The following is a 128,756-nucleotide window of genomic DNA, read 5'->3' as shown; positions in this document are numbered from 1 at the left end:
TGGAGTCTGACCCACTCTCGGGTGCAACTTGGAGCTCATGTGCGAGTTTCTGTGCGTGCTCTTTGTGGTGAGTGAGTGACCCGAGTACTCGATTCACTTCAATGAGGGCCTCAGAAGAACTCAAGTCAGCAAAAGGAATTGAGTTTAATTGACAGTTAACCCTCAATAGTCGCAGTCTTGGCTACATAGCGGAAGGGGAGGGACTGTGGCGTTAAAATAAATGGCACATACTTATTTTATATGTATAAATATTGTGAAATATATGCATTTGTGTCCAGACACCCTGTAGAGACAATGTACAATGTGCGTCATAACAATCTTTGACGCGCCTCTTGTGCTGGATCGCATTAGGTTCGTTTAACGTATCTGGTTAAATCACGTGACAACTGGTCCTCGCTTGTGTTTTATTAGGAGCAAACAGCAATTGTGTGCGTGAAGAGGACCACAGGGCCAAAACGTGTCGATGACAACGTGCAGTCCATGAACAGCACAACGATACAATCAATGCAATGACCAGTGTTTGCAGGTGCCGAGTCATGTGACTGCATACAAACGCAATAGAAAGATAATGACAGCCTGACACGCCCCGCCCACTTCACACCCGGAAGGCATTTCTGGCAGGGAGGGCAGCGGCGCGGCGAGGTATCTGCCCCTCATGCGTCTGCGCGTGCGGATGTCTACCACCAAGCTGATTGGTTGAAAATGACATCACCACTCGAGGTTTATTGTTGGTAAGGATGAGCTCATCGTTTAGAATCAGTTTCTGTGGGAGAAGAGGGAGAACGCAGGACGTGGACTCACAGAATCTGCAGCTCTGCAACACAGACCTGCTTTCAGGTTCCTGGCGAGGATTTTACAGACAAAAACACAGTAAGTAATGCACGTTTGATTGAAAATAACTAAATTGCACGTTTTTTATTACATTATATTTTAACTGTAAATCCGTTAGTAAAGTGTAAAAAAAAAACAGGGATGCTTCCTTTTGAGTGCTGTTGTGTGCGTATGTGCAGAACTCCAACAACAGTATGTGAAAAATATAATGTGACGAAATGAATATGTGTGAAGTTTTGTTTTAGCTTGTCTGATGCGCAAATGAATTAACTTGAAAAAATATGTAACGTCTCAAGGCAAAACCAAATAAAAGTGCAACAATGTAAATATATTTAAAGAAAAATAGGCACCGTGACAAAAATATTAACGAAGCTAACTGGTATGGGCGGGCGATGCTGTGAATTTAGGCATCGGTCCGATATCATGTAAATACAGTCAGTGTCGCTGATAGTGATACTGGTCGCCTTTAGATTGTTTATCATCAGTCAGAGTGAAACACGGGAAAGCTATTTTAGGCACACTAAAAACGAACTAATTTGTGAATATAATGTAGGAGACATAATGCTACAACATAATACAATTGTTTGAGTACAAATAAAGTCAGTACCGTACTGCAAAATCAGTAAACACAGGCTAAAACTACCATTGGCTCTCATTCAATTCGTATCTATATGACACAATAAAAGAAATGAAGAATACAGATCTCATGGCGCTAGTATCGTTCCAATACAGATACTCCCCTTGGTATATCGACATGATCGATATTTTGACGCACTATCCACCCACCTTTACTAGCTAGCAAACGTTGCTATAATGAACGAGCAAGGCAGGAAGACGTCAAGGGACTCCATGGAAGCAGAACGCAAACACGACTAAATAACCACAGTTATTTAGAAAGTATTTACAAAATATTAACAACAAGAGTGAGTATAAATAAGCCGACGCCTTCCCGCAATTTACCAAACATGCCAATTGCCGAGAAACAAGGGACCCTAAACGGAAACACAAAAAATAACAGTCAGTAGGTAAATACTAAAAAATAAAAGACCAAAGGCAGGGCGCGACGGTGAGTAACTCTATGAAACACACGGTTATTAATGCTTAGAAATGGGGGTTATGGAAAACATCTTTTGTAAATTTTGAATATCTGCAAGGATAAAATAGCAGCATGGTCAGTAAGCACTATGTTTATTTTGAAAACAAATGAATGCAGTGTTTTTTGTGCTGCAGATATGGTTTGGTCCAGGGATGGAGAGACTGAGAATCCTCCTCTGTCCATCATTCTACCAAGACTCTACCTTGGAGCGGAGAGCGACGTGACTCAGGTAAAAGGCAACTCATTCCAAATAATAGCGATAGTATGGCTACCCAGAGTAGTAGCAGTATCAGATTGGTACTTGAGATATTTTTCAGTTCAGTAAGGGATAAATTGTATTATTTGTTTGATATTGTTGTATTTATACACAGTTAAATTGTTCACATATACCTTTGTTGATATGTATTATAGTAATATATATACATTATTATAAATAATTCTTTTAATTATTACGTAAATTATTTGTTTATATAAATACAGTCAAACCTGTCTATAGCGGCCGCTGAAGGGAAACGGCAAAAGTGGCAGCTATAGACAGGTGGCCACAATAGACAGGTTGGCGTCCATTTTGAATTTGTGTGCGCACATATTAACATGTTCACAAAAATTAAAAATGTAGTGTTTAAAAATAATTTTAAAAATTAAATAAATCAGAGAAGGTAATAAAATTATTTTAAAAAATATAAGTAGCGGAGAAATATTTTTAAAAATTAATTTTTAAAATCTTTGATTTTTTTTTTAACACAATTTTAAAAGCAAGAAATAAAAATTTTAGTGAACGAGCCTGAGGAATGGGATCTAACAAGATACGCGTGAAGCAGTCATGAATGGGTGTGTACGTGAACAACAGAGTGCGGAGGAGGTGCGAAGATTGTAGTAAACTAACAAAACCATCTGTTAGGGAACCGCGAGTGCCGTGGATTGGATCTCAAGATGCGGTAGTCGACATGTGGTTGGAAGATGTTTATTCCAAACCAGAAAAAGATGAAGAGTACAACACAGGTGCAAAAGTACCACAGAGGGTAATTACAACAAAAGGTGACCCGGATGACAACCTGGAAAAGGGGCAAAGATCAAAAAGAGCTACCAAAAGAGTAGAATAAGACTAACACAAAAACACTGCTAAAAACCAAGCAGGAACAATAGCAAAGGTTGCTTACACTGCCGGAGTAAGCCAGGCAGGGAAAAAAAGAATAGCAAGAATGGTTCTCTACGAATAACAGACAGTGGGTAACTGCTGGACTAGGAGAGCCTCAGTCGAGGAGCGAATAGCAACGATCTGGCAGCAGGTGAAGGTGAAGGAGCGCTTGCGTTTTAAGTATCTGCTGCTGATCGTCTCCAGGTGTTGTCAATTTCCTCTCATGGTGGTGTGTAGGGTGTACTGCAACGAAGAGCACAGGAGAGGGCAGTATTGCAGCGCACAGCACACCACACCAGCCTCCTTTCTTATTGAATGGGCTTCTAATCTCTAATTAGTCGGCAATTAAGTGAAATTTTAGTTGTTTTATTCAGGTGTTTTGGCCATTTTAGAATCTATTCACGGCGGCATTGCAAAGTGGGAAGATTACCGTTTTGGCCGTCATTGAATCTTTTCAGGGCGGCATTGCAAAGTAAGAAGACGGCTTTTTTTATGTCGAGCAACTGACAGTTTGTGTGGATCTTGTGAATGATTGTGACTGAGCTACGACTCAGTAATTAAAGTCTACACACGATGGCTTCACTGCTTAAAAAAACAAAACTTACCAAAAACGGTATTTTGGCCGCTATATGCAGTCAGATATTGACCATATTGAGATACAAAATGGGTGGCCGCTGGCCACATTAGACAGGTGACCGCTATACACAGAGTCTACAACAGGCAAATTTTCTGCGGGGGATTTTTCAGTGGCCGCTATAGGCAGGTGGCCGTTATAGACAGGTGGCCGCTATGACAGGTTTGACTGTAGTTTCTGTTTGCTTAAAATCTTTGTCCTGTGTTTTATTCGGATTATACAAGCAAAATTTAAAGGCAAAAATCATAAAAAACACAAAATCATGAAGTGATCTTGAAAAGTGTCAGTACAGCATTGGCAATAGTGGCCCCTTATTTACTTGGCATCAGATCGATACCAGCGTTTGTAGTATCATCCACACCTAACTACCGCAAATTCCAGTGTGGAATTTTTTTTTAAACTTTGAACCCTGCGGCTTGTAAGTCAGTGAGGAAACGATAGGTCGTTCTTTGGCAGGAGCCAATCATGAGCTATCAGTGCACTCACAACAAGCTTGTCAACCCATTGGAAATCACAGGAGGTCATTTATGTAACAGTGTAACAACATAGTAACAGTCTGCCTACTAACAACACAAAGTTCATCACACAGCAATTTAACACACAAAAGGCGTACCTAACAAATATACAAACATGTCCCGATATGAGTTACAAATATATATGAGATAAAATGAAAATGCCCAACATTTTAAAGTTTTCCCATAAGGCATTGCATCTGAGCAACGAATTCAATGGGGCGCTGCAATGATGTCAGCCTCCCTCTGGGCTTTGGGCTCCGGGTCCTTTGGCTCCCTCTGGTGGAGAGAGGCAGCATTGCAGCGCCATCCACCATTTTATATGCTTTTTATGCTCCTCCAATGAAATGGATTTTTCAAACGAAATGCATTATGAGAAAACTTTAAAATGTTGGGTTTGCTTCATTTGAAGCTCATATTGGTAGATATTTGTGGTATAATGTTTGAGTGTTAAGTTGCTGTGTGATGAGTTTAATGTTGTTTGTACGATGAAACCGTGAGTCAGACTGTTATATTGAGTCATGACTTCCTGCAATTTCCAATGGGTTGACTAAAGAGCTGACTGGTTCTCACTGACTTTGTGCGCCACAATATGCCATTTTATGACGTGGACACATGCGGCGTATACATGCATAAATCTGTTTTTTCCTCTAAATTTAATAGCTGCGGCTTAGACGCTGGAATTTACGGCAATGTCACAGGAGCCATGATAAAATAATAAAATCCTAATTGAATTTGAGCTTCCTTTATTCAAGAGATTTAATATTTTGCCTTTATAAAATTTCAAAATTAAATAGTTATAGTTTATGTTTGTGTGTGCAGGACCGACTGGCCTCTTTGGGTATTTCCTATGTTCTGAGCGTGAGCCGCTGCAGCCCCCGGCCCTCCTTCCTTCCCTGCTCCAGACACCTCCGCATTCCCATCGATGACTCCCTGCGGGACGACCTGCTGCCCTGGATCCCTCAGGCTCTACGCTTCATCGGTCAGGACTCGCACCGCCGTCACCTTGACACCGTTTGAAGTTTATGCCGACAGATGTAACAATTATACTTCATTGTTTATGCAGATGCAGCGATGTCTTCTGGCGCCTCCGTGCTGGTTCACTGTGCAGCTGGAATCTCTCGGTCTCCGGCTCTGGCTGTCGCCTACATCATGTATAGCTTGGGAATGGATCTGGACCAGGCTTACAGGTACCTGAACACATCGCACACATATCTGTAAATGTATGATAATAAAAGCCATCTTAATGTATTTGCATGGAAATAAATCGGATGTGAGCTGTTTTTAAGGTGTCCCTCAAGTCAAAAGTTTAATTCAATTCATAGTTAGTAAATAACAACTACATAAGCCATTAATTTAAAAAAAAAACCTTGAATGATAAATAAGAAACATATATATATCAATGAAACAATATCAAAATTGATCCATTTAAAAAAATGAAATCAAAATATAAATTAAAATATAAATTAAGTAAACAATTCAATAGGAGTTTTTAGATAAGATGTTTAATACTGTCAAACGTTTAATGAATGTAAAAGAAAATGACATTAAAAAATTAATGTTCTAAAATAAATTTTAGTTTAAGTAAATATATGATAAATATATGAATATATATAATAAATATAAATATATGATAAATATATGATAAAAATACACATCTACATAATTATATATATATATATATATATATATATATAATTAATACAACTAATTAATTAATAATTTAATTAATACATTTAAAATATGTATTTATATTATATATATTCAATTTGGCCTGTCATGATAATCCATTTTGCTGGACGATTTAAGTTTAAGTAAATATATGAGTTTTTCCAAATTGGATAATACTGGATTATATTTAATAATTAATTATAAAAATACACATCTACATAATTATATGTATATATATACATAAATGCAACTATATTTAATTAATACATTTAAAATATGTACTTATATTATATATATTCAATTTGGCCTGTCACGATAATCCATTTTGCTGGACGATAATTGTCCCACACATTACTGCAGATAAACAATATTATTGTCAACATTATTTTGAGACTATTTTTTCTTTATTTATTGATAATAATAATACTGGCAAAATAATGTGAGTACAACGTATCAAAAGCAATAAACTTTAATTTCTCAAGAGTATTTTAACATTGTAATTGGAGTGTCAAGAGCTTTTAAATTAAACAAACAACATAATAAATGTCAGTTTCTTGTAGCAAAAATTGCACTTAAATAAAAATCGCCATGAGTCACAATATTTCTGATTTTGAATCAGTGTCATTTTTGTTATTGTCTGAATATTGAAAAAAAAAAACAGAGAAATAACCCGGAATTACTCTGAAGTTTCACATTGTGTGCCAATGCAGATGTCAGCTCATTTGCATAAACACACAGCAATGTTGGGTGTGGAATACGCTGTTTACATTTATTGGGGTGTAACACTTTGTCGGCGTTTGGTCAAAGTGCATGTTTTGGATACAGCGAAATGCGTACACAATGAGGTGCTATACTTCGGAAATCACTGAAACGTAAGTTTCACCGTTTTGTCTTTTTTATTGAATTGTCTTTGTTACAAACGTTTTCACGTCACAAAATGACAATGTGCAAACGGGCTGAAGTTGACATCAGATCACTTTGCACGCACAACAGTCATGGACAAAGTATTCAGTCATGTGGCACACAACACACACAGCTAGTGAGTAGTGCACTCTCGAGCGCCTAGCGCCCCGCCTCTCCCCGCTGGGACAAGGAAACTGAATGACTGGCAGGAGGGTTCACTCACACCTTTCATTCCGCTATAGAACCAACATGACCTGGTGTTGAGACAGATGCCCAGAATCGAGAGTAGTGATTATTGGCGGGCCTTTTTTAAATTAAAATTATATATATGCAGTATATACAGATTATTTATGGAATTTCCTGTGTGTTAGTTCTTGCCATATGTAGGTCATCTGAATGCTGCATACAGGTCGTTGGTGTTTTTTGTTTGTCATCATGTTGGCAAACACTTTCTTAACCCAAACTCTCTTCTCTCTTGACAGGTTTGTGAAAGAACGCCGACCCTCCATTTCCCCAAACTTCAATTTCCTGGGTCAGCTGCAACACTTCCAGGGCACCTTGCGTCAAAAGGCCGCTGGTGGTGACTTCCTGGACAATGACCTTCCATCCATCAACCACAATAACAACCACGCTCCCACAATGATCCGTCAGTCCGGTGTCATCAGTAGCTCAGAGAATTCCTGCCAACAGAGACGTTCAAATCCAGACGCAAACGGCAACCAGCTGCTGTCCTTGTCAGGGACACTTTGGACTTTCAACCAGCAGGAAGTCCAGACTCCCTTCCGGGTGGCCAGTCCAAGACCTTGTGTGGCAACGAAACCAACACAACTACAACTCCCAGCGGTCTCTGCTTCCCTTTCGGAAAGACGCAAAACCCTCAGCCTCTCTTTGACCCCCTTGGGAGTCTGTCCCGCCACGACGGCACACCACAGCAACCAAGCTGAGAACACCAATGTGTCCAAAAGCGTCCACAAGAGGGAGCCTGGGGCAAAGACGCAGAGGAACAGCGGGTCCTTGAAGCAAGCAGAGGAGTCAAGACGAAGCAAGAGTCCACACACGTCAGAGGCGAAGGATCAAGGCCTGTTGTCGCCTCTCGGTTGCACCCTCAACAAGCTGCTGGACTGGGGGGAGAGGATGCTTCTGGGGGGGGTGTTTGCCCACCCAGTCAAGATGGGACAGCCTGCTTTGCCATATAGGTGCTGAGTGGAATCATGATTGTGTTTGTGCATGTCATGTCCATACAAGTCATCATTATTTATCGCTGACTGGGATGATTTTCACCCTGTTTATATTGTCATTGGAAAGAAGGCGTTAATTTAAAATGATTTTGTCACTTTGACTTGAATTGTACAGTGTTTGCTGACTATTAAACCTTTCATTTCAACCTCATCTGCCATGGCCCTCATTGTACAGTGTGTGCATGTCAGTGCAATAAACTGCACAAAATAATACTGCAAATTTGGGTATTGATCCGAGACCAAGGTGATATTGTGTTAAAGTGGCTCAACCAACCCAGGCTTTGTGCTCAAGATGCAACTCAACAAAAACTAAATTCTCCAAACAAAATCGAACGGTGCTTTGGTGGTGGTTATCAACTTACTTTGTCAAGTCCGGTTTTCGGCATTGTGCTAAGTGCGCGTTGGCGTGAAAGGGAGCGTTTGACGTCATATTTTTATACTTCCGCTCAAAAATGTAGTCATCCCGGCTGGTGTAGTTTACAAAAAATTAGTAAGTAATTATTATGGAGCGTTATGAGGAGCTCTCAAAAGATTATGACTGCTAAAAACAACACTGTCGCCGCCAATAGGGCGAGGGAGGACCGCTGGCATGCCAGCATGCAGCGTGTTAACGCGCAAGTTAACACTGATTATTATACTAGCTATACGTTTAGCTAGTACCCTACTAGTCTAGTTAGTACCCTACTAGTCTTTTCATTTGTCAACGCTCAACATTGCACAACGTTGACATATTAACACGTATCCATTTAAAAAAATAACTAAATTGTAGCAACAACTTTAGTTTTTCATGTAATATTTGAACCTGCTGTATCTGGTTGTGACCACTTGATGGCAGTGTTTGGTGTGTGACGTGTTTTGTGGCGACCTTTCTATTTTTTTCATTTTCATAATAAAACAAGTGTTTTAATGCAGTTGATTGATGATTCAGAGTGTTTATTCCTCCAGCAAATATTGTAATATCAGAAGACTACGGGGCTGAGTACTCACGCAAGGACTCCTGTGACATTTACATCAAACATTGGCCTAGTTAGTCATATTTCATATTGCATTTTATTCCTGATGCTCGCGTGAGCATACTAGTGATTCCCTCGGCTGAAAATCTGTCTCGTTTTAGATGGATAATATCAGAGAATGCGAACCCTGATATTCGAATGAGCTTAACAGTGAAACAGTGGCACTTTCATAGCTTTTTCAAACTGAAAGCCTGGACATAACCAGGTCGCGACCAGGTTATGAGTCTAGCCAGTTACCACGGTGATACAGTTGCTTTAAAAGAGAGCTGCCTTCGCTGAACAGGTCCGGCTTTCCCCTCAACACAGCTCGCTAACCCGCTAACCTCGCTTCGCAGAATACCCCCTCCCAAGTAAATACAGGCCCAAGTAAGTACTGATACCTTTTTACTTCAAATTTTCAACAATGTAACAATAAATAGAAAATTTAAACATTATTCAAAAATAATATAATTGTCCCTTTTATTAAACACAACTGTTTGAGCAAAATACAGTTGATAACTAAACTTAAAAATTACTACTTTTGCCTCTTATTCAAATCCTTTGACTTTTATTGTGTCAAATAACTTATTCCCTGAGGTTGTCAACAATATATAAATATGACTATCTCAAATTTAAAAAAGATGAGCAACACAAGAGAGATATTTTAAACATACAGTATGTTTGTGAAAATAAACGAAAACTGATATCATCATGCTAGTATCGATCCTTTATTGATGCTATCGTTGGTATCGATACTGTTGATATTTGGCCGCCACCCCGGCCCTCAAATGGGCATTGCCTGGCGATGGTAGTGATGGGAAACTCAATTCCTTTTACTGATTCGAGTTTTTCTGAGCCACTCACTAAAGTGAATTGGGTACTTGATTCACTCGCGTCACCTGTCACCAGTGATGCCCGTAACGTGTTACTCTAAAACAGTGCTTCTCAAATAATGAGGCTGGCCCCCCTGGGGGGTCATGAGAGGCAGTGAGTACTTTCAGTGTTACTGCACACCTGCCAACATGTACAAATGTGTCGCACTCAAAATGCAGTTTGACTCTTGAATAAGCTTGTATGCTTCACAGCCGTCCATTTTGTTGCATTTCCTGGTTTCAGTTTCAAGTTCAGCCTATACAGTACAGATACATAAATAGATATGATCTGTTTCTCAGTAGTATTTCAAATCAGGTGGGGGTGAAAACATTTCTGTAATAACTGAGAACCACTGCTCTAAAATGAGCACTCGTTTCAGTTACGAGTATTCTGATGTGTTACTTTTCCAAACCAATAAACAGATTAAAATTGCTTATCCAAGTCACTCTGTGTTACTATTTTTGTCATTTTCCTTAGTGAAACGATATACTGTACTGCGGGGGTGTCCTAACTTTTTCCATCCAGGGCCACATACTGAAAAACGAAAGGATTCAAGGGCCACTTTGATACGTTTTTCAACCAACTCATAGAGATATGCTAAGAAGCTATATGTAGCTCAAGAAAAAACTGCTAAAAATGATGTTTTCTCATCATAATATGAGTTTATTCTTGTAAAGTTGCGACTTTTGTTCTTCATTCAATCATGACTGTTTTTCTTAATATTTTTACTTTATTCATGTAAAATTATTTTTCCAACTATTTCCTCTTGTAAATTTTCTTCTTGTAATTCTAACTTTATATCTTTTAAAAACAATAATGTATTTTTCCTTTTCATTTTTTTTTGTATAACTTTCCAAATATGTCCCCCAACCTAGGTTTCCAAAAATTACAACTTCATTCATTGTTTTTGACTTGAAAAAAAAAATATTTCAACTTCATGCAACTAAAATTCTATTTTTCCTCATACTATTACTTTATTCTTGTGAAATTATGGCTTTTTTTTCCTTGCTAGGTTACAACTAGTCTTAATATTTTGACTTTTTTTGCTGCTGCTGTTTTTTTTGTTTTTTTTAAAGTTTCCTTGTTAAATTACATTTTTAAGCTGCCGATAAAATCACAGCTACAGGCCGCAAATGGCCCCGGGCCGCACTTTGGACACCCCTGCTGTACTGTATCAAACTTCCAATGGCTCCAGATCTGAAGTCAGTCCCCAAAGCCCTGCTGGAGGCCCCAGCACACGCCAGGCATGCATCACCCTGCAAGCAACAGGTGTTGCATGACGTGCACCTCAAAAAAATATCGTCGAGCTGCGGCGACGCGAATGGTTAAGGCTGACTGTTGGAAAGCATCAATCAGCTCCAGCTGCAACAACACTCCCCCACTCCGCTCGACCACCTTCACTCATAAGCCATCAGCCATATAGCGTTGTGGTTTGTCCCTATTAAGGACTCATAAAAGTAGGGGTTACCCAAAGTACGGCCCAGGGGCCATCCGTGGCTCATTGGTTATTGGATTGAGGCATGCTGCAGAAACAAAACAACCAAAAAATACACAAAAACTATAAAAATAGAGCAAAAGGCACAATGAAATGTTAGGAAATAGTTTTGAAATTAAACTTGCAATGTCAGGAAACACATTGTTGTCATTATTGCTAAAAAAGCAGTGCCAATAAAATGAGTAACTGGCAAAACCGGTTGTCATTTTTATGTTGAGGCAGTGTGGGGGGTGTTGTCGGCAGCTGCTGAATGTAACTAATAGAGTAACTTGTAATCTAAAAGTTACTTTAAAAATAATCAGTAAAAGTAACTCTTTAATAGGTCCTAATAGAACCGAAATATACCAGTAAAAATACCCTTTTCTTTGTCCATTTCTGCTCAATATTCGCTCCCGCTTGGAACGCCAAAGTCACCACTGCTTTTCTTCAAACTACAGTGTGGGTCGAGGGTCAAACAGGACGTGCGCACCTTAATCACGGGCCGAAAAAAATTGTGCTGTTAAAGGAAATTTTCTTAACTTTGACAGTCCTCGGAATCGCAGTACTTTTCCAAAGTACCTGTGACAACACTGCCCGTCACAGAGTGCATGCGCAGAACCGCACAATAAGTTGCACCTGTGAGTCAGTGAAACTCGAGTGTCCGTTGAGCATTTTTCTCAAGAAACTCACGTATTTTTGCCGTTTTTCCCGTTGACCTCCCATTTACGTAGCTTCCCGTTAATTTCCCGTATTTTAAATTTCATTTTTAAGAAAAACTTCAACACTACTGCAGGTACGTCAACATTTGCATTATGTAAGACGGTGTTTCCTCATTTGTCGCGGGGGGGAATAGGTTCCCAAAATAGCCCGCAATAAGTGAAATCCGCAAAGTGGCCAACTTTTTTTTACAATGATTATATATGTTTTAAGACTGTAAACCCCCTCACGATAAACTTTATACACCTTTCTCAGACAGGCAATAACATTTTCTCACAATTCTCTCTTGTTTAAACACTCTCAAAAAAGTTCAAACATTCGTTGAATTTTAATGATCAACCTACAGGTTGGACTCAAGGAATTATTAAGTCACTCATGCATATTTCACTCCTGTGACCGTGCCTTTTTGTCCTGGCGCCGTTCCGCTGTTAAATCAAATTGCTGCAGTACTTAATTTACAAGCTAGCAAGAAAGCAAGATAGCATGACACAGGGCATGAAGGAAATTAATTGACAATGGTCTGCAGCCAATCAGGACACAGAAAACAATGGGCGGTGCAGACAGACGAACGAGGGAAGAGAGAAACACTCAACGTCCCACCATGCAATTCTTCTTAAAGGGCCAGGCTCGGCCTGTAACAGCGTTCATACAAATTTAAAAAAAGAAGCACAAAAAAAAATTCTGCGAATCTGCAAAAGGTGAACCGCGACAGAGCGAGGGAACACGACAGGAAATGTTCAAAAAGGGAAAATGAGGGAAAACAAGAACATGTATTTGCAATTGGGGGTGCCTCTGATGTGCCCGAGTGTTGCTGAGCGGATCGGAAACTGTGCTGCTTGGGCCATCTGAGAAGATTTTTTTTCATGAGCGTTAAATACAGACACTATTAATACAGGACAACACCGAGAAAGAAGGGCAAAATACGTTAGTTTCCTGGAGAAAACGGGAGGGTTGACAGGTATGAATGCGTCAAGTCCATGCCCTCTGCCGTGAAAGTCATGTACTATTACACCACCAGGGATTTGTATGTGATATAAGAAAATTGATTATTATGTAGATAGTTACATTGCCCTATTGGTGAATTTATATACAGTCTTGTAAAACTGTTGATTAAAATATTTGCTGTCTTTTATTTTGATCATAATCATGATCACCAAATTAAAAGCAAAACCACAAAAATCATTCAAGGATCTTGAAAAAAATTCAAGTAAGATGTATCGGTGTCCATGGTGGTATCGGAAATTGTAGCTCTGTTTTGACAAGGTATCAGACCGATACCAAAATTTGCAGTATCGCCCAGCTGTGGTCTGAAGTCCGAGTGGCGAGCACGCGCAGCATTCACCTCCTGCGCGCCGCACATTATGAGGTGACGTCACAGGTACTCCCAATGACCAAATAAGGAACGTGACACATTAAAGTGGAATTTTTTCCGGCGCAAATTTGAATACACGAAGGGAGACTGTGTCCTCGGTGTGTGTCCGTTAGCGAAGAAGACACGACACGACACGACACAACACAAAACAACACCACAACGAAAAAGTAACACAATTTGAGTGGACATTGACGGACTGGGTCGTTAGTTGACTTTTTTTCTGGAGGAGGAAAAGAGGAAGCAGTTCCGCCCTCACGAGCCGACGTGAGGCCGAAAAGGAGACCAAAGCAGAAAAGAAGTCGACAAAGTTTGGCGTCAAAGGTCAAAACCTAAGACACACTGTTTTAGTCTCTTTAGCGGACATTCTTGTCAATTTCTTGTCTTTTCGGCGGTGGTGCGCTTAACTCCTAAAAATGACTTTTATCTTGCCGAGTAGTAAGTTGTTCTGATACTACAGTCCTCCTCGATATCACCTACTAGCCTTTACTAGCATTTTATTAGCATTTAGCTTAACTGCTTATTGTTTGACTGATTTTTTGTAACATCCGGGAAAGTTCTCCGTTAAAAAAAAACTGCGATGAGCGGAGAAGAGGAAAGATTCAAGCTGGTGGTGGTGGGAGGTGGAGGAGTGGGAAAGAGCGCCCTGACCATCCAGTTCATTCAGGTAGGACAACATCACCTGGAGCATGCATGCTTCTATCTGTAGAGTGTATACACTGTAGTACATACATAATATGCTACGTCTAATAGGGGTGGGGAAACTGCAAATTTGGTGTCCGTGTATCAAGAAAACAGCAGTGGTATGCAAACTTAAATTTTTAAACTTTTAAAACCAATCCACTATGCTAAGACGATAAACAAACATCTTGCATGTAAGCGTTGCATTATTAGAATCACAATTTTAACTTTTACAGTAGATCCCCGTAGATCCCCGCTTTGCGTGAGTGTTATGTTCCGTCCTGCTAGCTTGACGTTGACGGTCTCCTCCGATTTCAGATCAACATTTGCAGTAAAAGTGACTTTTCGATTCAGCTTCAGAGCCCCGCCCCTTTTCTGTTCAATATGCCTCACACACTTTTTAAATGCATTGCAGTATAAAATATGTAGGTACTGAATGAATGATAATGAAAGATGATTGATGAACAGATGCAATCAAGAGTCACAATTTAAAAGTTATAGCTAAGTTTCACTTCTCACAGTAACTGTGGTGCGTTCAGGGACCCCCGAACAAAGTGCAAAATCTCAGTGTTTGACGAAAAAACATTATCAGTGATGGGCTAGTGGTCAGCACGTTGGCCACACATCAGGAGATCTATAAGATCTGGGTTTGAATCTCCGTTGGGCATCTCTGTGTGTACTTTGCATGTTCTCCCCGTGCGTGCATGGGTTTTCTCCCGGTGATTTTCTCCCACATTCCAAAAACATGCATGTTAGGTTAACCGGCGACTATAAATTGTCCATCGGTATGAATGTGAGTGTGAATGGTTGTTTGCCTATATGTGCCCTGTGATTGGCTGGCGACCAGTCCAGGGTGCACCTCGCTTCTTGCCCGAAGTCAGCTGGGGTAGGCTCCAGCATACCCCCGTGACCCTAGTGAGGATAAGCGTCATAGAAGGTGCATGGCATTAAGACACCAACATGTAAAAATTGTGGGCTTTCTCACAGTGGTAGATGACCTGTGTTGTCATGTATTTATAAATTATTACCTACTTAGGATGAATGAGATGTGTTTTCTGTGGGGAAAAAATTGCTTTTTTTGGAGAGAAAATAAATACCGTATATATTTTTGACCAAAACTACACAAATTTGCAGGGCTGTGAATGCTGAATTGTGAATATGTGGGGATCCACTGTACAGGACAAATGCACACTGTACATTTGGACTAATAATACTTAGACAAAGGTATCTGTATACATACTCTATATAACTTCCTAACTATAAAGTAAACAAAACAAACAGCAGTTCTAACTTGCATGTTAAGTCCAAACTTTAAGCAGGATATGACTCCTTGTAGACAACTTCCCTGCCTCAAAATAAAGAAAAACCTGTTTGTAAGTATGTAAATACATGCTGTAGATGAATTATTACAGAAAAAAAATGCAGAACCAAGCACTGTTAAGTTAAATAACGCCTGTTGTTGCAGATAGTTGACTTAAAATATTACAGAAGTGTGTCACAGAGACCCACATGCCTTCATGTTGTTTTACAATTCTATAATCTAATTTGTGTCATTATGAAATAATACTTTTATTTGTGGCAAGACAAATATGTCATTTTTAATTAATAATAATTGGGGAGATGCTAAAATTTCTTCTTGGTGTGAATGTGGATGGCTGTTGTTTTGTGTATACTAAGTGTACCTGCATCAGTAGCTCAGTGTGATTCAACAATGCATATGCATGATTGTCTCTTTCCAGTCGTACTTTGTGTCAGACTACGACCCCACCATTGAAGACTCCTACACTAAGATCTGCAATGTGGATGGAAAGGACACGCGTCTGGACAGTAAGATTTACACAGTACATGATTTATAACATCACTGTTTGTCACAGTGCCAGCAAGATGTGCGAAAAGCTTTGTTTAGAAGCAGAGGGTGTGTTGCAATATGATCGGATTTTCCCTTGTTAGGACTTGTACCAGGCACGAGAGTTACTGCACTTGTGCTGGAAGCTAAGGCACAGGGAAATTACTATATGGATGTTGTAACACCTGGATAAAGTTTTCCAGCGGTCCTGGTGTCAAGGATGGGACCAACATATGATGCACATACAGTGATTCATCAGCTCCACTTCCCTAACTCCCTCCAGTTTGTTGCTCGTATGTCACGTTTGAGGGAGCGTGCAATAGTCGTGCTGGTTGCAGCTAAAGCAGCTGAAGTTCAAAAATCAAACAGAAACACGAGGATCAGGGGAACGTCCGTTTTTCTCTTCCTGTGACGGAGAATCAGTTTCATGCCAACGAAAGAGTAAAACTACTGTTGGTTGTGTGTTTGTATTACATTTTGCTATTTTGTGTTTTTGTCAGTCTTAGATACGGCAGGTCAGGAGGAATTTGGCGCGATGAGGGAGCAGTACATGCGCTCAGGAGAGGGCTTCTTGCTGGTGTTTGCACTCAACGACCGAGGGAGGTAAGTTTCTCTTCCACCTCAACAAATGTTGTGTGTTATTTTTTTTTTTAATGTGCAGATGAAAAAGTGTATGACTGTATGACCTGACCACTTTGATCAGTTGTCAAGATGGGCTGACTTGTAGGACTGCAATGATCCATCAGCAACATAGGTTTCACTGGAGCTGGCACCTTGTCGTGCTTGTCCAGCTTTCTGAACGACAGTAGGAGCAGCAACATGGATGGAGGCAGTAAATAATAGATTAAAACATGATAATATTTCTTGTTTAGAGAAAAGCTATCTCGTGGGAAGAGGGCAGCCAGAAGTCATATCAGACTGCAAGTTATGGCATCGCAACTGTAAATGATAACACACATAATATGGAAGTGACAGTGCGCCAGGCAGAATTGGAAGGGCACATTAAGTGCTTTACGCATACACACTATAATCCTTGCAATCCTACCTGCACTCAGCATTTACTCACTCGTGATGTTTGACATGATTTTTGGCGTAGTTCAACAGCTGTTATTTGTCCAGGTAGAAGCTGTAGTAATTCTCCACTTGATCAAAGTTACTTAAGATTTGTCAGATCAAAACACAATTGGTGCATATGATTCTATCAAAACATGTAATAGTAGAGCCTAATAGTAGAGCCACAATTAAAATAAACATGAAATAGATTAATTTACTTCCAATATCTTATAAAAATTGGAAGGTTACATCTACCAACATTCCCATTGCACAGAACCAGCAGGAAAAGTAAAGTGCACCAGTAGCAGCATGTATAAAATTAACAAACGTCAGCATATTCTGAGTAACAAACATAAAAAATCTGCCATTATTCACAAATAAATAATAGACTTCTGAATTCAAACAAAAATCCTGAGCATACAATCTGTGACAAAATAATATTTTTGCTGTATAGCACAGTCAAAAACAGCTTTCATACAAAATATAGATTTCTGTACCAGCGGCTCTCATACAAGAATAATGCTTGCAGATGTCAGTATATTATGAATAACCAAAAAACTAGGCCACCCTTATTCACAATTGCAGTATTGGTGAAATAACGTTGCGATAGGATCCAAAGTGTGCAACAAAGCACAAAAAACCTGCTTCTGAACAACTGAATACAGCCACAAATCCTTTGCAATAAAAGTGTTTCAACCAGAAACACTTTTCCGAGTTGGGTGGAAAATTAGTTATCACCAGCTCGATGTTTCTCTGGTTGGCAGCAACTTCAACTGGCTGTTTTTCCTTCTGGTTCAGGTGGAAACATGCTATGTGGTTTCTCATATTTGTCGTGTTACCAAAATATTTTAAGCTTGTACGACAAAGCTTGTATATTGTCTGGCTCTTGTCCAGCTCATTTTTACCTTAATCTACGTGAAAGCCAGACGCTCGCTTTAAATCCAGCGGGTGCAGCTCGGAGTTTATGCTCAGCCATTCTGGTAGCGTCTTACACTTGGGTGCACCACCATAAACTGTCAGGGCGGCACTTCCGCTTTCCATCTTTTTGTTCAGTTTTTTTTTTGTTCCGTCACGATCGATTTTTGACATTTATGAATCGATTACTCGGAGGGCGCAGACCTCCACCTGGCGCCATAGTTCTACCCATATTGTGATTTACACCATAAATATTAGCCCTATTTATTTTCTCTACATATTTAGATTCCTTGACCATGAAAGCATACCATTAGCAATTGGATTAATAGTGAGATTAGTTCAGTAGTTATTCACAAAAATTGCATTTTCCGTAATGGCGGTTTTCTTCTGGATCTAGAGACACCAAATCCATTGGCACACTCCAGATTCCAGTGTTTTGGCTACACAGAATGGTGTTTGTTGCATGTTTATTGCTTCATCTGTTGTCTTCCTATGATGAAAATTCCAACAGTCCCCTATTTTTTCATAATCTGGATCATAGTAATTATTCCATTATCCGGATTAGTCTTTGATGTTTTGTAGAACCTGTTGGAAACTTGTCCTGTATTTTTTTCCAAGTGCTCTGACCACTTTTTCTGCAGTTCTATGCACATGTGTTGAAAATGGTCCTATCTCGCAATGTTAAAGAATCCTTAAAAAAATTCCTGGATCCAGACGGTGATCCGGATCACCCATAAAATGTAATCAGTTCTTCCATATCCCATTTCCGACAATTCTTGAAAAATTCATCCAAATCCATCCAGAAATTTTCAAGTTAATTTGAACACAAACAAACAAACAGATAAACGCCGGCAAAAACATAACCTCCTTGCTGCGGTTGCGCTTTGCGCTGTACTTGGTGGAGGTACTGTAATAAAGGGGCAGCAGTGAAGGAACTGTGAATAGCCTTCAAAGCTTCGGCATTGGACCAAAAGTCTGTTATTCTTTCGCTGTAGACTTTGCACAAATACATGCACAATAGGAGGAAAATGTCAACAAACTGTTGTAGGTTCAAAAGTCACAAATAAATGTTCCGCAGGTCCTTCATACCGACCGCTATCAGGCTCTACAACACCTGAACCATTTTGTATTTCACTATGTCTATGCATTGCATGCATTGTCTATGACTATGCATTCTTGACTTGTGTACATACTTGTGTATCTTGCTTGCTGCTGTAACAGATGAATTTCCCTGCTGTGGGATTAATAAAGTACTACTACTACTACTACTACTATGTTGACAACCGCTTATGTCGACATGAGTCAGACAGTACGAGAGATGTCGATTTAAACGGGTTCCTTTGTTTTACTTTTTACAAGGGCTCCTGTTAGTCATGGGCCCTGACAATCTTTGCATGGGCCCTGGCTCAGTGTGCTCTGCCTGCCTGGTTGGTCATATACGTAAACGTGGCCTGGACGCGATGCAAACAGACCACTAGCTGTAACGACTTGTCCAAATGTATAATTTACAGTATCTGGAGTCTGGGAAGGGGGATAGAGTTTTTTTCATGAGAGAGAATACATTAAAAGACCAGTAGATACAAGGTTAAAAGCAAATACATCTTACTTAAGGAGAATATATGCAGACACTAACGACAAATATGTGTACTGCAAGAGAGCGCATTAATGGGAAGCTGGTCTAATTGGTGGTAATATTTGTCCACCATTTGTTAAATGCACAAATCTGTGCTCGGTGTAATTGCACTATATAATATATTTTATCTTTTGCACTATATAATGGCCTTTTGTCTTAACAGCTACCATGAGGTCCAGAAGTTTCACACTCAGATCCTTAGAGTGAAGGATCGAGATGACTTCCCCATGCTGCTGGTTGGAAACAAGGCAGACCTGGAGCAGCAAAGAGTGGTAACTAAACACAATCTGGTGGACCTTTTTAGTGCCTGTTAAACCTCCCAGGACTTGGTGATGCGGGCACACACATCCACAGATTGACTGTTATTAGGCAATTAAAACAACAATACAGTATGCTTGTTGCTAATCTGTAAAAGTACAGCACATGTAATTATTTTTTACTACTGCCAGTGACTTTGTTTGAATTGTTTTTAGTCACCAGAATTATGAAAGAATTTAAATAGTTTTTCACAGCCCTTTGAGGGGTGGGGCTGAGGCAAATGTGTTATTGCAAATCTGGATAAAGGTGTGGCTAGCAAGCAGCCTTTTCAGTCCAATAAATTTGTCGTACAGTACATTTTTGTACTAATTTGGAAATAATAGACATGTAATGCAGTACTTCAATTATTGAGTGCACACAACCTGTTTCTTCAACTCCACAAACCTGTAACAGCAATGGAAGCAAACCTTTTACTTGTTATTTTTTGAGAAGGCCAGAGTTAAGTCTTAGTTTCTATGACTGTTTTGTTCATTTAAATTGTGCTGGTATGATACCACATACCACAACCAATGATGGTTACTTCATCCAAATGCATATGTTCTTGTGGACTGGTGTGTGCTGAGGTCCCACATGACGGCATGCCTTATGGCGGTATAACCTCTTTTTTTGTGTGTGTATATGACTTTAGAGGTGTATTTTCCCAGAAAGAACATTTAGGTAGATTTGTGATCTACACTTCATACTTAAGGGTCATTTGAGTAATTGTTGTTTTGTTTAGATTTCCAGGGAGGATGCTCAGGCATTTGCCAGAGAGAATAAGATCCACTATATGGAGGCCTCAGCTAAGAACCGCTACAATGTGGATGAAACCTTTCTGGAGCTGGTGCGAATTATCAGGTATTTATTATTATTACTTTTATTGTACGAATAGATACAGCGATACTTGACCAACTACAGTGGAACCTACTTAAGTTGATTCCGCTTATGTCAACAACCCATCTTGTCGACCATCCTGCCCTGGTCCACCGTGTTCTAATTACCAAAAAGTGCCAACTTAAAGGAAAACTCCACATTTTTGGAATTTTGTCCATCGTCCATACTCCTTATGTGAGACAAGAACACATGTCTTTCCCTTGTCCATGTATTCCAGATAGTGAAAAACTGATAGCATGAGGCAGCTAATAATGCACGTAATGGGATTCACCTATTTCATCTATAAATCCTTCTACAAATACTTCCAAAAACTGTGCCCTGCGATTGGCTGGCGACCAGTCCAGGGTGTACCCCGCCTCCCGCCCGAAGTCAGCTGGGATAGGCTCCAGCATACCTGTGACCCTAGTGAGGATAAGAGGCATAGAAGATGGATGGATGGGTGTGTAAACCTAAGACAGTAACAACATCAAATTAAAAATGAATGAATATGTGAGTATACATGAGTATGAGCCTAGTTTGTTTTTCAGAGAGTAGAGTATTATGTTGCTGTTTGATTTATGTGGTAAAAGGCAGTGTGCTAGCATGAATTAACTTGAAGTTATGCACCAACAAATATTCACATTAGCACTCAATAACATCATCAAAACCTACCTTTATGCGTTCACACATAGTCATAGTATCGGCCTTTGGGACCAAATATGAGGTCAAAGAAAAACAGGAAAAATACAGCATAGTATGTACAACGTGGGAGAACGTTAGCACATGGAAAATGGTGTTCTGTTGGTTTTTAAATAAAATAATGGCCCATATGTATTTACACAAAATTTGATGTAGTTATTTACAGATGTGTTTTTTTTTTTTTATAATCATTGCACCTGAAAGTTTCCCGTAGCCTGATTCGGCCCCGCCCACGCACCGGTGGTTTGCTCTACAACGCACAGAAAAGGGAAAGACGTATGTTCTTGTCTCATGTAAGGATTGTGGATGATGAGACAAAATTCCCCACCAAAAAGGTTTTCCTTAAAGTTGACTTGGACATACATGATCGACCACTTTTGTTGACATAGAGTTTGAGAAACAAAATGATCATTGGACCATATGAAAAATGTTTCCATTTATATCGACATCGTGTTTTAATATTGTTAACTTCATCATTATCACCAAGCAATGCGAAACAACAACAGCAGCATAACTACTGTCTAGTTACACAACATTAACATGTCAACACTGACTTCGTGTTCAGTACAAAATAAGCTTCAAAATAAAAGGACAAGAGTGTTAACCTGGATTCTACCACTGCAACCAACAAAATACACCTTTTTATGTGTTTATTTATTTAACAGATTTTTAGTCACCCGAAGAAATATTTGCACACATATGAAAGCTTTCATGTCATTGTAGTCAAGACATACAACAAAGTGACCACAGCAACTCTGTTAGATAAGGGTCTAAAATATCATATGAAAACAGAAGAATCAAAATAGGAATATACACAAATCGAGGAAAACTTCTGCTGGTTTAAAAATTGCCCATCTCCTTTTGTGTCTAGCTAAAGTCAGAAGTAACTGTGCAAGCTATGGCTAATTTCAGTTTTGATGTAGATTATGTCAACAACTGCTTATATTGCCATAAGCCAGTCTGAGGTGCGTCAACTGCAGTGGGTTCCAGTGCATCTGAATGTGTACTCTATGTGTTTTCGAACTAAAATGAATTGAGTTCGGTGAATTAAATGAAATGTACTGTGTTTCAAAGGGCACAGCACATTCTTATTTCAGTAGGACAACTCTGGAATGATGAAATCATTTGCTTTGCTTCTTCCCTTCTCCTTCCACAGAAAGTTTCAGGAAATGGAGTGTCCTCCCCCTCCAGCGCATCATGCTGGGAAAAAGCAGCGTAGTGACTGCCCTTGTGTCCTCCTCTAAGCACCGTTACTATGGACACCAAAGCCTCTCCAGCTTGTCCAAAAAATAATTGTGAGAATTTGTGTGAGACAGTGGGATAGGGTGAGGGAGAGATAGAACTAAGGTGCACCATTTTCTCCACAAATGGTTTCAATTTGCACTTTTCTCAAAAGCAAATCAATATAGTTTAATTTAGTCTAAAGGAAGAGCTTTGAACAGCAGCAGAAATAGTTCATCAAGTTATAGATCGCGACATCATCATACGTTATTGGGTGTGAGGACGTGCAGGCACTGATGTCAGCACAGACATCATCACATGTATGTAACATGTATATAGGTACGCTGACAAACTGCCATAGCATGGTAGTAATGCAGAGTGTGACATACCCAGTCTCGACATATCAGTTTGCTGTCATGTTCCAAGCTGGCCTGTAGGAGGCAACACCAGCATTACAACAACACAGCAAACCTCACAGCAGCAGCAGCCCGTTTGGTAGTGGTGGGAGATACTGCGAAGTATTGCAGATACCGATACTTTTAACTTGACATTTTTCAGGATCATTTCATTACTTTGTGATTTTTTTTTTTTAATTTGTTGTAATCATGATTATAATCAGAATACAACACAGGAGAAAGATTTTACCAAAGCCAATAAATATTTTTATCAACAAACTTAAAACAACAGAAGACAATGTGACATTATCAACAAAATACAATTATCCCTTTTACTACATACAATTACATACAAAAGCTCTCCTGTGTTGAAGTATGTAATCCCTGAGTTTGTAAACAGTATAACAATATGTCAATAGAACAATTTCAATAATGTAACATAGGAACACCAAAAAATACACACATTTGTGAATATAAACAGAGGCAAGAACTGAAAAATACAGATCTCATCACGCTGGTATCAATCCGAAACTAATACAGTGGCATCTCAATGTGTTCCAGACACCTAACAGTATGAACAAAAATACATTTTAGAGAGAATTATAGTTTTAATTATAAATGACAAATGACATGGACAAATGAACATTTAATATCATTTAACAGTATAGATTCTCCGGAACAATACGGTACAAGGCAAACGGGCTAGTTTGTTATGCGCAACATTGTGCGATAACTGAGACCATGTACGAAATTTGTTATGTGCAATGCTGTACAATAACTGAGACTGTGTATGAAAATGCAGGCTCAATTTTTGGCCGAAAACTGAATAATGCAAAAACTGTGGTGTTTGGCCGTAGTACCCTTGCTACCGATACTTTGGTATTTTAATCAATCGGCCCACCTCTAACATTCAGGCTCTCTTTTCATGCCAAATATTAGACCAAATGTGACAGCCTCTAACACTGTAAATTCCAACCATGACATGAGACTTTTTGAATCATTTCACATTGGAATTACCATATAACTTAATTTTTTCCCTTGTGAATGATCGCAAATTCGCCTAGAAACAGCTTTTCGTTTGACTGCAGATGAGGTATGCGTCCAACTGATGCATATTCCACACATATCAAACACACTGCCTAGTGTCACTACTTTGCATTGTAGCTAAATTTATATTTTTTGTATGCACTATATTCATATTTCCACTTTCCACTCCACATCTGCTTGACAGCAAAAACACAAATAATTTATTTTTTTATGTAATTGTAAATACAGTAAGGGGTTCATGCATTTCAACAGGGTAAGATTATCTCCATTAATGTCTGTTCTTGTACGTGCAGGTTTTTTAACTCATGCACTTTTTACATCATTCAATCCTTCATTCAATTCCATCATTATTTCTAAATTGGTTTACATGAGTTGACGTGCCATAGTTTATTCATGATCACACCGCAGGTCAGGGGTGTCCACACTTTTTCCATGGGGGTGCCACTTTGATACATTCTGTCATTAAACATGCTAAAACCAATGCAATGTAGGTCAATACACGCAACGCAGAAACATCTCTTTGTGCTGTTGGTGACAAAGCAAATTAGTGTAATATCTAATAATCATTAATAATAAATGTATATTATTTAATTTTTTATCCAAAAAATGAGCTGCAGGCTGAAAATGACCCCCGGGCCGCACTATGGACACCACTGACTTGGGTTGAGTTGATGTTTAAAATGCAGAATTCCTATACAGAACTGTTCACTGAAGTCCAGAAAAAGATAGTAAGGACAACGTTCCAAAAGGTTGTTCAATATCTAGTCTGTAATATTTTATTAATGCTGCCATACATTTCATGTTAGACAGGAACCAAGATGTTTTTCTACAATATTTGGACTCGGACTCCACTGTGCTACCACACAGACTAGATTAGAGCTTGTATAGCAATTTTACACTATTTTAAGAATACAATCAAATGCAAATCAGTTAAAAATGTTATTCACAAAGATGATTATTCATATGGGCAACCAGAGAGCAGTTGAGAAAAATATATTGGGAGGTTTTTTTTTCTTTCTCTAATAAACTATTTTATTCATTTATAATGCTTTGGGCAACATGAATTTACATGTTTATATTATAAACTGCAATTAAAATGTTTTACATTGACTTCAATGACCGATTGATTTTTGTATTTTGTTGCAGATGCTGCTGATTGTATAGTTCACATCATATGTGTCAGATACTGGTCAGGTAAAATAAGGGCTTTACAGTAAATGCACTAGTAGGAAAAGACCGCCATGGTATCATTTCAAGCAGTTAAGAGAGTTGGGCTGTGTGTCAAATTAAATCCAGTGGATCCCTGCAAATTAGCAGATTTTTGGTCAAAATATTTTAATTTGTATTATTTTCTCCAAAAATAGACATCTCATTCACCATAAGTCAGTAATAATTGTATATACAGTATGTGGTAATGCAGGTCAAATGTACAGCATACATGTACCACTGTTACAAAAGGCCACAATCTTGACATGTTTATGTAATAAACCCACCATTTTTATGGACCCATAAAAAAAATAACTAAAAATGCCTATTTTTGACCCTTTGAGCCATATGTTATGCCTCTCAGTTACAAAACATTTTTCATTCAGTTTTACACATTAAGAAACAATACAGGGACTACACAACATCACGTCTTGTCAAAGCGTCTTCATGCTGGAAAATGTTGAGTGAATTGACTTGTGAGACAGCACCTCTGCAGGAATCACTCTTGTTTTTTTTTCTTTCATGCCTGCTGATAGCGCCATCAAACCACTTTCTATTTAATTTACCTGAAAAAAGTCTTCATTATTTACAATTTAAAGCAGAGAAAAGAAATGTGCAAATATGCTGGGGAGCAAATGATGAGCTGCGAATAGGAGGGGTTTACTGTACTGCGATTTTGCGCTTACTGGAAATGACGATCGCAAGTATTAACGCTTCTTCTTTTTCTTCTGTTCACTACTTTCCACCGCTAGAGGTTGCGTCTCACATGCAATTATTTCTAGTTAGGGTGCCAAGTGGTCATCACTGTGCACTTGTGATGGGAAACTCGATTCCTTTTACTGACCCGAGTTCTTATGAGTCACTCACTGAACTGAATCGGGTACTTGATTTACGTGAGTGCTCGACGAAGACTCTTTCACCGACTCGCAATCGTAACTTGTTGCGCGTGTGTGAGTTTTACCACATGCCTATGGCGTCAAATTAATGCCAAAATTTGCATGCGTAAAAACTATAATCAGCGCTCATTGCTGCTCCCTTGGTCTAAATAATTTATTGATGTCTTTAAAGGCTTATTTTCTCTGATTATATCTACTATATTGGGTAATATGAGCGTTAACGTGACTATAAGGGTTTTATTTCATGTCTAGTTGACTCGACCTCGTCTGCCTCAGATTGGCTCTAACCTGAAGACTAGTCGTTAAAGTAACCAATCAGAAAGGAGGGGTATTGTGGGGGCCGTCCATTCAATGCCCGCCCTTAGAGTGCCAAATCTCAGCAACTCCGAGCGTGTAGAAAGCACAGGGAGTGAGCTCGCACGTGTGGGGAGTGACTTGCAGTGAGCAGTTATTTAGTCATCGAGAGCGCCAGGAGAGTGGTCGTTCTGCGTCCTCGTTATGGTTATTAGGCGTGAAAATTGTGGCATTCATTTAAAGCCACAGGCATGCAATAAAACTGGCACATGCGCAATAAGTTACACCCGTCTGTCGGTGTAAACTCTAGTCTGGCACCCGTGAGTCAGTGAAACCTGAGTCTTCGCCAACCCGTGAGCCAGTCATACTGCAGTCTTCGTCGAGCACCTGTGAGTTAATGACTCGCACATCTCTTCTGCACACTGACTATTTTGGCCTTTCTGAGTGCAACATCCGGGTACTGGCAGTGCACCGCATGTTGTACTTCTCAGTGTGAATACACTTAAGCACTCGCAAGACTTGAGTACGGAAGCATGCAAAGTGAGACATCCACTTTATGCACCATCTACTCGGGTATTAAGGAGAGATTACGTCATGTGCATTTATAAGCATAAAATAATAAAATACAAAAAAACACTTGTTTTCTATAAGTCTCTGTGTAAGCAGGTGAGACAGTGCGGCAGGATTGAGGAGGTGCCTCCCTCCGTCTGGTATGTTGTCCAACAGGTTTGCTGTGACGCTTCTCCAGTAAAACAACACTTTGTGTGCCACCTTGTGTCTTGAGGTTTCAACCTAAAACGCTGTAAAACGTCATGTATTTCTAAAGATTAAAGGAATACTTCTTTCCGGGGACAGCTTTGGAAGAAACCCGCAGCCAGGTAAGGGAGGTGAGATGGTGGAAGTGTCTCATGTTAGACCGAACTTTCATGGAGTCATTTCCTCATCAGGTTCCATGTCGTTTGTGCCCCAATGGCTGCCTCAGTCATTTGGATTCCTGTGCTGAGCTTTCTGCAGATCGTGCACTGTTCTGTTACCTTCAGACACACTTCAGGTAAACCACACCTCTCCTCACGTATTCACTCGACACACACACACCACCTAAAATAGAAACAGGATTTCTAATTTTCATGCACAGTACACAAAAAAACCTGTGTTTCAAAGGTGAACTAGACTAGTATCTCAATTAACATCTAAAGTTCATTGATGTAAGTTATTGCTAGTGTTACTTTCCTATACTCTGTTTACTATATACACTCACCGGTATACCTGTATAACCAAGAGCCAATAAACTCACCGTGTCCAAACTTTTTCCACCGAGGCCGCAAAACCCCCCCAACTCAGACCAAATTATGGCATAAAAACAAGAAGACCTAGAAATCTGTCAAAAACACGTTATGGTAGTTGTGGTTATTTATCTGGCAAGTGAATGGTAACGATGATTTTCCCACCATTTTAACAGCTTCAGAAGCTTTTTCTGTTCACAAATTCAAGTAAATGAGCATAATTTCACATCCTATTGAATAAATAATGTGATTTACCAGCCACACAGTCAGGAGGCCTGGAGGATATGGGTTTGAATCTCCGTTGGGCATATCTCTGTGGAGTTGCGTGTGTGGGTTTTCTCCGGCTTCCTCCCACATTCCAAAAACATGTACGCTAGGTTAATTAGCGACTCTAAATTGTCCATAGGTATGAATGTGGGTGTGAATGGTTGTTTATATGTGCCCTGTGATTGACTGGCGACCAGTCCAGGCTGTACCCCGCCCCTCGCCCGAAGTCAGCCGGGATAGGCTGCAGCATAGCCTCATGACCCTAGTAGGATAAGCGGCATAGAAATTGATGGAAATTTTTTATTTTTCACAATAACAAAAAATGTATCATTTTAACAGCTTGAGGTGCTTTTTCTGTTTAGGATTTTATGTAATAATAATAACTAGTAAATATATTTTGGCATCTTACTGAACAAATAATGTCTGGAGTTTTTGTTTTTTCCCATAAAACAGTCATTTAAAACAAAGAAATAATCATTTTTCGCAAATAATAAAAAAAAATGTACAAAGTATCATTTTAACAGCTTGAGATGCTTTTTCTGTACAGGAATTCAAATAAATAATAATTTGACATCTTAAAGAAGAAATCATGTGATGTACCATTTTTTGTTTGTTTTCCATAAAACTGTAAATTTCAAACAACACAATATTCATTTTTCCATAATAATAACAATAATTGATATTGTAAATAAATGGGTTATTGTACTACCGTTAAAGGGATAGTTTGGATTTTTTGACATTTTTGACATGTAGTTGTATGACATCCCCGTCAGCAGTGTAGTCCGTCAACGATGACTTACCCCCCACTTGGTCCCGTGAGCCCAGTTCAGGTCAGATTGCGATGATGAGAAACGTAGTTCCGTTAGTTGTTGGTGTTACTTAAGTAAAGAGTTTGGCTTCTCAAAACAATAGTGTTCGAAAGAGTACACAAAAGTACATTTGCACGACTAAAATGCTTACTCGAAAAAATCAGACCTCACAAATAGTTCGGCTTTATTGTTTTCTGACATCGTACTAAGGCACGCTATCCGCTGTCCGTTGCCGTGCATGCGATGTCATCCGCTGTGGAACACACACGTAAACAAGGTGCATCGTCATCACATTCACAGCAATGAACAGCCAATAGTGCGCATTAATATGACGTCAGAGAAAGTAAAGCCGAGCGATTAGTGAGGTCTGTTTTTTTTTTTCGAGGAGGCATTTTTACAATGCAAATGTATTACTCTTTTGTACGCATATTGTTTGGAGATGCCAAACTCTTTACTTAAGCAACCCCGGCAATGAACCGAAACTATGTTTCTCGTCACCGAAATCCGACCACAACTGGACTCACGGGACCAAGTGTGCTGACGGGGACGTCATACAACTTTATGTAAACAAAATCTAACTATCCCTTTAACATACATCAGCAATTTATCATTTGAAACATCCATCCATCTTCTATGCCGCTTCTCCTCATCATGGTCGCGGGGTTATGCTGGAGCCGATCCCAGCTGACTTCGGGCGACAGGCGGGGTACACCCTGGACTGGTCGCCAGCCAATGGCAGGGCACATATAGACAAACAACCATTCACACTCACATTCATACCTATGGACAATTTAGAGTCACCAATTAACCTAACATGCATGTTTTTGGAATGTGGGGGGAAACCGGAGTACCCGGAGAAAACACACAGGTAATTTAAAATAGCATAAGTAGCACTGATGTTCAAAAATGGAGACAAGCACCAGTGTAAAAACTATAAATCAGTTTCCTTACTTCCACAAATTTCCATAATAGGTTAGACAAATTTAGGACAGCCGATATGGACACAGAGCTAACATTTCAACTTTGATGACACTAATTGAAATAACTGAGGAAATGACCAAAGCAGTAGAGCGCAAACAGCGCGCAGTATGAATGGATTTAACGACAGCATTGTTGTGTCGCGTGCATTGCATCTCATTGAGAAGTTTCCAAATAAGTCAAAAATGTAGCATGGATGTGGATGGCACAGCTCCGGCTCCATTTCCTATTTCTTCACGTTCTCGCCTTCCATTCATGAAGAAAGTGAGACAGAATAGTGTAGTACTGGTGGTGGGTCAGTACCAGCACCGAAACGCAAACAAAGGCGTTCATTATCCGCCGTGTCGGTGGTGTTGTTGTTGTTGTTTTTGGAAACAGGAAGAAGAAGCGGAAATGATGCACATTGCATCATGACGTTTTTCGTGCATCGAGACGTTGTCCGTGTGTTTTTTTTTTTCCACGTTGCACATGTCAACGGGTTATTCCGAATGTTACAGAAACCAGAATATTGTCCTTAAACTGAATATTGACTGCATGTAAACGTATTCTTTAACCCCTTAAAGATTACCACTCATAAGAACAGGGGGATCAGGTCAATCAGGTGTTCAAAACACCTGTAGATGTGGACAGAACCACAACTAGCAACAAGCCAGCAGATTTAAATCGACTGCGATTCTCAACTCCGAGACAGTCAACGGCGTCTTTCCAACACGGTGAAGTCCAGGGAATGGTCAAAGAAGTCAAGAGAGGAGGTCATTTCCCTTCATAAGCAAGGATGTGGATACAAAAACACAGCAAAGACATTCAACATTTTCAAACGACACAACTGGAAGCATAATTCGCAAACTTAAAGCTAAAGGCACAGTGGAAGCACTACCCTGGGCGCGGCGAAAAGAGGATGCTCTCGGTGACTGCTGCCCGGTACCTGAAGCGAAAGGTGGAGGAAAAATCCCCGGGTGACAGCGGAGGAACTGCGGCAGACTATAAGACGCACACTACGAGATGAAGGCGCCCCCTGCTGATGCCACTCCAGTATGTCAAAAAACACGTGGACAAACCACAAAGGTTTTGGGAATACTGTTCTCTGGAGCAACGAGACAAAATTGGTGGCTGTTTCGCTTCTTCAGGTGCAGGGAATCTCCAGCGTGTGCAAGGTACCGTCAATTCAATCAACTACCAGGAGATCTTGGGTGTAAATGTCATGCAGTCAGTGACAAAACTGAAAGTTGGGAGACGTTGGACCTTCCAACGGGACAACGTTCCCAAGCATACCTCCAAATCTACCAAGGCTTGATTGCACACAAAGGGCTGGAAGATTGTGGAGTAGCCATCATAATCGTCTGACTTAAATCCAATAGAAGATCTCTGGTGGGACTTGAAGAAGGTTAGTTCCAGCATGCAAGCCCAAGAATGTCAAAGGCCCATGAGATGAGGAACGGGCGAAGATTCCTGGAGATTGCTGCAAGAAACGTGTGTTATTATTGCCGAAGGGTGTTGTACTAAATCAGGGGTGTCCAAACTATTTCCACTGAGGGCCGCATACTGAAAAATCAGAAGATGCGGGGGCCGCTTTTAAATAAAAAAAATAATTTTAAAAAACAACCCAAACAAAATATTTAATATAATGTATACATGTATATTTACACATAAAAATAGATTTATTCTTTTTATCAGTGTTAATAACATTATTATTATTTTTAACTGTTTCTCCTTACATTACTTTTTGACTGTTTTTTTTAATTTGACAAAGATCAACATTCTACGTTTTTTTCCTCATCCTAATATAACTTATTCTCTTCATATTTTGACTTTATTATCATAACATTATAGCATTTACCCAACCTCATTTTCCGAAAAATTTCAACTTAATTCTCTGTTTGGTTTGTTTCTTATATTACAACTTTTTTCCTGCAATAGTTCAACTTTATGCTGTTTTTTTATGTTAATAAAATGACTTTACTCCCTTAATGTTTTGTCCTGCAAAATTACTGCAATTTTTTTTTTCCATTTTTGCTGCTGTTGTCGTTTTTTTTTTTTTAATTTTATTGTTTAATCGTATTTTTAGAATGTGCCGAGGGCCAGTTAAAAAGCAGTCGCGGGCCGTAAATGGCCCCCGGGCCGCACTTTGGACACGGCTGTACTAAATACGAAGGACGTCCGTGACTACGGGGTTGAATAATTTTGTCAAAGCGGTAATCACAGAAAGGACATTTGTTAGTTTACTCCAGAAAACGTTGTTGTTGTTAGTTCACAAGACCTTCTTTGATCTGATTTATAAACAAGATGTCCACCCCGACTTCCTGTGTCTTTCAGGGGACCCACCGTTATTGGATGAGCAGTCAGCCAATGCCTTCCTGTCCCGCTCACTGCTTTATAACCGCTGGGACTTTGAACTGGTGGTGCCTGACAATCTGGAAAGGGAGTGTAGAGAGGAGATTTGCACTTACGAAGAAGCCAGGGAAGTTTTTGAGGATAACGTTCAAACGGTAATACAGTGCTCCTCTCCGCAGTACATTCCTGGACACTTGTTTCTGTGGTAACATTTGCACAATGTAACCTCGTGAATCACTTTTCTTGTCTTTCCATGTTTAGGACCTATTTTGGGACGCATATGTTGAAAGCCAGGGTAGTACTCTTTCTTTTGACTTGTATTACCTCTTGTTTAATTGTGAAAGTATGACATAAAATATTTATAATGCAGGGCGTCCTTAAAGTCTGGACACGTTAGCGCAAACGCATATATTCCACAATTCTAAAAATAACATTTTTTTTCTTAAAATCAATATCTAGAATATAAATACTGTATCTCTGGTGGTGTTTTGGTGTATGCTTCTGCCTTGCATGACAGAGGGCATGGCTTGCATCAGGAAGGGCATCCGGTGTAAAAAGTAAGCCAAAAACTAGTGAAAAATAAATACGTTTCCTTTAATTGTATCATTTAAATATTTTAATCTAGATTTGTATTTATTCATTTAATGTTGTCATTTTTAATGATTAAAAAATACTAAATTCATTGCTTAATTATTAATTCAATGAAGTATATCATATAAATGCAGATTTCCTTTTTAAATTATTCATTGGATTATACTGTATTATAATATATAGTATATACTTTTTATAATTATGTTTTGTTTACTTTTAAAATGCTTTAATTTTAATTATTTTAAAAATAATTCAATTATAATAATAATAATAAAAATAATTTCAATTATTATATATTTTTTTAATGAATTACTACTAAAAAAAACATTTGACATGTGTCCATTAGACTTTAGAGTCACCCTGTATTATAAGTGCATATATTTACATAATAATGTCCTCATATATTTCATATTTCCTACCAGTCACATACATTTATTAAGTGCATGCTGAAGACTTGAACTAACCAAAATGACAAGCGTTCCTGAACATGAATTGTCACGGTCCCATCACGTGTTTGAAGGATACGCACCCAGAGTGGACGTGTCGGGGCTGGTGGCGGGCATCCTTGCCCTCCTAGTGTGTGCTGTCATCGCCACAGTGCTGGGCATCTATTTCTACAAGGCCAAGAACAAGGGTGGAAGTAGACCAGTGCAGTAAGTTGACGCCGCGCATTCATTTGTAGCCTGTTACACGGCGCAGCGGCATGCACCGACAACTTGTTGCTGGGCGGAATTGACCCAGGCCCAGTTCAGAATTGCATTATATCAAGTCATATCTACTTTGCTGTTTCCGTGGCAACGGCAGCCGGCATAAACACAAACACAACAGCAGAGGACACTCTTGAGAAAAGACTGAATGCTTTACATTACTTTACATTACGTGTGATGTCGGGCATGGAAAATATAAAGCTTTTTATTTAATCCTGTCACATATTTCTACAGTACTGACTATTAAATCATGTATTTTTTATTTGTTTTCATCCGATGACAAATTTCTACATGTCTATTAAATTATGGAATATTATTTTTGCTTTTATATTTTTATTTTATGAAAAATTTCGACCCTAATGAGGATAAGTGGCATAGAAAATGGATGGATGAAAAAATGGGCACTTGGGCTACAACGATAAGAAATCAATGGATTCATCACACAATAAATGAAAATGATAATGATTGATCATTTTGCCCGCCTCAATATATTGCCAGCGCGTGCGTGTCTGTTTTCGTCTCTCACCTCCAAACAGGCAGAAGGAGAGTTCACTCTGTGCATTGGTTTCAGCACCTAGGCACGTTAGTTTCCATAGAACAGCGGCATGAATGCAGTGAGCCCTTTTGTCAGTCATAGTCTTTTTTTTTCTCAGTGGGTGCAGGCGGGGCCGCTAGCATACACACAAAGTGCAGAAGAGTGTGATGTAGTAGAAATTAAATGAGTGGCTTGCAATACATTGTCATATTTTTTCTATTTTTTTGATTGTACTTTTCTAAGCAAGGTTAAAATCTCGTCTCATCTCGTTCAGATCCAGACCCAATCTTGTGTATCATCTCGTCTCATGAACTGAGTGTTAAATAATGTATTTTTTTTTTGTTTTTAGTCTATGACAAATTTCTACAGTACTGAAAATTAAATAATACAATATAAATTTTGGGTTTTTTTTTTATTCTGTGACAAATTTCTACCTCTAATTTTCTGTCTTCTTGTCTTCTGTGAGAATGCCACAAGATGGACGTCCCGCCCCAGAGATGGTGCCCCTGGCAACCCTTCCCACCCCAGCTTTGCCTAGTTACAACGAAGCTCTTAGCCGCAGCGGGATGCACGATGCCCCGCCGCCACCTTATTCAGGGTAAGCGAATGTTCACGTTCCTCCAAGACATCGAGTCTGACCTAACTAATAGAAAATAGTAGGGATGGTATGATCCCATGCAGGTACTCCTAGACTGTGATGTGAGACGAGTTTTGGTGTAAGTTGGAACTTATTACCTAAATTAAGTCACTCAACCTGTACACAGAACATGAGGGTTACAAAAATATGAAATACGCACATTTCATGAATTTTTATTGGGTAACGGAAAAATAACATGTAACTCCGTTCAAAAAGCCCCAACTATCACATAAATGGTCAATTTGACGTTGTGCCACATGCCGTAAACAGACGCTGTGGCTGCGACACGCTGCAGCACAGCAGCTATCAAGCACCGTTGTCGTGTTGGCTGTGGAGTTACTCGACGTGCAAAGAAGAGAAAAGTAGCTGAGTGCCCGAATTTGCACACATTTGCAAAAGCATCACTTTGAGAAGTCTTAAGGACCTCCGACGAATGGCGAAAAACTGCCCCAGGTCTATTTTTGACATACGGCTTGACGTCGTCCTCTGATTTCAGATCAACATTTGCAATAAGAGTGACTCTAATTATTAGATTAGATTCAGCTACCAAAAACCTCTGCTTCTCTCTTCAATTGCCGTTGTTCACTTTTGACATAATTCAGGTTTAAGTCCTAAATATGCCTCACACCCTTATTTCCATCCCATCCATCCTGTTGAGAGACATAGTTTCTCCAATGTGTCCTGGGTCTTCCCCGAGGCCTCTTTGTGGTCGGACGTGCCCTGAACACCTCCCCAGGGAGGCGTCCGGGGGGCATCCGGACCAGATGCCCAAACCACCTCATCTGGCTCCTCTCAATGCGGAGCAGCAGCTGTTCTACTCGGAATTTCTCCCGCATGACAGTGCTTCTCACCTTATCTCTAAGGCAGCCACCCAAACTCATTTCAAGGATCTCATCCCCGACCCGGAGATGGCACTCCACCCTTTTCTGGGTGAGAACCGTGGACTGGGACTTGGAGGTGCTGATTCTCTTCCCGACCAGTGAAAATCAGACATTGCTTTTGAACTGTTGCTTCAACAGAATGATTTAAAAATACAGAAAAATAGGACACTACAGTACAGTACAGTACAATAGTACACTACAGTACAGTACAATAGTACACTACAGTACAGTACAATAGTACACTACAGTACAGTACAGTACAATAGTACACTACAGTACAGTACAGTACAATAGTACACTACAGAACAGTACACTTACAGTATGAGAAAAACGATGGTACCACTAACTTAATTTTGTTGCACAGCCTTTTGAGGCAATCAAACGATATCTGTCCCTGCCAGTGAGACTTCTGCACCTCTCAGCAGGTATTTTTGCCCGCTCCTCACGAGCGAACTGCTGCAGTTGTCCCATGTTTGAAGGGTGCCTTCTCCAGATGGCATGTTTCAGCTCCTTCCACAGATGTTCCATAGGATTTAGGTCAGGTCTCATACAAGTAGAAGGCCACTTCAGTCCAATGTTTTGCTCTTTGCCATTCTTGGGTGTTTTTAGCTGTGTTTTGGGTCATTATCCTGTTGCAAGACCCATGATCAAGCTTTCTGACACTTGGCAGGACACTTCTCTCTAGAATATCTTCATAGTCCTTAGATTTCATTGTACCCTGCGCAGATTCAACACACCCTGTGCCAGATGATGCAGCAAAGCAGAACCAGAACACAATGAATATAACATAATATGATATAATATAATAACCAGAACGTAAGAGCCTCCTTCATGTTTCACAGTGTGCTTTTCTAGGTATGCTTCATTTTTTATTTTTTCATCTGTGAACATACCTGTAGAGATGATGTGCCTCGCCAAAAAGTTCCACTTTTGTCTCATCTGTCCGTGTGACATTCTCTCAGCAGTTTGGCAAATTCCAGTCTCGCTTTTTTATGATTTGTTTTCATGGTCACATTATTTTCAATCTGTCCTAGGGGTACCATCACAGGCCTGTAACCTGATTTTTATTTTTTTTTTTTTTGGGGGGGGGGGGGGGGGGGGGGGGGGTGCAAAAATCTGAATGAACAGACCTTTTGCGAGGGAGCGAAGCGAATTTGAAAAAATTCACAAAAATTTCACATTTTTTCCCTCATATTCTCACTTTGTTTTAGTGCACGTGCCACTATTCACCAGCAACAGGCGCTGTTGCAACACTTCTGCCATCATTTATCATTTATCACAGCACATTTACACTCCGTTTCAATTGCACACCTTGATAGCAGCTTTTTTTTTTTTTAACCAAGGGGGGGGGGTCGTTCGAACCCCCCCGGTTACGGGCCTGCATCATTTTAGTCCAGGCCTGTTTCACGAGTTCCATACTGTTGAACCACAGTAACAAAGCAATATCTGACTTTCATTGGTTAATTTGCTTAGAATTTGTATTTATTTTTACTTTTGCCAGATTCAAGTTATTTCTGTGGCCTTTGTGGGTTTTTCTTTCATGAACCAAGCGCCATTTTAATATGAATTTTGTCCACATTTGTAGGTACTCATTAATGAATGATGTTAGATGGTCAAGAACAGATGGAATCGGACTCATGGTGTAGCCATTCACACGAGATAAACATGTAAATATGGTGGGCTTCCTAAGAGTAGTACATGTATATGGTACATAATTACAGACTTATGGTAAAGGAGGTGAAATATATGGAGGTAAAAATACATACTAGGTTTAGACGAGTAGCACAGATTACAGATGTATGAGCATGAAACGAGTACAGCTGATCGTGATGAAGGAAAATCCTCATCGGGTAATGACTTATGTATTCACTCTTCACGTTCTGTGATTGGCCAATCACACAGAGCGAACGCCCCTCCCGAGACCGACTCGCGACAGAGTCATACTGTAAGTGTTCAATGGTTTGACAGCCAGGGAGCAGAAAATGTTCGTGTTCTGCTTGCCAATAAAAACAAATCACACTAATCATAAACATGACCAAAGCAAATGAATCATAATCCCAAATATGCGTTTTTGTGTGTGTAAATTTTGACTTGCACTCACGTATCCTTTTTTTCGATGGTTGGTGATGAGCTTTATGTGCTCCTCTTCCACCACAGGGGGGCGCCATCAGAGCCCGCAGACCCAGCAGACAACGAGTGAGACGATTCCAGCCAGCTCGAGCTGCTTCTATGTGGTTGATGCACGATCACTTCTGGTCTGAGTGAAGTTGAAATATTACATGTTGTGTATTTATGGGCGGAGTTAAGCGATAAATGGACACCGTAGACAGGATGACGTACATATTCCAGATGTACTTTGAATTGGGTGCAGGTGAGGGTGTTTGATTTTCACCATGTACGAGTTAGGTTGCCAGGTACCACAGTCACAATAAATGTATGAGGATACTACATTCACTGGGGGTGTTTTGCATCATAAATGAACACGAGTTGTTCATTGTAGGGGTGGCACGATACTATACATGTTGGTATCAATTCCACACCAAGTATTGCCGATACTGATGATACTTTTTACCTGACATTTTTCAAGCTTATTGAAGGATTTTGTGATCTTTGCCTTTAATTAGTTGATCGTGATTATGAATAATAGAACAAAACACAGGACAAAGATTATATGCAAACGGTAAAAAAAAATATGTTGATCAACTTATAAACACTTTTGGGCAAATGACCCCCAAAACGTAATTACATTCAAATGGAATTATTCCTTCGTAAATGTAATCTGGAAAAGTCATTATTGTTTGTTTGTTTGTTTGTTTTAAACCTTCAAATACATAAAATAACTTGTGCCATCTCACTAGTGTCAATCTTATACTGATACTACCTTTGGTATCGAGACTATCGATATTTGAACCAATCCGCTCACCCCTCATTGTCCCTAACTTGTCCGGCTATTACAGTCTTGTAAGGGTGGGTGATACTGCAGTTTTTTTAATCGATCTGATATCAAATAAATGCAGGGCCAGTATTGCAAATACCAGTATCGATACCGATGCTTTTTTTAAATTTGAAAATGCTCAGTATCACCGAATGACTGTAATATTCTGATCATGAATATAATTCGAATTAAACACAATTTAACAATATTTAATTCAGTAATATAGGACAGTGTGGTAATATCAATAAATAAGTTTGCCCTTTTATTACATACAATTATTGGAGCAAAATATATCCAATAGTCCCCGCCTCCCGCCTGAGGTCTACTGGGATAGGCTCCAGCATACCCCCACGACCCTTACGAGGATAAGCGGCATAGAAAATGAATGGATGGATGGAAATCTAATCGTGAAAAATAAACAAAAGCAAAAAATGCTATTGGCTCTCATTCAGACGCTGCTTTTTGCCCTCAAAGCCCTCCTAGGGTCTTAAAGAATATACCAATACGACAATATCAACAATGTGAACACAACACAAAACACATTTGTGAAAATAAACGGACAGGCACTGAGAAATATCAATCTGATACTGCCCTCGGTATCCACACAACCGATATTGGTATCTACCCGCCCACCCCTCATTTCATTGTACTTAACTTGTCGGGCTGGTACAGACACACGCACCTGACGGCAGACAGACGTCAGTGCGCCATTCGTCTGCACGTTCTGCACGTGTTTGTCGTTACAACGGCAGACCATTGGTCATAAAAAAAATCACTCCAGCCACAATTTGTCCTCATGACAAATGATGTGTCTGAGCGAGAATGGGTGGGTTGAGAGAGAAGATGGCGTCTTGAGAAGAGCTAAAATTTGAGTGTGTCTTTTTTTTAGTGAGGAGTGAGCGCTCCTGCTTATTGGTGCTGCTGAGGAACGTGGGAGACAATAGACAGTGAAACACAGGAGGAGGAGGGAAGAGGTGTTCCTGACTGCTGTGACCTCCTCCTCCTCCTCCATCCATTCCTCTATTCCTCCCAGTCTAGCGGAGAAATAAACAGAAGCGAGCGCGCTGAAGGAAGGCATTCCTCCTCTCTCCCATCCTCCGCCTCCTCCCCCTTGCACTATCTGCCCATCTTCATCCAGCCTGCCCTTTTCTTTCATGGAGAGGAATTATCCTGCAGCTGCTGGCTTCGGAGATCTCGGCTCCGGGACCGGATGGAGTTACGACAGATCGGCCAAAGCAAGGTAAAACCCCCTCCTCCTCTCTTGCACGCCTCTGCATCGAGCCTGCACCGTGCTTGCATGGCCGGTAAGTCTCACGTACAGTCAGTCGTACTGTCATCGGGGGGGCTGCCAGGAGGAGGCGTCTCTAAAATGCAAGGTTAATAGTGACACAAGAGAGGGATTTAAATGATAATAATACTATGGAGGTGTGTGTTATTTAAAAAAGAACATCTGGGCACCCATCAGGGCTGCATTGTTATCCATCACCGCTGCAGCTTTGTCCACAAATGCATGACAGGCACTGCTAACTGACGGCAAATTGTAACCAATGCGCATTAATGCATTTCATAACAATAAAAAATTTTGTTGATTCGTTGTTTTTTTTTTCTTTCCACTGACAGACCTATTAATTGTTCTTATTAGTAAACGGCGCTAATGCAATCATGTCACGTGACTGACCAACGCACCGTCGCCGGATTAAACGTCAGCGAGACGCTAGCTAATTAATTAGCAGGGAAGCTAACGTAGACTTTAATGCCGATGTAAACCTTTACGACGACGGTCTGCTACCCGCCAGTAAATGATTAATAGTCGAGCGGGTTTTTTCCCCCCTCTTCACGCCAATGCAGGTAGCTGTGTGTCGGAATGAAGTACGGCCCCGGAAGCCATGCTAAAGCCTGCTAACGGTCGTTAGCTTCATTTTCACGTGAGCGGTCGCCATGACAACCACGTCACTCCTTCATGGTCGGTGTGCTTGAACACTGCCGCTCCATGATCTTTTTAGTGACACAGGAACCATAACCGAATGATAATTACATTGATACTGTATGTGATATAGTACTTTAGGGCATTAAGTTGCAACATTATTAAGGATTATTATTATTATTGGTGTATTATTATGAAGAGGATTATTTTTGGTGGCAGAGCTAAGTCTCGAAAGTCTCCCAAGGTTATTAAATCCTCATTGCTAATTGTACTTATTTGCAAAGTTTATAAAATTGTAAAAAGAAAATATTAAATAGCCCAACTCATACAGTAGTGTGAAAAAGTTTTTGCCCCCTACCTGATTTTTTTTTTCTGCATGTTTGTCACACTTAAATGTTTCAGATCATTAAACAAATGTAAATATTAGTCAATGACAACACAACTAAACACAAAATGCAGTTTTTAAATGAAACTTTTTATTATTAAGGGAGAAAAAAAATCCAAACCTACATGGTCCTGTGTGAAAAAGTGATTGCCCCCTAAACCTAATAAATGGTTGGGCCACCCTTAGCAGCAACAACTGCAGTCAAGCGTTTGGGATAACTTGCAATGAGTCTGTGGAGGAATTTTGGCCCACTCATCTTTGCAGAATTGTTGTAATTCAGCCACATTGGAGGATTTTCAAGCATGAACGGCCTTTTTAAGGTCATGCCACAGCATCTCAATAGGATTCAGGTCAGGACTTTGACTAGGCCACTCCAAAGTATTCATTTTGTTTTTCTTCAGCCATTCAGAGGTGGACTTGCTGGTGTGTTTTGGATCATTGTCCTGCTGCAGAACCCAAGTTGGTTTCAGCTTGAGGTCATCAACAGATGGCCGGACATTCTCCTTCAGGATTTTTTGGTAGACAAAAGAATTCATGGTTCCATTTATCACAGCAAGTCTTCCAGGTCCTGAAGCAGCAAAACAGCCCCAGACCATCACACTACCACCACCATATTTTACTGTTGGTATGATGTTCTTTTTCTGAAATGCAGCATGACTTTTACACCAGATGTAATGGGACACACACCTTCCAAAAAGTTCAACGTTTGTCTCGTCAGACCACAGAGTATTTTCCCAAAGGTCTTGGGGATCAGATGTTTACTGACAAAAGACAAGCCTTAAAGGGATAGTTTGCATTTTTTGACATGAAGTTGTATGGCATCCCCGTCAGCATTGTACTATATCAACAGTGACTTACCCTCCCCCCAATTGGTCCCGCGAGTCCAGTTCTTGTCGTAAGAAAAATAAATAAATAAATAAATAGATTTTTTAAAAAGTAAATAATTACATCATATTTTATGTTAAAATATATACATTTTGAAAATATGGGCCATTATTTTATTCAAAAAATAATATACAATTAGAAATCCCCCAGTTTTTCCATGTTTAAGTTGTCCCGCTTTGTTGCACGGTCCTTGAACGCACCATCTAACTTTCTCCCATGCTGTGCAGATAGACTAATACTGTGTTTTCCCCGTTTTTCACCGCATATTTGGTCCCAAATGTTGATACTATGTGGAAAATGCATAAAGGTAAGATTTGATTACCTTATTGAGCGCTAATGTGCATATTTGTGTGGTGCACCTCCCTGAAAAACAAACTCCAGGCTTGTACTGGTGGATGGTGGGTCGTTATTCATTTAGTGCTTTTAATTTAATGTTGTTCCTGTCATAGTTTTACACAATACATAATAAATGAGATCGCTATAATGTACGTATGTTTTACTGATGTGTTGATGACAAGCTAGTGCGCTACTAATGCTAGCGCTGCTAGCTCTGCTGCCACGGTCACGCTAAGCTACAGAGAATGCACGACAATCGTCTTGCCGGCAGCGCAGGCTCTCGCGTTGCTTAAGAGACGGGCTGTCAACCGGTTGCTATTCTTGTGATACCTGAAACTCTAACGAACTCACTACCAACCAAAAGCAACGCCACCCTAAAGCAACCACTAAGTTGAACTCATTCATTGTCTTTCATCATCCAAATGATAAGCTAATGAGATACAACCTCTATCATGACTGTCGATGCCATTTTGCATGGCCGGTTGCTTGGTGGTGGATATTTTTATCCTCCGTCATGAGCAGTGTCATCTGCTGTGTTGACTGTGGCGCCTTGTAAATACAGATGGTCTCTCATTGGCTGTCAACACTACATACAACAGTGGCGACCGGTACATTTTTTCCTCAGTTTTCCCTTGTTTTTAAAAAAAGTTTTGTCATCTAAAATGATAATACCAGAGGTATTGCCAACTACTCTCGTACTTAATCACTAATTTTTAGATATTCCATTCCTAACTTAGTGTATATTAACATACTTGTAAGCGTTATAGTAGATGTACTAACATAAAAGTACTAATATGAGCCAACAGTACAAACATATGATGTTTTACAAAGTATAGGAAGAAGAATACTGAACCACAGTGTCTGATTAAAGTATCCCGTACCTTATTGCTGAATAAGGTACGTATTTATCGTAATAATACGTATTTATCTGATATTATACAAGTTCATGCCAAGTGTGCTTAAGGCAGGGTGTCCAAAGGGCGGCCCCGGGGGGCTTTTGTGGCCCACAGCTGTTTTTTTTTTTTTTATTGCCCTGAGATATTCTAAAAAAGTAACTGAACAAGAAAACTTAAAAAAAAAACAACAACAACAGTCAAAAACGGAAAACTCTACAGTCGTTTTATAAAAATAAAGTCAAAATATTGAGAGAAAAAAGTTGTAATTTAACAAGAAGAAGTCGTGATTTAACGAGAACGGCGTGGTGTTATGAGTAGGGCCGAATGTTTTAGTAAGCGAGCATTATTTGTATATGTATTGGTTATGTATTTATTAATATCCATATGCTTTATTTATGTGACTGTAATAGCTATGTACATTATACATTTTTGTTTTTGTCCGCTATTACAAAAAGTGGTCAATATTGAATACAGGAAGTGAACGAATTAGTCGAACCGTAGTTGCTGTAAAACAGAGAAGGGGTAGGATTGGATAAGCTCCCAGCAAAACAAGTAGTTGCTTACGTCTTGAAAATGTATTTCATAATCAGTTGCAAAGCAGAGCCTGCAGACGTTTGAGTAAAAAAACAAACCAAAAACCCAACAGATTACTGTCATGGCTGCTGCTCCTTTGCAGATCAGATGATACTTTGTTGCATGTGTGAATTGCTGCTGTTTAGTTGGTCACAAGGTGACCTAGCAGGTAGCATGTTGGCCTCACAGTCAGGGGTTTGTATCTCTGGTGGAACATTTCCCTGTGGAGTCTGCATGTTCTCCCCGTGTGTGGGTTCTCTCCGGGTACTCCGGCTTCCTCCCACATTCCAAAAATATGCATGCTAGGTTAACATATTTGCATATTTGTCAGGCACATCTTTTGAGTGTCAAGTTGCTGTGTGATGAATTTAGTGCTGTTAGTAAAGTGTTCCTTGAAAGACACCATGAGTCAGACTGATATGTTGTACTGTAACAAAAAATGACGACCTGCGATTTTCATTGGGTTGACAAGCTTGTGGTGAGCGCACTCACCCACAGATAGCTCGTGATTGGCTCCTGACAAAGAAAGAGCTCCTGTTTCCTCACTGACTCGCGAGCAGCACAGTATTTAAACAATTAATAGTAGTTCTGAAGTAAAGGAGATGTCACGGATTTTGAATTTAGCCATCAATTAGCTACACCGTTGTATAAGACACAGGGTTCAAAGTTGAAGAAAAATGGAGTGGCTTATACACGGGAAATTACAGCACATTATTCGCAAATAAGTTTGTTGTCCTGTGTCTGTATTCTCATTATAATAACGAGCAACCAATTAAAGGTCAAATTACAAAATCATTCAATGATCTCAAAAATGTTCAAGTAAAAAGTAATGGTATCAGTGCTATCAGTGTTGGCATTACTGGCCCTTGTGGACAGTTTTCTTATATTTGCTCGGGCATGATGGTGTCAGAACGACACCATAAAGCCACAATCAATGTTACCAGATATGCAGACAACTCAAATGAATCCACTGGATAACCGAACCACAATCAAAGAGTGTAACTTCATGATAATTCTGTGTCCTTAGCCTCATGTACGGGAGTGCCAGGTTGTCCCATCCCGACTCAGAGCTGCTCCACCGGCAAGCCTACGGCACCTCTCACCCACTCCAGGGCTATGCAACCAACCACCACCCGGGAAGCTCCAGGCACGGTGGGTCTTGGGGCGCACCCACACTTGGTAAGGAAAAGGAGATCTTTTTAGAAATAAAAAGTAAAAAAAGGACCCAATGCTGGTGTTCAGTGTGAGTGCCTTGGAATGAGGTGTGCATGTACCTTCTGGTATGGAACAGACACACGCCCTCATCATTTGACACATGGCACATGGTAGCATTGTTTAGAATGAAACGTCAAATAATAATGATAGTTAAGTTTAATTTCGAACACGCTTAGCAAAGATTTATTAACTAAATGCATCCAGGATGGGACAGACGCTGTGTTTTTTATGAAATAACAATAAATGAATGTATACTCTATGTAAAACATGATGAATGGGGTTTGTTGCCAGGCCTCTCAGGGCTGTTTGATGCCAGCCTCCACCACTCGGGCCCCTCAGGTCCTGATCCATCCGTCATGAACCTGATTTCTGCTTTGGATTCCCGGGGTCCTCAGCCCCCACCCTCTGCTTCTTCCCTCCTCACACAGTTCCGCACTCCCTCTTGGCAGACTGGTAAGTGTCAACTTAGACGAATCCTAGTTTTATACAAACACAACAGCCACAGTGGAACCTGTTTAAGTCCACATCCCTCAGATTGGCTGACTCACGTCAACATAAGCGCGTGCCGACATAGCTGAAAATAGGCATTTTTTTGCACATTCACTTGTGGATTTTGCCGGAAACATAAGGAGAATAAGTGATAAAGAATTTTTAAACCTGCTGCCCCTCCCACTTCATTGTTTGTTTGTATTGATTTGACATAACTACTGTAATTTCCGATGTATAAGACGCACCGGATCATAAACAGCACATGTCCACATCATAAAATGGCAAATTGTGCTGTGCACAAGTCCGTGAGGACCAGGCAGCTCGTCAACCGATTGGAAATTGCAGGAGGTAATTACGCAATATAACAGTCTGACTCACGGTGTCATCTTACAAAGAGCGCTAAACTCATCACACAGCAACTTAACACTCAAAAGGTAGCTAGGAAATATAAACTACAACACGAGTTTAAAATAAAAAAACAACAATTTTAACGTTTTTCCATGATGCATTTCGTCCGAGCAAAGCATTTAATTGGAGGACAAGCAGCATAGAAAATGGATGGATGGATGCCGAGGCGCTGCAATACTGCCAGAGTCAGAGGAGCCCAGAGGGAGGATGACATCATTGCAGTGCCCCGATAGGTACCAATGAAATGCTTTGCTTGGACAAAATACATTATGGGAAAAAGTTACGTTTTTTTACATTTTAAACTCATACTGGTACTTGTGTTATATATTTCCGAGCTATGTTTTGAGTGTTAAGTTGCTGTGTGATGAATTTATCGTTTTTTTTGCACAATGACATCGTGAGTCAGACTAATATTGAGTAACGACCTCCTGCAATTTCCAGTGGGTTGACAAGCTCGTTGTGAGTTCACTGATAGCTCGTGATTGGCTCCTGCCAAAGAAAGAGCTACGGTTTCCTCACTGACTGGCGAGCGGCGCAGTATTTAAACAATTAGTAGTACTTCTGAAGTAAAGGTGATGTCACGTGATTAGAACTTAGCCATAAATTAGTCGCACCAAAGCCGCAGGGATGAAAGTTTAAGAAAACAGTAGTGGCTTATACACCGGAAATTACGGTAATGAATCTGCTTTTCCAAAAACACGCAAGTGATTATGATTAAGTTAACTATGCTAAAACGCATGTCGACATAAACTGACTTTTCATTTAAATTATCCCTTTGATTATCAAATTTTATGTCGACAAAAGCTTGATTGGCTGACATAGATGGCTTGTCAACATAAACAAGGTTGACTTGAACAGGTTCCACTGTAGTATTGAAATACTAGAATACAAATAATAAATTGATCTAAAAATAATGAAAATGTACATTGTTTACAATTCTTAACTTGTTGAATCTGAGCTGTGATTCATATTGTGTCCTGTTACAATGCATGCACTTATGTTTTAAATGGAGGTAACACTATCCATTTAATGTTGATCTGTGTCCTGTAGCAATGCATACACCGGCCCCAACGGAGCTCTTTATTTCAGGGGCTATTCCGGGTTCCAGCTCCTTCCCTTCCTCCTCAGCCCTTTCTGCATACCAGCATCCTGGTTCCTTCTCTGGACGCTCTTTCACTCCTTCACTATCCCTCCAGGACACATCCACCTTTAGTCCATCTTCCAATGGTTTGTTGTCCCCCCATGATCCCCTGCTGCACATTAAACCACCCTCCCAGTCCAGCTTGGGATTTGATCGCCTGCTATCTTCCCAGAGTGCCGCATACCGGAGCTCCCAGGAGCTACCAGCACCTCCTCAAAACCATGCCCCATCCACCTCCTCCAGTTGCCACCTGCCACCTCCCCAGTTTAACCTGCTGTCCTCCCAACTCCACAACCAGTCCTCCCAGCTCTATAATGCCTCTATGTTCTCCTCCAAGCCAGCCCTGATACCCACAACTCCCCCTCAGCCATTGCCTCCTCATGACAGGGCAGGTCCCAGACAGGACAGTGTTATCAAGCATTATCAACGTTCATCCCAAGCCCAGTCCACAGCAGCGCCAATACAGCAATATATCAGATGCGGTGGGTCAGTGGGCTATCAGCAAATACCAAGTCAACACCGGCATGCTGGTGTGTCATGTAGTCCTTTGGGGGAACAGAGCCCACCCTCAGACCCCAAACCCTCACAGCAGTCCGAATCGCAAACATACCAACCTATTATTCAAACATCGTACACTTCTTCTTCCTCCAGCTTGGCCTCCACCTCATCTGGTAGTAAGGAAACCAAGAGCTCCACTAGTGGCTACTCTTCATCAAACTCAGCATCATCCTCTTCCCGAGCCCCACACACTCCACCACCACTGGCCTCATCCACCTCCTCTTCATCCTCATCAAACCCCAAGGTTCGCAGTGACTCTTTGTGTGCTCCCTCTCGTCAGCAGCCCCCACCTCCACCAGCACCACCTCCTTTACCAGTGGTGTCATCCACCCAGCCAACATCCAAAACTTGTCTCTCCACATATAGTTCTCCACCCACAGCCAAATCCAGCACAGGCCTACAAGGCCAGAACCCCCAACAGCAACAAGGCCAGTCCTACTCTCCCAACCAGCCAGCAACCACTCACATGACTCAGTCTTATGGAGCCTTTAGTTCACCAAATACACATGACATGAGCTCCGGAGCAGCGAGAAATGGAGGGAAAGCTTTCACTGAATTAAGCTCAGATGGACGCTCATTTTCAGCAGAGATAGTCTTTGGGGACTCAAACTTTAGCTCAACCTCTCTGAGAAGAACAGACAGTCCTTCTTTGGGGTATGGCAGCAATGCAGGATCAACAGGAAGCGGGGCTTCAGGAGTTGCCACATTTGATACTGGACTTGGATCTGCAGGTTCAGGAAGTGGGGTTGCCAGTGTTGGTAGTGGAGGCAGCAGTTCATACCACTTGAATGAGTCTAGTCCCTCACCTACTAACAATTCTGCTATCACCCATCCTGGGTTGCACTCTCCTGCTTCTGCTCGACCTGCACAATCTCCTGGAGGCTCAGGGGCCAGCAAATACTTGCCCCCCATGCTTTCACCCAATTTTATGGCATCTTCACAAGGTTTCACTGAACCTCAACAAGCACAGAACCAGCAGTCGTACCACTCAACCCCACCTAAACCAAAAACACAGACCAACATCCTTGGGGTTGAGCGCTCCCAAGAAGAGGAAGAAGAAGATGATTTCCTCATCCAACAATTACTACACACACAGAGTTCAACTTCTCATTCGGCCCGGAATCACCCACCACCGCAGCAAATACCACAACAGCTCGCACTGACTGGGGATACGGATACCAAGGGACTGACTTATGACATAAATAAGATCTCAGAGGAACGTTTTCACCTTCACAGTGTAATTCGTACAAACAGCACTACTAGCGTTTCAGGCCCTGGAGCATCAATTACTGATGGAACCAGTAGTTTGAATAGTCAGTTGGAAATATCACAGACAAAGCAACAGCACACCAATTCAGAGTTGAAAATATCAAAGCCTACTTCTGAAGGTGCAGAAAGAGTCGCTGACTCTGTTTCTCTCTCCCATACTATGCAGTGTCAACAATCAGAACATGACTCTCTGGGTTCTGTGGGCCATTATGGAAGAGGGGATCCCTTCGTACAGCACCCACATTCCCACCCTATCCCACATGTGTCACCCCATTCTCAACAACGTCAGCAGTCTCACCTTTCTCAGCACACACAACCCGCCCATCGTTCTCAGCAAAACCACTCTCATCAACCGCATCCTCATCACATGGAGCCTTCAGATAGACCAGATAGTTCCTACATGTGCAATACACCAGATGCGCAGCAAGCTAGACAAAACCAAGTTTCGCACCCAATGATGAATTCACCACCAAACTGCCCTCAGCAAACTCACATGCTGCAGTCTGCCATGTCCCATAACTCACAGACTAAAATGGAGCCCCAGCGAGCCCCACAACAGCATCCCTTGAGTCAACATGGCATCATGGAATCCGCTAGAGGAGCAGTGCCCACAGGGGTAGATTCGCAGTCGTCCCAGCTGCAACTCCAGCTACAGAATCAGAGTTTGGATACACGGTATAGCCTAGTCGCGCCAACAGATCAAAGTCAACTCAGGCAGAACTCGGTGTCCCCACTAGGTATGTTGGACCAGTCTCTTTCACAGCCAAGAAACAGTGACAGTGGAGGATCTCTAGATAGAACCAGCATAAGGACCGGTGCTATTACAGGAGGAGATGCTATTGTCGGAGAAAGACATAGGCAGCAGCTCAGTCTGTCATCCCATCACCATCGCCAACCAACAGCCCCAGAGCTTCAAAGCTTTCTCTCGGAACCAGATTTAGGCTTACCCACCACCTCACACATGAACCACCTCAACCAATCCCAGACTCACGCCCACCATCAACAGCAAGCACACAGTCAGCATCAACTTTCCCACTCCCAGTTAACTCACCCACAGTCTCATCGGATGCCAGGAAATATGGGAACTCCCCAACAACAGTCCCAACCAAGGGAGACAGAGAACCATCTGTCCCACACTCACAGACTCAAGCCACACCAGTTTGACACTGTAAGCCCAGGTGGTGAACCGAGACAGAATCAAAGTCAGCAACAGGAGCAGTTTACATCTTTAACATCAATCTGCTTTTCAGACTCTCTGTTAAATGATGAAGATCGGTCTTTCTTTCCAGGAATGGAGGATATGTTTTGCTCAGCAAATTACAAGTCGAGTTGTGCAGGGGTTTCTGTGGCTGGACAGCCTGCCCAAGACAGCGTTACACAAGCTCGGGCACAAGATGGCATGGATATCCTTAAAACAGGAGGTGCTGGAGAACGCTATGGTATGGTTGGTCATCATGGAGATCAAGGCTATGGACAATATTGTCACAACCTTTCTGGAACAGCAAGTGCAAATCTGCATTTAGATCTTGATTCGATGAAAACTCATCAGCTACCCTCAACTGTAAACACTGATCAGCTTGGTCTCATACAGTCCCAAACCTCTACTATGGGACTGAATTCAGCAGTTCAAGGGGGTGACTCAGTCAACAAGATGACAGGATCTGTGGGAGTTGGTGGAGGAAACAATACCGGTATGACTTCAGCTATCTTTTGTTCCTCCCGACCCAAGAAACTGCTGAAGACCAGCTCATTTTACCTGCTCAAACAGCGGCGTGAACCACAGCCTATGACCAAGAAAAACTATGTGCAAGAGTATGAATTTGAAGATGATGAGGATAAAGCTGACGCTCCAGCAGATATACGTCTAAACAGTCGACGCCTTCCTGACCTGCTCCCCGACTTGGTTTCTAGCTGTAGGAAGGCTGGTGGGTCATCAGCAGTCAGTGGGCTCAGTCCATTGATGGGTGACATGGACTTCTGCCACCCATCTAGCTACTCTTCCATTGGACATTCTCAACCACTTCTCCATCAGGATGGCCCAAAGAAAAGAGGGAGGAAACCAACAAAACCAAAACGTGAAGGCCCTCCTCGCCCTCGAGGTAGACCACGTATACGCCCTCTTCCAGAGCCCCCATATTGCCGGGGGCTGACGGGAGCTGGAGAAAGTAGGAGGGGCCGTGGTAGGGGTAGAGGTCGTGGTAAGAGGGAGGAAGGCCTCACGGAAATGCATCATGCTATGAACAAAGCACCTAACCTATATCAGCAGCATCCACAACAACACTTCAACCAACCGCAGCTACTCCAACAGCAGCCACATGAACATCACAGACAACTGATAGACCACCACCATATATCGCAACAGCAACAAGAGAATCTCTTGCACCATCATGTGACCTCCTCTCACCACCAACTGCATCATCAGCAACAGCAACCGAATTACCAACATCTGCATCAACCAGCCCAACAGCTGCAACATGATCCAGACAGCCCCATCAAGGTAAAGTGAAATAGATTGGACAATTGCTCTTTATCCGACATGCATATTATACAGTAAGAGTTTTCAAAATCTAACATGTTGGCCTCCCTCCAAGATATCCTAGTGTTACATCAAACTTCAAGGCCATTTTGAACAAGCTTTGTTTCCTTATTGTCAGTCCACATGTTTCTGCACTTGACGCTATGGCAATCCATTGTCAGAGGATAGAAAACCTGTTTATGACTTTCTAAATACGGTTTTTACCATTATTAGAGCCCTGTTGACATGAAGTAATACCCCTATAAGTCACCTTTACACTTTTCTTACCCAAAACAGTAGACGTAATAATAGAAAATAGGCCATCTCAGACATAAATAAGATAAGCTAGACTCACATGTTAGCATTGACAATGTAATTGCTGGTGGCTATTGTCTCATCAAAGTAATGTTACCGACACTGAGAATGTAGTGTGTAGAATACTACTCTCCTGCCGCTGTTTATGGTTAAAGAGAGACACACGATGCACTTTATTAACAAGCAGAGAACACATACAGTGAACATTCTCTGCACTGCTAACCTGCTGCTAGCACAAAGCTAACAGTCAACTCGAGCTAGCTGACTTCACACACGTCACTTCCCAGGCCCTGCTTCTTAAAGGCGCACACAAGTCACAGATACTATATTACACTTCATATCGTGTCTTTTGAATGCCATATATTTGTATTTTTGTTCATTTAGCCATTTTTATGCTTGAAAATGCTTAATTTAGGCTATGAATATGTGCAATTTGCTTAAATATGCATTTAAAAAAAATAGACCACATTCAAGCATGAAGCAGTGATCATTTATTAATTACTTCATTTTTGAAAAACCGCAATAGAGTGAGGGCGACATGTTCGACCCGCCATGTAGCGAGGGAAGACTGTATAAGATATTTGGGTAACTATGTATTTAAGTATACATGTTGGCCAAAGTGGTGTTAAGATGATAAAGGTTTTGAGTGGTGATGTGTTTCAGGTACCTTGGATAATTCATTTAAAGGAAGTAATGTTTCTTTTGTTCATTTATTCATTTTCTTGTGTTTTCTTTCTTTTTTTTTTTGGGGAGAATGACCAGAACAAGAATTTCATTGCATAGTATAACTACCTGTTTTACTGTGCATATGACAATAAAACTCTTGAATCTTGAATAAATTTAACAGCTGTTTTTATGTTGAAAGCCCTGTAAATGATCAAAATCAACTTATCCTTTAGATCACACTGCCTGGTTCTGCCATGCCACCATCACAATCCTTGCTGCGGACCGATTCACTGTCCAGCACTGATCACGTTCTGTCTGATGGATCAGTCGGTTCAGCGCCATCTCTGGGCCCCAGTCCTGGACCCAGTACCAACATGGACATGAGTAGAAATGAGCTAAACCAAACACCGGACAAGATGCACCATGAGAATCCTGGAGAGGTAAAGAGCTACTGCAAAGATAATTATATTTGTTAGAATTGCAGTTTAATGGCTAACTGTTTTCTTTTTTAATAACTGCTGGAGATACCTTTGTTTTGAAAAAGACGCCCATTTGTAGTCAATTCAATACCAAGTGAAAATGTGAATAACCCCAAGAGAATATGATTTCAATGCTCATTTGCCTGTGCAGATTTGAATGGGTTGGCACTGTGCGATGTGTGACCAAAGCTGAGCATTTTCTCATCTTCCCTGTCAAATTATACACAACAGCTTGAGGGCGAGTGCAGCAGCTTTTTCAGTGGGAGCAGCTAAATGACAAATAAATGGGTCTGGAGAAGGAATGTCTGGCGGAACAATGATTGAATAAAGACTTGAGATCTAAAAAAACCCCCCCAAAAACGATTACAAATCTCCAAAAATCATGAATCACACTATTGTGTTTCAATGGAATTCACTTTGTCAGGATATTTATCAGCTGTGATACTTCACACGTTCCAAAAAAATTCCTACATTTTCCGCGACAACGTTTGCATTAAAAACGGTTGGACAACAACTAAGTTCCACCGATTCAAATTATACCAACATGAAAACATTTAACTCCATCAGGAAATTCAAACTAATAATTTCCCACGTCCCAAATTTCCTTTTTCCATATAAACAATTCCCAATTTCTTCACACATTCAAACCATTCCAACCGTTCAAGCGATCTCATTACCTATTTTTGACATTCCAAAAAAAATTTCAAATTTTCCAGCTAGCCCTCAAATTCCCGCTTTTCTTGTACTTTCACATTTTCCGTAAAGCATTTCAGTTGAGCTTCAGCTCTTCAGCATTCACACGTAATTTATGCAAAAAATGTCTTCTCAGGTTATTATTCTTATTCTGTCCCTTTGTTGGACGTGCTACGCTGTCCACATTCCAAAAATTGCTGTTTTTCCTGGAATTTCACATTTTGAAGCCCCCAAATTCCCACTTTTCCTGCAATTTCACATTTTCCGCACAGAATTTCAATTGAGCTTCATCATTCACGCGTAATTTCTACAAAAACTGTTGTCTGTAGTCATTACAGTTATTGCTTTTTCAAAAATTGGTAATACAAAATTACAGTAGTTAATGAGGAACGACTATACCTAACCACTACTCATTAGTTCCTCAGTAACTACTCTACTCATTAGTTCCTTATTAGTTCTTCAGTAACTACTCTAAATATATGTGCCATAGTCATTAGTTCCTCATTAGTTCTTCATTAGTTCCTCAGTGACTACTCTAAATGTATGTGCCTTAGTTCCTCAGTAACTACTCTATTCATTAGTTCCTTATTAGTTCTTCAGTAACTACTCAAAATATATGTGCCATAGTTCCTCATTAGTTCTTCATTCGTTCCTCAGTAACTACTCTACTCAGTTCCTTATTAGTTCTTCAGCAACTACTCCAAATATATGTGCCATAGTCATTAGTTCTTCATTAGTTCCTCAGTAAGTACTCTACACATTAGTTCCTCATTAGTTCTTCAGTAACTACTCTAAATATATGTGCCATAGTCATTAGTTCCTCATTAGTTCTTCAGTAACTACTCTAAATATATGTGCCATAGTCATTAGTTCCTCATTAGTTCTTCATTAGTTCCTCAGTGACTACTCTAAATGTATGTGCCTTAGTTCCTCAGTAACTTATTCCTTATTAGTTCTTCAGTAACTACTCGAAATATATGTGCCATAGTCATTAGTTCCTCATTAGTTCTTCATTCGTTCCTCAGTAACTACTCTACTCATTAGTTCCTTATTAGTTCTTCAGTAACTACTCCTAATATATTTGCCATAGTCATTAGTTCTTCAATAGTTCCTCAGTAACTACTCTACACATTAGTTCCTCATTAGTTCTTCGGTAACTACTCAAAATACAGTATATGTGCCATAGTCATTAGTTCCTCATCAGTTCTTCATTAGTTCCTCAGTAACTGCTGTATATTTGAGTACCTTATTAGAAAGTGACACCCAAAAATGTATTAATTCATAAATGATTGCTGTTTCGTGGTTGACGATGGCCTATTATTAGTCATAAATATTGAAAGACAAGTCATATGTGGCATTCTGGTCACTAAGCGTCAATAATGTTCCATTGATGAGACATTACATTACCTCAACACTGCATGCAGTAAGCCTTGCTTGGCATGTCCGACATGACATAGTGAAAAAAAGTTCTCCCATTCCATGTGAAAGTGGTGCGTTTTTGGCTTCTTACTTTGTCCTTCTTCCCCACTCCATTTGAAACCCTTTCTTAATTTTAGAATGAATAAATTGGAGGCTAACTATTTTGCTCGGTAGCATGCTATACCGTCTCTTGTGTCCCTGCAGTGATCCTGTAGACTGTGCTTGACAGTTGTGCAATGTGATTTAAACAAAGATTAATAGGAGTGTAAAGGTGACTATAGGGGTGTTATTTCATGTCTACAGGGCTCTAATAAAACAAGTTTTCTGTGCTCTAACTATGAAAATATTCTATTTATTAATATTGAATCCTACTTCTCGGAAATTCACTTATCGCGGTCGGGGTCTGGAACCAAATAACCGCAGTAAATGAGGGAAGACTGCATTCTTATTCTGCCCTGTAGTTGGACATGCTATTCCGTCCACGTTTCTAAATCGACTGAAACTATTCCGACATCAGATGTTCAGGTCAATCAGGACATACGGTATATCTCCCAACACAACGCAAAGAATTCTCTCTCATATTTTTCATAATTTCACATTTTCCGTGACAAAATTTCTATTAAATGAATGAATCATTTTGGACAAAAGTTCCACATTTCCCAAACCAGTGCAACAGCCAAACCTTCAGCTCAATCAAAACATTGAAGCTATCTATTTTCCACATTCTAAAAAGTTTTCTCCAAATTCCGCATTTTCAGAAGACAAATGCCCTTTGATCTTAAGAATTTGAACTACTTTCACATTTCTCACCCGATTCAAACCATTCATAACACTCCATCTATTTATTTTCATCCTTCAAAAAATTCACAGTTTTCCAGGCATTCCACATTTTCTTGCCCAAAAATTCCCATCGAAATGAATCACTTTCCCACATTTCTCAAACCATTCCAGCATTGAAACATTCAGGCTTTTTTCCACAGTCCACATTATCCTCACAGCACTTCACTTCAGCTTTAGCTCTTCAGCATTCACATGCAATTTCTACAGAAATTTTCCTTCTCCAGTTTAGCATCATCCCTAAAATGGACGCAACACGTGTTGTGAACATGGCATGGATATTAAATCTGACATGTACAGTATATTCTGGCTGTGAATATATTATATTCTGACCGCCTTCTGTTTGCAAAGCAAGTCCAACTGCTATACAGTTCTGTGAACATGTATTTGCAGATATTCTTATCGTGGCGACTCGGTTACCATGGTTATATTGCTGATTTGCCGTCTATGCTACTGGGGGGACTTCAAGTCTGTAATTTTAGGACCATATAGCACACCTTTTAATAACTCAATAGCGTTTTTGTCAACCAAGTCATTAAACTGTCAGAGTACATCAGATTTCAATCAAATTTTAACATTATTTGATCACCAGGGTGGGTGATGTTAAATACAGTCCTGACATATTTCTTAACATAAAGGGAGCTGATGAATGTTGTGAGTTTCATCAGATGAAGTATATGGAACATGGGGGATATGTTTACCCACCTAACCCACCATAATGAATGTGATTTTGATGTGGTTTGTTTCAATGCAGATAACATGGAAGAAAGAAATGGAAGATCAGTTGAACCCTGAAGGCTGGGGCACGATGCAGAAACTCTGCAGCTCTGTAAGTTGTGTTATAAAAAAAAAAAAAATCAACAAAGCCGAAGCTTTCGGAGCAAATCTTATTCAGCATCATCCGTTCTCCGTATTTCGTCTGACTGCTTTCACTTGAGAAAGAGCTGCTACATGTACTTCCGTGGGAAAAAAAAAAAAAGAAATCTAGCTATTTTAATTCTCCAGCCGTTATTCTTTTGATTATTATAGGTTTGGAGGGAGAGGGGGAAAAAAAAAGCAGGTTTTAGCTGACTGACAGCCAGTTCTCTGACTGACAAAAGAGGAAAGAGATCACTGTTACTAGGGCAGCCGTTGCCATGGTTACTGTATTTTCCACTGCAGGATCCTTGCTGCCACCTGCCGTCTCTTTAGCTTTACTGCTAATGTGAGAAGAAAAGTGAAATTCACATCGATGTTCACATTTTAAGTCATTAAACACACTCAAATCAATCCAACATGGGTCAACATATGCTCTATTAAATATATGTAAAGAAGCTTTGTGGTATGGATGACAAATGGTAATGGTTGAATTTATTTCAATTTTATTTGTTACAAGTCCACATGTCCGAAATGGAGTAGGAACATCGTAGTAGTAGTACATATGTTCACTTCCTGTATTCAACTTGCACTAATTCACTATTTACATTATTCTTCCATACAATCAAAGCGGTTATTATCATTCTTCTTCTTACTGTTATTATTTTGTAACAAAACAAGCAAAACGGTTCTCCACTTTTGCCCTGTTGTTCCCCTGGATCCACTTCCAGGTCTTCCTGTCCTGCCGTCTTTAGTGTTGTACTGTGAGTGTCATTGAATGGAGGTACATGGGTTCCTAATTCCAGTACTTTTGTTGAGCAACGATTATATCGAATGTTACTGAATGTACGCCTTGTAAGTGCACGGTTCTTTCTTTGTAGGGTTGTATCCTCCATTTTCCTTGTTGTCATGGTAATATGATCTTTAATATGCATCGAGATCGCTGATATCTTTGACAAAAAGCACTCTTGCGTCTATTGGTCCTCCATTTAGCTTGATGTAGATTTTGCCGTTGGTGCTTTGTATCGTTCTCTGCTTCCTTAAGTCTCGTGCTTTCTTGGCGATGTCAGCATTGCGTTTTGTCAGGTGCTCATTCATGTAGACGTTTGTACCTTTCAGCTTCTTTCCCTGTTTCAGCAGTGCGGTTTTGAGTTCCCTGGTGAATTAAACCGATGATGACTGACGTGGTGTTGTTTCTACCATACTTTGGGATGCAAGTATCGATGGTGTCGATATCTACATCCACCTATTTTGATTGTAGGAGGTTGGCAATTTGTTGCTTTGTTGAAGAAACATCCATTCCATGTGGTTCTCCTCTGTTTTGGACTGCCCTGTCTTTTGACCTGGGTGTAATTCGGAGCCCACATAGTTTATTCCTGCATTCTGACCCATCTCATCAATTATATTTTTCATTTTCTCAGATATTTTCATTATCCTCTTTCTCATCCTTAAGAGTCGTGCGCAAGGCAGCATTGTTCTTTCAATAGTGCCTTGATATCATTCTGTAGAACCTTGATATCATTGCATAATGCTGTATTTTCTTCAATAGGGTTTTTAACCTCCTTAAGAGCAGTGCGGAAGGCAGCATCTTGTAGTACCTTGATATCTTCTCGTAGAGCCTTGATATCCTTGCTCAGTGCTTTATTTTCCTCCTTAAAGGTAGTTCGAATTTATTGACATGAAGTTGTATCTGCTGCTGACATCCCCATCAGCAGTGTAGTCCATTAACAGTTCTGGTCGGATTTTGGTGATGAAGAACGTAGTTCCGATTAGTTGCTGGGGACATTTAAGTAAAGAGTTTGGCTTCTCCAAACAATGTACGTTCAAAAGAGTAATTTTCATCACAAAAATGCGTTCTCAAAAAAATCAGACCTCACTAAACGCTCAGCGTTATATATGTCTTCCGCCGTATCCCTGCGCATTGTCGCCTGTGATTCATGTATATGGAAAAGCAGCCCGTGTTGATCGAGGACTCCTGCTAGTACCGGATCTTGCTAATATTGAAGATAAACTTACATAATTATCCGTGTAAATTAATGTAAATTTACCAGATATGTTTACCCTGGCTCCAACGAGTTCCCAAGCCGCTGCTTTTTTCTTTATATCTCTATATTTTTTTTTAGAAATGTCAAATAGCTCTGGGAAATCTGACACGGCAAGTCTAGCGTACTAATTAGCATCCTGTCCTCGTCTGGGTGACAGCGAACACTTTTCAACATTCTGGGATCGCGTCGCATGACACACACAAGCACAAACTTTAACACGCACAAATTTCGGGTGTTGCTTGGCTGGACGGTGACACTGATAATCGCCCTATCGCGCAGGTTCCATTGAAAATGAATGGAGTCGAGGCGATGTCGCCTCCCTCCCGTGTGTGGCGCCCATTAGACTACACTGCTGATGGGGACGTCATACGACTTCAAGTCAAAACATTTATAACATCAACCTGTGGTCTTTATACTCTTTTGCTGTGCTTTGGTCTGCAACAGCATGGAATTAATCACTACAATGCAACTAATGTTAGACGTGAATTTAATAATCATAACTAATTATGAACGTAAAGGCACATAAAATACAGAAACCAATAAGGGAATTAATTCAATATGAGGCTTATTACTGAGCCAAATGGACATATGAGCAAAAATAGCAAGAGACTATGCACCAAGCAAAAATGCACAGCAGCACAGAGCTAACATGATTAAACCTCACGTCTGTGCATTTAGGCACAGCATTAACATTTGTGAACGAGGACGAGGCGAAAGGGAGAATAGAAAACGTCTCTGTGCAGCGTCGGAGAAAGTCATACACCTAAGTCTCAATCTGCGTCACACATGGTGTGTTCAAGAATCACCCAGCAAAGCGGCCGCCACGTCGGAAGAAGACACATTGTTTGTGAATGCATAAATTTACTTACACGTGCAAAATTGGGGGCTTTCTACCATAGTCAGTGCATCCATTCAATAAACAAATGACAGGCTCATACATCACAGAAAACACACTACAGTAATTAGTCACAGCGCCACGTAAAAAGTCACCTAACGCACACAGAACAATAAACAACATCATGCTGTCACCTTTCTTCTGTACTGTACTACTTCCTGTGGCTGCTCACATGAGGCGTTCGGGCACATTACATAAATGTCAGTGTTCAGCACTAATGTAGTCAAGCCATTCTGATTGTAATTCACTTACCCCCTACGGCAATCTGCGGACCTTTGGACCCCACTTTGCGAACCCAGGGTGTATACTGTCGTATATTGTCCATAAATAACATGTTTATAGATCATTGAGAAACTCCTGGCTGCATGAACATCAAAGAGAAGTGAGAAATATCGATCCAGTCACACTAGTATCGATCTGATATTGCTACTACCGCCCTTGGTATCGACACCATTGTTATTTGAATTGTTTTGCCTACCCCTATATTGTTCACAAATCTGTCTAAATGTGTTAACGAGCACTTCTTTCTTCTTTTCTTCTCTTCCTTTGCCGAGATAATCCATCCACCTCACAGGCGTGGCATATCAACATGCTGATTAGACAGCATGATTATTGCACAGGTGTGCCTCAGGCTGGCTACAACAAAAGGCCAATTCAAAATGTGCAGTTTTTTATTAATTTTTTTTTTAAAGTAAAGCAGTACACAAAAATTACAAACATGACGGACGTAAAGGACAAGCAGCAAAAAAATTAATGAATGAACGAATTACAAATTTGATTTCCACGGGAGAACATTATATTTTGGTTAGATTTGGGTAAAGATGTGGGTACGGGAATTTATTGTCACCATTTGAGGCACTAAATATAACATAATGTCATCACCTGTCTGTTTCATATCATCCGTGGTGTGAAACTGGCCCTCGCCATGTTCGAAAAATAAAATCAATTATTAATGAGATATATTATTAGACACTACTTTCACGTTACACTAAGGTGCTTTGTCACCTATAACACAAAGCCAAGATTTGTATGTTTTGTTCAAATAGCACAGCACATATTGATCTACATTGGATTGCTCTTAGCATTTTTAATGTACAAAATGTATCAAAGTGGCACCCCCGTCCTCCAATTTTCCTGTGCGGCCCTCGGTGGAAAAGGTTTGGACACCCTTGCTCCAATGGTAGTCCGAGACCTTTGCCCCTATAATGTACATGTCAGAAATTACAAATCTATTTAAAGTGATTCAGGTTCTGTTCTGTTTTCAGGTTGATGAGAAGGCTTTTGACTTCAAACCTGGCTTCATGTCCTGTTTTTTGGACTTCCTGAAGACGGGAAAGAAACAGTCAGGCCTAGAATTGGGCGATGATGGATGTGAACAAGAAGCCGCGAACCCCTGTTCCTCTCAAAAAGGTGGGATCAGGCCCATCACCCCCACTCCACCACTCCCACAGACTCCACCACAGGGGACCTTCAGCGAAGAGAGAGGAAGCGAGGGGGCAGACCTCGCACTCGGTAGCTGTCCGAGTCCTTGTAAGCCTCTAGATGAGGAGTTGAAAGGGAACTTAGAGGTGCTGCCCTCCTTCTCCTCTGATGAGGAAGACTCAGTCAGCAAAAATCAGGACTTGCAAAAGAGCATCTCGTCCGCCATCTCTGCCCTCTATGACACTCCCCACTCTCTGGCTGCTGCCATGGCCTCCGCTATGGTCAAAGTACCATCCACCCTCTCTCCACCAACCCCACAGGAGCCACCACTCAGCCCCTTGCCTCCCCTCGCCTGCTCCACCACAATGCCTAACGGGGAAGAGGGAACGCTTGTATACAATCGCACTCCCGAGGAGAAGAACTTTGTCCCCTCACGGACCAAAGCAGAAGGGGACGAGGAGAGCGAAAGTGATCCACCGGGAGAACAGAATGAGGAGGAAGAGGTAGGAGGAGGTGAGACTGCACATGATAAGGAAACGAGGAGAGAGCCACAGGATTCACAGCAGGGAGCTCTGGAAGAACAGGAGGTCAAGGAAGAGGACGGAATGTCTGAACGGCAGAGGTTGGAGGCTTCGAAAACTGAAGGTAAATACCATTCCTAGAAAGATTGCATACTCTCATGTGAGTGAATACAGTCGAACCTGTTTAAGCTGGTCCCGTGTACTAAGTTGACCAAGTCATCATGTCCTTGTCCACCGTATTATTACTAAAAAGGGCCTGCTTATGTCGATATGTATTGACCATTGATCATCATGCACCCATTTATTTTAATTTTCTGAGTTTGTTTGCCACTGGAAAAAAAAAATTGCACATGTGTGAAAGCTTCATTGTCATTTTAGTCCAGACATTCAACGAAATTACCGCAGCAGCTCTGTTAGATAAGAATATAACATATACATATATGTCAACAAACTGCCGTAGGTTCAAAAATCCTTTATTATCATGCATTGTCCTTATCTATCTGGCCAAAGTCACAAGTAAATGTGCAAGCAGTGGCTAGTTTTGGTTATGTCGACAACCGCTCATGTCGACGTAGTCAGCCGAGGGTCGTTGACACTATGGTTTCCACGGTACAGTTGACCCTCGCCACATTGCAGCTCGAATTTTGCGGCTTCACTCTTATTGCGGTTTGATCAAAAATAATTTATATTATGTTTATGGCCTAATATTACTCAAAAATGTGCATATTTGAGCAAATTTTACACATTTCTTGCCTAAATTAAGCATTTGCGAGCATAAAGGCTACGTGATGCTGTGTACTATCCAGCACTGGTCACTAGTTGTCAGTAATGTTCCTGTAATGTTTGGTGTGGCACACACAATCAGACTCACCACCTCACAACAGGCACAATAATAATATGATATAATCATCATAATAATAATCATAATAATAACACGGGCTACTACAGGGGGTCACAAGACACTCAGTTTACGAGACGAGACGATACACAAGATAGGTAGGGTCTACGACAACGAGACGAGATTTTAACTTTACTTTTAAGAAAAGTACGATTAAAAAATATATGACAATATATTGCAATCTACTAAAATAATTTCTACTACGTTACACTCTTCTGCACTCTTCATATGCTACCGGCCCTGCCTCCACCCACCGAGACAAAAAGACTGTATGACTGACAAAAGGGCGCACTCCGTTCATGCCGCTGTTCTATGCAGCAAACCCGCCAAGCTGCTGAAACCAGTGCACAGAGTGAATCCTCGTCCTGCCTGTTCGGAGGCGGGAGGCTAGGAAAACAGATTTGCATACACTGAGGCCAGCATCATTTTCAAGTGCATGTTCATCAATTGTGTGATTAATTAATTCATTAATTATCGGCCAAGGCCTGAATGAGAAATCTTGTCACGTTTTAATATCGGGAGACCTTATGACACCACTATGGGCTACTGTTGTAACCGTCATCCACTCCACGCTAAAACTCAACTCCCTGACGTCACTTTCTGTCCTCCACTCGTCCGGAGTAGATTTATTGCAACACACACAAGCACAAGTCTTATTTATGTCTTAAAGGGCTTATTTCTCTGAGTATATCTACTATACTGGGTAATATGAATGTAAAGATGACTATAGGGGTGTTATTTCATGTCTCGAGGGCTCTAATAATGTTAAAAACCACATTTAGAAGGTCATAAAGTTTGTATATCAATTTTGGGCCCTTAATGATTTATTTGAACCAATGTTTTTCTCCATCTTGAATGATATTTAACTCATTCAATCCCAGCCATTTTTCAAAAGACAAGCCCTTCAGTACCGGCCATTGACTGATTTTGACTGATCTTTCTACAAGTATGTGTTCGGGTTTATAAAAATGTATAACTACGTCTTAGGTATTGAATGATTTAAAAAAAAAAAAAAAAAAATTGAATAGAATTGTGTCTAATTCACACAGGATCAAATCTATACATATACACCTACTAATATTTGGCTAATTATCCCTTAGCCATGTTTCATCTTGCTTCTTGTAGCCACCAGTAAGCTTGAGGCATAAGTCTGGCTGGATATGTCACCAATCATCTTGGCCGGACAAAGTCCAGTTTTTGGTCATGCGCATGGACTACCTTTCAAGCATAGTCCACACGAGTTTAACTCGGGTCTTTGAGAAGGGTGTTCCAGAAGCTTCATGTTTAGCCTGCTTTATCCATTCCAAAAGCGGTTTTGATGTGTTTGGATGTTACACATCTGTGTCCAAGTTGCCGCTATCTAGCTGATGATTTCAGGTGACGTTGAATAATTTGGAAGCAGTCCTCCTCCTTCATGATTTCATCCAGGGCAGCCGTTGCCATGGTTACTGTATTTTCAGCGCAGGATCCTTGCTGCCACCTGCCGTCAAGTTTTATTACCAATATGAAAAGAAAAGTGGCCGAACTGTCTGCAGTACTATGTGTGTAGTGGTGTAGCAGTGATGAGAAATAAGTATTAATCATTTAAACGTTTAGATGAATGGTTGCGGAGGCAATTACTATATCGCCAATTAACATATTTGTATTTATTTTCTGTTTGTGGGTTTTGATGTGAAGTATTACAATACAAATATTGCCAGTCAGTCATAGATTAATCATCAGAGCCTATTGACTGGATGGTGGAAGTGTGGTTAGCATCTCTGTCTCACAGCCAGAAGGTTCTGGGGTTCTAATCTGACTTGGCCTTCTACGTGTGGAGTGAAATCATATTGGCGACTAGTCCAGAGTGTAGCCCATCTCTCACCCAAGGTTAGCTAAGCTTCACCTCACCCTTGACTCCGAGTAGGATCAACAATGCTATGAAACAGGGGTCCCAAGCTCATTGGCCGCAAATAAACTGCGGGCCATATTTTGTGGCCCCCGAGTTAACATCGGAGTTTAGTGTAGGTGCGGCCCCACACACCCTGGGGAGATGGTGAGCTTGCATAAAGGAAGCGACTCTTTAGTTGGGCCAGCAATAGCTATCACTGAACTCGCACTGAGATTGTTACTCACAAATGAACAGAGGCGTCACGAGAGAGAACACTCCGATCACTCCGAACACTCCAATCACAGTGCTAAGACAAAAATGACAGCACAACATGTAACAGGTCAGTAAACACACACACAACACACAAACGGCAACTAATACTACTTTGGGGAATAATAAATAACAACTTTGTTCACTCAAAACACATAACTTTAGTAACTTTTTACAAAACAAGTTCCACAGTCCGGCATCACCCCAGTCACGGGGAATGCGTTTGTGAGTGAGTGTGCTTGGTTGAAACGTGACTGAATACTTGATGCAGCCAGACTCTACCTCCAGTGGCCCCCAGTTGAAGTGCGTTTGAGACCCCTGCTGTAAAATGAATGAATGCATGAATGACAGCTTGTTTTTTCACTCCCCCTAGTGGTCAGCATCCAGTGGTAGATTTTCATGGCCGAGTATGCCTAGCCCATGCCGCCATTGTTAATATGATAATATTTTGTTAGCTTGTGGTAAAACTATCAAAAAGTTGTAATCAGAGCTTGTATCTCACATTTGCCTTGTTATTTGACATCACAGGTTGTTCTTTGTGTAGTGCATCAGTACTACAGGTAGGAAAACAGCTCCAAAGCATGATGTTACCACATTTGCTACAGTGTTTTTAAGTTTGAAAGCCTCACCTTGACTCCTCCAAACATACTTCTTGTCGTTAGGTCCAAATAGCTTCATCTTGAGCTCGTCTCACCATCAAACGTCTGTCCAGAAGGCATCTGGCTTAACAATGTGGGCTGGAAATTTCAGAGCAGGGGCTTTGTTCTTGGTTGGCATCTCCTCAGTCTATGAAGATGTAAAACTGGCTTCACTGTGGACTGTGACACTGGTGTTCCAGTTGTGGCAGGTGGTGCATTTGGTACCTGGGCCTTCAGTGGGCTGGCCAATATGAAAAAACAAAACAATAATGATAGTAAATATGTGCCATAGCAGGGTTTTCAACTAGGGTTGTCTATATAGAGTGATAGAGTCGTGAGTGATGCACCATACAGATGTTTAGAGTGAGGAGAACCCCAACAAATTAAGTAAGATAGCAGTACGGCCGCAGAATGATTGCCGCAATACCAACACTCTATTGCTAATAATTTAAAAGTCCCCTTATCGTCACAAACACCTGACTTACATTAGTGCTAGTAACTTTGAATCAGTAATTTCCACCAGCGAACGGTGGTCTACGGATGCATGCAAAGTTGGCACTCAGTCAAATGCGACGAGCATAAATAGAAGGGGTCGGTGATTAAAGAATTAGACAACCTCAAACATCTACACTACAACATCATCTTAAGCAGTTAAAAACATTTATCTAATAACGTGACTGAGGATCGAACCAGCAGCCTTCCGGTTGGGGGACGACCACTGTAACACCTGAAAAAACAAAACGAAACAGGCAAAAGCGACAGGGTTTGGCCTTGTCAAGTTAAAAGACATTCTAGCAACTTCACCAGCATTTATGAAAAGATTTAGCTGAATGTGTACAGTATATGCTGTATGTAGAATTTGAACCCTGCGTAAATTAGAGAAAAGCCTAAATAAATTCTAAATTGTGCACCCAAATCTTGTTTTTTAAATCGCTGAAGATGGTCAAGGATAATTTCAAGGACTGGCAAGTTGCCCTATGTGCTATCCAAGCTCAGGAGAATAGTGCATGTGGCTGGTTGACTCATTGCGTTCTAGGTAAATCACTGACTGGTCTTACTAGAGCGCTTGTGATTTATGAGCCGGCTGGACTTGATCCTTAATCCGAACAGTGCAGTAAGACCTGGTTCTGTTCTTATTTTTTTGTTTCTCTGGTAGGGCTTAGTTCTTTAGATGGCTTCTCAGCCATGAACACTCTTTTATTTATTTATTTATTTTTACATACATTAAGTGTATTTTCCCCCCTTCTTTTAGCTACCCAAGATACTTTTTTTTCTGAGAAGCAGCGAACCATTTGATTAGCCTAATTTGGAACGCTCGTAAGCAGGGACACCTGAATTAGCTACGTATTGTAAACAAAATGCATATAGAATCATTCCACCCTGGAAAACGAACCACGAATGGTTGAAATGGACACCACACACCACACTCACTGTAAGGCAGGCTAAGTACGGTATGTGAGTTTTCTCAGCTAATCAAAATGTAAGTAGAGCCCCTCTTTTTGCAGGTGTTGACTTTCCCAGACCGTCACCGAATGGGCAAAAAAATCCCAAGTAATTGATACGCCCATAAAAATGTCTATTTCACATATTCCCTCTATCAAATTACAAATTCATTGATAACCCTTATTCTGGGTTTTTCATGTCTCTCTTGGTTACAAGAAACCCACCATACAAATTGTGTACTGTTTATATATGTTTGTAAGGAATAAACTTACAAAACCAGCAGGTTAACTTGGTTTCTTTTGCTGTATCAATGACATTTTTTTTTTATTTGACTTGCGATGCAGGTGAATGACTTTTTGGTGAGTTAGACGACTTGTTGGTTGTAGTTGTATTATTGTGCTACAGTATGTACTCAAATCCACCAAACCAAGGGAGTGACTTCCATGTAACATTCATGAGCAGAAAGTGAAGATGACTTCCTCCCCCTCCTGTGTTCCAGGTGCTCCATCAAGCCCTGCGCGGGCTCCTGCGCCTCTTTCTGCATCACCATCCATTTCACCCTCACCACCCACATACTCTTCACCCTCGCCCCACCCTCCCGCGTGTCCTTGTGTGCCCTCCCCGCATCCGATCCCGGAGGATGACGAGGTGGATCCCCCTTATCCTCCCTCTGAGCAACACCACGTCTCCTACCAACAAGCTCCAACTGCCGGCACCTCGCCACCCCCCTCCACTTCTCCTCCTGCCATCCCCTCATCACCCCTCTCCAACCTTCCCCAGACCCACTCCATACCCCCTCCATCCACCACACCTCCCCCATCATGCTCGGACCAGGACCAGGACCAGGACCAGGACCAGGAACCTGAAGCCGGACAGGCTTCCCCCTCCTCCCCATCATCTGCTTCGCCATCATCCTCTTCCTCCCCTCCAACCCCAGAAGAGGCCCCAGCATCGCAACGGCTTACTGCCTTGCACCTGGCTAAGAAACAGGCTGATGCCGCAATCGCTGGCGAGAGTGAGGAAGAGGACAGCGAGAGTGGAGGCGAGGGAATCTTCCGTGAACGAGATGAGTTTGTCGTTCGAACAGAGGACATCGGGACACTCAAGGTGAGTTGCTCCATAGCTCATGGGAAGTATGCATGGAGAATAAATAACCTACCATAAATAGCACATACTGTTGGTTTTGCTTCATCAGATGGCCTTGCAGACCGGACGGGAACCCCCACCAATCTGGAGGGTGCAGAAAGCCTTGCTTCAGAAATTCAGCCCTGAGATTAAAGATGGTCAAAGGCAGTTCTGTGCTACGAGTAATGTGAGTTTTCCGGTAGACTTACTCCATGCTACGGGGGAAAAATCAAGACAGTTAAACCCGTTTAAGTCGGCAACCGAATCAATAAAAACAAATGAGGACGGGTTGGAGGGGCAACCGGAAGGGAACTGCCACTGACATTCAAAGATAGCAGCCATTTATTCGGGTTACGCCAACAACTGACTTATGCTGACGTGAGGATGTCGACTTAAATGGGTTCCACTGTGCTGATTCATGGGCAAAAATGCTGGATGAACGGACAAAAATTCACCCCGAGAATTGTTGGTGCATGCTGCTGTAAAGGAGAGGCTGACTCTACCAATCCAAATACTGATTACACTCGCTCCAAAACAGTTTTGTTTCCCAAAGGTAAAAAGAGCATTTCAGGAAGCATCCAGTTGATGATGTCATTCTTACAGCTCACAGACCATTAGTGATGGGAAACGTGAATCATTTTCCTGACTTGAGTTCTTCCGATTGGGTAGTGAATCAGGTACTCGAGCCACTCGTCACAGAGAGCATGCGCAGAAACTCGCTCACGTGCAACAACCTGTGAGAAACTTGAGTCTCTGTCGACTACCTGTGAGTCAGTGAAACTTGAGTTTTAGTCAGCGCGTGAGCCAGTGAAACCCACGGGGTGCACGAGTGAATCTCACGTTTTGTTGAGTTTGTGATGCAGCTCGGGCAGGAAGGGGCAAGGAGAGTTGATTTGAGGGAAGGACCAGGGTGAGTGACAGCACGTCCTCTGTCATCGGTGTGACTAGAGCAGGGTGCGCCGAGAAAAAAAAAGTGGTCCGATATCAATGCATTTCCATTTTTAGATGAATATAAGCTTAGCAAAATCTGTGTAATTTAAAGGTGGATGCAAAGACTCAAAGTGGCAATGACGTTATGTTGAAAATGAATTGCTGTAGACACATATTTTAAAAATATTTAACGTAATGATGACGTTAACACCGTCAAAATATTAGGTATGAATCGTGTCGGCAACCGCGAATCATGATACAAATTGAACTGATATTAAAACGAATCGTTACACCCCTATGTGTCACAATTTCCTACTGGGGAGAGAAAAGAACAGAGATTGTGCTCCAATAAAAAATATATCTTATGCAGAAGTGAAGAAAATAAAATACGCAAATAAGAATGCAAAATAAAAAATGTAAATACTGACAGAAAGTATACTGACAGAAAGCTTGTGCAGTGATAGAAGACAAAAAAAGCATACAATTGCACTCAAAAGTATTCAACTTTAATTGTAAATACTATTTAAGTAGTAGTCGTATGCAATAAGCCAACAAAACATGAACAATTTAATTTTTGTGAAAATAAATGTACTTTAAAATGTGGTTGGAACTATTTCAAATGCAACTATATCTCAGCATTCACCCTGACTACTTTTTTAAAATGATTTTTTTTACGGAGAAAATGTTTCCTGACTGTTTACTATCTCTTCCCTCAGTATCTGGGTTATTTTGGTGATGCCAAAATGCGATATCAGCGTTTGTACGTGAAGTTCTTGGAGAATGTCAACAAGAAAGACTATGTCAGAGTGTGTTCCAGAAAGCCATGGCACAGAACTGGTCTGACGCTGAGGTAAGTCAGGTGGTGAGATAATCGAAAATTGGGCAAAATATTCAAGCAATATTCATCAACTGCACTTGCTTAAACATCACTGATAGATCGACGGATATTTGACGTTTAAGTCGACCCTGTTTTATGTTTACAACCCGACTCATCAAGTCTTGGTCCACCGTGTTCTTCTTATTACTAAAAGTCAGCGTCAACGTGCAGTACACGGTCCACCGCTTTTGTTGTCGTCACTGTGAAAAATGTGTTCTAGTATTGTTAACTTCAGTGTCCCTCGTGTGTTTTAGTTGAAGCACATTTGTGGTTATGGCAAAATGGGACTGCCACTTACCTTTCGAAGCTTCGGCAAGGGACCAAAGGTTCTTTCTTGGTAGACTTCTCAGCAACCCTTTCTACAACTACAAAGTCCGGAACTCTGTAACAAAATGAACCCATTACATTTTTTTTGGCCACCGGAAGAAAGTTTTGCGCATTTACGAGGTTTCAAAAATCCTTTATCGTCCATTCCCTTTATGTCTCTGGTGAAAGACACATGTACTAAATGGCTACTTTTGTGGAAAAAATTCTACCCTAACTAAGTAAGAGGATGTCTGAAATACAGACATGGAACTTGTGCAGTTTATTACCTTTGCAAAGGGGTCAGATAACATACAGAGGGCATAGCTGGTCAAGAATGGCTTCCCGACTGAAACTCTTATACATCACCATTTGCAAATTAATTACATCACAAAAGAGGCGAAACAGAAAGAAGTTGCATCAAAAGAAGATACGGTGGAACCTAGTTTAGCGTATGTCCTGGTTAGCATGTTATTCGGTTAACTTTACGGCAAAATTTTGCCTCGGTTTGTGTACATTTTACGGTTATTGTACAATATGGTATTATTAATACACTATGTGATTCCAACTGTGTTTTTAATGTTTATCACAAAACTTCCTTGTTATCAGCCTATTACCATGCTAATACACGGAAACAGGAAGCAGAAGTCAGCTCCGTCATCTGGTACAGATGAATTGGATTTACATTATTTCTTATGGGAAAAATGATTTGGTTAGAGTAGAGTCGGACCTTCTGGGACAGATTAATGATGCTAACCAAGGTTCCACCGTACAGTAATCCCTTGTTAATCGTATTTTCATAGTTAGAGCATAGAAAACCTGTTTATGACCTTCTAAATACATTTTTTAACATTATTAGAGCCCTCTTGACAAGAACTAACACCCCTATAGTAACTTGTATTACCCAATATAGTAGACATAATAAGAGTAAATGAGTCATTTAAGAAATAAATTGTGCTTGTGTTTGTTATTATAAATGTCTTTCCTAAGGGAGCTGAGTGGTGTGCGGACAGGAAGTGACGTCGGGGGTTCGGAGTTGAGTTTTAGTTTGGCGTGGGTTACTGCAGCAACTGTTGCCAGTGTTATTAGGGATTATGGGATTATGATGGGAGATAATTCAAACCTGCAATAAAAGCCTGTTGTTCAAGTCTGACGTTTGTGTATCGCACTGAACATTACAGTAACATTACTGACACCTAGTGACCAGTGTAAACTACTACATAGTGTCTTTGAATGCATTTTCTGAATGCCCTATATTTGTTTTTTAGTTCATTTAGTCATTTTTATGCTTGGAAATGCTTAATTTAAACAAAAATACATAAAATGTGCTTAATATGCATATTTTTCACTAATAACGGGCCATATTATTTGTACTTTGACATATGGGTGACAACATATGTTTTTAGGTACCCTTACTGGTTCTTCTTAGGGGACAGACCTGAAGAGAAAGCCTAGTCTTATGTCGACAACTGCTTGCTAGGACGGCTTGTTCAATCTGTTTTGCTTTTTTTTAATTGACAGGCGGCAGTCACTGCCAAAACAACTGCCTGCCACCCACAACCAAACCCCACCGCGACTGGACAGAGACGAGAGGGACAGGGAAAGACAAAAGGAGCAGAAAGAACAAGAAAAGGAGCAAGGAGAGAGGGTGCAAAGGGAGAAAGTTGAAAGAGAGCGGAAGGACAAGGTGGAGAGGGAGAAAAAAGAGAAACAGGACAGGGAGCAGAGAGAGAGGGATAGAAGAGTAAAAGAAATTGCGGAAAAAGAGCAAAAGGAGAGGCGGGATAGGGAGCAGAAAGAGCGGGAGCGCAAAGACAGGGACAAAACGGCGCTCCTCAAACGGGACAACGAAAGAAGGGAGAAGGAGCGGAGGGAGGAAAAGGATAGGGACATGGGAAAATACGAGAAAGAACAAAAAGAAAGAGATGGACAGGAGAGTGAATGCAAGAAAAAGGAAGAACAGGAAAAGGAGAAGCAGGAGCGGGAGAAGACGGAAAAGGAGAAACAGGGTAGGGAGTGGAAAGATAGACAACAGAGAGACCGAGAACAGTGTGATAGAGATCAAGAGAAAGAGAGACGGTCAGAAACAGGTGTCACAGAGAGGGAGAGGCATAAGGAGAACCAAAAGGAGGTGAGGAGAGACAGTGGAGCAAAAGAGGTCCTGGAGGCAAAAGGAGGTCCACTGCAGTGTGTGAAGGAAGAAGAAAGAACAGTTGAAAAGAAGATGGCCCGTCAGTCCAGAAGCAAGACATCTAAAGACAAGACAGAACCTCCTCCAAAGAAGAGGAAGAAGTGGCTAAAGGAGGTGCCTTCCTCCTCCTCAGACTCTGACTCCTCTTACCCCAGTGAAGATGAAGGTCAGCATCTCACTGGATCCATCCCCAACTTTAGCACAGTTCATGAGCTCAGCGGGAATTCTTGATTTATTTCAGGACCTCTGCGGGTTGGAGTCAACAACCGGGCAATGAGGGAGATGTTCAGGAGCTACGTGGAGATGTTGGTCAGCACAGCACTCGACCCTGACATGATTCAAGCCCTGGAGGACACAGACGGTGAGAAGTCTCATGGAAGGATACAACAAGAGAACGTGCCTTGGCTTGTTTTTGTAATATCTCAGGTAGTCCTGCTCAGAACATTGTGGAGAGACCGTTCTTAAAGTCAATGCATCCTCCACCCCCCAGGACCACTCTGGGAACCACAATGCGGGACCTCTAGTGTGCGTAGTGATAGATAACTCGAATATCCTGAATAAGCTGAGGCTACTTTCGTGTTGGAATAGTTTGACTTGGCTGAGAAATGTGTAAAAATTCCCCTTTCATTTTCAAAGGGAATTTTGTTTTATGCGACTGCACGGTGGCCGAGTGGTTAGCATGTTGGCCACACAGTCGGGAGATCGGGAAGACTTGGGCATGTTCTCCCCGGGTACTCCGGTTTCCTCCCACATTCCAAATACATGCATGTTAGGTTAATTGGCGACTCTAAATTGTCCATAGGTATGAATGTGAGTGTGAATGGTTGTTTGTCTATATGTGCCCTGCCATTGGCTGGCCAGTCCAGGGTGTACCCCGTTGTGACATAGTTATGTTGTGATATTTGAGCTGTCACAAAAGCAAAAAAATATGTGCCAAAGTGAAAGTTATGCTTGAAATGTATCTTTTCACTAAAAGCTGATTTTCTTCCTTTTTTAGTCTGCAACTGATATTTTCCTGAAACTTACCTATGTTCTACTGCTGATTACTAAAGAATGAAAAAAGTTAGAAACAAACTTTTTTTTTCTGATGGAAAAAAGGGAGTCTAGTCTTACTTTTGGTAGCTTCCATGTTTACATAGCTATAGAACACAATATTCTGTGTGCTTGGAAAGATCAATCAAAATTGGCTAAAATGGCCGGTACCGAAGGGGTTTTCTTTTGAAAAAATGGCTGGGATTGAATTAGTTAACTAGCATAAAGTTAAAATATTAAAGAAAAAAAATTATTATTATTATTTTTTTTTAAGTTTATTTTGTTTAAGTAAACAAAACAAAGATGTAATTTTTGGAAAATTAGGTGGCGGAAAAAGTTCCAAAATGTTACAAAAATAAAGTAAAAATATAATGGCGATAAAGTCATAATAAGGAGAAGAAAATTTACAAGAACAAAGTTTAAATAGTTGGAAAATAAAAAATACAAAAAAACTGCAGAGTATTCTACCGAGAAAAATGTCACAATTTTACGGGAATAAACATATTACAATATAAATAATATAATAAAAATAAATACAAATATTATTATGAGTAATAATAATGTCATTGTAGCAGCATAGGGTTGAAATATTAAAGAAAAAAATAAGCTAAGTCGTAATATAATAAGAAACAAAGAAAACCAAAAATTAAGTTGTAATTTTGGGGGAAAACAGGTTGGGGGAAAAAGTTAGAATATTATGGAAATAAAGTCAAAATATTACGGGAATAAAGTCGTGATATTATGAAAAGCAGATTTGCAAAGATTATTTTAGAAGAAAATTTGGAAAATTAACACAAAAAAACAACAGCAAAAACGGGGAAAAAGATGATACTAATAATGTGCTTTTTCACCTGCGCCACAAAGCTGAGGTTCAGTTTTTTCTTGAAATTTATGTACCTTCTTAGCATATCTGCATGTGTGCTTTACAAAATATCAACGTGGCCCTTGCATCCTTTCATTTTTCACTATGTGGCCCTTAGTGGAAAAAGTTTGGACCCCCCCTAATATAGACGAAGAATAACATCATAAAATGTTGTATTGTTTTATTTTATTTCTACTAGATGAGTTATACCTGCCCCCCATGAGGAAGATAGACAGCATGCTGAGTGAGCAAAAGAAGAGATTGTTGAGGAGGATCAACATGAGTTCTCAGCACCAGGTAAATCATGTCATTTGAAAATGAACCGCAAGAGATAAATCATGTTCAGCTGAAGTTACACGTTTTCTCCCAACTCTCGCTAGGAGGCTCTTCATGTGTTCCCCAAAATGACGGCAGACCCGCTGGAGTCTGGAACTGTTAAAGTTCGCCTTGGCGGTGAAGGTTACAACCGCAAAACCCTAAACCACGGCAAGAGGAGCATTCCTAAGCAACAAGTAAGTCGCTGCTGTATAATTTATTTATTATATGGTAACAAATAAATAAATAGTAATGAATACATTTATGTATTTTTTTTTCCCAATGTGGAATGATTGTAAGGTACGATAGGACATACTTCTTCAATGAATTTTTAAAAACAAAAATTGGGTGCACAAGTTTGAACTTATTTTTGATTGTTTCTAAATCCTTGGGTTTTATTAAAGTGTGGAACTCGAGCCTGCTTTTAAGAGCATATGCTATGGAAGAATGTGTCTCCACTGCCCACGTCACACTTTGAAAACCGCTGCTCTCATGCTTTCAGTCCTTTATGATCTCATCTGGTTTGTGGGTTTGCTAACCGAGATGTGCCTTCAAACATCCATCCATCCATTTTCTGTACCGCTTGTCCTCGCTAGGGTCCCAGCTGTCTTGGGGCGACAGGCGGGGTACACCCTTTCCCATTCGTTCACTTATTTGTGACATTGGAGCCACCACAAATGCGTTGGCGCTATCTGTTAGGTGGCAGCATGCATCGTAGCGACGCTCCGAATTCCAAATTCCAAATTAACTCATTCAATCCCAGCCATTTTTCAAAAGACAACCCCTTCAGTACCGGTCATTTTAGATGATTTTGACTGATCTTTCAAGGCACACAGAATAATACCAAAAGAAAGATTAGACTCCCGCATTTCATCAGGAAAAAAAAGGTTGTTTCTACCTTTTTCTGTTCATTAGTAATCAGCAGTAGAACAGAGGTAAGTTTCAGGAAAATATCAGTTCCCAACTAAGAAAGGGAGAAAAACAGCTTTTTGTGAAAAGATACATTTCAAGCATAACTTTGACACAATTTTTTGCTGTTTTGACAGCTCAATTCTCTAAACCATACCACAACATGAGCAACACAAAAAGGGGTTGTTTTACAACAAAATAATAATTTATTTACAAATATAAAACCATGAACTGTTTACAATTTTCGCATTTGGAACTGAACCATGTGTGTGCACTATGTGCGCGAGCATGCATGTGTTAAAATTTCCCTCCATTGCGTAACCTTCTGCACGCTGCACTCCTCCACACTTTCTCACTTCCTCCTTCCTGTCGTGTGTGATTTTTCCATCTGCATGATCCCTGTCGAGTTCTTATCAAATGCACTTCTGCCACCTTGTGGCCGTTTTAATGGCTTTAAAGGGCTCTGGAGTGAAATGCATTAGTGGGTAGATGCGTCATGTGGTGTAAACAAAGAATAATAGCAGTGTAACGGTGACTATAGGGGTGTTATTTCATGTCTACAGGGCTCTAATTATGCTCTAAAGGTGTATTTGTAAAATCATAAACAGGTTTTCCATGCTCTAACTATGATCGGTCTGGAACCAATTAACCGTGATAAATGCGGGACGACTGTATATGAATAACATTTTCTTAGCCTTTTAAAAAATGACATGCACTGTTAAATTATGCACATTTTTTGACCCGCAAAACCCACAAAAAAAGAGTGACATCTTTGCTTTTAATATGGTGACTAAGCAAATGAGTTGAATATTGAATAAATATTGATTTAAGTGCATTTTTACAATAACCAATACAAATGATCTGTGTGCAGAAAATGGCAGCGGTGCTGCACACCTCTGCTCTACTTTGACCATATGAGTTTGCGATGAGTCATCATCAGAATGAATCTTTACTGACCCCAAGAGGTCAAAAGCACTCATTGCAATTTCATGACATGCTCTCGCAGCTGTTGCATCATCACCGCATTCTCTCTATCAAAAGCAACCATTGCAGGAAAATGGCCAAAAGTCAACCCAGTCTTGAGTAACCAGCTCAGCAATTGTCAGCGTTGATTTCGGAATGTGCCCCGACTGACCTCCCTCATCGCAAACGTGTTCCATTCTAGTCACACTTAATATTTTTCACACTTGCTTAAAAATTGTACATTTTTCTCTGTTGCATTACATTTTCAGGATCTAAAGATCTCCATTGAAACGTGCCGTATCTACAGTCTCTATCATTCCCTTCACCACTACAAGTATCACACCTTCCTGCACTGCAAAAAGGAGGTAAGAATGCAGCTTTGTTACTACAGGATGTCACAATCATCTTTTCATGGGGCAACACTCAAGAAACGACACTTTGACACAATGTAGTAGTCAGTGTACAGCCTGGATAACAGTGTACGGTTACTGTGCCCTCAAATAACACAACACACAACCAATGTTCCCTCTAATTTTTAAAGTGTCTGAGCATACAAACAAACGACCTGAGCATTCCTTGGATCTCTGAGCGCCATCAGACGTGCACACTTGTAGTGTCACACCCGTCCCAAACCTGAGAACTTGAGGTAGTCCAACTTCCATTCTGTGGTATTTTGTATATGAGGGGGTTCAAAAGGTCAGCAAGGCGTATTTCACAAAGTAGCTTTCGGTTTGGTCCACCTCAGACAAAACACAAAAACTATCTCATCCAATGAATGATCTAAATCTTGCAGGAAACACCTAGTTTATCATTTCATTTTCCATTTATTTTGTTAATTATGGCTACTGTTATTTCCTTATTTCCTTTCCGTTTTGCAGCCGCCTATTCTGGTACTATTTCATTCTGGAAATGTACATGAAAGTGATAACACATTTGCTGCATATGTTTAATTCTGTATAAATAAAATATTTAAATAATTAAAAAAAAAAAACTCAACTGAAAGAAACAACTACTTTCGGGTCCCTTCGGCATCATTCGTGCAAACTTGGCGTTACACTTCCTGTATCCTGTCCAGCCATCAAAATAAAAGCACGCCAGTACCACATGCACGGTTAATGCACTTATTTAGTCCACACTTTTCACTCAGAAAACTGGGTCAGAGCAGCCCTCTTTTGAAAAAGAAAAAATCTCATCCCTATTCAGCTCTTGTTCTTTTGTTCCGACATACTCCGACAGCCAGTACACCTTAGAGCAGTGGTCCACAACCTTTTTGGACCAACGGCCCGGCTCGTGTTCCCACAAATCTCCGCGGACGGGGGGGGGGTGTCGTATAGCGATGTCATTTATCAAATTTAGTATGTATTGTGTAAAACTAAGACAGGAACAACATCAAATTAAAAGCACAAAGTGAACACAGACCCACCATCCACCATAAGCTTGGAGTTTGTTTTTCAGAGAGAAGATTATAGCGCCGCTGCTTGATGTGTGTGGTAACAGGCAGTGTGCTAGCATGAATTAACTTGAAGCTGTGCACAGAACATATATACACATTAGCACACAATAACGTCATAAAACTTTACCTTTATGCATTCCCACAGGGTATCAGCATTTGGGAGCAAATATGAAGTGAAAAAAATCCGATAAAAATACAGTATAGTTGACAATCTGTGCAGAGTGGGAGAAGGCTAGCGCACGTACAATGGTGTGTTCATGGACTGTCAAACAAAGTGGGATACTCGCAAAAAACAACATAAACATGCAAAAACTTCAAACTATATTATTTTTTTGAACAAAATAATGGCCCATATTTCCAAAATTGATATGCATTTACTTAAAATTGTATTTATTTCCAAATGTATTTTTGTTTGTGTTTTTTTTTTTTAACATTGCGCCTGAAAGGTTCCCTCGGCCCAGTTTTGGCACTGGTACTGGGTTGGTACTGGGTTGGTGACCCTACCTTAGAGGACTTTTTTTTTTTTTTTACTTTAGCTTGGTGTGTGGCTGTGGCAATTTCCGTTTGTTTCACTATTGTACAGGGTTAGCCAGCAGAATTTAGCTTCCCTGCTTCAGTAGCTATACGCTAACCTACCAAACAGCGGCATGCTGTAGTACATGCCGCTGTTAATGAATTGATTGGCTGCATAAGTAAATACGTACCAACAGGCTCTCATTATAGGCTGGCCAGTGTTCGTCTTTGTGTTGCTTCCGCTTGTAGTCGCCTGTCACTCACGGAGTTGCATTGCAAAATGGTACAGAATAAAATATGTGTTTATTTTATTTACATTCCAGGTTGTATTTTATTTTGCTGCGCAGCAAGGATTTCTTGTGCACAATTGCGCACACGCGTAGTTTAGAGGGAACATTGCACACAACCATTAATGTCTAAACCCCCGACAAAAAAAATTAGTACACTCCTATGTTAAACTGTATGAAATGGGCTCAATTAGCCATTTTTTCCCCCCAGGGTCGTGAGACTCGTTCGTTTTACACAGTCTTAGGTGTGAATGGGGAACAGGGGTTATCGCTCTCACACAAGTCACTCCTTTTCTTTGGTGCACTGCCACTTGGGAGACATAATGAAGTCCAAAAACTTTACTAGTTCGTGATGTTATTCTTTTGCCCGACAGTATTTTGGAAATGAGAAATATCTGTGTGTTGTGTGCAGACGGACAGCATCGAGCAGGCAGCAGACGACCCCGGCCAGGAGGAGGTGGTGCAGCAGTGCATGGCCAACCAAAGCTGGCTGGAGAGCCTCTTTAGCTCCTTCATGGAGATGCTCAGCCTCAGTGCCAAAGCCTGAATGAGGGCATCGGTTCAGCCAGTAAAAGCCCGTGTTTGTGAAAAAAAATTGAAGGAGGCACTTTTGATGTTTTGGTAAAAAGGTTTTTAACCTTTGACATATTTGTGCTATGAGTCACTCTTGGAGACGGAGTGAATGATGAGTGAAGGATGATGGTGAAACTAAGGTCAAAAATGTCATGAAGGCTTCCACAGTATGTACACACATACAAACACATCTTGTCTATAAGTAATGTATCAATAATTATGGTTTGTATGATTTATACAAGGCATTTTTAAAAAATGAACATCCTAAAAAAAAAAAAGGACTGATAGCTGTAAATATTTTTTGGGAAATGTTTTAAAGGAGTATACATAAAATGGAGTGTTTGCTCTTCTCAGACCACCACAGGTGAAACTAGTGAAAAGATTGACTATGTAATAGTCCTTTTATTGTTTATACCTGCGCTTGAGGTCCAGGGCTGATGTAATTCAACGAACCTGTGTTATTTATGTCTGTTCTTTCAAATGCAGTCACAGAGGGGATGTTATTCCTGTAAAAACAAAGAATTAAGAAAATTAAAGCACGACTTTCTGAAAGGAAGCGCAACATGAAATGATAAATGTCTGTGTTAAATGTGTGTCCTTTTTACCTGTCTGTTGTTGACTGATATCTCCAATGATTTGACCTCCCAGAGGATATTCCTTGCAGAGCATATTTGTTGTTTTGATGTGTAAATATTGTACAGCTTCTTCATTCTCCACCGCTAAGTTCCTCTTCTGTACATAAAATTACTGTATTTGACAAAAGTCAATTAAACTGTTCCAATGACAAATGTGATGATAGTTAATGATCTCCACACTTAAGGTATTTCATGGAAGGAAACTACTACTGTATGTGTGACCACTAACTGTCACCCTTTTCAATCAATCTTCCAATTCTTTCTCTAAAAATCAAATTCATTTTGAATGGCATCTGAAGTTGGTAGAGTTAATATCAAATCAGTGAATCATTTCAGAATAGGATATCGCACTTAATATATTTAATATATGATTACGCATTATTATTATATTATATTATGCTTATTTGTATTTGTAAGAAAGAGTATAGATAGGTACAGTACATGCTATGTACAATTAAACAATATAACACCATGTTCCAGCAAAAGGGTGTCCCACATGTGTACTTGGCACCAGGACACCCAGGGCCGCAGTTAAATGATCGACTTTGTGGTTGTGTCCGTGGACTTGCCAACTGATCACCACTTTGGTGGTGAGTTGGCGCTGATGGTGCATTGAGAGGGTCTGCTGGGAATGTCTGGCAGAGTCTCCTGTCAGAAGGAGTTTCAACCTCCAGCTTTGATCGTGTTCCGAAGGAGGCAGTGGATATTAAGTCTGAGCGGGCCATGTTCTGTGCCTCCATTTTGCCGCCACGGCTGACCGGAGCTGTGGCCATAAGGTGGTCCGTGCCTGTCGTGGACCCCAGAACCCATTGATGGACATCAGCGGTGAGGGATGACATCAAGCTCAAGAAGAAGTTCTATCAGGCCTTTTTGGCCCATGGGATTCCGAAGGCAGCTGACAGGTACTGACAGGGCAAGCGGTTTGTGACTCTGGCGGTCACCGCAGCAAAAACTTGGGACTTGGGACGTGGGAAGAGTCGAGGAAGCCATGGAGAATTTTTTCTGGATGACCTCGAAGAGATTCTCCAGATTCACACACTGTGTGTGTGATATGCTGCTAACCTCGACTCAAGATGTTGTGGACCGGTGGAGAGAATATTTCAAAGAGCTCCTCAATCCCACCGACACGTCTTCCATTGAGGAAACACTGCCTGAGGACTCCACGATGGGCTGTCCTATCTCTGGGCTGAGGTTGCTGAGGTGAAGCTTCCCAGTGATAGGGTCTCGAGGGTGGATAATATCTGCCCCGGAGTTCGTGGTAGACACGACTCTGCAGCATCGTGTGGACATCGGGGGCAGTACCTCTGGATTGGCAGAACGGGGTGGTGGTCCTCCTTTTTAAGAAGGGGGACCGGAGGGTGTGTTCTAACTATTGTGGAATCACACTCCTCAGCCTCTCTGGTCAGGTCTATTCAGGGGTTCTGGAGAGGAGGATCCGCCGGATAGTTGAATCTCGGATTCAGGAGGAGCAGTGTGGTTTTCATCCTGGTCGTGGAACTGTGAACCAGCTCTACACTCTCAGCAGGGTCCTTGAGGGTGCATGGGAGTTTGCCCAACCAGTCTACATGTGTTTTGTGGACTTGGAGAGGGCATTCAACCGTGTTCCTCGAGGAATTCTGTGGGAAGTACTCCGCGAGTATGGGGTATCGGACCAGCTAATTCAGGCTGTTCCTGCCCTGTATGACCAGTGTCAGAGTTTGGGTCGCATTACCGGCAATAAATCGGACCCGTTTCCAGTGAGGGTTGGACTCCGCCAGGGCTGCCCTTTGTCACCAATTCTGTTCATTATTTTTATGGACAGAATTTCTAGGCGCAGCCAGGGCGTTGAGGGGTCGGTGGCTGTGGGATTGAGTCTCTGCTTTTTGCAGATGATGTGGTCCTGCTGGAGTGTGAAGCGACCAGGATGAGAATCAGCAGCTCCAAGTCCGAGTCTATGGTTCTCGCCCGGAAAACGGTGGAAGGTCATCTCCGGGTTGGGGATGAGATCCTGCCCCAAGTGGAGGAGTTTAGGTACCTTGGGGTCTAGTTCACGAGTGAGGGAAGGATGGAACACGAGATCGACAAGCGAATTGGTGCGGCATCTGCAGTGATGCAGACTGTACATCAGTCTGTTGTGGTGAAGAGAGAGCTAAGCCAAAAGGCAAAGCTCTTAATTTACCAGTCGATCTACATTCCTACCCTCACCTACGGTCATGAGATTTTGGTAGTGACCGAAAGGACAAGATCGCGGGTACAAGTGGCCGAAAAAAGTTTTCTCTGTAGGGTGGCTGGGCTCTCCCTTAGAGATAAGGTGAGAAGCACTGTCATCTGGGAGAGACTCGGAGTAGAACCGCTACTCCTCGGCATTGAGAGGAGCCAGATGAGGTGGCTTGGGCATTTGGTAAGGATGCATCCCGGACGCCTTCCTGGGGAGGTGTTCAGGGCAAGTCCAACCGGTAGAAGGCCTCGGGGAAGACCCAGGACACGTTGGAGAGACTATGTTTCCCAACTGGCCTTGGAACGCCTTGGGATCCACCGGGAGGAGGAAAATCTGGGCCTCCCTGCTTAGGCTGTTGCCCCCGCGACCCGATCTTGGATAAGCGGTAGAAGATGGATGGATGGATGGATTTTTTCTTTATTTCAACATTGTTACTAAAATGATATTTTTCCTCATCTTAGAAGTTTATTCTCATAAAATTGCAACTTTTTTCTCATTAGAAAACTATTTTTTTCTCTTAATATTTTGACTTTACTCTGGTAAAATTTCTCCTCTTGATTTTTTTGGTACAATTTTCAAAATATTTAATATTTCAATTTTCTTCTTGTATATTTTCTTCTCCTAATATTTTGACTTTATCCCCATGTTAAAAATTTCCCCCCAACCTAAGTTTCCAAAAATTACAACTCTATTCATTGTTTTTGACTTCTTTTGACTTCTTTTTCAACTTCATGCTGCTAAAATGACATTTTTCCTCATTCTATTACTTTATTCTTGTGAAATGATGGCTTTTTACAACTCTTTTCTAAATATTTTGACTTTTCATTGATTTTCACATTTTAGACCGCGCTGCGGGCTGATAAAATCACAGCCGGGGCCGCAAATGGCCCCCGGGCCACACTTTGGACACCCCTGATTTACAGTCTACAATTAGCCTAACTCGCATGTTTTTGGACTGTGGCAGGAAATTGGAATACCCGGAATAAACCCACGCAAGCATGGGGGTCCTCCCCATGCTTGCGTGGCTGTGTTTGTCCTACACACAGCCTTCTGTAATATAGAAGTAGAGTACAGTAAAGTACCTTAGTGTAGTGATTTATTCATTCATGACTCCCAGTCTTATTGTTATTATTTATTTCTGGGCCCTGTGATTGACTGGTGACCATTCCAGGGTTTACCACGCCTCTTGCACAAAAGTCAGCTCTTATAGAGATGCTTCTTGTCTTCTCCTCAGATTCATGCTCACCGTTTGGCTGCTGTGTGTGTCACTGCTGTTGTGGATGTACAGTAAATCCACTGCTCAGAGAAGGAATCTAAGGAGGGAAGGTGCAGAGCTCTAGCGGAGAAATAAGATTATGCCACAGTCCTTTCAGCAGAGAGAAGAGGAAGAAGCCTGCGGGAGCAGCGTGCATCCACTTGTGTCGACACACAGACAGGTGAGCACTGTTGTACATCAATGCAGTCTATCGGATGCTATTTTCAGCGCGTTTTATTCATTAGGTTTTTGTTTTTGTAAACTTTATGTGTGCACTAGGCTGGTAAAATGAAATGAAATCAATTTAAAAGTGATTTTATTGCATTCTGGTTATATCAGCTCGTCGTTATCCTCCCTTTAATTGTGTAAATACTGTACATCCAGTAAGTAGTAGTTTAATGTTGGTTATTTTATGAATTGTACACCAGTCTGGACAGAGAGGAAATGAGTTCAAGTGAATCTTGCAAAGAGCATCACCCTTTGCAAGCTGCAATATTTGTGAAGACTGGACAAATTACATTTTAAAAAGTCATTGCTGGTTGCTTTCCCCAAAACATAATGTAATTATAACAGAACGACTCCTTCAAAAATGTGATTAGGTACCAGGGAAAGTATTTGAAAACTTTCAAATATGTAAAAGAATTTGGGTTTAGCTTTGTAGTGGCATGTGCTGTTGAGAGATGTTGGGCTGAGGGCTGAGCTTGTGACTTGCAATTCTCAACCGGAACTCTAGGGGGGCAGTGTTTTCCTCAGTGAGCAACCACAACCCTTGTTGACTAGCCGTTTAGCTTCCTGTGTCGTAGTAGTGAACAATGGAGACTGAAGCGACATCCAGATCAGTGCATAATAACACGCTGCATTTCACTGTTGGTAACGGGAATGATGTTGTGATGTTTGAAATAGTAATGAATAAGATTAACTTTTACTGGAAAACGTTAGCTGCTATTTTTACCACCGTTACTCCTAACACTGGTACAGTGGAATCCGTTTAAGTCGACCCATTTATGTCGACAACAGCCAACTCATCAAGTCCTGGTCCACCGTCTTCTCATTACTAAAAAGTGTCCGCGTAAGCCGACATTGACTTACAAAGTTGACCGCTTTCGTCGAGTTTGAGAGGCAAAGGGGTCGTTTCTATGATGAAGTGGTACCTTTATGTTGACATATGTCATACTATTGCTAAGCAGCGTGAAACGAAGCAGTTCAGACCCTTTGAAAGAAGGAGCGGAAGGGTGGAAGGGAAAAACAGGAAAAGAACTGCCACTTCCCTTCATTAAAATGTGCACACCGTGACAGGTTCTGTGCCAAATAAGCTTCAAAATAAAAGCATAGCGGCATTAATCTGGATTCTAGCACAGCAACTAATTTTTTGGAAAATTGTTAGCCGCCAAAATAAATAGAATAGAATTTTAAAAAGATTGTTATCCACCAGAACAAAGATTTGTGCATGTATGAAAGAATGGTCAACTTGGTCAAAGCTATTCTGGGTTATGTCGACCTCTGCCAATCCGAGGGATGTCGACTTAAGCGGGCTCCTCCGCATTCCAATTGAATAAAACGTTGTTGAAAGTGTCATTTCTTGAAAATATGCATTTATTTCCTAAGCAGCCAGTCTTCATGGGCACCCCGTATATACTGCTAGCATAAATCCATATGACGGTGGTGAGGTGGGCAGTTATTTCAGTGTTGTTTGCTAGGTTTGCCATCCCAAATGATGCCAGATATGGAGCAGATCATTGGGAGCATACTCCAAGGAGACCAGGACAGTGTCCAGCACCACCTGCACAGCTACAACACCAGGGTACTTGACTGTTGCATGACTTCCGTAGACAGAAATTCAATCACAATCTAACTTACAATTCAAATGTATAACGGGTACATTGTAATTGAGGATCTGCGTGTTTCCATGTTTCCATTCCACTCATCTCATCATGAATTTTAAAATGCAAACTAATTACTTGATGCTCCTATATCTGTTATCTGTTTGCCTGCAGTACGCAGACTGCTTCTTTTGTAATAGGGAGGAGCAAGAGAGAAAACAGGTCAGTCTTTTCCTTTCCTATTTACTATTACTCTATTTTTAACACTTAAAACTGCCAGCTTCTTCAGTCCAGAGCCTCATGTTTATGTATCTAACATCCTAATTGGATCCTGACATTAACACCCGTTACCGATAAACAAGACACTCATTAGGCATGCCTGCAATCGAATGAGATCCAATGCAATGTCCGGTCGCAGTCAAAATTATTTTAAATTGTGTGCATTTGTTGATCAACTTGCAGTAGTTTGCAATAAATTAGCTTCACACAACTATGATTAAAAATGTTTTTGAATTAGAATTTTTTTTAATTACTTTGAGTGCAGCTGTATACACATACAAAACAATATGGGTCTAAAAACAGAACAATGCCCAGTTATGATTGTCACGCATTCATTTAATTCATTAATTGTACTGCTTGATACAGTTACAAATGTTAATATTGAGTGAAGCACAGAATAATATACAGTAGATCCCCACAAATTTGAGAATTGTTTTGCAAAATTATCCAAAAACAGGACGTTTCACCATGGGTGTTTTCACCTCACCATAGGTTGGTGATAATTTACACATTCTTGATAACACAGGTGAACTGTACAGCATACACGTACCACTTATAAAACCTGCAATTTTAACATGTTTATGTCATATGATATTTTGCACTTGGTCCTTGAACGCCCCATAGTTGTGCACTGAGACGCAAGTTTGTTTGGCATCGGAAGCGCTAGACTTGACCGTCAGTTCGGCCTCAAAACTTGCAGCGAGGCGATCACAAGTTATTATATTATCACGTATCGTTCATCAGTGGCGGGTGCCTGTACATTTTATACTTCAGATGCGTTTGATAAGTGTGTGAGGCACATTTAGGGCTGAAACCCGGAATGTAACCCCCACGAAAAGCGGGGATCTACTGTACACATTCTTTGTCTATATTATTATACATAATATATGTATTGTTTTGTAAAGTATTAATTGTTTATTATTTAAAAAAATATTTAATCCATTATTTATTCAATAATTAAATATTATTTCAATATTTTTTTTTATATTGTACCAGTATATATTTTATATGCATATATTCTATGTCCACACTTGAAATTTTGTATAATTTAACATTATATACTATAAGCAATTCCCGACTTTATCTATGGTAGTTTGTGTCTTTTAGCAGTCCTTCTTAATGGTTCTAATGCTTATTAAAACTATTTTTAAACATGCATTGCCACTCCTGGATTAAACGGCTGCAGCAACAAGAACTGGAAGAGGTAAATCACACAGAGAGAGATGAGCTGACTCCAACATTTCTCCGCTGTGTCTCAGAGTATTACAATAATCTCAAAGCATTTGTGTGTAATCCCATGCGTGTTGTGTAACCATGAATGTAGTTGTATGTTCCAAAGCAGTTGGGATACTTGTTGAGTCAGCACATTCCACATCCACAGCACATCCCGTCAACCTTCACCTCACACATTCACTATGAGGAATCTTTCCTTAAGCAGCGGTGCGCAGGAAGCGTTAACAATATTGTTAGGTATTTCATATTCATGTTTTCATATTCAAAATGGTGGTACATCAACCACCAAGTCGGTGGTGTCCAAACTGTGGCCCATGGGCTATTTTTGTCTGTTTATTGACCCTCTACATATTTTGAAAATAAAATTAATTCTTTATTAATGAGATATGTTATTACAGTATCTCACAAAAGTGGGTACACCCCTCACGTTTTGCAAATATTTTATTATACTGTATCTTTTCATGGGACAGCGCTATAGAAATAACACTTTGATACAATGTAGTCAGTGTGCAGCTTGCATAACAGTGTAAAGTTGATGTCTAAACCGCTGGCAACAAAGGTTTTGCTAAACTGTACTAATTGGGCCCAATTAGCTATTTTTCCTCCTCAGTGTCATGTGACTAGTTAGTGTTACAAGGTCTCAGGTGTGAATGGGGAGCAGGTGTGCTAAAGTTCGCGTTATCACTGGTCACTGGAAGTTCAACACGGCACCTCAACTCTCTGAGGATGTGGAAAAAAAAAGAATTGTTGCTCGACTAAATTACGTTCTAGGCCAGGGGTGCCCATTTACGATCGATCGCATGAACGTGACTTTGTAAATGTCATATGACATCAAGTCAGCTGACATTAAGCTCCCCTCTTGATTCGCTCTTGCTCCCCGGCGGCAAAGATTAAATGGTGAACAGATGTCTCAAGCTACACACGGAGATGCAACTTTCATCTTTATTATTCCGATTACGGATAAACTAACTCGGCGGTAAGATGCCTAAATCTATAACAAAAGTTAGATTTGATATCGTATATGTTGTATATTTCTTTATTAAAGAGACAGATCATTTCGACTTGTAACTTGCATGCTGAAACAGTGCGTGCACCCCTGATATACATGTACATCATACATAAATATAGTAAATATACCGGTAGAAGTACCTCGCAGGCTGTAACAGTGTGAGCACCCCTGTTCTAGGCTACACAAAGATTGCCAACACCCTGAAACTCATCTGCAGCAGCGTAGCCAAGACTATACAACATTATAACAGGACAGGTTCCACCCAGAACAGGCTTCGCCATGGTCGACCAAGGAAGTCGACTGCATGTGCTCAGCGTCATATCTAGATGTTCTATCCATCCATCAATTTTCTACACCGCTTGTCCTCACTAGGTATGCTGAAGAAAGCATTCTGATCTACACCTCCATTCACAACTCCAGCATTATGTTATGGTTGGTGTGTATTGACACAAAAATCGCCAGCCAATCTCAGGGCATGTATAGACACTCTCTGAGTCTCATCAGACCACAGGACATGGTTCAGATAGTGGGTGTGGCAGCAACCAGGTTAAGAGAACCAAGAAAAGTGTGTCTTAGGGTTCGGGTTGCCGACTGTCAAGCATGGTGGTAGGAGTGTCACGGTATGGGGAGCTACATGAGTGCTGCTGGCACTGGGGAACACAGTTGATTGAGGCAGGCATGAATGCCAACTTGTACTGTGACATACTGAAGCAGGCGTGATGCCGTCTTTGTGAACTGGGCCCCCAAAGACACCTCCAAGGTGACCACTACATTGTTAAAGAAGTTGAGGGTAAAGATGATAGACCTAAACTCCATTGAGCATAAACAAATAATATCAAAGTGTTGCTTCTTTGCCCATGAAAATATATTTAAAAAATATGTCACAAACCTTTAAATCAGGGGTCTCAAACACAATTTACTTGGGGGCCGCTGGAGGTAGAGTCTAGTATTGGGAGTAGGGCTGAGAATCTTGCGGTGCCTCACGATACAACACGCGATACATGGCTCACAATAACAATAATATCTTGATACAGTAATAGGGTGAATCAAATAAATAAATAATTTCACAGTTTATATTTTGCTGCATTCAGCTGGGATAGGCTCCAGCTTACCCGTGACTCTAATGAAGACAAACGGTATAGAAAATTGGTGGAATTTTTTTACCACTTTTTTTAAGTGACTCAGTCACTCTTAGTTCAGTGTAGGCTTATGTGTGCATCCTACGAGTAACATTAGCTTGTCGCAGGCCGTGTTACAGTAATCTTTGAAGACAAATCGCGCAAAATGTGACTCGGCGGGCCGCAAGTGGCCCACGGGCCACGAGTTTGAGACCACTGCTTTAAATGGTTATACTGAAAATCTAAGTGTTGCCAACAAAACACATCAGATAACTGTGCTTCTTGATGGATCAGTTTAGGAAGAACAAAACCAGGGAGTTTGTTCCTGACCCTGATCCTGACATGGACTCCGATGATGATGAGCCTGATCTACTATTCCGACAGGTGGACCACAGACCGCTTTTGTACATGTAAACACAAAAACTGTGATTACCATTTGTTCCTCGAATATTAGAGGTCCTGCAGTGTACCATGCAATTATGAGTGGTAAGGTGTTTATTTGTGAGGAGGCAAACATATGTAATTGAAATACAGTGGGGGATATCATTTTGAACCCTTTATAAAAACATGAACAGGGTGTCAATATAGTAAATCCAGAGGGAGTTCATTATGCCTTGAAGTTTGGTAGAAAAATGTTTTTTTGTATTTTTAGTGTAATCCTACTAATTTTGTCCATCTGGCAACATTTACTGTTTTGTTGTATCACAATGATTGGTGTTAAAACAACATACACTGCTCAAAAAAATTAAAGGAACACTTTGAAAACACATCAGATCTAAACTGGGGGAAAAATGATCTTGAATATCTTTCCTGATAATAAGTGGGTGATGTATTGGTAACAAAATGATGCCACATAATTTGATAGAAATGAAAATGATCACCCTATAGAGGGGGGAAATCAAAGTCACCCCAAAAATGAAAGTGAAAAAATGATGCAGCACACTGGTCCATTTGGCTAAAATGTCATTGTAGCAACTCAAAATGATTCTCAGTAGTTTGAGTGGCCCCCACGTGCTTGTACGCATGCCTGGCAACGTCGGGGCATGTTCCTAATGAGACTACGGATAGTGTCCTGGGGGATCTCCTCCCAGATCTGGACCAGGGCATCACTGCGGTACCTGGATGCATGGAGGAGATTCCAGGAGACAGGAAGTTACTCCAGGAGAGCTGGCCAGGGACGTAGAAGGCCCTTCAACCCTCAGCAGGATCGGTATCTGCTCCTTTGGGAGGAGGAACAGGATGAGCACTGCCAGAGCCCTACAAAATGACCTCCAGCAGGCCACTGGTGTGAATGTTTCTGACCAAACAATCAGAAACAGGCTCCATGAGGGTGGCCTGAGGGCCCGACGTCCTGTAGTGGGCCCTGTGCTCACTGCCCAGCACCGTAGAGTTCGATTGGCATTTGCCATAGACCACCAGAATTGGCAACTACACCACTGGTGCCCTGTGCTCTTCCCTGATGAGAGCAAGCTCAACCTGAGCACATGCGACAGACGTGAAAGGGTCTGGAGATGCCGTGGAGAACGTTATGCTGCCTGCAACATCATTCAGCAGGACCGGTTTGGTGGTGGGTCAGTGATGGTCTGGGGAGGCATATCCCTGGAAGGACGCACAGACCTCTACAGGTTAGATAACGGCACCCTGACTGCTATTAGGTATCGGGATGAAATCCTTGGACCCATTGTCAGAACCTACGCTGGTGCAGTGGGACCTGGGTTCCTCCTGGTCCACGACAATGCCCGACCTCATGTGGCTAGTGCAGGTAGTTCCTGGAGGATGAAGGAATTGATACCATTGACTGGCCCCCACGTTCACCTAACCTAGAACACCTCTGGGACATTATGTTTAGGTCCATCCGGCGCCTCCAGGTTGCTCCTCAGACTGTCCAGGAGCTCATGGATGCCCTGGTCCAGATCTGGGAGGAGATCCCCCAGGACACTATCCGTAGTCTCATTAGGAGCATGCCCCGACGTTGCCAGGCATGCGTACAAGCACGTGGGGGCCACACAAACTACTGAGAATCATTTTGAGTTGCTACAATGACATTTTAGCAAAATGGACCAGTGTGCTGCATCATTTTTTCACTTTCATTTTTGGGGTGACTTTGATTTCCGCCCTCTATAGGGTGATCATTTTCATTTCTATCAAATTATGTGGCATCATTTTGTTACTAATACATCACCCACTTATTATAAGGAAAGATATTCAAGATCATTTTTCCCCCAGTTTAGATCTGATGTGTTTTCGAAGTGTTTCTTTAATTTTTTTGAGCAGTATATTTAGTTGTGGTCCAAGACTTTTACATAGTACTATAAAGTGGATTCACGGCCCAGCAAATTTTAAAAATAATTGTATTTTTGATAATTTTTCTCCAAAAAAAGGAAGTTTTTTTTCACAGAAAAAAAATAGAATAGAAATATGTAATAATACAGGTAAAAATGTACAGCCTACAAGTACCACTGTTAGAAAGCCCACAATTGGTCCATTGTTTATGTCTTTATATGTTCACTGATAATGTTTTTTCATCATGCATTGAGATTTTACACTTTGTTCAGCGGTCCTTGAATGCACCATAGTTCTTGAGACGCACAAGTTTGTTTGGCTTCAGAAACACTAGCTTTGACAGACAACCCGGCCTCCAAACTTGCAGCAATGAAAGGTTGTTGATTGGGTGTTCACTACAGCAGTGTTTCTCGACATTGATTGAGTCAAGGCACATCTTTTATATTGGAAAAATATCACGGCAACCCACTAAGCATGCCATGACGTTCTGATATCTCGTGGAGGAGCTTTTAATTGTTCTGCCTGTCACTATATGTCACTGGCATAAATAGATGAACTACCATACATTATCCGTAGTAAATAAATAAGACGTTTTGGTCCCAATTGGTGAAATTGGATCATTTCTTGCCGCACATCTTCTGTGGCACAGTGGTTGGGAATCACTGTTCTAGCTCAGTAAAGACTGTTGTGGGTGTACCTATAGTCAGATATGTAACAGAATTTTACGGTTTAGTCTTTGGCCCTACTCTTTTGCAAAGTTTTGTAGAAATCCGTGGCAAACAGTTCTTGCCTAAATAGCTAAAACAACAACATATCGATTTTTTCTTGAGTTCATCTTTATGTCCTCATAATCTTCATTGCTGCGTCTTTTATGTCTTTCCTGTGTACATCTACAGCGCCTTGCTGCAGCTCTGATTAGCTTCATCAGTGGTCAGCTTCAATCATCACTGTTACGGGTTTGCCTGCACACACTGCGTATCCTGTCTCGCGATAGTAGGGGCCTCGCTCCCATGGCCACCTATCGCGCCCTTATCACCTTGGCAGGCCTGGGAGGCATTCGTTTACATCTTCCATGCCAACAACAACAGGAAACCACTGCAGATGACTCAGGCAGAACATGCTGTCAAACAACTGAGGATGCTACTCCATTAGTAGCCTGTGCTACTGGTACACACAGCTCAGATCAAGCATGCTGTAATGGAGGTAATGGAGGAGGAAAGAAAGACATCTGGGAGGAGAAGGAGGAAGAGATGGACGAAGATGAGAAGATGTGTCAGAAGGAGGCCATGAAGGCCTTGTGTAATGTCATCTACAACAGCCCCAGGGCGCAAGAGAGAGCCGCTGAACTCAGGTGAGAAACCGCCATACAGTGGAACCCGCTTAAGTCGACCCCGTTTATGTTGTCAACCCGTCAACCAACTCATCAAGTCCTGGTACACTGTGTTCTTCATATTACGAACCTTTGCCGCTTAATTTGACGTTGACATTCATGGTTGACTGAATGTGTCGACAAAAAACGTGAGACCCAAATGTGTGAAAATTGGTCTGACCGGGCTAAGTTGACCAACTCATGAAGTCTCTGTCCGCCGTGTTATTACTGAAAAGTGCCTACTTAAGTCGATGTGACATACATAGTCAACCGCTTTTGTCATTTCAATAATTTCTATGAATAATGGGTCTGTTTATTAGGGGTGTCCCGATCCAACTTTTCACTTTGATACTGATATTGTAGACTTGAATATCGGCCAATACTGATAACAATCCGATATCAGCACAAATCATACATACTTTTGTTACTTGTTTTGTAGTGTGGAATGTTACAAAAGGCTTGATCAAGTGATATCAGAATAGTCAGCCACAGTAGGTATGAGGAAAAACTGACCCATTTACTTCTTTATGCATTTGGTATATAGATTTATCCACAATAGGCATAATAGGAAGGTTAGCAAGGTTCAAGGTGCTCAATGAAGCGCTTAAACTCAACATTGCTCACCAGTGGGAGTTTCTAGCACTTTGCAAATGTTTCAAACAGAGGTGGCTCTTTAAAGGAGTCGTGGTTTTTGTGATGCTGCTTCAAATGCGCGATGAGGTTGGCCGCATTAAACTTCCACGGTTCTGTGCCACCACAGGAAACTTGTGATTGATTTTACTTGAGATTGACTCGAAGTTTTGCACTCAGCTGCAACGTCTTTTTACTTTTTACTACCACACGGCTGACTTCACTCCTGCTCCTTGCTAAACTCGCTAGCACACGCTGTTGTTGTGATCACAAGGGGTCTGCATGCTGAATCCGGTGTTGCTGGTAGAAGTGCTGGTGCGGAGCCTGGAATGGACTACTTGTACTAAAGTGCCAATATCGGTGATTTTTGTTGTTTTTTTGCTGATATCGAACCAATAGCCAATATCAATATCAGATCGGGACTCCTCTACTGTTTATGTTGACATGCTTCGTAGTATTTTTAACTCCTTTATTATTATTAAAGAAAAACAGCAACTTAACTACTGTCAAACAGTAACTACTGTTACACAGCATTAAAACATGCACAAAGTGACTTCCTGTTTAGTGCAAAGTAAGCTTAAAAATAAAAGCATGTACAACAGCTTTATTGCCATAGTTGTCAAGACATTAATGTAAGACAAATTACCACAGCATCTCTATTAGATAATAAAGAGAAGAGTATAAAATATAATAAAAAAAAAAATGGAGAAAAATGACAATGGCTTATGTCGATATCATCAGCGAATCCGAGGGACATTGACATAAACAGGTTCCACTGTAATTAGCAACTGTTTTTGTTTGCACTGAGATTTTTTCTTGTATAGATTGTCAACTGTCATTGTAAGGATGTTTATTCTCAGATTCTGTGACCAGCCTCACTTTTTGTGCTTTTTTGTATGGAAGGCTTCTGCAAGGTGTGTGGGAGAGTGTGAAGATTGATATCAACAGAAGAGAACAAGGCACTGGTCAGTTTTACAGGCTGAGACTGCTCTTCTTGCTCACTGCTTTGAGGCCTGAACTCAGGCTGCAGCTGTGGCAGGTACAAACAAAACCTCAAGTAAACCATTGTATTCTTATATGATTCCAATTGGTTTCAATTCTGATCAGCACTCAATAGTTTGCTTTCTCCCTTGTCAGGAGCAAGGAGTGTCAGTGCTGACCAAAGCCCTGGAGCGATGTCTGGCTGTGAGGTGGGCTGAGGGATATGAAGTGCTCAGTGATGTGACAGGAGCTCCCGTTTCCACGGAAATTGCCCAAGAAGTCATCGAGATCCTTAAGACACTCTTCAACATCACACACAAGTTCAACAGGCAGGAGCCAGATGAGGTACTGTAGCTCCACATAAGGCATCAACAATCTTTCCACTGTCTCTTGAGAAAATGTATTATCCTGATGAGGGCCCTGCTAGGTTTTTGGACCCTGACGCAGACACAAGTGTCGTGGATGTTGTACAAACACAATTTATTAAAGAAATACAAAAACACTGAAATCTACGACAAAAATAAGATTTCAGAGAAGAAAGTACAAACCAGGGACGAGCCGGATACTTGTTTTAGACAAGTATCCATTACGGATAATGCATTTTTGCCGAGTATGAGCATGAAACGAGTACATCTCGTCACCATCTGTAATCATGATGAAGGAAAATCCTCATTGAGTAACTACTTATGTATTCACTCTTCACGCTCTGTGATTGGCCAGTCACACACAGCGACCGCCCCTCCCTAGAAAGACTCGCTACAGCCGGAGAGAGGAGCCATGCCTGCCAGTATTTCATACACAAACACAATACAGACAGTGACTCTCTGCTTGCTTGGCTTGACTCCAGCTCACGTTCTCTATTTCGCTGTATTTCGGTTTGTATGATATTTAAAGTTAGTTGGTAGACTTGTTTCGTTATGTACGCGGTGCATTGGACAAGACAGAGTTGAAAACGGCTTGTGTCGGTCGCGTTGGTCACTGCCTCCACTCCAGATGGGTTCGATGAGCTTGTATCTAAAGTTACTTAGTCAACTTGTTTCGTTACGTACACGGTGCATTTGCCAAGACAGTAAACAGCTCATGTTGTGTTGGTCACTGCCTGTGGGTTTTTTTTTTCGTCTGCTTGCTTCTAATTTGGCTGGTGATATAAAGGCAGCTGGAAAACTTTGCTTGTCTGACAAAAGTCAGTTCATGCTGTTGTTCTATGGAACAAACGCGCCACGGTACTGAAACCAATGCACAGAGTGAACTCTCTTCCTGCCAGTTTGGAGGCAGGAGATGAGGAAAACAGACACGCATGCACATGGCAATATATTGAGGCCGGAAAAATGATCAAGGTAATTTTTTTCATTTATTGTGTGATTAATTAATTATCATCCCAGGCCTTGTACCTGCAAGACAGTTTATTTTCTGAACGAGAAATTTTGTCACGTTTTAATCGCACAAGATCTTGTGATACGAGAGCTTATGAGCTACCAGTTGGGCTTAGAGGTTAGTGTTAGGGCCACCTAATTTTGTAAAGCTCACCAAATGGTCAAGAAATATTTGCTTCAACACTTAGTATTTTATAACTGTTCAATCCAGCCTCTATTTAATAACACAACAAATGAGAAACAACATAACTACTGTCTAGTCACACCGCAATGGCTATTTTAGGTTATGTCTAAGGCAGCCAATCCGAGGGATGCCGACTTAAAAGGGCTCCACTGTAATATATACAAGTGTCCAAAAGAGCAAATACTTCATCTTAAGGTCGGAAAGCAAACAAGGGTTAGAAAACGAAGCAGCCTACCAAAACCTACCAAAAGTCGTGGCACAGGCAGGAGATCTCTGGTCTACACGTGGGAACCATGAAGAATAATCTGGTGTCTTCCTGGTGTTAAGAATGCTGATGAGTGCCAATTGTATACACTTGCCTCACTGCTCCGCCTCAGTCAGCCGACCAAGCTGCCTGAAACATAGAGCAGAGAGCAGGAAACACCAGATGGAAAACAGGAACTGACCAAAAAATAATAATAATAAGACTATGACACATGAATTAAATTTAAATGTTAAATAAGTTACTCCAAACAAACAATAACAATCAAATTGGTTGTTCAGTAATGGTATGATCTTCTGGCAGTGGTATCGTTGTTGTTCCACTGTGTCCATAATCTCTTCTTCTTGAAATTATATTTAATAAGAACCTTTTGTGTTTGGACCCCAAAAAACCTCACATTTTGCGGATGAACTACCTTTGTATTCATTGCAAAATGTTGCTGCATGGTTGACATTGTGGTTGAATCCAATTGTCTTAGGCATGACTAAAATTTGGATGGAAAGACATGCTTCCATTCACACTTTCAACTGAAATTCATAGAAAAAAATGTAAGAAAAAGTTATTGGTTTACCTGGGACGTTTACCCAATTTAACCTAAACCACAAACTCCTATCCCTAACTTGAATCCTAACACTAATCCCATACCGTAACCATAAACCCCTAACTCCAACCCCCATCCCTAACTTTGTTTTTTTAAGGAGGATGCCGCCCAATATCGCCACCTTGCCGCTGTGCTGCGACACTGCCTGTTGTTGTCATACGATGGCGAGGACACAAGTGAGGACATCCAAAGGTTTGTTGTACAGCTCTTAACACTTAATATCCACTTGTTAATTTACTGCACATCTTGCACGCATACATAATAAAACATAATAAAAGTCAAAAACCCCACAGGGGTCTGGCAGCTCAATACAATATGAGCAATCGATTAATTAACATTGGTAAGGACATTTTGTAAAATGTACTACACAATGAATCCCAGTAGCACATTAAAAGCCACTGTGTGCCAATACCTTTCAGAGAGGTGTTACATATTATTATTACACCTTGAGATTAGGGTCTCACGAGTCACAAGCATCAATGGGAACCAGGACTAACATTCCGATTCTCCCGGGATCGTTCAAATGTTTTTATTTCAATTCCTAGTTTCGAAGGGGGGGCAAGTCGGTGTATAAGGCGAGCCAGTGTACTGCTGTGCCTCCGACCAGGGTTTGGTGACTGGGCTCCTTGCTGGGGCTTGGGGTTGCTGCCTGGATAGTGGCGTCGTCAGTGGACAAAATGCATGCCTGCTGGTCGCTCCCCAAGTTTTTTTGTTCTTGCGATCGACCGGCAAACTCCCAAAGATGGACGAGTTTGCAACCCCTGCTCTAGAGGGGCGTGGCAACTGCTTCATATGTTCTGTACACCCATCATTCTGGGCTCTTTGTCCACCTTCCTTGTCGAGTCCAGAGCTGTAGCCAAATATATTGGAAAACCTTCTAAACTGCGTGATCATTGACTGCTTCTTACATAGCCATGCAGTCCCACGAACCATGAAGAAAATAAATAGCTTTTACGGAGGCATTTTCAAAAGGTGAATAGATTTACTTTATTTTACTTTTATTATGCGTGACAGTAAGGAAATGTTACCTAACAGTTGAAGAGTTAAGAAATATTTTATGATGGCAACAGCAAACTTGGAAAGAACTGTTACTTTTACATTCTTCACATTATTTTCCACTGCTGGCTGGGTGTTTCACTATGCAGGTTTGTCTAATGCAGGGGTCGGCAACCCCAAATGCGGCTCTACAGCCTCCTTGTTGCGGCTCCCTTTGCTGAGCTCAGTGATTTTCTTTTTAAAACTGAAGAAGGGAAAGTGCATTTTCGAAAAGAATTTCGAAAAGTATACCCGACTCACCGCAAGTCCGTGAATGCATCTGGACTGTGTTCTGACTGCTGATTGGATGAGCAAGGGGAGGTACCGGTAGGCTAGTGTATGCGGTGAGTCTCACTGGAGAGAAAAAAGTTGGCCGAGTTTGGAGTTGAGTCTGAAGCAAGTTACTGCACAGTAGAATAAAACTATAGAATTTACGAGAGAATAGCAATACGTTTTATAACGAGATGCATGCTGCATGTGTTCGGAGCCCGTGACACGGGAGAGGCAGATAGAGTGCGGCGGCAGCTGACGGTGTCACCCCGCCTGTGACTGCTGTGAGGCGGAGCAGAACAATACGTTTCACTTTTACGTCTCCAAATGCCGGTCCCTACATTTGTCGCCAGTCGCTCTTGGGATAATAAATCACCAAGAGGGTTTGGAGTCGCCATATTTAGCGAGAAAATGGCCAAGTTGGCAACACTGGGCTGCACATGAGATCGTAAGGAGGGCAAAGCCGTTCACAGATGGAGAACACGTGAAGGAATCGTTCATAAAAATATCAGCATCGAGTCTTCCAATTAAAAAATAGACAAGAAATGATTCAGAAAATGAATGGCTCCCTCTGCAAAGACAGTCAAGGACAGGCTCAATAGAATGGTTATTGATGGAAATTCAGCACAGGCATAAACGCTACTGAGCAAACAACACATGCAAAAATGCGAACTCTGATGAGCTTTTTCATGTTAAAGTTGGCTACATTTTGTTTTCGTTTTAAACAAATAGGGGAACCACTGAAAAAGACGTTTAAATGATTTCAGAGTAGGCCTACACACGCTTGCTGCACTTTTATTTGTTGAATTTTGTTGCTGTAACAGGTACACTCTTCTGTGCAGGCATACAGTAAACATTCTGTCGGCACTGCCCCTGAAATGTCTCGATGTCCTGCTGTCTGCCCATGCGCACAAAGCATCCCACGAATGGGAGGGTGTCAACATGGACTGTGTCCACACATTGCTGTGTTTTATGGAAAGACGTCTGACCAGGGCAAGTATGAGCATTTATTGGGACGAGCCAGACTGATCAAACTGATGTATAAATCCACCATATCAATGTATATACTATACAGGGATCGTACCGATTTGAAATTTCAAAGTTCCATACCATTTCCAGACTTTGTCCAGACGCAGTAAATAGATGTGTACCATTGGAGCTGCAACAATGAATGGATGATTAATCGATCAAATTAACTAACTATTTTGGTATTTGATTAATTGACTTTGAAATATAAATATGTGAATATTTTTTAATTTCCTTAGTCATCCATGAAAGCAGACATATTATCTTTGTGTTTTAGATTAAACAAGATATCCACACACACCACCTTTGACTTTGGAAAACAGTGATTGACATTTTTGCCTCTTTTATGATATGTTGCAGAACAAACTCCTAAATGTTTGTGTTTGGCTCATATTGGTTCGTGTAGGGCCTACTCGATTGCTCGAGTAATTGAAACAACAATCTTCAGATTAATCAACTAAGGAAATAATCGTTAGTTGCAGGCCTAGTATCATGTAAATACATTATGGAATTAATCGTTTGTTTTCATTATTCTGAATATGTATGCCATTATGTCATCATATATTTCCAAGGGATTATAGCTAGATAATGTTGCTCATACAAAGACTAGGCGGAGGATAAGAGCAGAGGCCATTCAACTTGTCAACCGCCCCACATTTTTTCCGGGATTCGGCGCTCACTTTGTGCTCTCAGACATCTTAGCTGACCTAGCAAGCATGTTGGTAAAACAGACGCATCCATTTGTTTGTTTGTTTTTAGTTATTCATCATTTTACCTTTTAGAAAACAGACCAGTGGTGACAGTCTTGGAAACATGAATATTTTTCCAACCTTGAGTTTACATTTTCCATACTTCTCCAGACCTGGATATTTATCAAATCAAATTTCATCCTTTTCCATATTTTGCAGAGTTGCATAGGAACCCTGTCTAAAGAGAACCAATACAAGAATTATTCATTATAGTTGTAAGATGACTGAACATTACTTAGCTTTTTTTAAATGCTGTTTTGTTTAAATGTTTAGATGTATTTGTATGACTCTCCAATGCTAATGATGACCTTCAATGTTATATCATTCAGGGTGACAAATTGAAGGAGAAGCTAATCCCTGTACTTAATCTCCTCACTGAGAGCTCTCGGGTTCACAGGGAGACTCGTCATTATTTACGACAAAAGGTACATTCATCTCATGTAGAGTAAATCTCTGCTATTCGTGGTTGTTACGTTCGGGGTCACACTTTACAATAAAGTACACAAAACTACAGCACTTACTGGAGAACTAATGAACTAATGAGTAACTAATGACTAAGGCACATAAATTTAGACTGCTTACTGAGGAACTAATGAAGAACTAATGAGGAACTAATGAGTAGAGGAGTTACTGAGGAACTAAGGCACATGCATTTAGAGTAGTTACTGAAGAACTACTGGGTAACTAATGAGTAGTGGTTAGGGTTAGCGTTAGCGTTAGGTTCATTCCTCATTAACTCCTGTAACTCCTGTAATTTTGTGTACCTTATTGTAAAGTGTTACCCGTTCCGAGACCACCCGCGAAGAGCAAATACGTGCAAAAAATTGAGAGACATTTGTGATCCTCTAATAACTATTACTATGATGCCGCATCAAGGCTGCAGTTTTTGGTGAGGGTATGGTTGTCTACTGTGACAACATAGATTTAGATGTGTCACATTTGACAGTAGCACGTTATTAATGACAACTAACTAACTCCAGTTGTGAGTTCACGTTTATAAATGGTGCCTTTGACAATACACAACATTGCCACATGTACTTTTTGCTTGTGTTTGGTAAAGTGAGTAGTCATTTACAGACATTCACTAATATTCGTAGTACAGACTCATCTATGAGTATGTTTTGGTACATTGTGCATCTATCCATTTACCTAAAACATCTGTTTTTCCTTTCAAATACAGACATTAGTTTAACATCTGTCCTCCCATTCACATACACACATAATGGAAATGTCAGTCTTAAAGGAAAACAGTTACAGTTACCTTACAGAAGCCCAGTAAACAATACTGATGGCTGTCTTTCACCCGAGCCCAGATCTTACCTCCCCTGAGGGACGTTGCTATCCGTCCAGAGCAGGACCCCACAGTGAGAGGCCAGCTTGTTCGCCTGATGACCCACGTCGACACAGATGTGAAGCACTGTGCTGCAGAGCTGCTGTTTGTGCTCTGCAAAGAGAACGGTACTCTCTTAGTCTTAAGTTAGTCTTCGAATTTGGTTTGAATCGTAATATATAACACTAACCCAAACCCCCAAGCTTAACCGCTAAACCTTCACCCTAACCCCTACATCTATCCCAAATCCTCAAAGGAATAAAAATAATTTGAACCATAAACCTAACTGTGACCACCTAACTGCAACTGCTAACTGTACTGTAACCCCTTAGCCTAAACCAGGGGTCGGGAACCTATGGCTTGCGAGCAATATCTGGTTCTTTTGATGTCTGCATCTGGTGCTCACATATTTCTGAACACTATAAAAAAATGTTTTTTTTTCTTTTCGCTGACATTTTAAAGTAAAACATTCCATATATCACAGTATTAAAAATTACATTTAAAATATAAAACATTTTAATGCATTTTAAACTATCTATTCATTCTCTACGCTAGAGCCAACGCCAACTGTCCTTCCGATATTTGTCGGGTCAGACGCCAAAACACGATTATAACTGGATTATGCGGTAGCCTACCGGGTCATTGAGAGGTCAAGAAGTAAACGTCCCGCCTTTAGTCAGTCAGCTAGTGAGCTAGCTAATTCTGTAGCGCAAACACTTTTGACGAAGAGGATAGCGAGCAGGTTTGGCGGTCTAATATGCAGTGATAAAATTTCATAGATGAAACAGTCAAATATAAAGCGGTACTTGCTCCATCTGCATCTAAATATCCAGCGGGGGACAGCCGGAAGAGCTACTGTCCAGAGTGCAAGCTAGTCAGCAGCAACTCCGTGCATGGTGCCGACGAGCTGACTGGTCTTCGGCCAGCTTTGCTGGTTCTTTAGCGATAGCGAGGAATGGAAAGCCATTCACAGATGGCGAATGTGCCAAAACATTCATGCTTGATGTGGCGAATGAACTATTTGACAACTTTTCGGATAAAGACAAGATAACCAAAGGAATAAAAGACATGCCTCTGTCAGCAACAACTGTTCAGATACCATCATGGTGGCAAATCCAGTGGAGGAAACACAAGTGAAGGACACAAAGCTTAACCTCACCACGTATCAACCAGACTACAAAGCCATCAGCAAAACCATGCAGCACCAGAAGTCGCATTAATGCCAAGAAGTGTTTCAACGTATTATTAATTAGCTTCACTATCCATCCATCCATTTTCTATACCTGCTTCTCCGCATTAGGGTCGCGGGGGTATGCTGGAGCCTATCCCAGCTGACTTCGGGTGAGAGGCGGAGTACACCCTGGAATGGTCGCCAGCCAATGGCGGGGCACATATAGACAAACAATCATTCACACTCACATTCATACCTATGGACAATTTAGAGACGCCAATTAACCTAACATGCATGTTTTTGGAATGTGGGAGGAAACCGGAGTACCCGGAGAAAACCCACGCACGCACGGGGAGAACATGCAAACTCCACACAGAAATGCCCAACGGAGATTCAAATCCAGGTCTTCCCGATCCCAGACTGTGACTGTGTGGCCAACAGGCCAACCACTAGACCACCGTGTAGCCCTAGCTTCGGTATAACAACATTATTTAAAAAAATACATGCAGAGACTTAGTATGTTCTAAAATTGTTGGTCTAAAAATGCACGCATTTAGTTGCTCAGTGTTAAAAAAATATTACACAGAAATACATTTTAAAATATGTGGCTTTCATGGCAAAAAGGTACCCGACCCCTAAACCTTGTAAAAGTACTTTCTGCCATCATAGTTAACTCCACAATATATATTAATATATATTCATTAACTATTAATTAATTATTTAACTAATTAACAACAAATTGCAGGTTATTATCTAATTACCATGCAAAGTGAACTGCTCAGTAAATGGTACGGTGTTGTTCTGTTCCCAGTGAGCCGCTTTGTCAAATACACTGGTTATGGCAATGCTGCTGGGCTGCTGGCAGCTCGAGGCCTGCTGAGTGGCAGGAGGAATTCAGGTGACTTCCAGTATGCATCCCAATATTCCAGCGACTCAGACTCAGACACAGAAGAGTACCGGGAGGCTAAAGCCAGGATTAACCTGGTGACGGGCCGGGTGGAGGCGGAGCAGCCTGACCCCATGGAGGGCATGACAGAGGAGGAGAAGGAGGAGGAGGCGTGTCGCCTCATCAGCATGATAAACAGACTATCACAGTGAGTGTCCCAACGTGGTGTTGTCTCTGCGATGAAAGTGAACATGCGACATGTATCTTTCCTTTTTCTTACCTAGGAATCAGATCATTCAGCCAGTGGGGGTGACAGTCGATGGGAGATTTGCTCCATTGTGCAACCAAATTAGTGGCTGCACATTGCAAGAGGATGATGAAGGCGAAGAGGAGAATATGGATATGATGCCAGAGGGGACAGACGAAGACAAGCGAATGGAATAAAAATGATACAGGAAGGAGATACTGTATAAAAAAATACTGTAAAAAGTCATCTTTCCATAGACTTCATTGACAGCAATAGCAAATAAATATGCAAACAATAGTAGCTTCACAAGACACACAAGTTACGAGATGACACACAAGATTGGGTCTACGAGACGAGACAAGACGACATTGAAAAAATATGACAATATATTGTAATCTTCTGCACTCTGTGTGTATGCTAGCGGAACCACCTCTACCCACCGAGACAAAGAGACTGACAAAAGGGTTCACTCCGTTCATGCCGTTGTTCTACGGAACAAACGCGCCACGGTACTGAAACCAATGCACAGAGTGAACCTCTTCCTGCCTGTTTGGAGGCCGCAGATGAGGAAAACAGACACGCACGCACATGGAAATATATTGAGGCTGGCAAAATGATCGAATTCATTTTCATTTGTTGTGTGATTAATTAATTTATCCCAGGCCTAGTGGCGTGTTTTTTTTGTCAGAACGAGAAATCTTGTCACGTTTTTATCTCATGAGATCTCACGAGAACCCGAGCAAACAAACAATAAAATTTAGTATTGCAACCTTCTGCTTATCTTCATTCCAACTATTGCAAAACATCAGTAACTTGATGCTGTGTTACTGCTGATAAGCCCAGATACTCTTGATGAAGCTTCATTTCATGCAACCGTATTATTAACTTGTATATGATGTATATTATAGGCATCTGTTTTATGATATTAGACACTGAACAGTATACTATACACAATACAGTAATCCCTTGTGTTTAACTGGTTCCAAACCAGACTGTGATCAGTGAAAGTAGGATTCCTTATTTATAAATGAAATATTTTCGTAGTTAGACCATAGAAAGCCTGTTTACGACCTACAGTTTTTAGCATTATTAGAGCCCTCTAGACATTAAATAACAAGCCTATAGTTACCTTTACACTCATATTACCCAGTATAGTAGACATAAGAGCACATAGTAAGCCATTTAATACATAAATAAGACCCGTTGCTGTAAATGCGTTCCCCAGGGGAGCTGAGAGGTAAGCGGACAGGTAGTGACATCAGATGTACAAAATTTTGTTTTAGCTTAGCGCGGGTTGCGACCGCAATTGTAGCAAATATTGTTTTTATTCAGGATTTTTATTAGGGATTATTGTGTCTGTTGTGACATCATTCAAACTTGCAATAAAAGCCTGTTGTTCTGGCGATCAAGCGATCAAGACTGGGGTGTGTCTCACCGAACATGACAGTAACATTACTGACACCTAGTGACCAGTATAGAATACTACATATCATTCACAGCATTTGTATTTTAGTTCATTTAGGCATTTTTATGCTTGAAAATGCTTAACTTCGGCAAGAAATACCTCAAATTGCTTCAATATTCAGATTTTTTAACGACTAATAGGCCGTATTCAGCCACGAAACAGCATGATTTCTTAATATATTTTTGAAAAATCGCGACGTGACGAAGGATGACTGTATAATGTATCAACAATATGCAAGAGTCACACTGGAACTCATTTATGTTGACGCCCCGGCTGGCTGACATCGACATAAGCGGTTGTCGACATAACTAAAATTTTAACTTAAACTAGCCATCGCTTGTGCATTTACTTTGGCCAGAGACGTAAGGCGATAAAGAATTTTTGAACCTACGCCAGCTTGTTGATATCATTTTCCTGCATTTGTGCATAATTTTTATTAGATTCTTCTGTTTTTGAATGATAGTTTATACTCTTATCTAACAGAGCTGCTGCGGGAATTTTGTTGCATGTCTTGACAACAATGACAATAAAGCTTTTGTCCAGGCGCAAATCCTTCTTCCGGTAGCTAAAAATCTAAAAAATTAAAATAAGAAATGGGTGCATTTTGTCAGTTGCTGTGGTAGAATCCAGGCTAATAGGTTAATACTGCAAAGCTATTTTTTTAAGCTTACTTTGCGCTGAACAGGAAGTCACTGTGTGCAGGTTTTAATGCTGTGTACCCAAACTGTAGTTATATTGCTGTTGCCGACAAATGTGCACATTTAGCCAGGAAACCTGAAAAAAAAAAGCTCGTTGTTCATTTTCTACCACTTATTCACGGCGAAGAGTAAGCTGGAGTTCCCTCAGCGATTTTTATGTTCCTTACTGTGTTTAATTCAATTAATTCAATTATTTCAAGAATAAATACATACTCAAATCCTGCTCACACAAACCAACTAACGGGTGAAAACAAAACAAAAAAGTCATACTGTACTATATTGTTGAAAATGAAAAAAGGTAAGAGCTCAAGTTTTGTAATAAACATAATCCCTGTGGCTAAAAGAGGCTATAAACCTGTGGGACGCAATAACACCACAGCCTGTCTAAAATGTGCACCTCGGTTTTGAGTGTGAAGCTGTGGCACACATACGGTACTATAGATAGTGGCCAGCTTTAAAAAGGGATTGACACTGGCAGGCAAATCCAGAGTGACATAATCAGTTTAGATTGCAGCGGAACGAATGAGCACTGATCTGGACATTATATCCTTTGCACACAGACGAGTCACTAGAGTGACACCGAGAGACGTTCTCGCCTCAAATGGAAAGGCAGGATGAAATAATATCAGCAAATGGCAATGAGGAGTGCCCGACAGAGAACGGTGAAAGTGAAAGCGATGTGGACTGGAACAGGTTTATTTCCCAGGAAACACCACAGGGGGGAACAGAGGAAGAGGCCATAGCTCCATGGAAACCTGGTGAACCAGTGACCCCACAGCAGGTGTTAAGGCTCAATAGGTATACCGCAGGTGAGTCAGCATTTTATAGCAAAAAAAAGCATCAATTGCTATCGTTTTTGAGATTCACAGAAAGTCCGTAACTGGATCTTGGCAGATTACCTGTGTTTACCAGAGGACAACATCTACAACATAAACTTCTCTCGTTTCAAGATTAGAGACCTGGCCAGTGGAGCCGTCATCCTTGACATCAAAAAGCAATGTCCAACAGGTAGATCCAAACACTTTAGTCCAGTGGTCCCCAACCACCGAGCCATGGCCTGGTACTGGTCCGTGACAAACTTTCAGGTTCAATTAAAAAAAAAAATACACATAATTGTGAACAACTACAAATTTAATGTAAATGTATATAATTTTTTAAATATAGGCCATTGTTTTATTCAAAAAATAATACACAATTAGAAATGCCACAATTTTTGCATTTTTATGTTGTTGTGTCAACTGCTTGTGGACCACCAGAAACGTGTCATAGACTATCAACTGACAAAGCTGACTCGAGTAGTCAGCAAGCCAGTTTGCTCGACAGTCCTTGAAGGCACCACAGCTGTGTGCGTGTGCTAGCTTTCTCCCACACTGCACAGATTGACTACTACGCTGTATTTTTCCTGTTTTTCTTTCACCTCATATATGGTCCCAAATGCTGATGCTATGTGGTAATGCATAAAGGGAATGTTTGATGACGTTACTGAGTACTGGTGTGCATCACCACAAGTTTATCCATGCTCGCACGCACATTTAGAAATGAGCGATCCTTTCAGAAGAATGCAAATGGAAACCAAATCTAGATCTCCTGTAATACGGCTGATAACATTGATATTAATTGATGACCACAATAGAGCCCTGCTTTTCTTGGGGGTTATGTCCTGGGAAGTGAATGGCAAAAAAAAGCAAGTAATTAATGTGCCCATAAAAATGTCTATTTTTAACACCCGCCTCATTCCTCCCTCCTGCTACCTTGATGTTGACGTTCTCCTCATATTTCGAATCAACATTTGCATTGTCCATTGTTCACTCGTGACACGATCCAGGTTGAAGCCCTAAATATGCCTCACCCACTTATTAAACACATTTAAAGTATAAAATGTACAGGTACTCACCACTAATGACTGCTTCCAGGCCGGACTGACTGTTAAAGCTATTGTTTCCGTATTACAGCAGCTACGGTGCCTTCAAGGACCGCCGAACAAAGTGCGAAATCGCAATGCTTGACAAAAAACATTATCAGTGAAGCACAAAGAGAGAAATGTGTAAAAATGGGGGGCTTTTTTAACATGAACGCAGTATATTTTACCTGCATGATCAGGTATTTATATATTATTACCGACCTATGGTGAATAAGCTGTTTTCCATCAATCCATTTCCTATACCGCTTCATCCTCATTAGGGTCGCGGGGGCATGCTGGAGCCTATCCCAGCTGACTTCAGGCGACAGGCGGGGTACACCCTGGACTGGTCGCCAGCCAATCGCAGGGCACATATAGACAAACAACCATTCACACTCACATTCATACCTATGGACAATTTAGAGTCACCAATTAACCTAACATGCATGTTTTTGGAATGTGGGAGGAAGCCGGAGTACCTGGAAAAAACCCACGCGCACACGGGGAGAACACGCAAACTCCACACAGAAATGCCCAAGGGAGAACCGAACCCCGGTCTTCCCGATCTCCAGGCTGTTCCTGTGTTGGCCAACATGCTAACCACTAGACCGCCGTGCGGCCCTAAGCTGTTTTCCGCAGACAAAAAAGTGTGACTAAATCTAGAGACTTTCTAACTTCAAGAAAAACATTTGCCTTTTAACTCTAAAGGGAAGTGGCGCAGGTAATTTTACTTTAGTAGGCTATACCAAATGTATATGTATATTATAACTGATATTACTGTATATTGTTTCTATAGAAACAGATTGCACTTTCCCGTGCTAGTTTATGTTTTCACAATGTGAATCCTGTTCTTTCATTTTATTCTAATTTTCAAGATCACTTCCTGCTCATTGAGTAATAGGGGTGTCCAAAGTGTCGCCTTGGGGAATAAAAAGTATTCATTATTTATATATATTATTAGTAGGGCTGTCAAAAATAAGGCGTTAACGACCGTAACTAATTTATTTAATTAATTACGTTAAATTTCTTACTGTAATTAACGCATATGTACCAGAGCAAGCACGCCTCTCTGTTACGACGGTAGACGGAGGCACAGTGGAGCGTCCCTTCACGCTCACGCAGTCTGATGCCCTTTTTAACTTCATTCTGCCCTGAACACATCAACAGCAGTACAATTCAACAACAGGGACACTCCGAACATCACAAAAAAGGCTTTATAGTGCGCGTGTGTGTGTGTAAATAAACAGGAAGATAAAGAAAAACATGAAGTGGATATTCTTATTGCTCATAATTTGCTACATTTAAGTATGCTGGAAAATACACTGAAAACAAGTCAAATTTACCTTAACTTACGATGTCTTTGAACGCAACCCCTCATTGCTCATAACACGGTTCAAAGTGTGACTCAAATGTTCTGCTACTATTAAAGAGACTGGTGTTAGACAAATAGATTTTTAGACTTGTGTGGTATCTTTTAGCTTGATTGACATATTCAGTTATTTGGAGCTGATCATACATACAAATATATATAATCATGTCCTGTCATTTATCTTTCTGTTCATTAAATACAGTAAAAATGGGCATATTTCGGAGATAGTTGCTAATGGTAATGAATCATGATTAATTAATTTAAAAACTGTGATTAATCTGATTTTTAAAAATGGAATCATTTGACAGCCCTAATTATTAGATATTACACGAATAAATATTTGCTTTGTCAACTACAACGTAAAGCTAAGACTGCAATGTTTTCTTCAAACAACTTTGCTTATCTCAAACTACTCTGGATTGGTTTTAGCATAGTGTACGAAATCAGAGTGGCCGCCGTTTTTTTCGATGTTAGTGTCTGCGACCTTGGGGGGGAAAAGTTTGGACACCCCTGGTGCGGTATCTCTTACTTCTCCTTCTGTCTTCAGAAATCCAAGACATCATCAAACCTGATATCAACCGATTTATCCAGTATCGCTTCTCACCTGCATTTCTCACCCTTAAAGAGATTGGAGCTACGTAAGTAAAGAACAGTCCACTCTTTGCAGTTCACTCACCCGAATACGAACTTGGATATAAGACAGCCGATCAGTTATGGCCAAATAAACATACAGTCAACACGCACTGCATGATTAAGCTGCTGAACAGGACGGGTTAAAACAACGAAAAAGTCATGTTTTCCATATGAGTTACATAAATTACATGGGGTGGCCAACTCACACTTCTTTTGACAGTTGTATGACCGTTCAGATTGATAAAATAGCACCTCAAATACCCACCCCCATCAAATACCAGTGAGATGAATGAAGGAGACAAGATATTGTGAGTCAGGGTCTTTGTCAGAGACCTCTGACTTCACACTGGCATTCTGCTCAATGAAAGGACAAAAAAAATCCCACAGATACAGTTTTCCCTCGCTACATCGTGGTTCACCTTTCGCAGACTTTTTTTACACTGTATGGACGTGTTCTGTGTCCTGATTGGCTAAGGGAGAACCCACGCATTGTATTCTGCATCCTGACGGGCTAAGGGACTGTAGACCACTGTCAATTAATCTCCTCCGTGCCTTCCTGTGCAGCACAGAATGCGTTCGGCTTGCCAAATTTACATGAATGTTACTTCGTCACTAGCAGTGTGACTGTGAAGCGCTGTACGTTTGCAAGTTTTATCCCCCGCAACACGCCAAATGTCGACAAAACGTTCCGCATCGTCATAGGCACCTCCGGTCGCACCCAAAAGAGGGAGGAGGAAGAAGACATTGCGGCTGTAGGGTAAAATACAAAGACATATATGGGAAAATATGACCACAGGACAAGCAAGGATACAAAAACGCTACAGTGCAGTGGAATGGCGCCAGGACGACAAAGAGGCACGGTCAGAGGAGTGAAACACTAAATAATTTCTTGTGTCCAACCTCTTAGGTTTGAACTCTGAGAGTGTTTAAACGAGAGAAATGTGAGAAAATGTTAATGCCTGTCTGAGAAAAGTGTATAAAGTGTAGGCGAGGGGTTTTACAGCCTTAAAACATATACATATAATAATTTTTTGGCAATATAATAATTGCCAAAAAATTAAGTTGGCTACTTCGCCGATTTCACTTGCGGGCTATATTGGAACCTATCACCCGCGATAAACGAGGGAACACTTTATACTCCTAAATTTTGTAGTCCTCTAGTACACTCCTAATCAAATTTTAAGCCCAATAATTTACATTTTTGCACTGTTGGAGATTCCGAGGTTCAAGTAGAGCTTCAAAATGCAAAAACAAGAAATGGGAGTGAGACTAAATCTTTTTGGCAAACAACCATTAAAGTGAAATAGGCTGTGGAAATAAAATGTTCAAATAAGGACTCAGTAATGGGTAGCTGCGCCATTCTTGTTAATCACCTCAAAAATTGGTTTGAGCAGCCTTGATGCCAGTGTTTCCAGGGGGCTAGTGGGAATGTTGCTCCAGGTGGTGAAAATGGCGAGAGGGGAGAGGGCGTTATCTGGAACTGACGTCCAGACAGTAATCCATAAACTTCCCTCGCCATCCCCAAATGGTCTGAATTGGATTTAGATCAGGAGAACATGGATGGTCCAAAAGAGTGAGGTTAAAGAAGTCCTTCGTCCGGCGGGTATTGTGAACTGCAGTGTTGTCCTGTTGAAAAAGCCAGTCATTAAAGATGAGGGCCTTCAGTCAAGAACAACATCTCCACATAACCAGTTGCCGTTTGACGCCCCTGCACAACCTGAAGTTCCACTGCAGTGTGAATACCTGACAGAAAACGACAGTGAATCCAGTGAATTTTTGCCAAGATTTTGGCTTTTAACGTCTGTGGTTTTAAAGTTTTGATCAGCTGATTAACAGCTTATTTCAATGTAATGGTTGTTAATAAATAAATTGCTTTACTCAAACAACTCACATTTTGTCTTTTTGCATTTTGAAGCTCTACTTCGATCAACATTAATCAACCTTTATTTTTCAACTGATCTTAAAATTTTTATCAGGAGTGTATTGTTATAGCGTTATACCCGATAGCTTTTGGTTATTCTTTGTTATTTGGTTATTCTTTGTCTTGTCTGACTATTTGCGCATCGTACCCTGACCCATTCACAAGTTTATTTCAACCCGAATCTGTAATCTGTGTGTTTTTGGGAAAAAGGTCCACGGCTGATCAACCGCCTGTCTCTTAGGTTGGAATTCACCGTGGGCAACAGGGCACTGAACCGCTTTCGCCTTATTGAGAGGCATTTTTTCAGAAATGTCCTGCTCAAAACCTTCGACTTTGAGATTGGCTTCTGCATCCCACACAGTAGGAACACCTGTGAGCACATCTACTGCTTACCTGACCTGGAACCACAAACAGGTACAGGTACCTTGTACGTCACCAAATCTTTCACCACCTGCTTTGATTACAAACACAGTATTTACCCAACGTGGGCAAAGTCTTTACTAAAAGGACTGCATTTTTGGTTCTTGGTTACTTGGCTCTTAACTGTTTTATACCCGGAAACATTTCATTCAAAATGTAACTGGTTGTCCCTTCTTTCTATTCTTTACAGTTGAGGAGATGATTGCCAATCCCTTTGAGACACGCTCAGACAGTTTTTACTTTGTCAACAACAAGCTGGTCATGCATCACAAAGCGGAGTATTCCTTTGTGGAAGAGAGACAGACTGACACGTCTTGTCAAAATGGAAATGATTGAATGAAGTGGGTTTTACATACATGCAGTTATTGTTTAGTTTGGTCTGAACTGATTAGAAAATAAACAGCTGGGAAAAAAAACCTGAGGGTGTACACAGGACAGGTTCTGGAACGATGTGCATAGATTTCATTTATTTTCATACCAAAGTTAATATTGGCCATTAACACAATCAGCAACTGTATAAAATTCCCTTCTATTTCCCAGTTGACCTCTTTTATTCATAGCAGTCATCCAATATATATACAAAAATCAAGTACAATTATCCCTTGTTTATTCAGGTTAATGGAGTCCAGACCCGACTGCGATAAGTGAATTTCCGCCAAGTAGGAGTCAATATTAATAAATGGATAATTTTTGTAATTAGGGCATAAAAAACCTGGCTATGACTTTCTAAGTACAGTTTGGGTCATTATTAGAGCCCTGTATACATGAAATAACACCCCTATATTCACCTTTACACTCCTATCATTCTTTTCTTACACTTACATTGCAACACATGCTCTGGCTACAGGATCACTGCAGGGACACAAGAGTAAGCCGCTGCTTTGAGCATTAGCATGCTACCAAGCTAACAAGTTAGCATCCAGTTTATTTATTCTAAACTTAAGAAAGGCTTTCAAATGGAGTTGCTTCCTTTTTACCCATAGACTCTCTGATTTGCATGTTGTTTTCACCTCTAAATGCAATCTACACAGGCAAAACATATCCTCCCCAAACCCAAACTGAGCATAGACATTCAGTGTTATTTATTGATTGATTAAGTAATATAATGTGATACACCTGTGCAACAAAACACACCTATCAGTCACATGTTCCAGTACTTTGGCTCAAATGAAAAATGGGTGGGTAAAAAAAAAAAAGGATTCTACCGAAATGTTTTCAGTCTACAGCAAAAATAAAGAAATTGATCCAATAGAGGCCACTGTACTGTAAGTCTGCACTTTTTAATAATAAGGAGAACACGATGGACCAGGATTTAATGAGTTGGTCACATAGACGGGTTGTCGACATAAACAGGTTCCACTGTATGTGTACAAATCACACTGTTAGATTATTGATTTGTTGGAAAGAAGACTTTACAGCATATAACATGATAGGATAGGATATTTAATGTATTACATTTGAGTTGTGATACTTTTTTTTGTTCTGTCTGTACTGATTGATTCTCAACTGAGTCCTTTTCATTTCGTATGTAAATAAAGGACTTCATATCAACCGAGAATTGCTATTTTTACTCAGTACAGTAAACTTATAAGGCTTGCTTAGTCAACTTATTCAAGGCTGTGTGAAAAGGTGCATATGCTGTACAGATATGATTTCTCAAATATTAAGTACGAAGAGAAATAGTTGGCGTAAGTGGGACATGCGGAATTCGGAGGCGGTGGCCTATAGTGGAGTGGGGAGGGAGCGTACGTTGAAATAATGGGGGGAGGAGGAGCACAGAGGGGGATGGAAAAAACTCACATCTGGAAAGGGTTGAAAAGAGAAGCGGGTAAGTCGTCCCAGATGGAAAAATACATGAAGTCAAAAGGTTCCAAATCAGGAAAGAAGACAAACTAATTGGGCGAAAAGAGGTGACCAGAGAACAGCACAGAGAAGAGCAGCAAAAGAGGATCTGCAACGGAAAAGGAAAAAAGCCAGGGATAAGCAAGTCCGGGAATGCGAAGTGGAGCCAAACAACAGAACAAATAGACGGAACTGAAACATTGCTTCAGGTAAAGTCTGCTGCTGTTAACTGCTACTGTAAATCTGCTGGATAGTTCTTTTAAATGAGCGTATCATGAATAGATACTAACATTTTAGGCTGCAGTGTTCAAGATTAGATGCTATTTTTGTTTGTAAATACACTACAATTGACGTTCAACGTTTCATTCATTTGTAATCCCACAAACCAATGCCTGCATCCAAGCAGAAAAGAATTGTGCGGCTACATTCAAAATATACAGGGTGTAACAAAGAATCCAAACAGATTCAACAGTAAAAACAGGGCCAGGATGGCTTTTACTTGACAGTGATTCTGCTGTTTTGTCTTTAATTTGCTGATCGTGATCATACAGTAGATGCCCGCTTTTCACGGGGGTTACCTCCCGGGACCATTAGCAAATGGCAAAAAAAACCTGAGTAATTGATACACCCATAAAAATTCTTAAAAATATTTTCGACACACAGCTTGCTCCCAGGCTCCAAACCCGTTGTCCTCCGTTTTTGGATGAACATTTGCAATAAAAGTGGCTGCTGTAATTATTACATTAGCTTCAGCTCCAGAACCCCTCTTCAATACATTGTTCACTCACTACACAATCCAGGTTGAAGCCCTAAATATGCCTCACACACTTCTTAAATGCTTTTATAAAGTATTATTCGTATAAAATGTACAGTATAGGTACTCACCGCTAATGAATGATAATATAAGACGATTGATGACTGTGGAAGACAGTGCTTGAAGAAATAACATGATCAGTGAAGCATAAAAACATAAACGTCAACACTTTTTAACAGTGGCACATGTTAATTATGAGTTATTATCGAAATAAACAAAAATCAAAATAAATGTTTGACCAAATAATATTTGACAAATGTGAGCCACTATAATCAGAATAAAACACACAAATTCTCTGAGTTTGCAAACAATATCACAATATGAACAAATTAACAAAAAACATATAGATATTTATGAATTAAAAATGAAAAACATAAATTCTATCAATCCCATACTGATACTACCATTGGTATCGATCAATATTTGGATCGATCAATCCACTCCTTACATCCAATGATCAAATGCAGTTCTAGAGTGTAGGTATGTAGCTTAAGGCATTTTTGTATCATATTCTGTTTTCTTTGTTTGTCAAACCATTTGTAGTAATATTAGACCGAAAACCAGATCAACAGAGAGATCAACAGAGATACTGTATATAAATAGTTCACTAAATAGTTTAGTGAAAGAGGTAGAGTATGTGCTCCACTTAGTGACCTTTTTCATATATTGCAAACATGGTATCAGTGATACAACAACACCTCTAAGGGTGGACTTTTGCTCTATGGCGCCAAATGTTTTGGTCATGTTTGCATGTGATGTGTACCTTGTATGGCATTTCCTGCTAGTCATAAGTTGGTTTGTTGCCGCACATTGTCCGGCACAATCACAATATACACATTTGCTGGACATAGCATGTGTGTACTTGTGTGAGCCTGTTTGCCAGTACGGTCTTCGCTCTGATGAATGACGTCACAAAGGAAGTCAAACTGCTGACAGGAAGGAAGGTCCCTTCCCTCCTCAATAGGCCTAATTATACCACCGAAGGCATTTCCCATGGCCATGGACAACCCCCGGAGGGGCACCCATGAGTTAAGCACCATGAGTGTGTTGTTAGCACTTTGACATTTTAATAAGGTGTGTGGTTGGGATGCTCCAATCACGGCTTTATGCTGCCGATTCCAATACCCATCACCCGTGAGTGAGATTGGCCGATACCGATACACATCACATGGATCAACAGTACATTTTTTTATTTTAAATTTGACCTGATACAATCTGAATTTAATGTGATGCATGTTTTGAAGTAATGCGAATACATGGGAAATAAACTCTTCAGTCATTTATTTTTCAGTTCAAAATAACAAAGTCAACAAAATAAAATAATACAAATATCTTTATTAAACAGAAATCTGTCCTGCTTAACTGAAAACAGAATAAATCCAGTGTCCAAGTTGCTAGGGAATTGAATGTAAATGCATATACATTTGGGAAATATGGGCCATTATTTTGTTAAAAAACAATATACAGTTAGAAATCCCACACTTTTTTCATGTTTTTTGTTTTGTTTCATTGTGTTTCGCCGAGCGTCGACCCGCCCCGCACTTTGTTCGACCGTCTTGAACGCACTGCAACATAGTTGTGTGCGTGTGCTAACTTTCGTTGCCCAGACAGACTATTATTCTGTATTTTTCCCGTTTTTGAGTCCAACAAGGTTGCTCTATATAACACAGCATCCTACTGAACATGTTGTCAATAGGAACTTCAAGCTAAATAGTACAATTGACGTTGACATGCATATATATTTTCTTCTTTTGTCTTTCTTTGCAGGATGTCGGTATCGTGCAAATGTTTGTGCTGCGTCAAATATGTGATGTTTGTGTTTAACCTCATCTTCTGGGTGAGTATTTGCACAAGTGAATCCCAAATTGCTGTCAATTACACAGTTACATTTCAATAAAATATACATTTATGCAGTAAAATGCAACTTTTGTAACTTGTCTTTTCATGTTACGTCTCCTGAACAGTTAGGAGGGTGTGGATTGTTTGGCGTTGGAGTTTGGCTGTCCTTCACACAGGCAGAGTTTTCCTCTCTTCCTCTTTCCTTCCCATCCCTCTCGGCAGCCAATCTGCTGCTGGTGGCTGGCGGGATTACCATGGTAACGGGTTTCCTGGGCTGTCTCGGAGCCCTAAAGGAGCAGCGCTGCCTTTTGTGCATGGTAGGACCACATCACAGGAGCAAATAAGCACTTTTCGCCCTCAATTCTTAGTGGGAGATATACGATAAATGGTAAAAATAAGGTCAAACTCCACCTCGCTGTCTTTGCAGTTCTTTGTGATCCTGTTGCTCCTTGTCTTGACCGAAGTTGCCCTTGTTCTGGTCATACACATCTTTCGTGATCAGGTAAGCTCACCTTCTATATACAGCACATTTTCACCATTCACCGAGGTTCTTGGACCTTAACCCCTGTGAAGGGCGAAAAACTAAATGGATGCACCCATGAAAAGCCTTAAAATTCCCTTTTTCATACTCTAAATCAGTGGTTCTCAACTGGTTTGGCTGCAGGACCCACCATTGCCCCTTCTACCTCCTATCTTATATTTAATGAAACACAGTGCAGTGTGAATTTAAGGTAGCAGGTAGTAATGAGTAGCTACTGCAAGGTTACCCAGCATGCATTGCGGGTTGTAGATGTGGGAAGTAGTTTTGCATGCATGTTAGTGTGAAAGCGTTATTTGTTACCCGCACAGTCTATGTGACGCAGTCGCGCCGACTTGCTGGATGAGGTCTGTGTTGATGACCTGCTTCTTCTGTGTTGGCGGACAGTGCTGTTAGCTAACTGCTTTCAAGTTATGCTGTACATTTGACCTCGATTATCACATATTTATAAATTATTACTGATTTAGGATGAATGTGATGTATTTAAGGAGAAAAATGTATTAATTTTGGACCAAAAATCAGCAAATTTGCAGGGCCGTGAACTGAATTGCGAATGTGCCGGGTTCCACGTGATTGACAATTAAATCAGGATTCTAAATGCAACAAAATATGATTAAAAAAATGTGCAAAATTACACATTCAAATACAAGATTAGGCGACTTTACTTTACTTTACTTAATGATTGCATGTCAATCGGTTTCCACATGATTGTACGAGTATTTTGTTTAGCTACTTATTTGAAAAAAATTTATTGGCAGAGTTTCCGTTTGTTGTGGTTGCATTCTTTTGTTTGAAATAAGCATCTGATTATATTGAATCATTCAATGGTGATTATTGCCTCCATTATTTACAGTATATTCTGCACTGTCTTACACAATGTATTGCGGACATATGTTACAATTTACAGCGCATTCCGTCTACAGTGTTTTTATAGAGCTAACAATTAACAGCAAGAATGAAAATCAGCAACTGGTGCAAATAATAAAATAGTATTGTACCAGTTTATAGTACATATTTATTTTTGCTTATCACTTCCTATAAATGACTAAACTGAAGAGAAAACTAGAAGCACTCGGAGAGCGCAGACCTCCGCCAAGCGCCATAGTTCCCCCCATATTGTGATTTTCACCTAAATATTAGTCATTTATTAGTTATTATTAGTAGTAGTAATTTATTTTGTGTACATATTTAGATTCCTTGACCATGAAAACATACCATTAGCAATTGGATTAATAATGAGATTAGTTCAGTAGTTATTCACAAAAATCGCATTTTCCGTAATGGCGGTTTTCTTCTGGATCTAGCTTAGTAGCTTTTGAAGAGACACCAAATCCGTTGGCACACTCCAGATTCCACAGTGTCTTGGCTATACAGAATGGTGTTTGTTGCATGTTTATTGCTTCATCTGTTGTCTTCCTGTGATGAAAATTACAAAGGTCCCCAATTTTTTCATATACTGGATCATAGTATCTGGAATTATTCCATTATCTGGATCAGTCTTTGATATTTTGTAGAACCTGTTGGAAACTTGTCCTGTACTTTTTTCCAAAGTGCTCTGGACATTTTTTGTGGAGTTCTATGCACATATGGTCCTATCTCGCAATGTTAAAGCATTCTTTTTAAAAAATCCTGTATCCAGACGGTCATCCATATCACCCCCAAAATTAAATCAGTTCTCCCATATCCCATTTCAATCCCTGAAAATTGAATCCAAATCCATTCAGAATGTTTCAAGTTTCTTTGAACACAAACAAACAGTTCAACGCCGGCAAAAACAGAACCTCCGCGCTGCGCTTGCACTTTGCGCTGTCCTTGGCGGAGGTAACAATTTTTTAGATGAATTGCATCCTACGAGTAATTCAGTGGAAGATGATAAAAATTTCCTCAAAAGGCACCAATTGGGAAAGCTGACCAAATACTTACAGTAAAATAGTCATTCCTACATCATGTTTTCTTAACCACTCACTTTTATATGGTTCCTTCATATAGGATTTCCATTTTCTTTCTATTCACAGCTGGATTCCAAAGCTCAAAATGAATTAAAGGAGGGGATGAAGAGTTATGAATCAGAAACTGGGCTGAAAAAATCCTGGGATAATGTCCAAAAAATGGTAAGAATTCCAACACCTGATGTGTCACACACAGTATACAGCAATACCTTGTTAGACAGCAATACCTTGTACACAGCAATACCTTGTTAGACAGCAATACCTTGTACACAGCAATACCTTGTTAGACAGCAATACCTTGTACACAGCAATCCCGGTTAATTGATTCCAGCCCCAACCGTTACAAATGAGTTTCCGCGAAGAAGGTTTCTTTCTTTATAAATTACACTAGGTCCCCAACTTACGAGCACCCGACTAGCGAACACTCATCGATACGAACACAAGCCGACTGATCTATATTTTATTTTATTTTGCCTTGTAGTGCTTAGGAATCAGTATGTATACTGCTACTGTACATGCTTGACCAGTAGAGGGCACTGTGACACTGCTAATGGGACCAAGAGGCAGCCTTAGAGCTAATGAGACCAATAGAAGCTGGGCAGAGAAAGCTTCCGGTAAAGCTAGGAAAGCTAGGTTTTAGCTGGACAGAGCGTGTGATTAAAGTTTATGAAGAGTTAATAGGCCTGCTTAATTCTACACCACCCACAGAACACTACCTCTTTTAGAAGAGTCTAACGACGACCATTTGTCCTTTTTTTCAATATCTCCTCCTCCAACTCCACCACAATGACGTATGCTCGACCACTCCTCTTCAAAGGTAAATAACATTTATCATTACGTATTATTATATCATTTTTATTATTGTTTTTTTCATTAATTACCCTCGTTTAATATTACTACTGCATCCAAACTCATATTTACATACATACACATACTGTACATGTATATGTACAGTACATGTAGTACCTATATCATTGGTAATATTAATTTTGTTTCGACTTAAGAACGATTCGACTTAAGAACGGTGGTCTGGAACCAATTGTGTTCGTTAGCTGGGGACTTAGTGTACATATTTTCATAGTTAGAGCATAGAAACCCTCTTTACGACCTTCTAAATATGATTTTTAACGTTATTAGAGCCCTCTAGACATGAAATAATATCCCTGTAGTCACCTTATGACAATATTATTACCCAATAGAATAGACATGATAAGAGTAGATAAGCCCTTTAAGACGTACTGTAAATAAAACTTGTGCTCTTGTGTGTTGCTATAAATGTCTCTCATCATGCGACCGCAACAGTAGCTGTGTTTTTATTCGGGATTATTGTGCCTGCTGTGAAATTATTATCTCTCACCAAACATGACAGCAACATGACTGCCACCTCACTAGGTGGCAGTCTTTGAACGTGTCTTTTGAGTGCCCTATCTTTGTATTCTTGTTCATTTAGCCATTTTTATTCTTGAAAATGATTAATTTAGCAAAAAAATACGTAAAATTTGCTAAAATATGCATATTTTGTGACTGATAATAGGCCTATTCGACCCCAAAACAGCATGATTTATTAATTCACATATTTTTCAAAAAACGCGATAGAGGGAATCGGTAAAATTTTAACCAGGAAGTGGCAACGGACGACTGCAGTAATAAAATGAACTATTACGAGAATATGGTTGATACATATTTACGATTTTCAATATTTTTCTTTATTCTAGCAGCATAACGATTTCGATTTTCTTTTGCTCCTTTTTAAGTCCATACTAAGAATAGGCTATGCTCTGTATTTTGCTATCAACCTGCAGCCAGGGACATACAGTGCCAGTATTGCCGGTACCAATACCAATACCGAGACTAATACTTTTTGCTTGACATTTTTCAATATCATTTAATGACTTTGTGATTTTGCCTTGAATTTGTTGATCATGATCATAATCGTAATAAAAAGACAAAAATTGTGAACAATTCAATAATATATAAATATAAGACAATGTAATAATATGAACAAAATAATACAATTATTCCCTTTTATTACAAACAATTGAGGAAATTTAAGTTAATAGTGCTAAATAAGCAAACAAAAGGAAAAACTACTATTGGCTCTCATTCTTAATTCCTTTGGCTTTTTGCCCCCAAAGTCCTCCAGTGTCCAATAACTTCCCAGAGTTTCTAAACAATATAACATCAACAATGTAATACCATCAATATTTACATTGATACGCCCACCTCTAGTACATGCATTCTGTGTACAGCATACATCAGTCATGTATTTGTATGTTTCCTTCTCCAGTTCAAATGTTGCGGCGTCACTAACAAAACCGACTGGTATGATGTGCTCAATGGAACGCTGCCATCGTCCTGCTGCTCTGTTGGGATCGACCAATGTACCGACGGATGGAGTGAGGTCAGTTTGACGCTTACTCAGCTGCAAGGGAGTGCATAAGAGGGGGTTAAAACAAATCCTGATCCTCTCACAGATGTAAATGTTCTCCAGATGTGCCAGAGTGTGCTGCAGCACAAGAGCAACAGCAACTGGAACAGAATGTTTCTGTTCATGGGAGCACAATAGCCTGCCAATGAGCTGGGCAGGATCTATTAAGTATCGTTGTACAGCTGCCAGAATGGTAAAGAGCGAGGGTGTACTGTACATACTGAAAACGTGCCTTATGTCAGTGAAGGAATGTGCCAATATTTTCTTAGGCATAAGTCCACAATTATTAATAGCCAAAATGTTTGTAGAGTACACAGTATGTTCTTAGAAGGAGTCAAGTTCCCATTATTGCACCAGAGTGAACGACTCTCTGTCAACCAATCAATAGACTGCCGTGTCTGGTTCCACACTTTGGGTATCGTACCACTGCTGTAGGTACACCATATATACAAAAGGGTCCCAAAAAGTGGTCCTAATTAGTTCTTTGAAACTTTTGGCTGAAATGGACAGCTAGTAAGCTAGTAAGGTACTGTTATGTCTTTTTTAAATAATGTCCAGAGACCTCGGATTACAAAAACAAGGTTCCAGATTGTCAGACTGTTTGTCTATCAAGAATCACCCTTTGAATTTCATGTGTTATATTCTTGCTGCGTTTCTGACTCTATGATTATCATCACATTTTCCCTCGTCAACCGCCTGTGTTGGATTCTCAAAAAAGCCAAAGAAAAGGTGAAACTTTTCCACCAAATTGACTACTAATTTGTACAAATGGGGTACTGTCATCAATAAACTAATCATTATTTTCCCTGGATGAATCGAAGATAAACATCTATCTAAACAGTGTCTTCTGTGAGAAGTGGCTGTTTGACATATTGCTGTTGAACTTGTTGCACCATTATTGCTTAGAAATGAATAAGTACATCTGATAGGGGATACAAATGCCGTTTTTAAGTCATTAAGTCACAAATAAAGACAACCAAAAGCTTCCAAGGGTTCTAGCATTTGTAAGACAGCTATTTGACTTGTCAGTGTGTGTGTTGAAATAGTTTATTAAACAAGAATAAAGTTTGTGCTTAGTGTGTAACCACGGAAGTCTGCTGCTGTCCAGCGTCTTATACTGTAGACTCGTGGCGTCACGAGTTTAAAACGTGATAATATGATCTGTTTAGAGAAAAGCTATATCGCGGCAACAGGTCAGCCAGAAGTCTACCGGTGGTGCTATGGCATCGCTGCTTGAATGATAATACACGTAATATGGAAGTGGCGGTGGGCGAGGCAGGATTGGAACCACATATTAAGTACTTTATACAAACTATAAACAAATAGGCGTATTGCTATAAACCTTGCAATCCAATTTACCTCTGTGTTCCCAGGGTTACTCGCTCACGACGTGTGTTTTTTCCATTAGAGTTGAACAGCTGCCGCAGCGTGACTCTCCATGCAGACGTTTGATCAAAGTTCGTCATCTTAAAATACGATCGCTGCATTAGTCTTCCATCAAAACGTGATACAAGCATCGAGCTCGCGACTTCCTGGTACCTGTAAGCATCATGGGAACTGTAGTTCTTTCAACGTAAACATAAAACTAATCCACACTTCAAGATCAGTGATTAGCGGTAGCAGCTACAACCGCCCTCATTATTTTAACTTTTCCAATTTATAGTTTTTGTTCCAATTTGTGGTTAAACAGTTAAACAGTTAAAAGCATCATGCTTGTAGGTCATGCAGGCAAAGATACAAAACACTTCAAAATGTACCTGCATTGTTTTGTGAAGCAGTTAAATTAAAAAAAGTTTGTTTTTCCAGTCATATATGTTGTCATTGTAAGTAATGTTAATATATTGTCTCGTCTTGTGAACCCAATATTTACTAATTTTGTGAGCTGAGTGCTCTGTGGCACTCCTACTACTCATAGTGCCTCAACACACTTGTGAAAAGTAAACAAACACTTGGTCATTCAGGACGAGTTTAGTCTTTGAGCATGACTTCATGAAGCCAGTTAGTTGCGCTTAATGCAATGCCCTAAGAAAGACCAGCAAGGCGAAGACAGCAAATGAACAAAGTAAAAGCCGAAATGAGTTTTCTCCGTAGGGTGGCTGGGCTCTCCCTTAGAGATAAGGTGAGAAGAACAGTCATCCCAGTGTATAAATACCGAGAGGAGCCAGATGAGGTGGCTCGGGCATCTGGTCAGGATTCCTCCCAGACGCCTCCCTGTGGAGGTGTTCAAGGTGTTGTCCGGTCAGTAGGAGGCCTCAGGGAAGACACAGGCCACATTGGAGAGACTATGTCTCTCACCTGGCCTGGGAACACCTTGGGATCCACTGGGAGGAGCTGGACGAAGTGGCAGCAGAGAGGGAAGTCTGGTCTTCCCTGCTGAGGCTGCTGACTGCTGTAAGTATTAGATTGGACTCAGCTCCAGAACCCTCCCCTTCTCTCTTCAAGTGCCATTGTTCACTCGCGGCACAATCCAGGTTTAAGCCCTAAATATGCCTCACACACTTATTACACTCATGGAAAGTACAAAATGTTTTGATATTTACCACTGATGAATGATAATGTAAGATGATCGATGAACAGATGGGATCAGTGTCACAGTGTGGCCTTGAGCCTGGTTGTCAGGCTAATGCTAGAGGCTAACAGACTTGGGTTTATACATAATCCACACTGCTTGCCTGTTGTAATGCCAGTAACAATTTGCTCATATATTAACTTGTGTTCACCTCGCTGCAAGTTTTGAGGCCGTATTGACAGTAGAAGCCTGGTGCTTCCATAGCCAAACAAACTTTTGTATCACAGCACACAACTATGGTGAATTCAAGGACAGCCAACGAAAGTGCAAAATCTCAACTCTTGACAAAAAAAACATTATAAGTGAAGAACAAAGACATAAACATGTATAAATTGTGGGCTTTTTTTTAACAGTGGTACATGTGATTTTTGTAATTTGGATTATTCTTCGCCTTCAGCTGCCGCACGTTAAGCAACAACAGTGACTCCCAGCATTGCAATAATGGCTAAAAAATAAATACGCTGGTGTAAAGCGGTGAATAACATCATTTTGAGGATTCAGTGCCAAGGATGACTGCTTCTTGAATGGTTTACTGACTTCCTCCTTGTAGAAGGTCAAAGCTCGGCACTTCCTCATATTCTTATTGAACGTTTCTAAAAATTAAAAATGGGAACTTATTCATTGTGATGTCTTTGTTCCATTCTAATACTTGGCAGAAGTTTTTTTTTTTGGTCAGTCTAAAGAACGGTTGTATATGTAGCCAACAAACAAACAAACGCACACATTGTTTTATTTGCTTTACCATCAGACTGCAAAATGTGTGTGTGTTCACTCAACACGTCCGCCCATGTGCACAGTTCGCCAACAGGAGGTTTCCCAGCATGCCTTGCGGGTTATAAATTATTATAACATCATACAGTCAAACCTGTCTTAGCGGCCACCTGTATAGAACGGCCACCTGCCTATAGCGGCCACTGAAAAATACCCCGCAGAAAACTTACGTTTTATAGACCCTGTGTATAGCAGTCACCTGTCTGACGCGGCCAGCGGCCACCCATTTTGTCTCCCTTGGTCAATATCTGACCGCATATAGCGGCCAAAATGCCAACTCAAGCAGAAGCTTCATGCACGAAAAAGTTTCGTTTTTTAAGCAATGAAGCCGTCGCGTGTAGACTTGAATTACTGAGTCCTAGCTCAGTCACAATCATTCACAAGATCCACACAAACTGTCAGTTGTTCGGCATAAAAAAAAGCCGTCTTCTTTGGAGCTTGTTGCAGACAGTGACACCGTTTATTTCCTGGTGTGAGACAATGTGCACTGGTCAATACTGTAATGCCCCTTGTTGTGGGGAAGGAGAGACTCACGTCGCCGATGCACTTTAAGCGCTTTATTAACAGTGGTTTATTAACCTACAGTAGTAGTTCTTTACAACTTTTATCCGCAGTCTCACAGTGTCCTCTACTGGTCAACATTCAAAATGGCCGCCAACCTGTCTATAACGGCCACCTGCCTATAGCAGCCACTTTTGCCGTCTCCCTTTAGTGCCTGCTATAGACGGGTTTGACTGTATTTTTTGCATGTATCTTAGTGTGTAAGCGTTTATTTTGATACTCGCATAGTGTGTGTGGTGCAGTTACATCGTGTGTTCCGCTTGTTCTGTTGTATTTGGTTGCACCATGAGTGAGAGGCGTTGTTGAGTGCTGTGTGAGTATGCGTTCACTTCAATATGTACAGTATGCTGTGTGCAATGTGTACTTAGTTGATGAATGCACACATTTCGACATCAAAATGGTTATTTACAAATGCCCGCAAGGCATCCTGGGTAGTCCAGCTGCAACAACAATATTACCTATGAACAATAACACATTGGATATCAAAAATATGTTAACTCTTCCTTGTTTACTTCTCTGACGACCTCCTCCACATATTTTGCAATCTAGCAAAAATGTGGTAAAATGTTGAGAGACAGAATACCACAAGCTACCCAGCATGCCTTGCGGCTAGAATATATGGGTGTTTTTTTGGCATGGGTATTGCTCGTAGATATTGTTTGTATGCCCACATGGTGCAGTCGGTAGGTTACTTTGTGCGTTGTGTGTGTTGTGTGTGATTGCGTCTGACTATTTTGCCAACTCAAGCGTGCCACAATAGCACTGAAAGTCCTGTTGCCAGCTACAGTTTCCATGTTAAAGGTTTAAAAACAAGGAGTTTGGAAATGCCCGGTGGGCCGGATTAAGATGCTTGATGTGGCCCGCGGACCGCAGTTTGCTCGCCCCAGCTTTAGAATGTCTCTTAATCCCATGTTTGTATGTGTTTTACTGTGTTTGTTCCACAGCCTTGTTACCAGAAGGCCCGGCAGTGGTTGCTAGATAACATTCCATCAGTGCTGGTGTTTGGCGTGTGTATCGGCGTTGTGCAGGTATGTTGTCTCCAAATTTTTTTTCCTCATCTGCATGGAAACTTTGCAAAGCTTACTTTGGAACAATATTTCCTCATCTGGGGTTCTGGGAAACTAGTCATCATCTGGTGTGACCACCATTTACCTCAAATATTGAATACCCCAATCCAGAGCATCCCAAACCGTCTATCTTCAAAATGCCATCATTACTGTAAAATGCTGTGTTTGTTATCCATAACATGCGCGCCTGCCCATAGCATAACCCCACTGCCGCCACGGGCTACTCCATCCACAAGTGTATTGATGGCACTTTTAATGCACAGAGATACTGTGACGAGAGCCTGAGGCCCATTGTTGTGTCATTCCTCCCCAAGCATCACCTCATGTTAATTTCAGGAGGGCCCGTTTTGGGAAAAGCCTGATCCCTGCAGCCATAGCCGCCCTGAGTAGCAGGCCCCGCTGATTTGTCTGTCGCTCTACTGTTGCTGTTGTTACTTGTCATGCTGATTGTATGTCCTTTGTTGACTTTGTAATGTTGTCCCTGGAATGTACAGTCAATGAAGACAAATTTCCCCCAGGGGACCAACAAATCTAAACTAATGTAATCTATGTTGCAGCATGATAATGCACGGCCCCATGTTGCTAGGCTCTGTGCACAATTCCTGGAATCCTAAAACATCCCAGTGCTTGCATGGCCAGCATACTCACCCAACATGTCACCCGCTCATTTGATCTCTGTGGCGGGTTCTCTCTAAAAATAGTCCTAAAACGATAGCTGAGTCGCACACTTATGGTGGTGATTTTTTTTTTTTACACAAAATTTCCCTTTCTATTGAAATGATTACTTACTGATCACATTCCGTAGCCTTGAACGCAGGATAGCCGCATACAGAAAAAAACACTTTATGTGCATTTTTGTGCTAAAACCAATCCCGTGTCGGTCAATATAAGTTAAGCTATCCAAACAAAACATCCACATCTGAGCTTTGTCTTTATAAGTAACAAAGCAAATGAGTTTAATATGGATTAATATCTTAATAATAATGAATTACTGCCGAAGGGAGTAAAAAACAAGCTGCACACAGGCCGCAATTTTGGACGTGCCTGCTCTCATGCTTTTATCATAAATTTAGCTGAATACGGTTTAGACTTTTAACAATGAGATGAAGACTTGGGCTGTGTCTCAAATAGAATAGTTCCTTCAGTACACTTCAATAAGTGCACTGTAGTTCCTGAGTGTGCAAATCTTAACAATGTCGTGGTGGCCTGAATCGATTTGTCCTTGCGCACTTACCAAAAAATAACAAGCACAATATTTACCCGCTTCTTCTTCTTCTCTCCTTTTTAATGATGAATTGCAACCACTCGAGTTAGTCCCTCCCTTTCTGCTAAATAGCCAAGATTGCGACAATTGAGGGCGATTGACTGCCCATCACTGCGCAATCGCAAGTGTTCGGCAGCCGAGCTGACGACATGCTAGCTGGTTTCCTTTTAGCGGTGGCAGAGGTGAATCAGTGAACAAGTTAGTGGAGACGAGTACCCATGAGTCTCGAGAAAGTTTTGAACAACTCCTTCATGACTCACTCACCATTTTAGCAGTTATGAGTGCAACATCATGCATTTTGCCATACTTCTCAGTGTGAACACACCTAATGCGTTCCAAAAACTCAGTGTAAGTACGTAAGTGTGGTAATTGAGACACAGCCAGGAAACAAATCCTTACTTTTTACTCCTTGGCAGATGATATTCTTTCCTCTCTTGTCAGATCTTGGCTCTGGTGTTCTCCATGCTGATGTACTGCCAAATCGTGTGCGCTGACAAGTACTTGGACTGACTGCAGACCAATAAGGCACTGATGCAGCACTCAAATGCCAACAGAACCCAAACAGGTCCCACGGCTTTCGACCATTTATGGGTTATATGACACGTTTTGATAACCTAAGGGAGTCAAAATTACAGTACAAAGATAACTGTACAATGCTAAGTTCAGGAAAAATAGTGGGAAATAAAACCTTGCACTGACAAAACATCCATGTCAGAGATAACAATTGTGATCATTGGACACCACATGAGTAATTTGGCCCAATAACTACAGCCTAGCTTCTCGCTTTGCAGCTGGTGCGAAGCAAAACAAAACGCTTCCCAAACTAATTAACGCTTGTGATGGCGGCGGACACAAAAGGTGATGAGTGTTATTGGATTTCCAAAGTTCCTGTACTTTGTCAATTACAGTATTATATGTGTAGCACAAATTGAGTGCATATTTTTGCAAACAGCACATCAGTAATGACTTCCACTGCAAATCATTGAGTTCATATCAGGGCCACTCAATAGGTTTTTGTGTCCTTTTTCTCCCAATATCCAGAATTAAATCATTTGTCAAGAAAAGCCCAAATGTTATCCCGAATTCATTTTTATCATCATTATACCGCAATAATGTAACAATTACAACCATGGAATTTCCATTTCACCTACGACAACCAATTTCAAAATATACATAGAGTCCCCACAGGTTCGAAAAATGTTTAATATTCCTCTAAATGTTACCCTTTCATTTTTGAAATTGTTATTTTTTATATTAACGGTGGGATGGAGGGATGTCAAGGGCACCTCAACAGCAGTCCGGAAGCAGAATATACCATCTCTACAACTACCTGCAATTTCTTTTTGCTCACGTCAGGACAACAGTGGGACAGTCTGAGCCACAAGGAGCCAAAAACAACTTCTTTGTAACGCTCATGAATCTCATCGTAGCTTACCAATGCATGAGTTTTGGCCAATGCAGTTTTACCACTGATGTCCATCTGCCTCTGGACAGAGCAAATTTACAGAGGGACCCATTTAAGTTGACGCCCTTCGGACTGGTTGACTGATGTCAACATAAGCGGGTGTCGACATAACTCAAATCAAAACCAGTCATTGCTTGCACATTTGCACATTTTCACCAGATACATAATGAGGATTTTGGAACCTATTGTTTGTTGACATGGTTTTCCTCCATTTGTGCATATTTTTATTAACATTTCTCTGTTTTCATATGATATTTTATACTTTTATGTAATAGAGTATGTGATGTATGTCTTGACTGCAATAACAATAAAACTTTATTACTTGCACAAATGTTTCTTTTCTTGTGGCTAACAGAAATTAAATGTGTGCATTTTGTTAGTTGCTGTGGTGGAATCCAGGTTAATATTATAATGCTTTTATTTTGAAGTTTACTATGCCCTAAACAGGAAGTCACTGTGTGCACCTTTTAATGCTGCGTAACTTGACAGCAGTTATGTCGCTGTTGTGGTTTCACCCTGCAGTGATAATGATGCCGCTAACAATGCTATAAACACTTACGATACTATTACTATACGATACGATACTTACGAGCTGTTTTTCATTAAAATGATATCTTTGGGTCCCATTTTATGTCGACAAAAGCAGGTT

The 128,756-nt window shown here is 40.7% G+C and overlaps 7 protein-coding genes and 1 long non-coding RNA gene across 17 annotated transcripts; 7 read left to right on the top strand and 1 right to left on the bottom strand.

Moving 5' to 3' along the window:
- Window positions 1-606: 606 nt before the first annotated feature.
- si:ch211-195b15.8 (protein phosphatase Slingshot homolog 1) lies at window positions 607-8,865 on the top strand. Its single transcript, XM_054759552.1, has 5 exons — window positions 607-870; window positions 2,062-2,156; window positions 5,034-5,193; window positions 5,278-5,401; window positions 7,268-8,865. Exons 1-5 carry the CDS (start codon window positions 738-740, stop codon window positions 7,986-7,988), a joined length of 1,233 nt encoding a protein of 410 aa, XP_054615527.1. The 5' UTR covers window positions 607-737; the 3' UTR covers window positions 7,989-8,865.
- Window positions 8,866-13,485: 4,620 nt separating this feature from the next.
- Window positions 13,486-25,224, top strand: rras (RAS related). Its single transcript, XM_054760576.1, has 6 exons — window positions 13,486-14,115; window positions 15,869-15,956; window positions 16,476-16,578; window positions 19,740-19,848; window positions 20,613-20,731; window positions 22,602-25,224. Exons 1-6 carry the CDS (start codon window positions 14,029-14,031, stop codon window positions 22,687-22,689), a joined length of 594 nt encoding a protein of 197 aa, XP_054616551.1. The 5' UTR covers window positions 13,486-14,028; the 3' UTR covers window positions 22,690-25,224.
- A 1,442-nt stretch (window positions 25,225-26,666) lies between these two features.
- Window positions 26,667-37,971, top strand: prrg2 (proline rich Gla (G-carboxyglutamic acid) 2). The gene is made up of 8 exons (XM_054759090.1): window positions 26,667-26,893; window positions 27,171-27,382; window positions 27,452-27,555; window positions 32,155-32,327; window positions 32,434-32,467; window positions 33,284-33,416; window positions 34,472-34,603; window positions 37,681-37,971. Exons 3-8 carry the CDS (start codon window positions 27,474-27,476, stop codon window positions 37,721-37,723), a joined length of 597 nt encoding a protein of 198 aa, XP_054615065.1. The 5' UTR covers window positions 26,667-26,893; window positions 27,171-27,382; window positions 27,452-27,473; the 3' UTR covers window positions 37,724-37,971.
- A 1,168-nt stretch (window positions 37,972-39,139) lies between these two features.
- prr12b (proline rich 12b) lies at window positions 39,140-79,227 on the top strand. Of its 2 annotated transcripts, none has more exons than XM_054759089.1 (16): window positions 39,140-39,698; window positions 44,485-44,636; window positions 44,964-45,125; window positions 46,659-51,034; window positions 52,267-52,473; window positions 56,216-56,290; window positions 60,522-61,323; window positions 66,818-67,425; window positions 67,514-67,630; window positions 69,090-69,223; window positions 71,075-71,910; window positions 71,986-72,105; window positions 73,838-73,935; window positions 74,019-74,150; window positions 76,095-76,190; window positions 78,491-79,227. In XM_054759089.1, the coding sequence occupies exons 1-16, from the start codon at window positions 39,613-39,615 to the stop codon at window positions 78,623-78,625; spliced, it is 8,136 nt and encodes a 2,711-aa protein (XP_054615064.1). In that variant the 5' UTR covers window positions 39,140-39,612; the 3' UTR covers window positions 78,626-79,227. The 2 variants fall into 2 exon arrangements, with proteins under 2 accessions (XP_054615064.1, XP_054615063.1); XM_054759088.1 differs by having other exon boundaries at window positions 46,620-51,034.
- On the bottom strand, window positions 62,915-77,633 carry LOC129170936 (uncharacterized). 3 transcript variants are annotated; one of them, XR_008566705.1, is made up of 5 exons: window positions 77,406-77,633; window positions 71,895-72,089; window positions 69,549-69,632; window positions 64,867-65,116; window positions 62,915-64,558 (listed from the first exon to the last, which is right to left on the bottom strand). It is a non-coding gene; the product is annotated as an uncharacterized LOC129170936 (long non-coding RNA). The 3 variants fall into 3 exon arrangements; XR_008566706.1 differs by having other exon boundaries at window positions 62,915-64,274; XR_008566704.1 differs by having other exon boundaries at window positions 62,915-65,116.
- A 3,506-nt stretch (window positions 79,228-82,733) lies between the features above and the next one.
- Window positions 82,734-104,015, top strand: si:ch211-195b15.7 (synembryn-A). 6 transcript variants are annotated; one of them, XM_054760055.1, is made up of 14 exons: window positions 82,782-82,919; window positions 84,436-84,539; window positions 84,733-84,780; window positions 86,024-86,041; window positions 88,492-88,581; window positions 91,377-91,831; window positions 93,383-93,518; window positions 93,617-93,805; window positions 95,978-96,072; window positions 98,028-98,178; window positions 99,290-99,385; window positions 100,274-100,418; window positions 102,273-102,555; window positions 102,632-104,015. In XM_054760055.1, the coding sequence occupies exons 2-14, from the start codon at window positions 84,450-84,452 to the stop codon at window positions 102,789-102,791; spliced, it is 1,956 nt and encodes a 651-aa protein (XP_054616030.1). In that variant the 5' UTR covers window positions 82,782-82,919; window positions 84,436-84,449; the 3' UTR covers window positions 102,792-104,015. The 6 variants fall into 6 exon arrangements, with proteins under 6 accessions (XP_054616031.1, XP_054616035.1, XP_054616030.1 ...); XM_054760056.1 differs by lacking the exon at window positions 84,436-84,539 and having other exon boundaries at window positions 82,734-82,919; XM_054760057.1 differs by lacking the exon at window positions 86,024-86,041.
- A 1,230-nt stretch (window positions 104,016-105,245) lies between these two features.
- unc119.2 (unc-119 lipid binding chaperone B homolog 2) lies at window positions 105,246-112,657 on the top strand. The gene is made up of 5 exons (XM_054760705.1): window positions 105,246-105,566; window positions 105,652-105,765; window positions 108,574-108,664; window positions 110,822-110,994; window positions 111,191-112,657. The coding sequence occupies exons 1-5, from the start codon at window positions 105,359-105,361 to the stop codon at window positions 111,334-111,336; spliced, it is 732 nt and encodes a 243-aa protein (XP_054616680.1). The 5' UTR covers window positions 105,246-105,358; the 3' UTR covers window positions 111,337-112,657.
- A 124-nt stretch (window positions 112,658-112,781) lies between these two features.
- On the top strand, window positions 112,782-128,446 carry tspan4b (tetraspanin 4b). Of its 2 annotated transcripts, XM_054760573.1 has the most exons (8): window positions 112,782-113,051; window positions 115,424-115,493; window positions 115,621-115,812; window positions 115,923-115,997; window positions 118,049-118,144; window positions 120,270-120,383; window positions 125,256-125,339; window positions 127,084-128,446. In XM_054760573.1, exons 2-8 carry the CDS (start codon window positions 115,425-115,427, stop codon window positions 127,150-127,152), a joined length of 699 nt encoding a protein of 232 aa, XP_054616548.1. In that variant the 5' UTR covers window positions 112,782-113,051; window position 115,424; the 3' UTR covers window positions 127,153-128,446. The 2 variants fall into 2 exon arrangements, with proteins under 2 accessions (XP_054616548.1, XP_054616549.1); XM_054760574.1 differs by lacking the exons at window positions 125,256-125,339; window positions 127,084-128,446 and adding an exon at window positions 120,474-125,244.
- Window positions 128,447-128,756: the final 310 nt, after the last annotated feature.

This window comes from Dunckerocampus dactyliophorus, chromosome 18 (assembly GCF_027744805.1).
Source record: "Dunckerocampus dactyliophorus isolate RoL2022-P2 chromosome 18, RoL_Ddac_1.1, whole genome shotgun sequence".
In the NCBI taxonomy this organism is placed as follows: Eukaryota; Metazoa; Chordata; class Actinopteri; order Syngnathiformes; family Syngnathidae; genus Dunckerocampus; species Dunckerocampus dactyliophorus.
This window is presented reverse-complemented; position numbering and strand designations above follow the sequence as displayed.

Excerpts from the sequence above, each read along its gene's own strand:
- si:ch211-195b15.7 (XM_054760055.1), top strand. The coding sequence starts at position 84,450 with ATGATGCCAGATATGGAGCAGATCATTGGGAGCATACTCCAAGGAGAC. Across the intron at positions 99,386-100,273 it reads GTCATTATTTACGACAAAAG|ATCTTACCTCCCCTGAGGGA; the intron begins GTACATTCATCT and ends ACCCGAGCCCAG. Across the intron at positions 102,556-102,631 it reads ATGATAAACAGACTATCACA|GAATCAGATCATTCAGCCAG; the intron begins GTGAGTGTCCCA and ends TTTCTTACCTAG.
- unc119.2 (XM_054760705.1), top strand. The coding sequence starts at position 105,359 with ATGGAAAGGCAGGATGAAATAATATCAGCAAATGGCAATGAGGAGTGC. Across the intron at positions 105,567-105,651 it reads GCTCAATAGGTATACCGCAG|ATTACCTGTGTTTACCAGAG; the intron begins GTGAGTCAGCAT and ends GGATCTTGGCAG. Across the intron at positions 105,766-108,573 it reads CAAAAAGCAATGTCCAACAG|AAATCCAAGACATCATCAAA; the intron begins GTAGATCCAAAC and ends TTCTGTCTTCAG.
- prr12b (XM_054759088.1), top strand. The coding sequence starts at position 39,613 with ATGGAGAGGAATTATCCTGCAGCTGCTGGCTTCGGAGATCTCGGCTCC. Across the intron at positions 69,224-71,074 it reads AGAACTGGTCTGACGCTGAG|GCGGCAGTCACTGCCAAAAC; the intron begins GTAAGTCAGGTG and ends TTTAATTGACAG. Across the intron at positions 71,911-71,985 it reads TTACCCCAGTGAAGATGAAG|GACCTCTGCGGGTTGGAGTC; the intron begins GTCAGCATCTCA and ends GATTTATTTCAG.
- tspan4b (XM_054760573.1), top strand. The coding sequence starts at position 115,425 with ATGTCGGTATCGTGCAAATGTTTGTGCTGCGTCAAATATGTGATGTTT. Across the intron at positions 115,494-115,620 it reads TGTTTAACCTCATCTTCTGG|TTAGGAGGGTGTGGATTGTT; the intron begins GTGAGTATTTGC and ends TCTCCTGAACAG. Across the intron at positions 125,340-127,083 it reads TGTGTATCGGCGTTGTGCAG|ATCTTGGCTCTGGTGTTCTC; the intron begins GTATGTTGTCTC and ends CTCTCTTGTCAG.
- rras (XM_054760576.1), top strand. The coding sequence starts at position 14,029 with ATGAGCGGAGAAGAGGAAAGATTCAAGCTGGTGGTGGTGGGAGGTGGA. Across the intron at positions 19,849-20,612 it reads ACCTGGAGCAGCAAAGAGTG|ATTTCCAGGGAGGATGCTCA; the intron begins GTAACTAAACAC and ends TGTTTTGTTTAG. Across the intron at positions 20,732-22,601 it reads GAGCTGGTGCGAATTATCAG|AAAGTTTCAGGAAATGGAGT; the intron begins GTATTTATTATT and ends CTCCTTCCACAG.
- si:ch211-195b15.8 (XM_054759552.1), top strand. The coding sequence starts at position 738 with ATGAGCTCATCGTTTAGAATCAGTTTCTGTGGGAGAAGAGGGAGAACG. Across the intron at positions 2,157-5,033 it reads CGGAGAGCGACGTGACTCAG|GACCGACTGGCCTCTTTGGG; the intron begins GTAAAAGGCAAC and ends TTGTGTGTGCAG. Across the intron at positions 5,194-5,277 it reads TCAGGCTCTACGCTTCATCG|ATGCAGCGATGTCTTCTGGC; the intron begins GTCAGGACTCGC and ends TTGTTTATGCAG.
- prrg2 (XM_054759090.1), top strand. The coding sequence starts at position 27,474 with ATGGCTGCCTCAGTCATTTGGATTCCTGTGCTGAGCTTTCTGCAGATC. Across the intron at positions 27,556-32,154 it reads TACCTTCAGACACACTTCAG|GGGACCCACCGTTATTGGAT; the intron begins GTAAACCACACC and ends TGTGTCTTTCAG. Across the intron at positions 34,604-37,680 it reads CCGCCGCCACCTTATTCAGG|GGGGGCGCCATCAGAGCCCG; the intron begins GTAAGCGAATGT and ends CTTCCACCACAG.